The sequence below is a fragment of the Cupressus sempervirens genome, chromosome 5 (genome assembly GCF_028749045.1).
Source record: "Cupressus sempervirens isolate cs-2001-9-10 chromosome 5, ASM2874904v1, whole genome shotgun sequence".
Lineage (NCBI taxonomy): Eukaryota > Viridiplantae > Streptophyta > Pinopsida > Cupressales > Cupressaceae > Cupressus > Cupressus sempervirens.
The window spans coordinates 455,017,627-455,161,805 of record NC_143122.1 but is presented as its reverse complement, the minus strand read 5'-3'; the positions used below and the strand labels follow the sequence as shown (position 1 = coordinate 455,161,805).

The 144,179-nt window shown below is 34.7% G+C and overlaps 1 protein-coding gene and 1 pseudogene across 2 annotated transcripts; one reads left to right on the top strand and one right to left on the bottom strand.

Annotated features, from left to right (window-relative positions):
• Positions 1 to 7,708: 7,708 nt before the first annotated feature.
• Positions 7,709 to 14,862, bottom strand: LOC149556740 (ABC transporter C family member 10-like). Of its 2 annotated transcripts, XM_089831243.1 has the most exons (13): positions 14,672 to 14,862; positions 14,313 to 14,499; positions 11,772 to 13,864; positions 11,193 to 11,513; positions 10,953 to 11,039; positions 10,175 to 10,780; positions 9,891 to 10,055; positions 9,497 to 9,791; positions 9,168 to 9,382; positions 8,744 to 9,049; positions 8,586 to 8,649; positions 8,143 to 8,382; positions 7,709 to 8,012 (listed from the first exon to the last, which is right to left on the bottom strand). In XM_089831243.1, the coding sequence occupies exons 2-13, from the start codon at positions 14,329 to 14,331 to the stop codon at positions 7,885 to 7,887; spliced, it is 4,539 nt and encodes a 1,512-aa protein (XP_089687369.1). In that variant the 5' UTR covers positions 14,332 to 14,499; positions 14,672 to 14,862; the 3' UTR covers positions 7,709 to 7,884. The 2 variants fall into 2 exon arrangements, with proteins under 2 accessions (XP_089687369.1, XP_089687370.1); XM_089831244.1 differs by lacking the exons at positions 10,953 to 11,039; positions 14,672 to 14,862 and having other exon boundaries at positions 14,313 to 14,482.
• A 34,537-nt stretch (positions 14,863 to 49,399) lies between these two features.
• Positions 49,400 to 142,944, top strand: LOC149556739 (serine/threonine-protein kinase Aurora-1-like; annotated as a pseudogene).
• Positions 142,945 to 144,179: the final 1,235 nt, after the last annotated feature.

Below are 144,179 nucleotides of genomic sequence, written 5' to 3'. Positions count from 1 at the left end.
TGGTTTAGGCTTATGCATAAATATAATTGAATCGAGATGAAAATATCACAATTTCACTTTCACTTATTATGAAAACATGTATTACTTTGATGAGCTAGAGAGACATTATAACAAATGGTTCATAAGACAGAACATTTGTTAAAAGTTTTACAAATTGTGTAACAAATTAAGTGATTCTTAGAGTGAACTATATGTTAATGAAGTCGAGCTAGAGTCATACTAGGATGGGTGACCTTTGTCAATATTTTTCACCCACCTAACAACATTTAGATGCAAGGATTTGAAATTGTTCAAATCGTTATCATCAGAGGTGCATTCTTGTGAACCACTAATCATTATAAATGAGTCAATAATTTCACTCAAACAAATACATGTATTTTACTAAAATCTAAAAATAATCATACATTATATATAAAAATAATTATATATTAGATATACCAATAATTTTAGTTTTTATTTTATTTTATAAAAACATGACTTTTTATTTTTAATTCAAAAAGTATCTTATTTAAAAAAGTATAATAAGGAAAAAAATTTTATATAAAATATTCTTAAGGATAAATTAAAAAATAGCATATGATGAATATTATGTATATATATTCATAAATGATATGAATTTAAAATTTAAAATTAGTTTGAATATATATATATATATATATATATATATATATATATATATATATATATATATATATATATATATATATATATATATATATATATATATATATATATATATATATATATATATATATAATATTTTAAATTTTTAAATTTATTATCAATATTATTTTATCAAATTGATGATTAACAAACTAGTTTTATATAATATTTACAATAATTTTAGAATATACAAATGAATTGAAAAACATATAAAATAAGAAAAGTAAAATTAAAATAGTAAGCTCAAGCATGGATACCAGTGGCGAAGAATATTGGATGACTTACGTATCTTTGAGCTTGTGTGTAACCAACTGAACAAAGAAATCAGAGATAATGGGAATGCCAGAAAATATGAGCTAGCTATGCTAATGCAGATACAAGAACACAAAAATATTGTTTGGATGGAAGGTCCCTTAGGCTAGACGGCCTGGGTCGACATTCACTATGATGTTCTCAGTTAGATAGTTGTTCCTTCCTGCCCTTCTTTTTCTGTACAGCTGATTCGGCTCCTTTGTTGTGAGGCTTTGCCTCTTTGTTTGTTCTCGTGATGCAACTCTGGTGACTTTTGGCTCTTTTTTTATTATCTTATATCTAATAGAAAAAAATAGTAAATTCAAAAATTATAATATAATTCTAATAATATATTAAAAATATATATTATATAAATATAATTTAAAATTAGTTAAGATATATAGTGTATTATATACTAATAATAAATATATAAATTACAAATATTTTAATGTGAGATATTAAGATGTATAAACTAAAATGTATTACTTATATTTAAATATTCTTATAGTCCCTTTCATAAATTTTTTTTAACATGTTAAAATGTTTTATTTATTTATTTTATAAAATATAACTCTTAGAATTCATGTAATTAGATTTAGTTTTATAATTTATAATAAAAATATATTTTTTATTATATATTATATAATAATTTAATAAAAATCAAGATGCTATAATAAAATCTTTAAAGAATTATAAATTCTTAATTTGATTTATACAATATATATATATATATATATATAGTTACTAAATAATACAATTTAGTAGGATGTAGTTAAATAGTATTAGTCAGGTTGCCTTATCTATAAGGTAGGGAATTGGTGCTCCTTACATTAGTTTTGGGCCTCTGTATTAATCATAAATCATAAGGTTTCCAATGCTTTTATTTAAATATTATTTTTCCTACCGTTTTTCAGATTTTCTAATTGGCACACTAGAATTTTCATGGGGTTTGGGGAATTTTGGATGAAAATAAAATAACTCCAAAATGCAGGTAGAGAGAAAGTGTCAAAAGAGGAATGGGAAGATAGGACTTGCCTATTCTATGACACGAGAGAAATTGAAACAAAACATCACTTTGTCATGGATTTCTCGATGTACAGTGACATCAAATAGATGGGTATTTAGAAATATTAGAAAACAACAGTACAGACCACCTCTTCGAAGAAAAGCAGCTAAATAAGACAAAAAACTTGATCATCAAAATAAATCGAAGAAGAGAAGAATTAGTCAAAGGATTACAACTGGATTAGGCTAGTTGTTAGTAGGCGGGTCTCATGGGCTGCTTTGGCCTCGTGAACATTATTAAAATCCTTCATTTATTCATTCAATCAAATGGAAGGACAGGTGTGTAGACAATTATCATGTATTTAATAAGGACAACAAAGGATAAGAATTAATTTAATGCAGTTAGTTGAAGCTTAAACACACTAAATGTAGTGGGTGAATGCACAAAGTTGGGTCGCAATTCCGCGGAAGTCAAATCCGCAAAATGAAACTTTTTAGAAATGGGTACCTGATTTTTAAAAACTAGCACCTATTTTTGGTTCAGGTGCTCGACCCTAAATTTAAAAAACGGGCACCCATTATTTTTAAAAATCGAGTACCCGTTTTTTATTTTCAAAAAATGGGTACCCATTTCTCAAAAAAAAAAATTTAAATTTTTAAGAAACTGTTTTGTAAAAATAAAAAATGGGTACCCATTTTTTTTAAATCGGGTACCCATTTTTAAAAAGTAAAAAACGAGTACCCATTTCTTAAAAATTCAAATTTTTAAGTTTTCAACGGATTTTACATGCCGCTTTTAGCTTTTCAAAACGGGTACCCATTTTTTGAAATTCAAATAACGGGTGCTCGTTTCTTACAACATGAGGTGGGATTTTTTTTTCCTACCTCGGATTTTGGTTTGGGACAGGCTTGGTGAGGCCAAGCCTATCCCTTGGCCTCTTAAGATTTGGCTAAGGCATTGAACTGACAAATTCATGCATTGCCATAATTTTTAGAGGGTCTTCCCGATCAAATTTTTTTACGAAACAAAAACCCATTAGAGCTCTCATTGTCCTGATTTCAGAAATATAAATTTTATAGAGTTATGTTTTTATTTACTATTTTTTTATTATTTTTTAATCAAAGGTGCTACCTAAATGTAAAATAGCAACGTTCACTAAAACTTTAATAACTTTTTTATTTTATATTTTTGCTTAAATTAATCTATATGTCATCAATCTACATTCAATTCTTTTGAAGTTTTAAAAAAAAAAATTGAAAAAAGTGAAATTTTGATCAAATTATGGTGTCCATACATGAGAGGTTTTAAAATTTTCTTTTATAGCCAATTAAAAATTAATTTAAAAAAAATAATTCATTAAAAAATTCAAGGAAAATATTCTCATCAATCTTTGCTGTGTCAGGTAACTCCATTTAAAAGGATTCACAAAAATTCATTCATTTGTGTCAAATTATGGTGTCCGTACACGAGCGTGGTATGGTCCTGAAACAGGCATTTTGAAAAAGTGGTTTTTAAAGATCCATACCAAAAAAATAATCTATCATATGGGTATACAAATAAATTACATATTCAAAAAGAAGATTCCAGGAACTACAATTTTTATTTTTGAATTTTTTTTATATTTAATCTCTAAATGGCTCAAACTTTGGCATCAATTGACAAAATATTTCAAAAACAAGAAAAACACTTCCACTTTTTGGCTAAAAGCGAGACCCAACTTCTTGCACTGACCCTAGTAGTCAGTGAGCATTTTCTCATCATCGTATACTTTCTGTCATCTCAGTATGAATGTTGTATTTTTTCTTAACCCTCATATGTAGGCATAAATAGTTATTTAGTAATTTGTTTTAACTTCTTGAAGGCCTTTTTAAAATGGGACCGGGTAATGACTATAGATATTATTTTGTTTAGCTTTTGCAAAAATAGGTTCATGTCTTTTGATTGATAAAGGGCCCATTTGGCTGCAAGAATTGTCGAATGTGGCATTCATCTATGCTGGAATAAGCTCTCTTCTGGTATTTGTGCATTCTTAAAATAAGTTCTTGAATATCATTTGGAACTGTTTGGTTGACTTGGAAGAGGAGTTGAAAGATACATATTCTATGTTTGGTTGCAATAATTGAAACAAGAACGGGGATAAGTTTTGTTTTAAATTTTTAATAATAAAATTATTTTTTAAGGAATTCCGCTATGCTCATTTTGGGATCGAATTAGGATAGGCGAATTCTAATTCCAATTTTGTATTTTGCAAACAAATGTCAAATTGGCAAATGCAGGTATTTAGATTTTCATATTCTTGTCTAATTCCTCAAACCAAATGGGGCCTAAGGATTTTTAAAAACTTGTATCTTTGTTATGAAATGATGACCACTTTTAATGCTAGATTTTTTTATTTTCACTTGTTTAGCATTGTTGATATAAACCTCCTTAAATATTAGTTTCCTATCTATGAGATTTTAATTTTCTTCGGGAAGTTTTTCTTGAAAGATATTCATGATCATGGTCCTACATGCAATGAGAAGGGTTTTCATTGTTTTCTTCTAATTGCTCTGCATATGGACAACACTAGGGTTTTATATTATTTCTTCATCATCTTCTTCCCCCCAAGTCTATTTTATCTTCACAAGTACAAGGATAGTCATGAGATCCATGGCCAAAATTATTCCCTCCTCCAAGAGGATCACCATTGGGTCCCTCTATTGCGGATCTACTGTTGCTCCTTTTTTCACTATTTACTCTAAATGCCTTATTCTAGTGTTTGTTGATAATATCTAAGCCTACAAATGAATGCCTCTCAGTCATAGGCTTTGTATGAGTTGGTGCCACAAATTTTGTTGCTCAAATTACGACAAGAGTTTTCATGTTCTTACAATATAATTAATCATGTTTTTGTAGAGAATTTTTTTAGGGTTACAAGGGGTATGCAAACTATCTCTACACAGATTTTCTTTCAAACCTAGATAAGCCATGGGATGATAACATTGTTTGTGTACATGTTTACATGGTGTGTGGCTCAAGGTCAAGGAATATAATAATGGAATAGGCGTGTTGTATCTGTACTACAACTTAGTGTCATCCTCAAGTCCTATGAAAAAAATTGTGTTGCCCAAATGTCACGAGTTGCAATATTTTTAGGGCGTAATTGATAATATTTTTGCATAGATTTTTTTGGTGGTTTCAAGGAGTACACAAACTCTTTCATCATCTTCATTAACTTGAATCATTCCCTCTCTACTTGTTCACTTTTTTCTAATTATATTTATATCCCTATTTCATCTTCATTTATTGATTTTTCTCTCTACTTATTCAATTGTTGTGATCAAGATATAGTTTTAAAACTCACTTAGTACTCATGAGGTTTGAAGGACAAGTAAATAGCATTCAAACCTTCTACTTGGCACAAATGGTTTTGAATGTTTGAAGCATTTAAATATGATGTGGTTAAGAAAATAGTATTGTCTAATAAAGCAAGGAAATGACAATGCTTCCTAACTATACATTTACAGTGCATTACATCCAAGCTATTCATAGAAATCACATCAATATAACATACCTATAATAAACCAAACAATACTATTTGTTGTTCTCTATAGTTTAAAGTAGTTGTAGCGTTGGCAGCATTAGTGTTAGGTGTAAAAATTTGACAAATAAGCTATGTTTTAGAAATATATATATGTATACCACATGATATTATATGTGGCGTTGTGCTTAAATTTTGTGTTTTATTTTTTGTATTGTAGACTTTTCTCCAAATAAAAATATACTACACGATAAATTGCTAGGATTATTTGATTGATTATTGATTTAGCAATTAGAATTGTATTTCCTGATCTTCAAGTGGCATAACATGAAAATAGCATTGTATATTTACATATTTCTTTTAAACAAAGAAATTGTTTAATATTTCAAATTCAATTTATATTTCCAAAACATTATGTAGTTTGAAGACACAGACATCAGTATTAACTTACCTTTCATCAAACCGGCTTTGAAACATAATCTGTAGCTAACTTTTATAGTTTGACAAGCAATAACACATAAGCATGAATACACACGAACTTAGTTTTCCCACAGCGTTCAAAATATCATATGCTCCTACATTGTTAAAACTTCATCTCAACTCATTTTGACAACAAATTATCTATTGGGGTTTCTTCCTTAAGGGAAAATACTATCAATTTTACCACAACATCATTGTACATGCAATAATGCATAAGCAGGTCTATTTTCCAAGGGACTGTAGCTCTTCAAGAGCTCTTGTTAAATTTTGCATTCAAATATCAAAAATATGACTTTATGAACATATTAGTTTTCTTTATTTCTATATTTTTCTACATCCACAAAATTTATTAAATTTGATTGGAGCCAATGACATGAACTAATATTAAAATATTATAACATTTTTTTTTCAATCTCTCAAATAAGAGGCTCAAAATTTACCATTATGTTGTATTGCCTGAACACTCGTTATTAAAAGTAATTTATATAAATATTTAGCTTAGCTTTGATTATGAACATGATAGGCCTTAAACATAGAACATTTATTTATTTTAAATAAAAAATATTATAGTATAGTTCTTAGTTTTTGACTTCACTAAAACTGAAAATTAGACCAAAAAAAGAAAAAATAAAGTTATTAAATTACAAATATTATGATATTGTCTTCCAACCCATAAAAGTTACATGATATGTCTTAAATTGAGTATTTACTTTTCAAAAAATTAAAATAATATTATGATATTATTTTCAAGTTTTTTACTTCTCATAAATTTCAAGCAACTCATAACAATTGCTAAACTAAAAAAATAAGATTAAAAAAAAAAGAAAAATCATAATTAAAAGAGGGTGGACATAAAAATTGGCAAGCGCTGACAAATGGAAGCAAAGGTTCTCACACATAGCCTATCAGCTAAGTAACATTCAAGAATATTAGATCATGATTCAAAGATACACACACACACACACACACACACACACACACACATATATCCATATAACAAAACAAATAATGCCCAAATTATGTGGTAACAAGTGTCGTATAATAAAATCAACGAGATATTATGGTAGATTACAAACAAGCACCCAAATTCATTAAAAAAAATGAAACTGACTAGTTCATTCTATGTGAAATAGGAATCTAAAGGCACACTAGGATTTCTGAGCATCTTGTTCACAATATCATTGCCCTTCCTCTGAAATTCTAAAAGCAAAAAGGAGTACTTCATGATTTATTTGAATTCATAAAATTAAGTAGTGTGATACAGAGATCCGCACCTCCTCCCAAATCTCGAAATACCCATTCCTAAGACGTTCCCCAAATACCCGCACCTCAACTCTTTCGCAACCACACTTGCCTGGATGAATACTTGTATTTCTATTTTATTTTTTCATTTTTGAATGCTACTATTGAATATGTAATATGTTACTATGTTGAATGTTCAATGGTTGTAATTAATGTTGCAGTTTTGTTATGTTCAATTATTTTAATTCGATATGTTCTAATGAATATCATTTTGTAACTAGCATTTTATATTCAGTATGTATACTATACAACATACCTTCCCTTCTTATCCACCCTGTCCCATCCTTCCCTTGCGGGCCCGTTTCCCGCCATCCTGATAATGAAGCCCATTTTCCAATCCCAAAAACTTATTCCGACGTACCCCAGTGTCATATATTATCCAAGTTCAAAGCATTGGCCGCTAAATTCTGGAACCAATGGAAAGCTGCTTTACTACCAAATTGAGCTAATTCAAAACAGGAGTCTTCCTGGATTTAATATGTGTCTTTATGTTTTTTTCTTAAGTGATATCCCAAACAAATTCATTGATTATGCAACAATCGAAAAAAAATATTAACTAATGATACAACTAGTCCTGGATGTATAACTACTGTAAAAAGGAATGATTGCATTCAAAGGGATGTCAGTGACCAGCTGCTGCATGATGAAAAGCTTCTGATGTGTGAGCCCAGTACTCTTTCACAAGCTTTCGAAATAATGATCCCTCCGTCTCCATCAGCTTCATCGGTTTATCGAATTCCACCAGCTCACCTGTATTAATAGAAATTGTTACTATTCAGATTAAATAGTGGGAAACATTCACCAGTCTGTTTTAAGTATATCATGTTCAATTCAAAGCAACACGAGTAGAAAAGACGAATGAATTTAAAATGTTGATTACCATCACTGATTGCAACAACCATGTCACTGTCCATCACAGTCGGTATTCTGTGTGCAACAGTAATTACAGTGCAGTCTGCAAATTCCTTTCTGATGGTTGTTTGGAGTACAGAATCTGTGGCATTGTCAATAGAAGCTGTTGCTTCATCCAATACCAGAATCCTACTCTGCCTCAGCAATGCACGCCCCAAACAAAATAATTGTCTCTGTCCGACACTCCAATTTCCTCCATCGTCTTCCACTGCGTTTTAGAGGGTAACTTAGAAAATATGGAAACAAACTACTTTATAGACTGGAAGTAAAGATCTTGTAAAGAGGATGAGCTAAGCAAAAAGAAAAGAGGTGTCTGACATATGCAGATAAAACATATTTGTAGTCGAAAAGGCAGTGTATTCTCTGCATCAATTTTCTATTAGATAATTTAATGGTATATCGGAATCTTACCTGGTGCATCGAGGCAACTCTGCTTTTCTCTTACAACATCTCCAAGTTGACACTTAAATAAAACCTTTATCCAAGAGAGAAAACATTTAATTATTTCCCATTTTCTGCATTGTATGATAAAATGAAAGCAGAAATAGTGTCTATCATTATTCAGAGACCTCCCAAATTGCCGAATCTGGGTGCTCAGATAATGGATCAAGGTTGAAACGAACAGTTCCACGAAAAAGAGTCGGTTCCTGAGGAATGATTCCAAGGCGCGACCGCAAATCATGAAGTCCAATGGAGGTGGTATCCAAATCATCAATGAGGATCCTACCCCCTGCAGGTTCAACCAAGCGAAAAAGGGCACTGATGAGAGTGGTCTTTCCACTTCCCGTTCGACCAACAATCCCAATTTTTTGTCCTCCTTCAAAAGTACAAGTAATTCCCCGAAGAACAAGAGGGCTGTTTGATCTATACCTAATCTGCACTGACACAGAACAGTTTAGAAAAGGACATCAAATTATACTGTGAGCAACAACAAAATCTAATTGAGAAGGTGCTGGTTCTAGTTATATGGCTAGGAAGCCCAACTAGAGGTACCTTCAAGTCTTGCAATTCCACTTTACCGCGGGAGGGCCAATCCACTGGTGGCCTACTAGATTCTATAATTGCCGGCGCTTCACGAGGAATGCACATGTACTGCTTGATGCGTTCTACAGATACAATATAGTTTGCTAGTGTGCATTGGTTTTGGATACTGAAAACCAATGCCATGTTCATAGAGAGGCCGTAGGATAGGGCCATCCCAACAAAACCTGTACCAGTTTAAACAACTACTTAAGACCCCCTTTCTGCAATAGTGCACTGTAAACCCAGCGAATATTGAGGAAGCAAGGAAAGGAATAATGTTTAGTCCCATCCAGACGTACCAGGAGTAAAGGTGCCTGCTGGGAGTAGGACCATAGCAAGAGCAGATAAGCAAAGAACTATAGCACTTAATACCTCTAAACGGTGAATCAACCATTCGTTAGATGCAAAACTATGGAAAAATGGACTTGCGTTTTTGTCAATCAGGTCCAGGTTTTTCTTCATAAACTGATCCTGTACCTTGAAAGCCCTGATTGTCACTGCTCCTGCTATTGACTCGCCAAAATGATTGGCAATGGGTGATTTTGTTGTACCATTGAGTCTCATCAATTCTTTAGCAGAAGCAAAGTAGTATTTCTGTTTCAATTTGAATTAAAACAGACTTCAGTTCTATAGCAAATATTGTCACAACCAATATACTTTTTTCAAGCAGCTAGAATCAAAATAAGATTTCACCTGAAGTTGAATTGTCAAATAAATCATTGGCAGGGCAGCAAACAAAATTTGCCATGTCACAGCAGCAATGACACCAATATTACTGTAAGCAGTCATAGTGGAACACATTGTAAAGGTAAAACTGAAAGGAAGGTCAACATCAAGAGTGCTCAAATCTGAAGAAACCTGAGAATTAGATGAGGAAAAAGAAAACTAAATCAGCATCTCAATATACATCGAATGTTGCTTTTGATAAAGCAACGTCAAGAAAGAAATAATGCGTAGAGATAGGGTTCAAAAGGTACCCTGCTCAAAATTCTTCCTAGTGGCGTGGCATCAAAAAATGAAATTGGTGCTCGATATAAGGAAGTCAAGAGCTCAGAAAAGAAAGACTTTGATGCTTCAAGCCCCAAAACAACTACAAAGATTGATCGAAGTACTAGAAAAATTGAAGAGGCAAATGCAGTGCTTGCATAGACTACAATTAGCATCAATGTGCTGACTTGGGGACTCTGCACCTTAGCGGCCAGCCAGGTATTTCCCAAAATCTGCCCGGTCAAAAATACAAGATGAGAAAGACCAGCGATGGAACAATACAAGAAACCTCTGTTCTGTTTCAAATATACAATGTATGGTTTAATACCACTATCTCCGGTTTCTTTTTCTTCCTTTTTAACTAGCTGATCCATTTCAGGTGCTCTGGATGATTTCTCCTGCTTCTTTTCAGACTTGACCTTTTGAATTTCATTTTCTTGACTCACGGGTTTGTCTTTCGAGGGTGGCATTGTAACCGCCGATTTGTTAGAACCCATTGTGCCTTTATGTGCATTCACAAGCTCTTGGAATGCCTCACAGGAGGCTAATAACTCTTGATAACTCCCACTTATTTGAACCTCGCCATCCGACATTAACTGCAATAAAGTTTGGCCTTATTTTAATGAGCGTAGGAGAAGTTGCAGAAATTTCTACCATTAAATTCATATACACTATTGGAATAACGTTTTATGCCATTAACTAGAAAGCATATTGATGCAACTCCCTTAAGCAATACATATGGGGTCAGGCATCTCTTTCATGACTAACCAGTAAGGTATCAAATGCTGGTAGAAAATCAACTTGATGTGTTACAAGGATCACCGTCTTTTTTGAAAGTGCATCCATTATATAGTCCTAAACATCAGAATTTGCAATTGTAATGGAAACTAAGAAAACAAAAAGATCATAAACCGGAAATTAGATGGAGATAAAATTGTTCCCATCTACATTAGATTTTTACATTGAAGGAAAACCTACAAATAGAAAAAAATGACATCATTTATGAACCTTAAACAGGTTAGTAGCAGTATGAGCATCAAGAGCACTTAAAGGGTCGTCCAAAAGATAAATATCAGCATCCTGGTATAGAGCACGAGCAAGTTGTATACGTTGTTTCTGACCACCACTCAGATTGACACCTCGCTCCCCGATTTCAGTTAGATCACCAAAGGGAAGATCTTCCAGGTCCTTCTCTAACAAGGTATTTTTTATCACCTCTTTATATTTCTTCTTGTTCAGGGGCCTCCCAAATAGTATGTTGTCCTGCACTGTTCCACTTTGAATCCATGCAGTCTGAGAAACATATGCGAGAGTGCCACAGACTCGCAACTGTGGAAGCAGGAGATCAGAACAATGGCCAAAATAAAAGTGCATCAATAAATAGGTTGCTGTTAGACAAGAGCTTACAACACAACTGTAAATTGTAAATCTTGTTTGAAAATGTTTTGAGTCTATTGCAGCTAAAGAAATAATAACAATAATTAATTTTATCATGCATAAATATAATTACTATTGACTTTGGCCTCTCAGGATTTTTTTTTTTAAAAAATTGCTGTTTAGGGAATGGTAAATACAAAGGATACTCACATGGCCCCCAAGCTTTGGTACCTCCCCAAGAATTGCAGCTAAAAGAGTTGATTTTCCAGATCCAACTTCACCACAAACAGCCACTTTTTGACCATGTTCAGCCTTCATGTTGATATTTCTCAACGCGGGTCTTGATGAATTGGTACCCCAACTTAAAGTCGCTGATTTGACAAAGATCGCGTGTTGAGACCATTGTTTCGTTCCACTTTCAACAGTTCGATCCTGCAACTCATCGCTTTCTAGAAAGTTGGAGAGACGCCCCAAGGAGACCTTTGCTTGAATGATAACGGCAATAACATCAGGCATTACTTGAATTGGGTCTTGAACCAGCCGCAAAGTGGCTAAGAACGTGAAAACATTTCTTGGAGTTAAAGGGGTTTTAAGAAGGTAGCAAGTTGCAAATGTAGCAGATGAAACGAGAATTGGAGATGACCAAAACAATATTATATTGTAGGCTTTTCGAAACTGAACTGCTGATAGCCATTCGTGCTCTACCTTGCGCAACTTTTCTACACCAGATTTGAAATGCTCTTCCCATGCATGTAATTTCAGTACCTTCATGTGAATAAGAGTTTCTGTGACAGCCCTTAATCGTTCGTCTTGGGCTGACATGAGTTCAGTTTGGAATTTATGTTGCAATTTTGCCAATGGAGAATTACAAATCACGGTTAGGATGACAACTGCCAAGGCTGCAACTGTGGCCCACCCAATTGCATGAAAGAGGATACTTACAGCAAATACAAGCTGGAGAAGTGTTGTCCAGGTCAGATGAAACCAGAAAGGGAATTCACCTATACGATAAGCATCTACAGACATATAGTTCATGATCTCTCCTGCTCCATGGACCTGTTTAGCTTCATTGGATAGCTTCAATTGTTTCTCATAGATTGCTGTTATTAATGAGGAGCGCATCTGGAGGCCAATCCTTCTAGTGCCAAAATACCACTGCCTTTGAGATAGGGACTCTAGAAGCTTGGCTAGAAAGAGAGCTCCCACTAAAGCATGCCCTTCAAATTTGAACGATTGTTTGCCTTCTGAAAAACCAATAAATGCATTTAAAACGAGAGGTCCACAAGACATAGTCGTTACTTTGAGAAATGCATAGATCCCAGTCCTTGCCAGATTTTTCCAATGACAACGAGCCAGAGCCCAGTAAACAGATGAATTAGCAGATGGGCTTTTCCCTTTTCGCTTAATTAGCTCTACAGTAAATTTCGTATAACATTTTTCTGCTTGATCTTCCTCACAAACTTGAGGCAAATCATTTTCTTCAAGAGGTTTCTTTCTGCCTTTGGACAAAAGAGAATTTAACCACCAAAACGTCATCCTGCTGAAAACCCCTGCTTTGACAAAAGGAGTAACTTCTGGATTTGACCTATTCAGCAATGGATCTTCGTCGGCCTGTTCATAATTCAAGGACTCATTTTGGTTATGTCTATTTAGAATGGGTTCTGATATAGGATTACCCTGTGAATTTGGCAAGTCGTCTTTCGCAGCACAGATGAGCATCAAACAACTCGCTAACCATGAAATTAAAGCTAGAAAAACTTGAGTTGAAATTTCTCTCGACCTGATAAAATTGAACCCAACGGAGACAAAATCCATTGTCTCTAGTAAAAATGTGATAACCCACCAAATACGAAGAAATGCCTTTACAGTGCGGGTGCACTGAAGGGTTACTGACAAAGCAAGCATTAACCATGCTAAACCTTGCACTGAAAGGACAACCAAATTGTGCAGGGGAGTTATGGAAGCCCCGTCCCATATTTTCTTGGACAAAATCCCAACCCCGAAACCCAGATTTGTTATACCCAAAATGACATTGATTATCACAATGGATGTTTGGAATTGTGTTCGAAGCTTTACATTTCTAAGAATGCTTGTTTGCCTAGACCATTTGAGAAGCACAACAACCCCAAATGCTAGCAAGAACACCAAATGTGTGATCGAAATTATAGCATTTTTGGTGCATGAAGGCAATCGGTAGATCTGGCGAAACTGAGCATCGAAAGATAGGGGAAAGCGGCAGGTCCTTCCACAATCTGCATAATGAGGGAACAAATTCGACTCCCCGCAAAAGCCAGTCCAGAGATCTGATGCAGACAAATGAACTCAATTCAATACAATGAAAGGCGGAAATTTACAACGTTATCCGAGGCGGGAATTTACATTTTAAAAAGATTTTCATACCAATATGTAAACACAATTAGTAGATCAACATTTCAACTCTCACTCTTTCGATCCCATGAGATGAGATGCAGACGTCATCCGGCAATTATTTATAATATCATATATCTTAAGTTCAATAAGTCTAGCTTAGCAGTTGACTGACAGGACTCACTCCCAGCATTCGCATGCATTAAAATACTTACTGATGCGAAAACATTCGGAGTGAAGGCCATTGAAAATCTTTAAACTTAGACGTGGATGGTGTAGATGCGTACGAATTTCTCTTTATATAATAAAAACATTCTATTTGAAATTTTAAAACTGAGAAAAAAAACATTTCAAAACCTGCAAATGCAACAATAATGAGCTTACCAGTGAAAATCGTCACCATACTTTCACAGAACAGGTCATCTGCTTCTTCACTTCATAATTTCTGAGCTAAAGGAAGAGACGCCTCCAACATGTCATCGGGAACTGAATTTGATGTCGTGTTTTCCTCTGTTAAGCTGTGTCTAATCAATCACCGTGTTTGTTGAATTGATCTTCAAAGAATCAAAATCTGGACAGAAATCAGTTCAAAGTCAGTTAAATTGACAACAAATTCATTCTACAACACACACCCAAAAAATTAACTCAATCTCTGAAATATTTTTAAACATCATATTCTGCCCTGATTTAACGAACAAAGCCTATATTTGTTTGAAAAAAACTCAAGTTCATGTGGGAGTTACTCAGGAATTCTTAAAAAGTTGAATGTTCTGTGGTGTCGACGCGATCAGTAAAGAGAATATGTCTGATCCGACAGAACATTTGCTGCAAAGGAGCATGGTTTAAGCCTTATCGTGAGTGAAAAATCTGGTTATTCATACAATTTCGCCCATCCAGGGAAACAATTGAGCAGAACTGATTAATGTTACAGTATTTTGTTCTTACAAAAGTGAATGATCTTAAAGCACGTTGGTCTCGTGGGTGGTAACAGTGATTCACATTTGAATAATATTTTTGTGTATACTAATAATATTTTTATTTAATATCTATGGCCGTTGTTAAATGTTTTTGATCCAACGGGGGACCTCAATTTGTGGATAGAAATATTTCAACACGAATTGGTACGTATTTTAAATTAAATATTAAGGACTTAGAATTATAATTTACATTTATAGACTTTTAGTCAATATGGACATGTGGGATGGTGGCCCTCTCATTCTTGTCACTTAAAGTATTATATAATTATAATAATAATAATAAGGGCTACATAATAAGAGTACTTGTCTTTAGTAAAGTAACAATATAATTTAAATTTAGTTTATATATAAGAATTTTTTATTTTTTTTTAATTATTTGAAAATTTTATTATAATTTTGAGTTAAATTATCAGTATTAAAAAGTAATATGTTAATAATCTAATGATCTCCATAGAAATTAGTGGGTTCAAAATGGTAGCTTAATTTGTAAAATGTAGATATTAATTTTAATTATATTTTTAAAATAAGATTCAATTTCTTTAAATTATAAACATTAACAAACTTTAAAAATTAAACGACATTCTTTAATGTTAACTCTATTAAAGATTATTTGGTTCTTCTAATATAACACATCTAATTGAATATTAGTTTCTTTCACATTATACAATTATTATGTTGTAATATATATAGAAGTGTGTTGTATTTTAATATGAAAATTATTTGTAATTGTTAAAAAAATTCAAAATGGAGAATATTGGCGATAAATAAGGTTTAGAATTATACTTTATAAAAAATCATATCTCCCAACTTCTGCATATAAGACCCCAATTCGTTCAACCAATTAAATATAGAAAATTAATATGTAAAAATGGAAAAGTTAAAAAATTGTCATAAAATTTTTTAAAATATAATATTTATATGAAAAAATAAAATAAAATGAATTATAATTGGTAGACTGGAGCTCATTTAATAACTTGTTAATGTCCAGAATTCATAAAATGTCACAATAGTACTTAGCCTATCGACAAGTACTAACAAGTGCCACATAGTGACATGTATTTGTCATAATTTATAATAGCTTAATTAGATAGAGTAGTAAAGTTAAAAATTTGGTAAAATTTAATATAATTTTATTGATTTTTAATTAATATTATTAAATTTGATTAATTTAAAAAAAAATTAAATTATACTTTTACATTAAAAATCTAATTTTTGATTTAGAAAAAAAAATTAATAAAAAATTATGACTAAAAAAATTAATAATTAAATATAAATGTCATCATACTATTATAACTAATTAAGTTATATCTTAAAGTATTAATATTTTATTTAAACTAGAAAAATTTATATAAAATATTAATTGTAAAATATAATCACATATTATAAAAGAAAATATTTTATTAAAATAACTGTATAGTAACATATTATTGATATAATAGTTTTCCATAACAAAATATTTTTATATTCTAAAATATGGAGTAATGCTTCCTCAAAATCCGCTCTTATAAGACCCAAATTTATAAGCCAATAAAATTCAAGTAAAATAAAAATTTAAATTTTACAAATTAAAAATCTCATTAATAAACATTACAAAAATTAAAAGTTAAAATAAAAATGAAAAATACTTACATCTAATTGGTTGAGATAGAAAAGTTTAATAGCCTACGACAAATACAATAATAACAAGTGCCACATAGTGGCATGTACTTGTCATTAGAATAATGTATTGTTATAGGAAGATTTATTCATAGATAAAAAATAGTTGTATTGTCAAATTATATTATCTAGTAAAATATTATAGAAAATACAATGATTTTGCATACATGTTAATTTAAATTTAAATTAAAAAATTAAAACTTAATTTACATGATAATATTTTTTTATATGTGAAAATTTCTTTTGTAATATGTTAATTGCAATTGTCATATAAAGAATTTCTTTTGTATTTTGTTATTTATTATTTTGTTACACAGTAAATGTTTCGTAATTCTTAAATCTTTAGGTTAGGTAATAATGTCAAAAATTTCAAGCTAATTTTTTTAAAATAATGTCATTTGCTTCATTTTTATGGTTAATAATTTTTAAAATAGTTTTTTAATAGAGATATATATATTGTTAGTTTAAAGAATAATTTTGACAACTGAGTGTCAATACACTTAACTATTTTTCCACTAAACAATGCCGAACAAAGAGCAAGTGTCAAGTGTTAACAAGTGCCGAGTAACAGTAGGTACCAAGTGATATAGTTTTGTTTAGGTGCCGAGCTATCTAGGAAATAGCATGTGCCGAGCATCAGCAATGCTTCAGGAGTCGAGTAACTTAGGATATCAGCATAAGAGTTTGTGATTGCACAAACTATGATGTAAACTGTTTTTGTAGCTAACATAAGATAAATCTCGAAAGATATAGAGATAAGAACGAATCTTTTACATTTCCTATGCAATTTGCATGCAGCCAATTGGAAACTTTAAAAGGCATGCAACCAATCAGCAAAAGACAAGTATTGAGTGGGAAATTGAGATTCAATGTGGATCGTAGATCCATATCTAACCCTAAGTCTTCGAAGTCTTTTTAAGGAAGACGAAAGGTTCATTAAAAGGAGAGAGAGGAGACTTAGAAAGTAAGAGCAGCAATTCATTAATCAGTTGATCAAAGCAAAGCAAGGTAGACAAACAGAAATCAGATCTCAAAGGATCGAAATCAGAGAAAGAGCCAGAACAAGTTCCTGCATTTAGTAATCAAGGATTGCAAACAATTAGGTTTATAATACCTAATACTCTCTTACCATTGTATTAGAAAGAAAATCATATGTAGATAGGTTGGCTTAACAGCTATTTGTAGATCATTATCAAAAGGTGATTAAATCCTTTAACAGGGTGACACTTCATGTTAAGTGTTTGAAATCCTTTAACCAGGTCACTATTGACACAGTGTAAAGCCTTTAACAGGGCAGACCATCAGAAGTGGTTGAACAATATTTCTGCAGTAATTTTTGTGGGTATCATCCCCACCCCAATTTTACCTTCTTATTCCTAGAGGGTTTCTGGGTTACCAAATTCCAGTGTTATGTGTTGTTGATGCATGTGTTTAGTTTCATGTTTACTTGATGTACTTACATGTATGCAATTTACTTCCACCTAAAAGTTTTATTGGCTAAAGTGTGATACTTCTGATTCATCCCCCCCCCCCCTTCATTAAGTACTATTTCCATATTTGAATATTCCAACAATTGGTATCAGAGAAAATCCAGGTTCTCACAAGGAGAAGCCTAACAGCTTGGAGGAAAAGATCTAAAGATGGAAGCTTTCAAACTTGGAAAGATCATTGAAAATTAGGTGATAGATGTGCAACTTGCTCTGCATAGCTTGGAGGAATTTAGAAACAAGTTGAGAAATTCATTAAAAAAAAGGAAGGATCTAGCCATAGCCGAAAATGAGATAAACTAAAAGGAGATTGATACCACCAACATATTTTCCAATGGAGACACTAAAGAGTTTGATGCAGCAATAGCATAACTGATGGAGAAAAACAAAGTTCAAACAGAGGAGATAAGATCTCTCAAGATGGAACATGAATCACAGGCCATAATGATATGTGAAATTACTGAACAAAAGAAAAGAGCAATTGATGATAAGGTCATGATGGAAAATGACAAAAGAAATCTTGCAAACAGACTTGAAGAAAAATGTACTTAATTGGCAAGGATCTCAAACATACAGATGGATACACTTGCCCAAATGATGAACCTTCATCATGAACTCAATGTGAAAGATATTGAGATCTCTACTTTGAAGATGCAAAATGAACAAATGCAAAATGAATTGAATAGAGAAAAAGAGATGGCAGAGAATCTCAACAAGTCAAGTGAAGCCATCAAATATTTTGAGCAATTACTGAAATCCCCAAGATCAACCCATGATACATCAGGACTTGGATACAACAACACTAAAGTTGGAGAATCATCAAAGAGTGCAGAACAAAGAAGTGATAAAAGTAAAGATGTTAAACCTACATGTCATTTTTGTGGAAAGAAAGGACATACATCTAATGTATGTAGAAGCAAGAATGCCCATAAGCATGATAAACCTAAAAGCATAAACCATTGTCATAAATGCAAGAAGCAAGGTCATCAAGCATATGAATGCAGAACCAAAACTACTAAGACATCAAGATTTGAGGGTCACTGTCATAATTGCAAAAAAATATGGACATAGAGCTTTTGAATGTAGATCAAAGCCTATGTGGACATTAAATCAACCAGCAAAGACATCAAACCATGAATTTTGGGATTACAACACCAGGTACAATTGTCACTATTGTCAAGAATATGGACATACACCCCAGAATTGCATAAGAACGCATTTCAAGGGAAACTATAAAAGATGGTTGAGTCAAACTACATGTTTCAGTTGCTTAAAAATTGGTCATGTCAGCAGGAATTGCCCAACAAGGTCAAAGGCATCAAGTTCTGAGTTCAGCAATGGAAAGGCAAAGATAGATGTTGGACATATCAGAAGTGAAATGAATAAGACATGGAAGAAGAAAGATGAGTATAGCACATCAAGTGTAGAGATCACTTCACCTAATAGGTCAAGTGATCACACTTCATCAAATTAAGCAAGAATAAGTGTGTGAGATTGATAAACCAAGTTACATCATACATCATTCCCAAGACATAGAAGAACTACAAAGAAAAAAATCAGCATAAGCAAAGATGCTAAGTCAAAATTGAGAGTTTTGTAAGATCTGTCAAAGTTGTCTTCAGGTGCCGAGTTGCTAATAGCGACCGAGTTGATAGATGATGTCGAGCTGTGAAATATCAATAGGAGCCGAGCAAAGTGAAACACAATGGGTGTCGAGTCATGTTGAAACCCTTCAGGTGCCGAGTAGATAGTTGCCAGTGCGCTAAGCATTAATTACTCTGTTTTGAAGGGTACATAAATACAATTTTCGATCATTTTCCCACCATTCAAACAAGAAGCAAAGTCGAGAAGAGCAGAGAAGATCAAGGTCAGCTCAGAAGCCATTTGTGAAGATTTCAACAACAATTCAGGACAAGTTTCATCGATTTGAGGTATTTTACTTAAGTACCGAGCTACACAGAATTTATAAACTTGTTTAAATTGTAAACCCTAGTTTGGTAAACAATGGCATCTGGGTCAGGAACCACTAAGGGTAGAGAGAGTCATGAAATACAGCTAGTCAGCAATGAAGTTAAACAACCTAAATTCAAGCCAATTCCAGAAGTAGCATACAAGAATGATCCCGTAGGTGCATTATCAGTTATTCCTGATAAAGTTGTTATGGTCCAAGATGTTTGCAGATGTTATAACTGCAAAATTGGAGCCATAAGAGATTTAGAGATCTACAATGCATATGACAAGCTATGTGAGAACAAAAGATTGAAAGATGAGTTCTCAATAATAGAAAGAAAAGGATTAACCAAAACTCTAGAATTTTTTATTGTTTTCAAAATTGAATGGATACGAATAGTTTTGAGCAGAATACACGATGGAGCCTTTTGGTTAGAGTCAGGGCCAGTAAAATTCACCAAGAAAACTGTTCATAGGGTTACTGGTATTCCAACCCTAGATCGGCCAAAGACCCTGCAAAGTGACAAAAGGGAAGTAATAGAGAAAAACACAGGTGCCAAATGGAATAATAGAGGAATGACTATTGACACAATCGCAGATCCCCTACTAGATTTTTCTGTGAGAATCATTTCACAAAAATTCTATCAATCAAGCAGGTTAAATAGTGTACCTTGTATAGCAGTTGATGTTGCATACAAGATAATTAAAAAGGATCACACTTATGATCTAGCAAAGCTCATGTTTCAACAGATTAATGAGAATTTGGGAGCTATAAGGAAAAGCAAGGGAGCTCAGTGAAAATTTGGATCAGTTTTGGTGTGCATATTTTTCTATGTGATGAAAGAATTCCCTTCTGTGGGTAAGGTAAGATGGAGTCTAGACAAAACAATTGTTGAAAAAATCAATGGATACGTTGAACAAATGGGTTAAAATTTTGATGCCCAAGTGACTAGTTACTTTGAGGACTTCAAAAAGTCCATGAAACAAAAAATGAGGATTCCAGTCTCATTGACTGAGAAATATGAAAAGGACATTTGTTTTCTTGTAGATATAGATTATACCTATATACAAGCAGTTATACCTAGAGTAAGATGGCTTAGGCCACTAGGTTATGAACTTGATATTGATCAAGCTTCTGCAACGATAACAACCCTCCTTGCAGAAGAAGCTGATAAAAATGCAAAAGATTTTGGAACCTATGATGTTGTTAAATCAAGGGTGATAACAGATTTGAAGACTGCTTCTGCAGTAAAGAAGAAAGAAAAAATGGTGAGACAAATCAAGAGAAAATTTGGTGTTGAAGAAGAAGGAACAACAGAAGAGGAAGGAGAAGACATTGAAGAAGAGGGAGATAAACCTCAAGGTCTAACTCAAGGGTTAGGAGAAGATAAAGAGGAAAGTGTTGAGGAAGAAGAAGCCAAGGAAGCACAAGTTAAAAGAAAGGCCACAACTCCTCCTGCTCCTCAATCCAAGGGAAAGAAAGTAGTTGCTCCTGCACCAAAGAGACCTACCACAAGGGCTACAGCACAAAAAGCCCAAGAGGAGGCAAAAGGAAAGACAAAAGACTCAAAGAAGACTACTGTCGAGTCTAAGAAAAGAAAATTTGTTGCCCAGCCTAAAACAGATGAGGAGAAGATAGAGTCAGAAGACAACAGTCAATTTCAAGTGGTAAGACACAAACCTCAGACTGTTGTTGATAGATTATGTTCAAAAATTAGGAATGATGATTTGAAAGGTTTAAAGAACCTGAATTTTTCTAAGCTCACCAAAGAAGAGAAAAATAAATTAGAGGAATCTATGTATGCTATGATGGCTGAATATAAGCACACACCTCTAGAATTAGATGAATCAATGCCTAAAGAATTGTACAAAATTGTAGAGGATAAATGGCATTTTTGTTTACAAATGGAAAGAGAGATAAGGGAGTCAACATTAGCTAGTTTGTTGCCTGATTTGTCTAGAGATCAAGTTAAAAATGCAGTAAAAAGGCATAATAATAGATTCACTCCCAAGCATAGAGCATTCAGCATATTACAGAATAAAATTGAAGAGGTAGTTACAAAATCCACAAGATTGTGGAAAATAGTTTACAAGAAAATAGAAGATGTGTATAATGAAGAATATAAGGCAAAGGCAAGTGCCAAGATAAGGGAAAAGAAGGTGTCAGGAACCAAGGAAAAAGAGAAGGAACAAGTGGAGAAGAAAAGTGAAGAAGAAAAGGAAGAAAAGGCACATATAGAGGAGAAAGAGGAAGAGAAAGATACAACTGAGCCACAAGATCAAAGTGTGAAAGACACACAGGTATCTCCTCCTAGTCCTCCTCATGCCACCATCACACCTGCAGATATTATAAAAATAAAAGATGTTACAGACACTTCAAATCCAAACATCAATCCATTAACTGCACAGGATTTAGAAATCCTCGACCAATCATCACTAGTAGCAAAATTAAGTTCAAATCCTGTATTGGTTAGTGTTGATGAATTACTAAATCCAGAAGTTAAAACAAAGATAGTCAAGGTAAAAGCACAAGTGCCACCCTCGACCCTACAAACTACTGGTATTCTATTTCTTCCACCACCACCTCCACCAAGTGTAGTCACTTATACACTTCAAATGCCGAGTACAACAGCAGGGGAAATAAAAGAAACATCTGAACAACCAATAAGTTCAACCCCACCTAGCGATCATAAAAGGGATACTCAAGCTGAAGAAAAAGATGAGACAAAGAAGAAGGAGGAGTCTGCAATACAAACACTGGTTTCATTACCAAAATCTGGTACTCCAACACAGACTCTTCAGCAGCCAAGCACTGATGGGTTACAACTACAAATCGGGACACCAGGCTCGAGCTCATCAAAGGCAGTCAGGAAACTTCACTATGGAGTTCCTGAGCTTGATGAAGAAATAAAGATCCCATATTATGAATCTAGCACTCTCACTAAAGAGAATATCAATGAAATTCAGAGTGCATTGGACAGAAGAAGGAGACAAGAAGCACTAAGAAAAGAACACAAGCATAAGCTTACCTTGAATGAAATCAAAGACATATTCACAAAAGCTTTCTGCTTACAGTCTCCAGATGAGTCAAGACCAATTATAGAGCAACTATCTGATATAGTTGACCAGGTGACTAGTGAAGACCATGAAACAAACGCCAAATTGCTCGAATGGTTAGAAAGAAAGTTCCAAGGCAAGGTAAATAATAAAATATCTGGTGATATGGCACTATCACAAGTAGAATTGGCAAAGAAAATTAAAACAGTTAAAACTGTACCAGGAAACATCTTTTTCCTGTACAACAAGTTGTGTGATTTTTCCACATTCACACAAGACACTAGCCAAAAAATACTGAGCTTGGATAACAATTTGAAGATTTCTAGCATGCAACTCCCCACAAATCCAACTCAGAGTGAGAAGCATTTTGCCCAATCGCTTCACACACAAAGAGAGTTAGTTGTCTTAGCAGCAGAGGAGGCAACCACAAAAGCTAAATTGATGCAAATTCAATCCTCAATAACTCCTCATTTGGAACTACTTCACAAGGATCAAATAAATGTAGAGACAGTCCTCAAGAAAGACCCCAATCTTTCTTCATTTGATGGACTTGTACACCTAGCAACAGAGATTGCCATCCAGCATAAGTCATTGGATGTCGCACTAGCAAATTGGGATGCAGCTCTGAAGGTACTCCTTGAAGTAAATAGTACATTTTTGGCCAAGTATGGCATTTCCTTGTAAGACCCTTGACATAAGTGTCAAAAAGGGGGAGAATAAGTATGGGGGAGTGATAAGAAGAGATTAAGTATGGGGGACTTAAGTACAGGAATGAAATGATAAGTATGATAAAAGGGGGAGATAGCAAATTTTGAGATAGCAAATTTTGATTAGTCAGAATGCAGAAACAGGACAGAAATCACTGAGTGTACATATAGGATCAACTAACAAGGAGTCATAAGGATCTTAGTTAAGTGTTTTTGCCACTCATGTCAAAGGGGGAGATTGTTAGTTTAAAGAATAATTTTGACAACTGAGTGTCAATACACTTAACCATTTTTCCACTAAACAATGCCGAACAAAGAGCAAGTGTAGTGTTAACAAGTGCCGAGTAACAGTAGGTGTCGAGTGATACAATTTTGTTTAGGTGCTGAGCTATCTAGGAAACAACATGTGCCGAGCATCAACAATGCTTCAGGAGCTGAGTAACTCAGGATATCAGCATAAGAGTTTTTGATTGCACAAACTATGATGTAAACTGTTTTTGTAGCCGACATAAGATAAATCTCGAAAGATATAGACATAAGAACGAATCTTTTACATTTCCTATGCAATTTGCATGCAGCCAATTGGAAACTTTAAAAGGCATGCAACCAATCAGCAAAAGACAAGTATTGAGCAGGAAATTGAGATTCAATGTGGATCGTAGATCTATATCTAACCCTAAGTCTTCGAAGTCTTTTTAAGGAAGTCGAAAGGTTCATTAAAAGGAGAGAGAGGAGACTTAGAAAGTAAGAACAGCAATTCATTAATCAATTGATCAGAGCAAAGCAAGGTAGACAAACAGAAATCAGATCTCAAAGAATCGAAATCAAAGAAAGAGCCAGAAAAAGTTTCTGCATTCAGTAATCAAGGATTGAAAACACTCAAGTTTATAATACCTAATACTCTCTTACCATTGTATTAGAAAGAAAATCCTATGTAGATAGGTTGGCTTAACAGCTATTTGTAGATCCTTATCAAAAGGTGATTAAATCCTTTGACAGGGTGACACTTCATGTTAAGTGTTTGAAATCCTTTAACCAGGTCACTATTGACACAATGTAAAGCCTTTAACAAGGCATACCATTAGAAGTGGTTGAACAATATTGCTGTAGTAATTTTTGTGGGTATCATCCTCACCCCAGTTTTACCTTCTTATTCCTGGAGGGTTTCTGGGTTACCAAATTCCAGTGTTATGTGTTGTTGATGCATGTGTTTAGTTTCATGTTTACTTGATGTACTTACATGTATGCAATTTACTTCCACCTAAAAGTTTTATTGGCTAAAGTGTGATACTTCTGATTCACCACCGCCTTCTTTTATTTAATAAATAATTATCAATTGTGAAGCAAAATTTTAATTTATATTATTGTTCAAATAAAACTATAGTATAATTCAGAAATTTGAATTATGGAGAACCTTTTTTCTTTATGAATAGACCTTTCTGAGTACACTCATTTGATTTTTTTTCAATGTGTGAATTATACATCTCTGAAAAATAAAGCATTTGATTAATTCACATCATTCTAATATCTCTTGCTTTGGGATTTTTTATTTAATATTTTTTAACCTTCTTAACCTTCATCTTGGTTATTTTGGAAAAATTCAAAACAATTGTGATATGATTTAGAAACTTAATAAATAAAAAATAAATAATATAGTCCTCCTATTACAATCATGTTAGATAATTTAATATATTTAGTCATACAAAGCATTTGAATAGTTAAAAACTTCAAATCTGAAACATACTTAACCTTGGAAGTGAAAATCATTTAGGTTGATAAGATTTTGCATTTGATTTTTGTTTGAATATTTTGAATTTTTAAATATGATCAGGTTTAGAATTTAGAATATAGTACAATATAATTATAGTATAAGGTGTTTTAGAATTTAAAATGACAAATAAAGAGTGCGTTAAAAGAAAGTAAACAACCAAATTTAAATACTATTAATATTTGGTAAAGGTTAAATGTAGTGAAAAATTAATAATCATATTAATTCAATATTCTATGTCATAAATTTTAGTTGAAAATATTGCAATATGGAGAACCTTCCAAAAAAGGGCTCCTATAATGCAAAACCAAATCAACCAATCATATAATTTATATAAAATATAAAACTTATAAATGAATAAAAAAACTTTAGATATATTTTAATAATTCCAAAATAAGTGCTTGTGATTGGTGGATTGATGTTAAACTAATTGAGTAATCTTGCAAAGTGAATGCAATAGTACTAGCCTACGACAAGTACAAGAAGTGCCACATAGTGGCATGTACTTGTCATTTAGTTATAGTTAATAGAGTAAATAGATATTATATGTAGTAAAAGTTATAGAATAAATATGTATATGTATAATATGTAGGGTATGTGCAAGATCATGGTGTACCAAACTATGGCCTTAAGTGGCAGTGAAAAATCAGCAAATCAGGTTTATGTCAACTTGACACATAATTTTGAAGTGGTTATGGACTTTATATCAAAAAGTTGTAAGAAAATAATTTGTAAAAAATTGAATGTAGTTTCTAAACTACTAGGCCTTATCAGGAGAAAAAAATAATTGATTGGTCAAAAGTTTGAATTTTAATGTAGTACTAAGAAAATTTTAGGGCAAAAATAAAAAGTAGGTGTATGTCTGACCACCTTAATCAAAACCAAATCATAATATTTTTTTAATATAATTATAGATATGAAAACTAGACTCATGCCCAGATGTGATGCATATTTTTTGATATTTTAATTTCAAATAAATAATTAAATATGAATTTTCTACCAAAACTTTTTCGGATTAAAAAAAGTCCCGTGTCTGACCACCCTAACTAATAGAAAATTTGATCAAATTTTTCTTTTTTTGTTTTTTTCTTATACTAGGCGAAGTATAGAATGTGACGCAACTTTTAGATTTAAAAAATGTTATACCGTTTGAAAGTTATAGCAATTTTTCATTCAGTATGTCAATCAACACTTTACAATAATCTTCATTGATAATTAACTAATAAATACTTATCGAACTCAGAATTTGACAAAAATTATATTGATGGAATCTAGAGAGCGATATTAAAAAACTCATTTCGTTTCATTCAATTTCGATCAAAATAACATTGTCAGACGGCTACCCGAAGTTTGAGTATCACTAAAACTCTCTATAAACACGTCTTTGCGGTTGACCGGGCAGGCTTGGAAAATACCAAGCCTGATCGGATATCCGATTTGACATTGGATATCCGATATGGCTCGGTAGTCAAATTCCAAAAATTTTCAAATTTTGGAGGAAAATTTGATTTAAACGTTCTAATTTTTTATTTTTAAATTATTTCACTTATATTAATATGTAAAGGCATATTTTAATATTATATATATATATATATATAATAACGTAATGTAAACATACAAGATATAATCTAGTAATATATAATAATATCTTATGTTAATCATATTACAATCTATAAATATAATATATATTATTATTATTTTTACTAAATATAATAACGTAATTTATATATATATATAAAATACGTATTCTATATTATTATATTAATATGTATAATAATATAATATTTATATAACAACGTAATATTTTTATTAAATATAATATATATTATAAATATTATTATATTAATATATATGTTATTAATATATTTATATAATAACGCAATATTTTCATTAAATATAATAATGTAATATGTATATGTATATATATATATATATATATATATATATATATTATATTGATATGTATATTATTAATATATATGTATATTATTAATATGTATATTATTAATATATAAGAGTCAAAGGGGGTCATAGGGTGACCTATAACCCTCTTTGACCCATTAAACGACGATATATGTCTCTAGGGGTCCTAGGACCCCTAGGGACATATGTCGTCCTTTAATGGGTCAAAGGGGGTCCCTTTGACCCATTAAATGACGACATATATCCCTAGGACCTCCAGGGACATAGCCGAATCGTTCATATCGGTCAAAGGGGGTCATAGGGTGACCTATGACCCTGTTTGACCCATTACACGACGACATATGTCCATAGGGGTCCTAGGACCCCTAGGGACATATTCGAATGGGTATTATGGGTCAAAGGGGATCATAGGGTGACCTATGACCCTCTTTGATCCATTAAACGATGACATATGTCCCTAGGGGTCCTAGGACCCCTACGAACATAGTCAAATCGTTCATATGGGTCAAAAGGGGTCATAGGGTGACCTATGACCCCCTTTGACCCATTAAATGACGACATATGTCCCTAGGGGTCCTAGGACCCCCAGGGACATAGTCGAATCATTCATATGGGTCAAAGGGGGTCATAGGGTGACCTATGACCCTCCTTGACCCATTAAATGACAACATATGTCCCTAGGGGTCCTCAGACCCCTAGGGACATATTCGAATCATTCATATGGGTCAAAGGGGGTCATAGGGTGACCTATGACCCTCTTTGACCCATTAAACGACGACATATGTCCCTAGGGGTCCTAGGACCCCTAGGGAGATATTCCAATCGTTCATATGGGTCAAAGGGGGTCATAGGGTGACCTATGACCCTCTTTGACCCATTAAATGACGATATATGTCTCTAGGGGTCCTAGGACCCCTAGGGACATATTCGAATGGGTAATATGGGTCAAAGGGGGACCTATGACCCTCTCTGACTCATTAAATGACGATATATTTCTCTAGGGGTCCTTGGACCCCTAGGGACATATTTGAATTGTTCATATGGGTCAAAGAGGGTCATAGGGTGACCTATGACCCTCTTTGACCCATTAAACGATGACATATGTCCCTAGGGGTCTTAGGACCCCTAGGGACATATTCAAATGGGTAATATGGGTCAAATGGGGTCATAGGGTAACCTATGACCCTCTTTGACCCATTAAACGACAACATATGTCCCTAGGGGTCCTTAGACCCCTAGGGACATATTCGAATCGTTCATATGGGTCAAAGAGGGTCATAGGGTGACCTATGACCCTCTTTGACCCATTAAACGACAACATATGTCCCTAGGGGTCCTCAGACCCCTAGGGACATATTCGAATCATTCATATGGGTCAAAGGGGGTCATAGGGTGACCTATGACCCTCTTTGACCCATTAAACGACGACATATGTCCCTAGGGGTCCTAGGACCCCTAGGGACATATTCGAATCGTACATATGGGTCAAAGGGGGTCATAGGGTGACCTATGACCCTCTTGACGCATTAAACGACGATATATGTCTATAGGGGTCCTAGGACCCCTAGGGACATATTTGAATGGGTAATATGGGTCAAAGGGGGTCATAGGGTGACCTATGACCCTCTTTGACCCATTAAACGATGACATATGTCCCTAGGGGTCCTTGGACCCCAAGAGACATATTCGAATGGGTAATATGGGTCAAAGGAGGTCATAGGGTGACCTATGACCCTCTTTGACCCATTAAACAACGACATATGTCCCTAGGGGTCCTAGGACCCTAGGGACATATTCGAATTGTTCATATGGGTCAAAGGGGGTCATAGGGTGACCTATGACCCCCTTTGACCCATTAAACGACGACATATGTCCCTAAGGGTCCTAGGACCCCTAGGGACATATTCAAATGGGTAATATGGGTCAAATGGGGTCATAGGGTAACCTACGACCCTCTTTGACCCATTAAACGATAACATATGTCTCTAGAGGTCTTAGGACCCGTAGGGACATATTTGAATCGTTCATATGGGTCAAAGGGGGTCATAGGGTGACCTATGACCCTCTTGACCCATTAAACGACGATATATGTCTCTAGGGGTCCTAAGACCCCTAGGGACATATTCGAATGGGTAATATGGGTCAAAGGGGGTCATAGGGTGACCTATGACCCTTTTTGACCCATTAAACGACGACATATGTCCCTAGGGGTCCTCGGACCCCAAAGGACATATTCAAATGGGTAATATGGGTCAAAGGGGGTCATAGGGTGACCTATGACCCTCTTTGACCCATTAAACGATGACATATGTCCCTAGGGGTCTTAGGACCCTAGGGACATATTCGAATCATTCATATGGGTCAAAGGGGGTCATAAGGTGACCTATGACCCCCTTTGACTCATTAAACGATGACATATGTCCCTAGGGGTCCTAGGACCTTTAGGGACATATGTCGTCGTTTAATGGGTCAAAGGGGGTCATAGGTCACCCTTTGACTCATATGAACGATTCAAATATGTCCCTAGGGGTCCTAGGACCCCTAAGGACATATTCGAATGGGTAATATGGGTCAAATGGGGTCATAGGGTAACCTATGACCCTCTTTGACCCATTAAATGACTACATATGTCTCTAGGGGTCCTAGGACCCCTAGGGGCATATTCAAATCGTTCATATGGGTCAAAGGGGGTCATAGGGTGACCTATGACCCTCTTGATCCATTAAACGACGATATATGTCTCTAGGGGTCCTAGGAACCCTAGGGACATATTCGAATGGGTAATATGGGTCAAAGGGGGTCATAGGGTGACCTATGACCCTCTTTGACCCATTAAACGACGACATATGTCCCTAGGGGTCCTAAGACCCCTAGGGACATATTCGAATGGGTAATATGGGTCAAAGGGGGTCATAGGGTGACCTATGACCCTCTTTGACCCATTAAACAAAGACATATGTCCCTAGGGGTCCTAGGACCCTAGGGACATATTCGAATGGTTCATATGGGTCAAAGGGGGTCATAGGGTGACCTATGACCCCCCTTGACCCATTAAACGACAACATATGTCCCTAGGGGTCCTAGGACCCCTAGGGACATATTCGAATCTTTCATATGGGTCAAAGGGGGTCATAGGGTGACCTATGACCCTCTTGACGCATTAAACGATGATATATGTCTCTAGGGGTCCTAGAACCCCTAGGGACATATTCGAATGGGTAATATGGGTCAAAGGGGGTCATAGGGTGACCTATGACCCTCTTTGACCCATTAAACGACGACATATGTCCCTAGGGGTCCTCGGACTCCAAGGGACATATTTGAATGGGTAATATGGGTCAAATGGGGTCATAGGGTGACCTATGACCCTCTTTGACCCATTAAACGACAACATATGTCCCTAGGGGTCCTAAGACAATAGGGACATATTCCAATCGTTCATATGGGTCAAAGGGGGTCATAGGGTGACCTATGACCCCCTTTGACCCATTAAACGACAACATATGTCCCTAGGGGTCCTAGGACCCCTAGGGACATATTTGAATCGTTCATATGAGTCAAAGGGGGTCATAGGGTGACCTATGACCCCCTTTGATGCATTAAATGATGACATATGTCCCTAGGGGTCCTAGGACCCCTAGGGACATATTCGAATGGGTAATATGGGTCAAATGGGGTCATAGGGTAACCTATGACCCTCTTTGACCCTTTAAATGATGACATATGTCTCTAGGGGTCTTAGGACCCCTAGGGACATATTCGAATCGTACATATGGGTCAAAGGGGGTCATAGGGTGACCTATGACCCTCTTTGACCCATTAAGCGATGATATATGTCTCTAGGGGTCCTAGGACCCCTAGGGACATATTCGAATGGGTAATATGGGTCAAAGGGGGTCATAGGGTGACCTATGACCCTCTCTGACCCATTAAACGACGAGATATGTCGCTAGGGGTCCTAGGACCCCTAGGGACATATTCAAATGGGTAATATGGGTCAAAGGGGGTCATAGGGTGACCTATGACCCCCTTTGACCCATTAAACGACGACATATGTCTCTAGGGGTCTTAGGACCCCTAGGGACATATTCGAATGGGTATTATGGGTCAAAGGGGGTCAAAGGGGGACCTATGACCCTCTTTGACCCATTAAACAATGACATATGTCTCTAGGGGTCCTCGGACCCCAAGGGACATATTCGAATGGGTAATATGGGTCAAATGGGGTCTTAGGGTGACCTATGACCCTCTTTGACCCATTAAACGATGACATATGTCCCTAGGGGTCCTAGGACCCTAAGGACATATTCCAATTGTTCATATGGGTCAAAGGGGGTCATAGGGTGACCTATGACCCCCTTTGACCCATTAAATGACAACATATGTCCCTAAGGGTCCTAGGACCCCTAGGGACATATTTGAATCGTTCATATTAGTCAAAGGGGGTCATAGGGTGACCTATGACCCCCTTTGATGCATTAAATGATGACATATGTTCCTATGGGTCCTAGGACCCCTAGGGACATATTCGAATGGGTAATATGGGTCAAATGGGGTCATAGGTTACCCTATGACCCTCTTTGACGCTTTAAATGATGACATATGTCTCTAGTGGTCCTAAGACCCCTAGGGACATATTCAAATCGTACATATGGGTCAAAGGGGGTCATAGGGTGACCTATGACCCTCTTGACCCATTAAACGACGATATATGTCTCTAGGGGTCCTAAGACCCCTAGGGACATATTTGAATGGGTAATATGGGTCAAAGGGGGTCATAGGTCACAACCTATGACCCTCTTTGACCCATTAAACGACGATATATGTCTCTAGGGGTCCTAGGGACATATTTGAATGGGTAATATGGGTCAAAGGGGGTCATAGGGTGACCTATGACCCTCTCTGACCCATTAAACGATGAGATATGTCGCTAGGGGTCCTAAGACTCCTAGGGACATATTCAAATGGGTAATATGGGTCAAAGGGGGTCATAGGGTGACCTATGAACCCCTTTGACCCATTAAACGAAGACATATGTCTCTAGGGGTCCTAGGACCCCTAGGGACATATTCGAATGGGTATTATGGGTCAAAGGGGGTCATAGGGTGACCTATGACCCTCTTTGACCCATTAAACGATGACATATGTCCCTAGGGGTCTTTGGACCCCAAGGGACATATTCGAATGGGTAATATGGGTCAAAGGAGGTCATAGGGTGACCTATGACCCTCTTTGACCCATTAAATGACGACATATGTCCCTAGGGGTCCTAGGACCCCTAGGGACATATTTGAATCGTTCATATGAGTCAAAGGGGGTCATAGGGTGACCTATGACCCCCTTTGATCCATTAAATGACAACGTATGTCCTTAGGGGTCCTAGGACCCCTAGGGACATAGTCGAGTCGTTCATATGGGTCAAAGGGGGTCATAGGGTGACCTATGACCCCCTTTGACCCATTAAATGACGACCCTCTTTGTATTATATATTATTATATTAATATGTATAATAATATAATATATATAGAACACACCTTCACCCTATGTTTATGGTTCCATCTGTAAAGCCATTGTGAAATAGTCTTAGGGGGAAATTGTTCAAGTTTGAAATGTAATGTTTATGCATTGAAAGATTGTATGTGTATCCCAGTTTGAGCCTTGTTCCCTAGCATGGGGGTGGTCTCTTTGAGGCCTATGGTTGGGTGGAAAGCACCCATGGTCCTTGTTATTTTTTTGTGTTGCATATGCAGATTTGTGTCCAAGGGAGCAATGGAAATGGCTTGGAATAATCATCTTGCAGATTGATGTTGGATGAGAAAACTTGACATTGTGCCCTCATTTGTGAAGGAGGATTCACCAGCTTGTTCATGTTCTCAACAATCATGTTGGACAATGTTCATGCTACTCATTGTCCATATCTTTCAATGTCCATGTTCCTTATGGTTTTGAAAAGTCCCTTATGTTGCCCCATTGTGATGGAAGGAGATTGTATCATTGTTACCTAATTTACGTGTAGAAGAAAATATTGATAAGGTTGTATATGCATGTTTCATTTGGAGTTTATATTGTTATGAAAGCATTGGTACGAGTCACAGATTTGCTTTGACATCATTGTTATCATTTGAAAATGTGAAAGAAAGTTTTCTCCTTGTAGTATTGTAAATGACTAGTTGATAATAACAATCCATAGATGTTATGTGATACCATTGATTGTATAAATTTAAAACTTAGTAGATTGCTTACAATCTTGTTGTGCACTCAATAATTTGGTGAGGAAGCAATGTTGATAGATAATGAGGATATAGTAATATATTAATTGTCACATTAATATATATTGTAATGATTAATGAATGTGTGTACATTGGTAATGAGGATAATAAGTAATTCTGATCCCTTTCCCTTACATGCTAGAATCACGACCTAGTCCATATGATACAACTGACAGACCCTAATAGAATATTAGTATCAGAGGCTTGTTAGGATATGAATTACCTCACTAATTTATGAGTGTTGTATCTTGAACTTGCTCGTTTGACTCGTGACGCTAACTTGAACTAGACTATCATCCAATCTATTTGAAAACCACTTGTGACTAAAATGTTAACACCTTCACACTATTCACATGAGTCTTGAACTCGTATTCAATGATAACCTTGTTTTACAATATGTAATTTCTTATGCGACTTCATAAGCTAAAAAAAAAAAAACAATTGTTGTGTTTTTACTAGTAAAATTTAGGGCATGACACATGATCCACGATAAATTGAACAATACTAGATACTAAATTAATATGTATATCATTGTGCACGTAAATGATAAACATATATATCAAAATACATGTATCCATAGACAAAATTTTACACAAATATATATCAAAGATCATGTATCCATAGACAAAGTACTCAAATATATATATATCAAAATACATAGATCCATATACAAAATGTGGCTGATCCTGCCATTAGAATGTGTATAATATCAATGTTTCTATATACAATGTGGCATATGCCATCTCAAAATGTCTCATGATGCATCCTACGAAAACTATACTATCCTAGGGTGCTGGTGGATGATCAAAATGCAGCCTCTTCGCTGCACTAGGTGGATTGGATGCCTCCTACATAAACAAAAAAGGAAAACCCAAAGTTAGACTACTAAATTTATATGATTCTACGTATCTAACATTGAATTACTCAAATGCATAATGATCTTTTCCATATTGGAGATTAATACTATCAAAATTTCATAATAAATACCTCTCTCGTCGACCTCTTGCGCCGGTCAGGAGTCCTCTCGTATGCCCTCGGCAATGCTGGTACCTCTGTGATTGTGGGCTGTATATGTTCAAATACCTTTGTCAGATGAATCTAAAATTTAAACTATAACATTATAATTCATAGCATGCTAAATTTATAACATATTTAATCATGAATTCAAACTACAACTTACTATTGTAGGCTCCTCCTCAGGAGTGAGTGGTCGTGTCATCAAATCTACATAACTATCCCGTCGAACCTCATGTGCACTAGGAGTCTCCTATGAGATACAAAATAGTAGTTGTTAATATCACAGAAATTAGTTTTGAATTTATTTATGAAGATAAGTGATGCAAGAGCATCCCATGCTCATCAGGGGAACATTGAAGATCCAAGGCATTACAGAGGTCATGGAACATCTCTTGAAGTCAATTGGGCAATCCTTGCACCAATTATGGCTCATGGAAGCATACAAAGTTATAATGTTGGACTCATATGTGGAAGAAAGTTGTAATTGGGCATGAGATAGGATTTTAGGATTTCATATGGTAGATGTGTCATTTGATAGGTTCATGTAGGTTGTCATGATCATATCTTGTCATTAGACAAGTCAAAACGTTCTAGAATTGAGTTTTGGGGTTTGAACAAGCAGGCCCTAATTTTTAAGCCATTTTAAGGAGGGTTTTGAAGTTTGGGTGTTTAGGAGTGTGACCAAGACCTATAATCTTGAAAATCCTTAGTGTGTTTGTCCCTTTGTTGAAGCCTTGGTGTGTCTAATTCCTCCTTGTGTGTCCCAGAGTTAAAAGGTACATAAGTGGTGTCCAGAGATTTCTTGGTGAGGAAAGAAAGAGAATCAGTGAGTTGGCCCTTGGGAAGGAAGAAAACTTGTTGTGAAAATGCCTCCTAAAAATCAAATGGCTAGAGAACTTGAAGAATTGAGAGAAGAGTTGGCAAAAGAGAAAAGAGAGAGGAGAGAACTTGAAGCATCTAGAGTGAGGGAAGAAAGACAGATGAGAAGAGAGAGGCTGAAGCTTATTGCAAGGATAGAATCCTTAGAAAAGGAAAAGCAAGAACCTAGAGGAGAAGAGGTTAGAGGAAGAAATCATGGAGAGAACCATGAAGAAGAAGAGGTTGGTAATGCAAGGCAAGAGCATGAGACAACAGATGATCCTGAAGAAAGGAGATTTATGCGAATCATTAAGGCAGTACAAGGTAATGGTGGGAAGAACCATATTGATTTTCCAATATACCAGGGTAAAATGGATAGTGAAGAAGTGCTAGGGTGGATAGAGGCCCTTGAGAACTACTTTGATCTTGAAGACATAGAGGCAGATAAGAAGGTAAAAGTAGCAACAACAAGACTGAGAGGAACATCACTCACTTGGTGGACTAGTGTTCAGAATGAGAGAGAGGAAAGGTGGTGCAGGGCACCTAACCTATGTGGCAGGGGGGAACAAGTATCTTTGTTGTTGGACACCTTGCCACTCCATGAAAGCGAGGATTCAAGTAGATTAGGAAGTTGGAATAAAGGTTTGGTCCATATTTTACAAGTTGGTCTATGTTTTGTAATAAAGGCACATGTAAGGCCCACAAGCATTTTGGTGTGGTTATAAACCAAGTGACTCCATGGGACCAAAAGGCCTTAGAATAGGGTATTTAGAGTCTAAATAGTATTAGCAAAAAGTGGTTGTTTGTTTGTTTTATGGCTGGGAACGCCTATATGGTTGTTCCAACGGTCATGTAGACCTTTATATATGTCATATGTGATCTCAGTTGAAAGGGGGAGATCAGAGTGTATGGTGGTTTGGAGAAAAAATAATAAAAAAATCAATTTTTTGGAAATTTACTTAGTTGCATTTAATAAATCCATATGACCAATTTTGAGTCAATGGAATAGTTTAGAAAGTTAGGGAATGCATAAAAACTATAGTTTGAAATTTGAATTTCAAATTCAAACGGTCATATTAGTTTTGGAGGGAAAGTAGTAATTTGATATTTGTTTGATTAAATAAACCTTTGTAACCAACTTGGTCGGTTGGATAGGTGCATATAAGCCTATTTAAGTTGTAATGAACATATGCAAGACATGAATCATTATTGGTACGGAAAAAATCATAGAAATTGTATAGAACAAAAATCATACTTTCCTCTGCATCAATTAAAAAAATAAAAAATAAATGATACTTATACATACAATGGGGCTCTCTGTGCGAATGAAAATCCCTAATGATCTAGGACACTGAATCTGTACAGGCTCATCGCCAGTAGCCACACCCTATATAAAATAAATAATGTAATTAAATGAGATTACCACAAACATTTTACAAGAATGCATCAATATTTAATCAATTAGAAAACATCTAATTACCTTTCCTTTGTCAATGCATGCTGGCTCACCCCCCGCACTTTGTCCCCCCCGGGGCAGGTGGTATCTACAAGATAAAAGAAAGATTAGCAACCATATATGCTACAATATCAAATAGAAAAAAGAAATGCGAACACAACATAATGTACTGTAGATGTCTCAAGGCCAAATAAAATGGCCGAGAGTGTAGCATCATCTATCTGTTTGAGCTCCTCTTCGGTCATCAACTAAACATGAATGAAGATCACATACATGTAAAAGTCAGTATGGCTTAAAAATTAAAATTACTCTATTATAAAAATTAACTTTAAATCACATATGTCATAACAAAAAAATGTATACACATACCGACACCGAAGGAGTCCATGCCTCTACATTCCCCTCCTCTCTCGCATCAGGGTCTGTAGCCTCTGCACGTGCGTCTGGTGTATCCTCGTCTAATACAAAATGATACTCAGGAAGATCACCTATGGGACCCAGGAAAATATTCTTGCGTGTAATGCAAGTGTGAGGCACACAAACATGTGATGAGCTAGCCGATGATGAACTGGCACCAACATCATCAACACGAGGAGGCAAGACTGACCTAGCCTGAGATATCATTAGGCTACTCAGCCTATGAATGGCTCTGATGGTCTGAGAGCTAGCCTCTGCCATAATATCTGGATGCTGCACTTGAGGAGGGGGGAGATATCAGGGGGGGGACAAAAGTGCCAAGTTTCTTCCGCTGGGAAGAGGGTCTATCCTGAGGAGCTCCTAGTCCTAAGCCCATGTTGGGCTTCATGCTCCAATAGTTCACTTTAAGTTTCAACACAAATTCTGCATATAATTTTTTAAGGAAATAAAATGGTATGTCTAAATTTCCATGTGGAGGGATATCAAAGACCATCCACCAACGGTCCCAAAAATTTGCACGTATGGCGTCATTTGTGCACCATTTAATCGATAGTTTGGTTTTTTTTGGGTTAACTGGTATACCCGTTTTTGGGTTAGCAAAAAGGCTTGCCAAATCGTCTTTGGTTATGTTGAGGGCCGCGACCTCATCATAATCCAAACCATCATCAAACATCTGGTGCATTTCATCACGCCAACGAAGAGCGGCATTTTGTTGGTTTGTAAGAGTTTCAATGTTATCCATTATGGTGTTTAACGTGGATAACATAGGAGCCAGTGCAGGTACATTATTGTATGTTCTATGCAAACCTCTCAACTCAGTGAGATTTTCATTTATCAAATCCTCGATTCGAGGAGGGTTTTGAGGAGGTAGAGGATCATTTGGTGGACGGTTTTGGGGGGATACTGGATTGTTTGGTGGTGGGTTGCGAGGAATATTATTCCCTGCCTCAGTGTCATCATTTTGATCAGCCATTCCTATTGAATTGCAAAACGTAATATATATTAAAAAAAAATCTAAATTTTAACCATTTTTGTCAAAAAAACCCTAGATTCAACTAAAACAAACAAAATCTTGTTAAAATCTATTAAATTTAGGTTAAAAATGAGTCAGGGGGGGGGGGGGGAGGGGGGGAACATACCTGATATCTGATATCCGATTTGCTATCTGATATCCGATTTATTATCTGATATTCGATTTGACTGGCCCAAATTCGCGTGAAAATAAGGGCCGCGATTCTGTGATTTTGTGTTTAATCCATGCACAGGTATCGGATATCCGATATTATAATATATATAATATAACATATATATTACATTTTATATATTTTTATATTATATTTTATATTTATTATATTATATTATTATAATATAATATGTTATTATAATATTATTATTATAGTATAATATTATATGATTATAATATAATAATAATAATATTATTATATTATAGTATAATAATTATTATAATAATAATAATAATATATTATAGTATAATAATAATTATAATAATATCATTATATTATAGTATAATAATAATTATAATAATATTATTATTATATTATAGTATAATAATAATTATAATAATATTATTATATTATAGTATAATAATTATTATAATAATAATATTAAATAATAATATTAAATAATATATCATACTATTATATGATTTTAATTATTAGTCGGATATTGGATTTAAAATCGAATATCCGATATCAAATCGGATATCCGATATGATATCGGATATCCGATAAGGCTCGGCTTAACCTTCTAGGTTTGGTTCCTGGATAGGTAAAAAAAAGTCAGAGTGGATTTTGAAGCACTTTTAGGCGTCTTCAAACTCTTTTTTTTTCACATCGCCACTTTTTGGCACACCATGATCCTGCACATACCCTGTAGTTATAGTTAATATATAGTAGATTTATTTTTTACATTTCATGGAGTTATAAGTGGGCTATTGTTCTAAATTTTCAAACTTCATTAATCAATTTGATTTTGTATATTATATAGATAGGTAAATTAATGAAATAAATTTAAATGTAAAAGTTCTTAGATATATTATATTAATTAAATAGAATTAAGATGTAAAGTTTCAATACATTCAATATTGTTTGTTTGTCAAGATTTAATATTTTTAAATTTTTTTATAGCAAACTTTTGAATAAATAATAAATATTTTCATTTTTATTAGAATGAATAATAGATTAATTATATTGCTATTTATTACAATCTCTATATAGCAAAAATCTTGCCGTTGAAAATGCAATATGGAGAACTCCCAAAAAAAGGGCTTGTATAACACCAAAAGTATTGAGCCAATCATATAATTTCTATGGTATATAAAATATATAATTAAATAACAAAACTTTAGAAAGATTTTTGTTATTCAAAAATAAATATATTTGATTGGCTAAAACTAATAGAATTTGTAGAAAAATGGAATATAATAGTAGTTGCCTATGACAAGTACGATAATAATAAGATAACAATAATGATAATTAATATCTTCCTTTTAAGTATTATAGTAATAAATTATAATATAATAAAAAATAATATAGATAATATTGAAGCAATATATATTGTAGCATTTTTTTGTTTGTTGCATTTGTTTTCAATATTATTTTTAATTAGATAAAATTTAATTTTCTTTTAATAAGATTCTTTATGTAAATAACATGTAGAGGTACAGAGATGGCTTGAGGTTGTGGGTGATTTGTTCCTAAAATTAAGAGGTGAGACATTCTTTTTTGAATACAAATTAGTACATTTTTTTTCCTTCTATTGAATATGGCTTTAAAACATTCAGAGCATTACATCTAATAAATATATAAGAGTTTCAATACATTAGAGTCCACCATATACAATATCAAGATATTAGCATCAATATCAAAAGTTTAAAAAAACTTATACATTTGACCATCATTTATCCATAATGGCAATTTGCCAACAACTAGAACATTGACTATGCTTACCTCTAGTTATTTAGTTGGCATCACATTGGGAACAATCATGTACCGACTTGGTCCTATCAGATAATCATAAGTGAACCTTGCAAAGGGAAGCTTTGCAACCCCTTAGTGAGGAGCTATTGAGACACCTTCTATGATCTTGTCGCCAAGACTTTCTGTCTCCCCTTTTTAAGCTTCTAGCTTGGAGTCTATTCAATGCAATTGTGTCAGGGCCAAGTCTAGGTTTCCATCAGGGGGATTTTCTTCTCATCATTTATCCTTAAGCTAGCCTCTATGAGATTTTAGGTTATCTCTACTCTGTCTTCTTCCTTGACCCCTCTTATGAGATTCATGCCAATTGAGTGAGTATTATCCTTTAGGTGGTGTAGGATTGGGAGGGATTGTTATTAAGCATCTTCCCTTGGTGAGAAGAAAGCCAAGAATCAATTGGATCACCAAAAAATTGCCCAAGGTTTCCACTTTCAAAGTTTCATCTGTATGCCTACTCCTTCGAAAGAGAAGCTTATGCATTGAATTTTCGATACATGAAGGTGGATAACCTCTAGAAGCATGGATTGTGAAGGAAATTAGTGGAGATATTTAGAGAAATTTATTTAAAGAAAATGAGCCCCTAAAATTGATATAGAAAAGTGGACATGGCTTAGTTTTATGTGGAGCCAGAGTTTCACCTCTACGACTACTAACTCACCCAGAGTAGTCACGAAATTACTTTTTCGATAGAGGAAGATGACATCCATTTTTGGTAATAAGAAATGAAGAATATGCTAAAGGGAACTCTACATCATCATGCTCGATGAAGTTAAAGTGCTCAAAGCTCCAGAGATGAAGGAAATGCAAAGTATTAAACAGTATCGGGAAATGGTTGTTTCAGTTACACAGTGAAGTAATTTACACCATTTTTTGAAAGCATAGAGATAAGATGACTCTATGGAGCTAATGGGTAAATTTCAAGATTTGGAGGTGTTGGGAAGGATTTAGAACCAGAGGGAAACATTTGTGAGGAGCATCAAACCTAGAATGATGAGATTTTTCCCATGAAGCACCTTGAAAGGCATTTCAGAAAGATGTTTGGAGGCATCTTGAGGAGAAACACGCCATTTCTAGAGTCTCTCAAAGGAAGAAATCACAAGTCAAAAATCACCCATATCCACTATGCCAAGGGCCCTGAAGTAGTTGTAGTTTCAGTTGTTCAAAAAAGCACATTTGATCAACTGTGTGAGGTATGGATATGATGATTTTAGTTCTAGAAGGCATTTAAGGTCATTTTGAGAAAAGAATACATGCAGATAGGTGAGCTCCATCCAAATCTTAGCTATGTCAAAGTTGCATCATTTCAACTACTCCTTTGCCAAAGGAGCACCTTATAAGTCATATCTCTGACAAAGAAAACTTGGAGTATGTTTTTGATAGCAAGAGAAAATATCTTTCGGTGATGCTCATAGCTTGCTTCTCTAAGTAAATGTGCCCAAGTATAAAAGGATTTCATTAAGGTAGTGAATGAGCTTCTCCTTTTTCGGGAGCACACCCCAAATACTACTTCTCTGAAAAAGTAAGTCTAATGCACTTATTGGGTAGTGACTAAGTTGAAAGAATGGAATATCCTCTCAGGGTTTCTTGTTTTACCCTACTTCGAAAGAAAAGTAACCAATTACAAAGCCTTTTCAAAAAAGAAGGAAATAGACACCCCTAGTTTTAGAAAAGTACTCTATGGGCTACTTCTCCAATGGGTCATGATAAAGTGCACTATTTGATAGTGATGGTCTGGTGAAATGGAACATTTGGTTAGGGATGCTAGTATGGTACTTCCTACCATACTAAAATTGCCAGAGAGAAATAGAAGGCTAAGTATGAATTATGGGAGTGTTATGAAAAGGTAGGAGTGAGTCAAAAGACATTGTTTTCTCTTCAAGTCAAATTCTCACATCAAAGGCTACTTCTCCAAAAGTCAATATAATTAAAGAAGGAGAATGGGAAAAATGCATTTTTGCTACACCAAAGCTTTAAAGATAAGATACATTGTACGACTCCTCATTAATGATGGATATGATAAAAATAGAATCCATCAAAAAATTTCTGGAATTTGATTGTGTTTGAATTTTTTGGCATCAACATTTTGGATCACACACAATGATCCATCATCAGGATGAAGAGTGCAAGAGAATAGAGAAATTAAGTCCTGATGATGGATCACTATGTGTGATCCAAAATGTTGATGGTAAAAAATTCAGACACAATCAAATTCCAGATTTTTTTTTTATGTATTACTAATGGATTGTGGAAATCAAATGACATTAAAAAATATAATGGTTAACCAACTGAATTAAATACAAATCAGTTTGTTGCACCATTAAAGGAGAAATATGAGTTAAGGGGCCGTTCTCCACTAGTGTGACGTGGGAAACCCAACACCCAACTTTCAAATTTGTATTGAATAAGACCATATTGTTGGTAAATTCACTTCTTCATCATGCAATGGGCACAATTTTAATGGTAGGTGCAAGTTTTTTTTGTTCTTTGTGTTATAAAGTGAATGGAAGGGAGAATTGGGGGTACTAATAAGTTACCTGGATTAGAGAGTGAACTTAAGAGCTATACAGATACTTCCTTTAGGTCTTACAATCTCAGAGATTTGCGTAGAAGACTCATCAATAATCCCATTCATCCTATCACTCTAAAGCTCAAAGAGAGTGGGTTGTTTAAGGCCATGGGATTGCAAATGGCAATTCAAGTGTCAAAATTAGTGCAATAATGTATTCCAAAATATGATGTGAGCACTAAGAAAATCAAGATGTTGGATGACTCTGTCCTGCTTACATTTGATAGAGTTTGATGTAGAGTGATTTTGGGATTCCAAAAAGGGTTGAATTCTGTGGTATTGATTTCAGGTAGAGTGCCTACGTGTTGAATAAAAAGAAGACTCTGAGTCAAGGAGATATTTTGACCACCTGGTTCTAGCCACCGAAGAGAAAGAAGAGTAAGCTTCCAAAGACCCTATTCTAAACCAATCTTAAGAGGCATATTATAGATATTCGATCCTTGCTTCTAAAATTAAAGGGATATGAGGAAATCTTCAACTTCATGGGGTATCATTTCTTTCTAGTGCAAGTGGTCCATGCCGATGACCAAATCATCAATTTGGCCCAAATCATTTGTGATGAATTTACTAGCTAGATGGGCTTAGCTAAGGCATTCAAGCAATTTTATATGTCCTCTTACCTCATATATGCCTTGGAAACACATCATCTATGGCTTGACTTCCCATTTATTAAGGACTTTGATGAAACCAAAAAGGTGTACGACTTCTACTCCTTGCAACTAGAGAAGAGCTATGAGGAGTATGTAAAGGTGAATGATGCCTTTACTACGAGATTATGTAGCTAGCTTCAAGGGTACCCATAAAGAATATTTTTGTGAGAGGTTATTTCAATGATTACTCAATTTAGATGTTGTTTCATCTAGTTTATTGCTTTCTCCTACACCAAAATTGGTGCATTGGATGGCTTCCCTTGAGGATTATTTAGGTATCTAGAAGATACAATTGTGTTAATTGAGATGTGTAGGCAAGTGCTAGAATTCAATACCTTGTGCTTGACAGTTAAGAAGGTGGGAATCCCTTTCCCACTTTCTATAGAAGCATATTCATGTGCATCAAGATCTAATGCAAATAATTTGCTAAAGGCATTTGAAGGGAAATACAAGTTGAAGGATTATGAAGTAATAAGGCCAAAATTTGATCATGTGAATTATGTAAGGGACAATCTTCAAATTGGCTCTAGTTATAAGCATGTGCCATATATAGAAGATTACTAGGTAGATAGTTATATTGAAGTTCAAAACTGAGAGAAGTTTCGGTCATGGCTCATAATTGAGGAAGTAAAGTTATATAAGGTCAACATTGATGTTAGTGATGTTGAAGATGATGGTTCTCATTTGTGGTCCTACACTTATGAAAGGGAGATCAAAGAAAAACCTATTTTTTATACTCCACCAAAGGGCCCAATAATTGATAAGATTATGATGGATGGAATTATAAAGAGGACCAATAAATGGGTGGAGTGGAAGAGAGATGAAAGAAAGATGGTAGGAGCTCAAGGTTCTACCAGTGGAGTAGCATCTAGAGTTGCCCATACTTCATCAATAGCAACCTCTACCATTTTAGCAATAACTTCCACTTCTATGGGACCACCATAGTCTATAAGTGGAGGAGGGATAAACCAACGTCCATAGAAGAATGTATAAATCCATCCTACTTGTGGAGGAGGCTCTCTACTTGACTCTGGTAAAGTTAGTAATATAGAGGTGGAGAAAGTAAAGGAGAAAGAGTAGTCAACAGCCAAGGATTCATCCACAGTGCTAGTGATTAATCTTGATGGGGATAGTAACCAACTTGAGGGCCATCCACCTGATGGTGGCCCAAAAGGAGATGGTCAAGCTCAAATCACTCCACAACAAAAAGGTAGTGGTGACCAAGGTAATCCACTTATATATTCTATTACTAAAGATATTACTTTTCCTTTCTCTAGTAGGAAAAAGGAGACACCTCCAATGGCAAGGAATTTATTTGACCCCTTAGCTCTCTAGTTAGTGCTTAATGTTCTCACAACTGATTCTTAGTTAGAGGACACCATTGAGAGGAAGAAGAGGAGGGTGGAGGATAATGCACCTCCTAAGTGTACACTAAGAAAGTCCACTCCTCTAAACCATTCTATCTAAGGGATTCCATGGATTGGAAAGCTTGAATTGCGGCTTAGAGCTCCCTAGTCAAGGATTGAAAAGACATAGAAACAAGCATAAAGATAGCTCTCAATTAAGCCTTAGAGATGCAACCCTTGCTAGTAGACCATGAAATGGTAGATTCTTTAGACAAGAGAAAGAGTGCTAGCATCAAAGAACTCTCAAAGGATGCAATGCAAATGCTACTATACTAGGATGGAGTGCAAGAATGCAACTAAGATAAGAATATGAGAGTGTTACAACCATACTAATCAAATTAAGTGAGATATACTATTACAAAAAGGGAAAACTAAGCTAATGCTAATGAATCTAAACTAGTATGAGGATGTAAGAATGAGATGAGAGAGAATAGAAAATCTTCATAAAATGTGTAAGTAAACCTGCAACATAACAATAGCTCAAAATCAGGATACTTAGATGAGAAGAGAGCTCCCCCTATTAAAGATGTACAAATGGTTGAGATCAAGATAAAGAGGTGAATGATCAAGGGTGGGGGTAGAATTTTGACATGATCCATGTGCACATTCATCTCCTCCAACATAAATGAGTTGAATTTTCATATGAGACAAAATCTTTTTTTAAAATAATTTTTAAATAGGAAAATGACTTTATGTGTGCACATTAGAGAGGGTTGGAAGAATGAGGTCTTTTTATTTAATTAAAAGGGGACATGTTATTTTAATCAAATATGGACTTAGGATATTATAGTCAAACCATAGGTTAAAATCAAATTAATTGATTTTTAGAGATTTGGTCTAGACAAATAATGAAGTAATTTAGCCAAAATGTTGAGAAGGGACTAATAGTCTAAGTGGCCATTTTTAGGTGATTATATTTTCCCCTCTTTGACTAATGTGTGATCAATTTGGGAACACATTACATCAAAGAATGAAGAAGACAAGTAGGTGCAACACATAGAGAGATTTGATTTCAAAGAATGAAATGTATAATTAGATAACAATTTTTGAATGCACAACCTAGTAGCAACAATACTAAACACTAAGAGATAGAGAGGACATCAAGACTCAAGAAGAGTATTAATATCAAGAAAATCAGACAAATCAAGAGAAAATGGAAAGGTCAAGCATATGCTCTTGAGAAATAGACAGATAAAGCAATCAAGCAATGATAGAATATTCCTACCCCCTTAGGATCAAAATTGAAATGAGGTATAGGGGATAAAAAAATGATCAAGAGATGATCAAATTGAGATAAAAGAAGGTCCATGATGACAAATAATCAATTAGAACCCAAGAGTGACTATGAGGAAGTGATAGAATGCCATAATTTAAGTAGAGTTGACCAAGAAGGATAAGGTATCAAAAATAGGTCAAATCAAGTAGATAGATGATATAGAAGTGAAATGAAGTGAGTTGAGTTAAGTAAGAAGTGCAAAAATGATGAAGACATGAAGAAATGATGATGCCCCAACAATTATTTGAAGCTTAGACTTCAAAAGGTAAGTTAACTGCATAGAAGAAGGTAGCATTTTAAAATGTGTTTTTGACTGTCAAGATGAACTCAAATTTTGATTTAAATCCTAAAAATAGATTCAAGACATCAAAATTAGTCAGGTATGCAATCTTCATAGAATTCCAAAAAGTTTGCAAAATGGTTCAAAATTGGGTCAAAGGACTATAAAAGGGGTCCAAGGGTCATTTTCAACTCATTTTGTCTTTTGTAATTTTGAGAGTCTTTTAGTGGTTTGAGAGAGATAGTGATGGCTTAGGTAGGTATTCTGACCAATCAACACTGATTCAAGCTCAACTAGTTGCATAATTGACCTCCATAGAATGGTGCCCCAGTAAGTAATCAAAAGTTTGAGCTTTTTTTGTCATTTATTGCATAATTTGGCACATTTTTATGCATTTTTTAATGAGCCTTATATGAAATATCATGTGATACTTTAAAAGTGTTGCACACCTATTATGCCAAGTATCACACAATTTTGTATTACATGGGTATTAGAAATTGTGTCACATCAGGGGTACCCAACAATCACACAATACTATGCGAATTATCACATGACACAAAAGTGTCACACACACATTATGAGAAGTATCACATGACACATTATCAACAAAAAGTATCACACCACTATTGTAAAAAGTATTGCATAGTTTATTCTTGAGCATTTTTGTAAGGAAACTCAGGTGTGGAAACAGCTTCCTACACTAATCTCATAAGGAAAGTATGATGCAAATCCTATTAAAATCTTCTACACTTACAGATTCATTATCATGTAAACAACAATATTGTAGCCAAACATGCATACAGAAAATAGACAGAGAAAGGAACACATAACACAAGGATTTGCCAGTGGGGAAAAACCTTTCAGTAAAACAACCCCACTCCTTCAGAACCTGCACAATGTATTATCTTCAACACGAGGTTACAATACACTTGCAATTCAAGTTCAACATCAACAACAGAAGACTCCAGTAGCTACTTGCAGTACCAATAATACACCTTTTTCGTATCGCATCTCTTCGCAACCCTAAAAATGCTTATAACATGCGCTTCACTTTAGGGCTACTCCCAAAAGGTAAACCGTATTAGGGTTTTACCATTCTCCAAGAAAATAGGAACCCCAAAAAATTTTTCGAGGTGATGCCCCGAACCCCATTATTGGGGTAGAGTGTATAGTACTCAAATATCTTTGTTGCCACATGTCTTCACCTATCATTGAATCTTCCTAACATAGCTCTTACGTGTCATAAGAATCCATCATAACCATTTTATTCATGATCTCCTTACACACAATTCAAGATGTTGACACATCAACATTATTTGCAAGAAATACATTTTACAAAACAAATAATAAGAATAGGAATTATACAAGGTTGAGACACCTTATTCCTAACAATTTTCACATGTTTAGAAGCAGAATTTGATCATGTTACTTTGGATTTCTTAATTGCTTAGATGTTTAGAGATTTATTTGATCCATTATGATGTATATTGATGCTCTTTTGCTTCTTGATTTGGTTATGCAATTGGTTTTTATGGATTTTTTATCAGAGCTCCCAAGATGGTGGGGTTGCAAGTTGGGCAACATCTAGATGTTGATGACATGATAATATTAGAGACCATGGGCTTTGGTTGATTGTTGCATATGCCCCATATCTAGGTGAACCATGACCTATTCATAGCTTTGGTTGAAAGGCGAGACAACGAGCATAACACCTTTCATTTGCCCACTAGTGAGGCCACTATCAGTCTTGAGGATGTGTCTCACACCCTTTGTGTACCTTGCCACATAGATCTAATATGTATGACAGAAGTATGTTTAAGCTTGTGTCTTTGGTTTATGATGACTATTGACATGAGAATTTGTGTCACGGGTGTATTATGATCAGACCATGATGTAGGGGAGGATAGTCATGCGAGAGTTATTTGAGGATGTCACCATCCTAGACTGCCATCTCAGTTGGGAGCAATTAATAGATGAGTATGGGGATCAATATCCCATAGCTTGCATTATATGTTCATTAGTAGCCCAAGCCCTAATCACAAATAGGAGCCAAAAGGGCTAGGGTTAGTTAGTAGCATATCTGATTGGGCAACCTCAAAAGATGGCATAGGGACCAATGATCCTTGCTAATATGTACCATAAGCTCCATGATATTGTATATTAGGATGGGAGGACATGGGCTTGCAACACATTTTGGCTTAGGTTTGGGCATGGGAGCATATAGTAGTAGTGCAACTACAGGTACAACCTCGAGAGTGGAGGCATCCTTACATCTATAGACATATTGGTTTTATCCCTTAGATTCACAATGGGGATTTGACCTACTATAGGAGACTCTTTGATGAGTTGTCATCATTTGTGTGGAGGTTGTATAAGCAATGTTTGAGGTGGTCTAATTCCTGGGAGCTAGAGTACATTTTCTAAAATACATCACTCATGGGTAGGCACTAAAAGATTATGGAGTGGTTTTTCATTAGTCGAGAGTGGAGACAGTTTGGGTGCCATTAGGAAGTATCTATAGAGACTACCACATATGCCTACTTTAGGGGTGAGGAGGATAAGGGATGGTTATTTATGTTGAATTACCAAGTCATCTTGAGGGATATTATAGCTCTGTAGTGGGAGACATTGGAGTACTGTCCTAATGTTGTAGATGCAGGAGTGGAGTTGGCCTATCTTCAGGAGATAAAGAGACACTTTTTTCACTAGTTTACCATACTAGATTCATTACTATTGGAAGGAGGATAGAGAGGGGATGGTGGAGGCAGTGGTGGTAGAGGAGTTAGACAAATGGAGGTGGGGAGTAGCTCTAGGGGAGTTGCAGGTAGGTAGACACGATCACGGAGTCAGTCTGTGAGGGAGGAGGAGGAGATGTTGATTAGGCATAAAAGGGTGGAGAGGATAGATCCTAGGGGTGAGCATCCTATGGGAGGAGATGAGAAGGATCCAAGAGATGCTTGGATTCAAAAACTAGAGGCATAGCTACAATAGATGTGAGTTTCCATTACTATGTAGGATCAACAACTCATTAATGAGCATGCACACGATGATGAGTTTTGGTGGGAGAGGGATGTAGCTAGGCAAGAGGCAGAGCATCATGGCACATGGGTGGCTTGCTATTATATCACATATAGGGGTGTGGTATTTCCAATCCAGAGGCTTCTTGATTATTCAAAGTGGGTAGGGAGATCATAGGGTGCTGTACAACTACCAAATAGCAGACATGTGCCTCCACCATGACCACCACTAGCCTAGGAGGGTGGAAGTCAGTCCTAGAGCTAGTACTAGGTCTAGGATGTGGTTCTTGTGACACATTTTGATGTATATATGTATTTTGAGACACTTGTACATATTTTGGATCTCACATGTACAAGTACTCTTGATTGATTTTGATATATATATATATATATATATATATATATATATATATATATATATATATATATATATATATATGAGATATTGGATTCAATTGAATTTCATTGGGTTTATATTTCCTTGTGATTTTTCTCATGTGTCTTGATGCTCATACTCTTGTTTATGTGCTCATGTTTATATGTTCATGGATGTATCTCTCTTGTAGATGTTTTAACTTTCATTTTTATGATGAAGACTGATGTTTTTAAAATGTGATACTTGGATAGATTAGATGTGATGATGAGATTAAGCCCTTATGATAAAAGGTATAGAAGAAGCAAGATAGTGGATGTGATCAACAAGTAACGAAAGCCATGATTAAGAGGAAGGATGAGAAGAAATGAATGCAATTAGCTCATGTATTTGTGAAAGGTAAAGGGAGAGCTCTCTCCATATGCAAAATGAAAGACTGAGCTAGAATGATCTTACAATGCAAATTAATATGCAAAGTGGCTTACTTGCTAGAGACACAAATTTTAGACTCTAATTTCATCATTGAGAAATATTAGGGACATTAAAAGATCATACATTGCTCACTAGTATAACCAGGAGGATATGAATATGATCTATATTGGATAGGTATGAGGGAATCAACCTAAGAATCTAAGACATGTTAGTCAAGATGACTAATTCAGTTCGATTCCCTAAGTTTATTATAGCAAGATTACACTTGTATCAAGACACACGTGCCATGATAACCCTCGAGTGTGGTCTTGCAAAAATAGACAAGGATGATACAATGTAGGTCCAAAGTGTTAAGTAGGATAGGAGTAAATTCTTATAGTAATTTAGATTGACAAAGAATACCCACAAGTAGAAAACAAGTAAAACATGCCCAATGCCCCCAATCTTCTAGTCCATGACATCCTTGAAAGACTATTAGGGAGGGAACACTCAACAAAGAAATCATCATAGACAACATGCAAAAAAAATAAAGTTCATCATATCTCAACAAGTTTAATGTTAAGTGCATATGTGTAAGTCACATGGCCATTTCCTTAGGACTTAAATTTTCTAGTAGCATCCTAGACCATAGCTAAGGTATCAGAAAAGTGTTGATAAACAATCGATGTCAAGGGGGGAAAGTGTTCAAAAATAATGTTTTAGATGAGTTTCCAAAGAAACACTAACACACAAGATGACCCTAATAAGCTAAGAAGTTGTGCCCCCTAGACAAACAAGAGTCAATTCCAAGCTAGGAAATGTATTGTGAATAAGTGTGAGGTGAGACTGATAGACATAGGTGCAAGGGTCTCAAGTACGCTTGTTCCCAGGTTTTCACCACTTTGCATATTTTTTCATGAATTTTTGTAAATTTTTTGTATTTTTTGATGATACATCAATGCGCCTATTGCTAGGTTTTCACTAAGATGATAATTTTTTAGGATATTTTCTAATTTTTAGAATTTTTTCAACATCATATATTATTTTTTTGGATTTTTCAAGATCATAAGGTATGTACAAATAGTTGAGCCATAAAAGCCTTAAGCATAGAACTTCTTCAGATGTGGGATATTGATAGGCTCGGGGAGTTGTCCCCCCTTAGGTGTAGAGAGTTGATAGGCCATGGATCCGAATGTTGCCGTGATGATGTAATGACCCAACTAGTTAGGCTCAAATTTTCCCTTATATTCCTTGATTTGTTGGTTCTTAAGGTTTTCTAAGAGAATGGGTTCACCCACTTGTAACTCATGAGGATTGACTTTTTTATTATAGCTAGTGGACATCCTCTTCTGATAAGCCCTCATGTGATCAAAAGCAGCCCTTAGGCGCTCATCTAAGGTTTCTAGCTCATGGATCATCATAGCTCTATGGCCCTCATCAATAATTAAACCATGTAGAGAGACTTTCAAAGAGGAAATCTTGAATTCTAGATGGAGGATAGATTTAGAACCATAGACCAATGAAAAGGGTGTAGCCCTTGTAGGAGTGTGTATAGTAGTTCTGTAAGTCAATAATGCTAGATTGATTTGCAGATGCCAGTCCCTTCTTGATTTGTGAAATTTTCTATGCAATATTTTCAATAGTATTTTATTTGAGGCCTCAAATTGGCCATTCCTTTTAGGGTAGTAGATAGAGGACCAATGTTACTTAATCTTGAATTTCTCACATAATTGCCCAAGGTCCTTATTTTTGAATTACCCTCCATTATCAGTGATGATAGAGGATGTAATACTATAGTGCAAGATGATATGATTGAGTATGAATAGGGAAACATGTTTTCCTATAGTAGCATATAATGGAACAAATTCAACCCATTTCATGAAGTACTTGGTCACTATGATGATAAACTTATGTCCACTAGATGAGCTTGGGTGAATCTTACCAACCACATCAAAGGGCCATTGTTGAAAAGGCTAGTATTGACAGAAGGAATAAATTCATGTGCAAGATCATGAATCAAGTTTTTGCATAATTGTTAGTTCTTAAATCATTTGGCATACTAGATAGCATTAGCCTACATAGTCAGCAAATAGTAACCTGCCCTAAGAAATTTTTGAGCAAGTGCAAGGCCATTAGAGTGTGATCCACTTATGTCATTGTGGAATTCAGCTAATGCCTTTTTAGACTCTTTTATTTCTAGGCACCTAAGAAGTGTTATGTCTAGACTATTCCTATACAAGTCACTAGAGGCAAGGGTTTAATGTGAGGCATTGCAAATGAGTTGGCATTTTTCATTGCATGTGAGATTTTTAGGAATAACTTAGTCACACAGGTAGGAAAAGATGGTAGAATAGCAAGAGAAGTTGTGGCTGATAACAATGTAAATTATGTGGTTGTCAGAAGAGTCATAGGCAGGGAATCATTGTTCTTCCACCAAGAACTCAAAGAGAGACTCGTGTTCTTGTAATTTTAATACAAATGCTAAAGTGGCCACAACATATGCAACCTTTTTTTTAGTCATAGGAATTTGTTGGAATGCTACAAAGGTGAAATAATTCCTTAGGACATGAATCAAATTCTTATAAGGTACTAACTTGTCATTCTTAGTTTGGTACTCATTTCTGACTTGATTAATGACAAGTTGGGAGTCTCCATAGATATGAAATTCTATGATTCTCCATTCAAGAGATAGATTAATCCCATTAGTCAAAGCCTCATACTCAACTATGTTGTTAGTGCATGGAAATAATAATGTGTAAGACTTTGGGATTGTGTAGTCATGAGGTGTGACAAACAATTTCCCAATATCAGCTTTGTTTAGAGTATGTGAGCCATCAAAGAACATCTTCCATGTCCTCTTGGTCACATACATAATAGAGGCATCTAGAAAATCAATTTTCATGGGAACATTATCTATAACTGGGAATTCAACCAATTGATCAACAATTTTTTGTCCTTTAATAGCTTTACATTCAACATACTAAATGTCAAATTATGAAAGAATCATCATCCATTTGGAAAGTCGATTTGTAAGTGCAACTTTACTTAAGAGGTATTTTAAAGGATCTATCTTTGCAACTAGCTACGTGGTATGTGCAAGCATGTAATGTTTGAGTTTTTGGGATGCAAACAATACTACTAGGCAAGCCTTTTCAATATTGTTATAGTTAAACTCATAGGCCACTAAGGTGCAAATGATATAATAAATGACTCTTTCTTTCACATTTTCATCTTGTTGTGCCAATAAAGCTCCTAGTGAATTTGATGTAGCAGAGATATAGAGAAATATTTTTTCCTTGAATCAGAGGCATGCAAATAGGAGGCTTTGCTAGATATTCCTTGATTTAATCCAAGATTTTCTCACATTATTTGTTCCAAATACTAGCAATAGCCTTATGTAGATTCTTATTGAAAGGTTGCCACATATCAACAAGTTGAGAGATAAATCTTTGGATCAACTAAAAGCCTCCTTGCAGACTCCTTAGTTGACTAATTTTTCTAGGAGGTGGCATGTCCATGATAGCTTGTACCTTTTTGGGATCTACCTCTATGCTCTTAGCCAATTGATGTACCCTAGAAACTTTCCCAATGTGACGCCAAAAGCACATTTCTTTGGATTGAGCCTAAGTTGAAATTATTCCATATGGCCCACTATCAAACTCAGGTCTAACAAGTGAGTGCTTCTTTGTTTAGATTTTTCCAGAGTGTCATCAACATAATCTTCCATGTTTTTGTGCATCATATCATGAAAGATAATGGTCATGGATTTTTGGTAGATAGAACCAACATTTTAAAGCCCAAATGACATTACATTCTAGTAGAAGGTTCCCCATGCACAAGTAAAAGCTATTTTCTCTTGGTCTTTTGGAGCTATCTTGATTTGGTTATGCCTCGAGAGACCATACATTAGGGAGTACATTTCATAACCCACACTAATGTCCACTATCATGTCAATGCTAGGTAGTAGAAAGTCATCCTTTTGTGCATGCTTTATTTAGATCCCTAAAATTAGTGCATACATGGATGCATTTGTCATTTTTTGAAATGGACATAATATTGGAGATCCATTTCACATAATCGATAGATCACATGAAGTTGGCACTTAATCGTTTTTCAAGCTTAGCTTTAACTAACAATGCCACATGAGGGTGCATTTTCCTTAGTTTTTGTTTGACTTTTTTGAATCCAAGAGCTATGAAGAGATGGTGCATTATGAGTTATGTATCTAGACTAGGAATATCAACATAAGTCCATGTACAATTGATTTTCTTTTCCTTAAATAACTCTGTAAATTGTTCCTTCTCTTCTACTAATAGGGATTGGGCCACATGTATTATCTTAGGAGACGCCTTAGAACCTAGATTGATTTAGTGTGTTGGTTCTATCAAAACTGATGACTTGTTTCTAAAATATCTTGGGAGACTACCAAGCACCTCATCCTTAGGTGCCTCAAAGAGGTTTTCACCCTTGGATACGTCTTTATTTTTACTATTTTTGGGTTTAGATACTACCACAAAGTGATTTTTTCCATCTGAACACTTGTTTTTCACTTTTCTCTTTATTTGATGATTGAGGTACTTGATACCTTTTTTTGTCATATTAGTCACTAGTTTTTCGGTGGAAGACACCATGGGTTCAATAATGTTTAGATAGCAGGTGATCTCATAGTCATTTTGGAAGGATGGTGGATTTGGTCTTTGATGTTGAATAGATCAATCTATGAGATTGAGGTATATGAGTGAGAGGGAGGTGGAAGCATCATTATTATTGACATGAAAGGAATAATCTCTAGCGATGAGTGAAGTTGAGGCTATGGAGAAAGCTCCAAAGGAATCTAAATCAAGAGGAGGCCTAGAGAGATTAGCTTGATCCATGAAAGAAAATTGTGAGCCAAACTCATCAAGCCCTGCACTAGACTCATCAACTACATTGGTTTGGGTGACATAGGAATGTATGACATCCACTCCTAATTCACACAAGACATTTGAAAGAGATTCCCTTTCATAGTCACTAGAATCTATACTCTAATTTTGGGCTAGTAGATGAGCAATATTTTCTCTTATTCTACCTCTGTTAGAATCTTCACTATTAGATTCATCAGATTCATGTGGTCTATGTGTAGAGGCTTCAACATCATTATTGGTAGTCATTGGTTCTTCTCCCCAAAGAAGGAAAGTAGAGGGCATGTAGTCTTCTTCTTGTGTGATGGGGGTAGCAAAGGGTTGATCATCATCTTTTGATTCACTAATCACAAGGGCCTTTCTATTGAGCCTTGGAAAGTCATCATCTACCCCAAAGCCTACAACAATAATATCCTTTCTTTTTTGTCCCTTAATGTGACTTAGGGGTTCCACAAGAGCCTTTTTGTCACCATTTAGGGATCCTTGAGCATGATAGCCCATGTTTTTCAAAAACCTACGACATTTTCTATATCATTTGGGAGAACTAGGAATGGTAATAGTAACTTCCTCAACAACCTCTTTTTTTCTATAGATCCATTCCCTTATAGCTTTGTCTTCCTTCTCTTCTTCTAAAGGGATGGATGGCTGGATTCATTTTCTTAGAAAGTTTCCCATAAGATCATGAAGAAATCAACAATGCAACAATAAAAACTAAAGTTTACTCTCCCATACCAATGCTCATCTTTTTTAGTTTCTATTTTCATTCTTTAAGGGATGGTTTGATCTCACAAGAAGAGTGATTGTGTGGTACTAGCATTTTTACAACAATAAGCATGTTAATGGACATGGAGTCGTCTTGCGGAATGACAATCTTTGTGCCATTGAAGGAGAATTTTATGCATTGATGGTATGTCTATGTCACAACTTGCATGTCATGGATCCATGGTCTTCCAAACAAAACGTTGTATGCAAGTGGGATGTCTAGGACTTGAAAGACCACATCCTTCTCTATAGGACCCACATAAATAAGTAGCACAAATAGGTCTTCAAAAGATAGTTCAACATCATGATATGCCTTGATAATGATTTTTCATCTAGGATCAATGGAAAATTTAGACATTCCAAGTTTTTGGATTACATTTAAAGAAATAATGTTTAGCCTAGAACCATTGTCTATTAGGACTCGACACACTTGAGTGCGAAAGATTTGGACTTCAATATGGAGGGCTAGATTGCATGGATGACTAAGGGGCTTTTCATATTCTTTGGAAAAAGTGAGATAATGAGGTGAGGGGATGTGATTGACCATAGCTTAGAACTTCCCAGTGTCAACATTTGTGGGAACATTGGCTATTTCTAAAGCCTTTTCAAGGATTTCCTTACGCAAAGGAGACAACTCTAGCCACTCAAAGATAGAAATATGAGCGGGGGTTCATTGTAACTGACTAACAAGGTCGTAACTACATATGGCCAACACAACTACCTATTTGGAGGAAGAGGTTTCTTGGGATCATTTTCTACTTTGCGGAAAACCTTAGATTTCCCTCGAATGACATCATTTAGCATCTCACCATGCAAAAAGGAAGATTCTTCTAAATCAAGAGTCACTCTAGGCTTAGTGTCTTTATAGTTTTGCTAAGAGTTGTGTGTTTTTGAGACTACTTTAGGCTTTTCATCATTAGTATCATAATTTTGTTCCCTATCAAATTTAGGACCCAACATGTTGATGATATTTTTGATGTTGGTGTAAGTATAGTTGATCTTAGCATCATGATTTTTCTTATTGAATTGAGATGACTCCCTTTTTTGTACTCAGGTAGGGGTTGTTTAAAGGATTTGTGATCATAATTCTTGAATATGCCATTTGTAACAACCTTACCTCCATCAATGAGGTCCTGGATAAAATCCTTAAGCTTGTAACAATTATCAATGTTGTGTTTGTTACTCCTATGATAGTTAAAAATGTAATCATCTCTCCACCAAGCAGGTTTGATGGGTGGGTCATAGGATCAAGAATTATCAGGTAGTGTGATAAGATTATTATCAAGAAAGGTCTTTAGGACTGCCTCATATGATTATCTTTTGTCTTAGGAGAATCTCAACTCCATCATAGACTATGTATTTGTTCTTGTTCCAAGGTTTTCTTTTATCCTTGCCATTTCTATTGCTATTCTTCTCTTTATTGAGCATGATGTCACCCGTCTTGATGGAAACATCCTCAATGTGGTAAGCACTCTCAACCATGTCATTGAAGGATGTGAATAATTGTTTTCTAAGGTCATAATATAGCTTAGGTACAAGTGTGTTGATAAAGATGTTATTTTCTTAGTTTTAGGAATCTACCAAGGGCCCCTTAAGTGTAAGGATCTCCAATTTTAGAGGTATGTGGCAAAGGGCTCATCTTATTTTTGTTTGATATTGCACAAGTCTAGTGTAGTGATAGAATTTTGAATATTGTAAGAATATTTCTGGATGAACCATTGTGCAATCTCATCAAACAAATTGGAGGGGGTGATAATTTAGTGAACCATTCCATAGCTTGTCCCCTCAAGCTTCTGGGAAATAATATCACAAGGTAAGTGTCTTCATGCTAAGAGAATAGAAGGGTCATACATGATCATGGGGATCACCATTTCCATCATATTTTGGAAAGCTATATATCCCTAGGAAATGGAAAAATGTAGATAATCTATTGAATGGTAGAGCACATATAGATTCAACAATAGAAGTCTTGGGTTGTTCTTTGGCTACTTATAATTGATTAAGTTGGTTTTTGAGCTCTTATAAATCTTTCCTCAAGGTTTCAAAATTAGTGGGTTCTCTCTTTTGGATGATCCTTTGGACATCATAGTCAAGGGGGAGTTTCCATCCACTAGATGTTATATTTGGAAATATTGGTTATCATTTTGTTATTAGGATTTTAGCATCAACCTTTGAGCAACTTCATCTTGTTGGAATCACATAATATCCTTACTAAAGATTTCATCATTAACCTCACTTTGTTGATGTGAGGGTTTAGGTGGCGATGAACATGCTTCTGTGTGTATTCTTGGAGATCTAGGTGGCATATTGTTTCCATCATTGTCACCAACATGGTTTCACTTGAAAGGATTACTGTAATAACCATGTGCATGTCTATTCTCAAAGTTATGTGCATGAGCATTAGTCTTGGATTAATGATAAGACCTCTCCCTAATAGCCATGCATATAGCCTCTTGTGGTCTTTCTCTTTCTAAGTGTGCTTGCTCTTCTTTTTGTGTAAAGAGTTTCTCTAAGTGGTGATTCCTCTCTTCAAGATGCATGGTGAGAGAAATATTTTCTATGAGCCCTAGGAGTGTCAAAGGGAGTATTGAAGAAGTTCTCAAAGCTATAGAGTGGATTATTCCAAGTGTTAGCCTCTTATTGTTTGTCAAGGGTGTTCTTCCTTATAGATTTTCCCATGAAGATGCCTAGTTGGAGTTGTCATTTGTTCAAAATGTGAATGAGAGACAACTTCCTTGATGGACTTAGAGCTTAGTCACAACTGACATGTAAGGATATGTCTTTTTTTAATGAGATCAGATAAATGATTTTTGGATTTATAGTTTTTATTGTCAAAACAATCACTTTTCAAAAATAAAATAAGCAAGTGTCTTGTCAAGAGTTCTCAAGAACTTACAACACTTTCAACTTGAACCAAGAAGTTGAGCAAGAACCTCGATAGCAAGTAGCTAGAATAGTAAGGTAACTAGATTTTGACAAGAGATCATTAGTGACATTTTAGCTCATATTTGAAAAACTAGATCCATCCTTTCAACTTAGAACAACACCGAACATGAAGATTTTGAACTAGAATTGGGTAGGAAAAAGCGACGACACCCCTAAATTAGCTATGACACAATTCTAACTCAATTTTTCAAGCAATGGAGGTTATATGATATTTCTCAATAAGCTAGGAGATATCAAATTAGCAAAAATTATTATATGAAAATCCTTCCAATAACTAGGTGATACTTTCTCAATGTGCAATAGTTTCCAAAGAGCAGTGTGATAGATCTTATAACTAGGGTGAGATAGAGTTTATACTGGCAAGTGGTACTTTTTAAGGTGTGATCTATCACATGATATTTCTTAAGAGGCCGTGTGATAAAGGACTAGTGAACTCTGTAAAATGAAACTTAATTCCTAAAATAGCTATATTTCAGTGCAATTTTTTAGGTATTTTAGACCAAAACACAATAGTGACAAAATATAGCTTTAGTTTATAGCAACAAACACCATGGTTTGAAAATAGTAGGGGAAGTGAACATGTCTCAAGTAGTTGAAAAAGGCACAAAGTAACCTTTTCAACACAAGAAATTGGGATATAAAAAGAAAAATCCTATGATTGTTAATGTCATGTTTGATGTTTGAGAATTTTTATGCAATTTTTGTCACATTCAAAAACGTATTCCAAGAAGAACTACTTAAGGTCACAACTCATTACTCAACACCTTGGCCCATGTTTGATGCCTCTTTTCCTCACACAAAGTGGTTTCCCATAGTAGATATTTTCTTTTTCATGGGGGTTCCATTGGCATAACCAAAGGGACACAAATGGTGAGTGTAAAATCTTGGGGTGATCTAGGAAGTCTACTAGGATCAATCTTTGCACCAAGATGTTGAGTGGACAAATAAGGTAGCTTCTATTCCTATGGTGTTTATAAAGGGTCGTGTTCACAACACTCCTCTTGCATCTATGAATAGGACACCCTACCTTGTATTAGGTAAAGGACCTTATGGCTATAAGAGTACCTTAATCATTCTTTCTTAGTATTTTCCTCATGGTCTCAATCCCACAATTACTTATACTAAGTGAAGATAAGTTCTATGCCCCCAAAAGCTTTGGCATTTTTTAAGGGTTTTGTGATTAGAGTGGGTAAGGTTAGTTGGGTTAGCATGATAATCCTATTTTAAAAATTTAAAAATTATAGAACAACAAGCAAAGATACAAGATAAAAAAGTAAATAGAGAGGCAAAACCAAGATATTCTGCACCATAGTGGGCACCAAAAATGTGCACTAAGAAAGTGCACTCGTCTAAACCATTATATCCAAGGAATTTCATGGATTGGAAAGCTTGAATTGTGGCTTAGATCTCCCTACTCATGGAGTGCAAAGGAATGCAAACAAGCATAAATATAGCTCTCAACTTAGCCTTACAGATGCAACCCTTTCTAGTAAACCATGAAATGGGAGATTCTTTAGACAAGAGTAAGAGTGCTAGTGTCAAAGAACTCTCAAAGGATGCAATGTAAATACTACTATACTAGGATGAAGTGGAAGAATGAAACTAAGCTAAGAATACAAAAGTGTTACAACCATACTAATTAAACTAAGTGAGTTATACTATTGCAAAAAGAAAAAATAAGCTAATGCAAATGAAGATAAAGTAGTACGAGGATGCAAGAATGAGATGAGAGAGAATAGAAATTCTCCAAAAAATGCTCCAAGAAAACCTATAAGTAAACTTGCAACTAAACAATACCTCAAAATCATGATCCTTAGATGAGGAGAGAGCTCTTCCTTTAAAAGATGTATAGACAATTGATGTCAAGATCAAGAAGTCAATAATCAAGGGTGGGGGTTGACTTTTGACATGATCCATTTGCACATTTGTCTCCTCCAATAGAAATGAGTTGACTTTTCATATAAGAAAAAGTCTTTTCTTTTAATTTGTAAATAGGAAAATGACTTTATGTGTTCACATTAGAGTGGGTTGGAAGAATGAGATCTTTTATTCAATTAAAAGGGGAAATGTTCTTTTAATTAAATATGGACTTAGGATATTATAGTCAAAGCATAGGTTAAAATCAAATAAATTGATTTTTAGAGATTTGGTCTAGGCAAATAATTAAATAATTTAGCCAAAATGCTGAGAAGGGGGCTAATAGTCTAAGTGACCATTTTTAGGTGATTACACTAGGAATTTGATAGCCCAAAAAAATGCAATCACAATCCTCATCTTAGAAGGCTAAACTGAGGAAGACATTGGTGACTTTGGTCACTGATGCCAATACTATACACATGGTGATGAAAATTGTTGAACCTCATAAGGGAGGGAAAATAGAAGAGCTAGACCAAGGAGACTTCCAAGTAAGGACACATGACATGAGACCACCATTGCACAATACCATGCTCAATGTGTTGAAGTAATCTATTTTAAAGATTAAGGATGGATTGGAGGAGATAATACAGTTAAAGGAAACTTTGAAGGCCTCAGATAAGGAGTGTATTGAATATATCAGAGCAATGCTCAAGCCTTCAACTATTGTGCTAGAAGATAGTGCAAGCACATTTGGTCCTACTATGGAGGAGAATAAGAACTTGTTGATAAAACTACAACATGAGAGGCATTATGGTCAAATTGGATGCACATGGATAGAGGATTTAAAGACCTAAGGTCCTCCTCTAATCGAGAACCTGGGTAATTTAATTTTGGATTTGGATAATTTGAGAGAGGTCATATCTACTCACCAAGCCTTGATGAAAATGGAGTCATAAAAGTTAATAGAATAATTGGCACTGCTCAAAGAGGTGATAAAAATGAATAGTGATGTTTGCATCAGTCTTGGCATCCTTAGAATTGATACATAATCACCACTTCATCAGAAGCAATCAATGGAGTTTACAAAGGAGAGATTGGAAAAGTCTGAGCAAGAGTTGAAGAGTGTATATGAAGATGTGAAGAAGATGATTGAAAGGTCTACATGTACGTCAAGGATTTTCACATGAATTCATATGTGACTATGAAAAAATAATTGGTAGATATTGAGTGAATGAAATAAAAGTTCCTAGAATTCATAGAGGAATTGATCAACCCTATCAATTTGCAAGATTCTAAGGTCCCTGAGCTCATTTCTATTCAGAAGCATTACAAATTCTTCTGATGATTCTTTTTTGTCTAAATTTTTCCAAATTTCTATCTCTCTTTCATTCTCTCCATTGTAGAAATTTTTGATAATTCTCATTGCACGTGTTTTGCAACAGATGTCTACCACTTAATCCTAGTTTTGGGCTATGCCATCTTACTTGCTATGATACGTAATGATGAAATGTAAATGACCAAATCTCTAAGAGGGCCTATAAATGTAACTTTCAAACATGAATAAAGAATCAACAAAATTTTGGTGTGAGTTTTATTTTGTAGCTGTAACTACTAGGTTTTCTTTTATTTTTTATCATTCATTTTAGTTTTAGGTTAGTTGTGCTTGGAATTGAAATACTATTGTATGTGAAGTTATTGGCATTTCTCTGATCTAGGTATTAGTGTAGTGTTAACATTGTAAGAAAATTGTACATTTCCTTTCTTGTGTAATCTTACTCTTTTCCTTGGCTACATTACATTTCATAGTTACTTACATGTTCAATTTTTTAGTTGGGAGTGAGTTGGTTTAATGAGAAACTGATTATCTTAGTGGCAATCCATGAATTGTTGCAATTTGACATGGTGAGCTTTGTATAACTATTTCATTGAGTCATACTTTATTTTCTTTTTGCTATTGCATTTAGATAGTATAGGTTTGCATTGTGTACTTTGGAATGTGGAAGTGAGTGAACTGGGAGATTGTTGTTGGGCTATCTTTACTTGTTAGAGAGCCACTTTGGTTCATGATTTCTCAATTATCACTATGCACTTCTTGCATCCTAGTAGCTATAGTTGTAGGAGTAGGGGTAGAGTAGAAGTTAGAGGTAGTATTAAAAAGCTGAAAGTGGCTTGTAGTGTCCACTAGTGGCAGGTGTTACAAGTTGTCAAATCTTATCATTTCTACCTAGATTTCTTGTGGCTACAAGTAATCTAGTTATTGTCTCTATCACTCTTTGGTGAAGAGCATACCTTCAAACCCCTTATCTACTAAAGACAATGCTTACTGCAAATCTTTGCACTAAAGGGAACTATACCTTTCAATTTAGAGGGCAGTAATATAACACATACACTGGTCCATCTATTGGTCACAACCTTTGTTCCTCCATACATTGGTCATTTCAAGAGTCAAGGTATAAATCAAACCTAGGAGGGATAAATATTCAACCAAAAGATCTCAACACATTATCTCTTCCTTTCTAGGGGTTTTATCTGAATTGTCCTACCAATCTTAGTTATGTCCTAGCTTACATGATTGTTGTCTGTAGCACTCAAATATCTCTACTTATCCTCATCCTTTAACTATTTAATTAATTATGCTAGGGTTATATTAAGGTAATTTCTTGCTTTAACATTAGTATAAGTATATGTGACATCCTCCCTATGAACTTCCACTTTCCTCACTCTTAACAAGTTGAAGAATTATTTTTCTTTTAGTTTGAGAATGGAGGTGACTTGCATAATAATGTTATAAAATATGAGTCTTCATAGAGACCTAGTACAATATCTAGACTTCCCATTGAAAACATCACCATTCTCAAATTTCCAAATATTCCAAAGCAATATAGAGGAAATAATTGACCAAACGATGTTGCAAAATTTGTTGCCACTCTAAATAGATCCATAAATAAGATGTTCAAGAAGGAATTTATTGTTCAAGATCAAGCCAAACATACACCAAACCTCTATGGAAAATATGAAATCAAATAATACATGATGGACAAAATCACAACATCTCCAAATAGAGAAAATATTCAGCACACCATTAGGCTTCTTGAAGGTTAGTTTATGAAGGAAGAGACACCATTAAAAATAAGCAATCTTGGGTCCAATGGTCTTATGCCATAGGTTAGACAAATATTTTCTCTAGGACCAATGATCTAAATTAAGATTATATATACTATTAAGGTGGTGTAAGATGTCAAGTTTATGATTGGGTAGGGAGTAGATATAGTTAGCTTTGACCAAATTTAAGGGAGAGTTATCATGTCACTTAAGGAGAGCAAAGTGGTCATGTTAAGATTATGTGTGTTGTACACATTGCATAATATTGTTTATATTGTGTTATTTTATTTTATTATGTAATGTTGCACATAGGAGCACCTAGATAGACATGCAATATGAAGCGATTTCAATGGAACATTCTTCATGAGTTGTATTATAACATTGTGATAATATTTGATATAATTATTTAATATTGGGAAAAATAAATGAAAAAACTGATGTTAAATGTGGTTCATATGGGTTTAGTAGAATATATTTAGTGTAATATCACTTAGTGGTTTTGTGGTAGCCCAACTCTATAAAAGAAACCATAAGGGTAGTTATTTATGCAAGACAAAGCAAGACAAGGAAAGACATGTTAGCCAAGGGTGCATTTGTGGAGGTTGGAAGCATGACATATGATGTGTAGAGTCATGCTTTTTCACATGGATTTCTTGGTTGTGGCTATGGCTTTGAAGGCTTCCATGGTTGTATTACAATGGTGTTTTGTTGAATAACACATGGTGATGGGTACTTTTGGAGGATGAGTTTTTCCCCTCAATGAGGACTTTCCAAGGTATATCTAGTGTCACATTTTATGAGTATGTTATATTTTCTTTTGCATGTGAATTTTAAGTGTTTAGCTATTTTAGATCTATTATGGATGTGGAAATGGTGATATGTTTGGTTGCAAGTTTCCTTACAAGTGGTATCAAAGATTTTATTTTGTTATTGTAACCCTTGATCAAATCCATCATAATGCATGAAAGAATAAAAGAAAGAAAGATATATGGATTTTGTAGGTTTTTTATTGCAAACCTATGAGTTTTGAGTTTGTTGTTATGATGGGTTGTTGAAAGATCTTGGGTATGTGAAATTGTTCATTAGTAGAGTTTTTGGAATCTTTCATTTTGATGAGGGTTTTAGAGGGGAGCTTGCAAAAATGACCTACTCGGAAAAAAATAGACCTTGTCATTCAATCTGGGTTAACCTTTCCATAATATTCGATAAATAAGTTTCACTAGTTTGGCCATGTTGAGAGAAAATGCAAAGCTTTTTTAGTTGCAGGCTATGGCAGCCATCAAATTTAATCTTGACAATTTTTTCATCAATAAAATTAGAAAAAATGGCTTAGATGAGAAAATAGATTGTCTTTTTTAAATGGCCATAACTTTCACCCAAGATATTGAATTTTGAACTTCTTATATTCATTGGAAATATAATTTAGAGAACTAAAATTTGGTGTAGGTTTGATTTCTATGATTTTAATATTTTATCATGTTTCATTACCATAAAATTGAGATGTTATTTATTTTTACCATAATTTGGGTATACATAGTCACATTTTAGACTTTAAATAGTCAATAGAAAGCTCTACACATTGGTTCATATTTGGTGTGCACATTTAAAATAGTTTATTAGGTGATATATTGATCTAAATTTCTTATGATTTATATTGACTATGTTGACATTGTGAGTTTATGACATTGCATATTTTGGAGATTTAGATTGCAATGTCATTATAGACTTAGTTTATATCTAAGATTGATCTTATGATGACATGGTTATGAGTGTTTGATTTGGATATGTATGATGACTTGTTGGGTCTACAAGTTGTGTAGTTTTGTAAGCAGTCTATACTTATAGGTTGCATCTATAGCTTGTTAATGGATTATCTTTGCCCATTGATCTTTTAGTATTAGTGCTTATTCAGATCAATGGCTTGGATTTGGGTTTTCTATGCCCTTAGTCATATGATTTGATGATTTATCTTCATGTGAAGGGGATGGAATATTTTTACTAGTACAATCATAATGGAGGATTAAGGTTGAATATTTTATGCTAATAGGTTGGACACTTTGAGAATTAGTTTCTTGGTTCATGAATGTGATCATGGTGCCATGGATTTGGCTTGACATGATTGAATATACATGTACTTCATTGATTTTTATTGGTTTGGATTTTTGATTTAGTTATGGCAGTATATATTCTTAGTTGATGATCATTGTTATTTGGTTTCTTTTGAAGAGTTCAATGTTTTTACTTTTATTTTCTTGATAGTTTGATGCCTTCATTGATTATTTGGTTAGATGATGGCTTTACATCATGGTTTCATGGATAGCTTGGATACAAATTTTAGTGGGAGCTTGTGATAGTGATGACATGATGATACACGATTGGTTCCTAGTTTGGTATGGAGATCTTGGTTTCACTTGTATTAACACTTTGGTTGTGTGTGTAGACTTGGAGAATCTTCATGTAGGAGATGGATGTTATGATGTCATGGGTGTCTTGATACCATAGTTGAGTGAGATTAATTGACATTGATATATTTATTGAGTGTTTGTAGATGTTGGACAATGTCTTAGATCATATTGTTGCAGAAACATCTTTGAAATTTATATGGTGCACTTGTTGGTGATGGTTATCTTCATGGTGTATGGAGATGGTTGCATTTTGAACACTACCAAGGTTCTTGGTAAAGGTATGGTTTATGCTTTCATTTGACATTATTATCCTTGGCGTTAGGGTAGTTTTATTATTATGTCATGGTATACTCTTGATACAATTTTAGAGTTTTGACATGCTATGGTATGTTCATATGGAACATGCTATCTCTTTGGTTGTGATGGTTTAGATCATATTTTCATGTTGATTTTCTTGAGGCCATGGTTGGAACTTTCACATTGATATTAGTTTAGTTTCTTGGCATTTAGTACTTTGATCATTTTCTAAATAATTCATTATATTTTCATATTTCATTTGGAGTTGGCATGGATAAATTGATTACAAGTTCTCATGGGTACTTAGAGATAGTGGTGATGCTAATTTATCTTATGATTAGAGATATATTTTTTGGGATGGTTTATAGTTTCAATAGGAATTTTGAGGGGCATTCACCTGATAAGGGGTTGAGAGGAGATTATTATTAGATTAGTCTTGGTTGGAGACTTGGATATCTTGATGAGAATTCTCATTCCCCACTTTTGGTCTACTTAGTGGTTTACTAGTTGAGAGGTATATCCCATTATTTCTCTCAAGTGCATTATGTCTATGTTTTTCTTTTATTGATAGATCTTGAGATATGGTAGATGGGCTAATTCTAGAAGGTTCATTTGAGAGATGATTTAGCATTTATTATCTTCATGTTCATATGTTTTTGTCGTGTTGGTTGAGTTTGTGAGATCCATTTTTTATTGGGCATATTCCTTGGATTAGGAATGGTTATTCCTTGATTTAGGAATGGTTATGAGTCTAATCTTCTTGTGAGAGGCTTACCCCCATGATTAGTTATATGGTATGGTTTGGGTGTCATTGGGACTTCTTAGTTTGGGTTTTATGGAGGAGATCTTACTTGATACAATTTAAATCTAGGTGTGCATAGAAGGACACAATACATTTTATGATTTATATGGTTTCTCTTTGGTCTTGGTTATCTTCTTGGTTGTTCGATTTCACTTACATTGTATTTGGGATTGGTTGGAGCTTTTGATCACTAGTTTTTGTTCATGTATTTCATATGAGAAATGACATCTTTATTCCTTTATCTCTTTCCTTTTTTGGTTGTGGAGAACTTGGGACAGTGTTGGAGACTTGTTATGAGATTTATTCTTGTGGATTACTGGTTTTTGTGTTGTGGTTGTCCTTGATACTACATAGATTCATATTTTACATTAACTTTTGTGGTGGGAGCTTCTTGGTGTATTTGTAGAATATATTTTACTTTAGGCTTGTGATTCTAGGTTACATATTGGATATGTTTATGTTGTGAGATTCACTTGGTATACCTTTAGAGGTATGAATAATTGGATGGCTTAGCACTTGTTGTAAGTTCTATTTGTAGCTACTAATTTTGATAGCTATGGATTCATGTGATTACCATTTGATAAAGTATTTTTCTTGGCATTTTAGTTGGTGCAAGATTTTATGATTCATATGTGATAGGTTGGGTAGCTTTCTCTTTGGATGACTTTTGTATGTTTGGTGGTAGTAGCATAGTATGAGGTGATTCATTTATGTAGTTACAGATTTACCTTATGCAGTGTATACAACAAGTGAGAGATTGTTGAGATTATGAATGTTGCACACATTACATAATATTGTATTATTTTATTTAATTATGTAATGTTGTACATTGGAGAACCTAGATGGATGTGTAAAATGAAGAGACTCCCATAGAATGTTCTTGATGATTGGTATTGTAACATTGTGATGATATTTGATGTAATTATTTAATTTTGGAGAAAATAAATCAAATGTCCAATATTAAATGTAGGTCAATAGGGGTTTGGTAGCACATGGTTTACATAATAAAACTTGGTGGTTTTGTGGGAGCTTTCCTCTATATAAGAGACCATAATGGTAGTTGTTGATGCAAGATAGAGAAAGACAAGGCAAGACATAATAGCCAAGGGAGCATTTGTGGAGTTTGGAAGCATGACATGGGATGTGTCGATTTTGTTTATTCATATAAATTTCTAAGTTAGGGCTATGGCTTTAAAGGCTTCAATGGTTATATTGCAATGATATTTTGTTGAATAATACATGGTGATGGATTTTTTTGGAGGTTGGGGTTTTTATCTTAATGGAGTTTTCCTAGGGTATATCTTGTGTTGCATTTTATGGGTACATTGTCATTTCTTTTGCATGTGTATTCTATGTTTTTATTTATTTTAGATGTTTTATGGTTTATGTTGAAATGGTGATATGTTTGGTTACAAGGTTCCTTACAAGTTAGAGGGGTACAACATGCTTTAAGAAGATTAAGGTAAGAGAAGACATCCATCAAAGCAGTACATGTCCTCCACTAAGTACAAGGAATATTAAACTTCATAGTCAACTCCTTCCATTCAACAATAAAACTATTTTAAATAGCATCTTGGATACAAATAATAACTTTCAAGGCCTAGTCTATAACATTAAATCCTTGAAATAAGGAAAGGGGTTTATTAGAAAATGAGAGGTTCTACCAAATTGAGCATACTCCACAAATCTTAATGTTTTTACCAACTAGCTCACTTCCCATTACAAAGTGTTGCATAGCCCTCTAGACCTTCCAGATGGAATTGAAAACATTTTAACCTTCAACTCTAATAGAGTTAGCAAATCATTAATGGGAATACCAGACTAAGTTCTTGCTTGAGAGGGAATTTCACTGCTATGTCTAATCAAAACCTTCTAGAGTTCATCCCCTTGGGTAGATTTGGAAATCCATTAAAGATCTTGAAAATTACTTCAAATCTTCAAATCTTATAATCCTAGTTCCCCCAAATCTTTTCTCCTCATGTACCAATCCCAAAAAACTATATGACTTTTCTTAGTACCTTTCCTGTCAAACTAAAGATAATATCTGATAATCTTTGTAATATAATTAAATTTTCCATGGTTAAAAAAAGAGAGATTAATATATAAAGAAATATGTAAGAATATTCTAACAAAATTGAATTCTTCTATCTAGTGAAAGATAACAGTTAATTCCATTCACACATTTCTTTTCAACCTTAGCTTTAACTCGTTCCAAAAATTCTCCAATATTTGGATTAACAAAAACAGGTATACCAAGACATCTAATTACATGATTGGGACCTCCCTAGATAATGGAGAATTTATTACACTAACTTGGGGGGGCCTCCTCCTAACCCAAAAGAATAGAATTATCCAGGAAACCTTGTTGCTTCAGGTAGCATAGAAAAGATCAAGTTTTCCCATGAGATAGGACATATTACTTTCATTCAAAAAAAAAATTGTAGTTGTGTCATAAACACATTTTTTATTAGAGAAGTCCTCAATATTGGAGATAATAGTGCCAAAAGAGGTCAAGAGTAAGATGACACCCTTGTCTAATAGTTCTAGTCAATTAAAAGTATTATGATCTTGAACTATTGATTTCAATTGAGGCCAAAACTCCATTCATCAAGGTAGACACCTTATAAGAACATGACAAGAAGCCTAGTCCTTCTAGCATGATAATGATAAAATTTCATTCAATTATATTATACACATTGTCATAATCAATCAAAAGCATTCCTACTTGTTTCCTTGAAGCTTTTGCCCAATCTAGGGCTTCCCAACAAGTAATGAGGTTCTCAAGAGTATATCTTCCCTTGACAAATCTTGTCTAAGAGGGGTTAATACTGTTAGTTAGAATGTTATCAATTTTGATGGCCAATATTTTTGCAAGGATCTTGTAAGAAAAATTCAATAGGGTGACAAGTCTCCAATTCTTAATCAATATTCTATCACCATCTTTTAGAATTAGTTTAATAAGACTTGAATTGATATTACATCCCACACATTCATTCTAAAATGCTTCTTCATAGATTGAAGGAGCTCTTCCCCAATCAACGAGATATTATCCTTGTAAAAGCTTAGAGGTAGTCCATCTGGCCCAAGAACCTTATCATTACTCATACTCATATAATACTCTTGATTTCTTCAAAAAAAATAATTTTTTCTAGGGAACCAACATCCTCCTTAGAGACTTTATTTGGTATAATCTTCCTGACTTTATTCCTAGTTTTCTCCATATAATGATTAAGTTCTTTATAAGTAAATAAATTTTTATAATATAGGGAAATAGATGAGAGGATATTCTCTTGAGATTTAAAAGTGACACATTCTTCACATAGATAGTTAATCCTACCCATTTATTCTTTGTATTAAGAACTTGAAAGAATAATTTGGAGCCCCAATCTCTTAACTCGATCTAGTCAACTCTATCTCTAATACTGACCCCTTGGATATTATTATTTTGAATATTATAGAGTCCATTCCTAGTCTAAGATAGGATGTCAAAAACATCAAGATCAAAAGGGTTTCATTGAACCTCTTCTTTTTCTATGCATGACGAGTTTACTAACTAAACTTCCACCCTTCTAGAGTCCTTAGCTCTCATCTTACAAATGGTTTTAAAAATTGCCTGACAAGATGAAATATTTTGAGTACATCTATTGATAACATTTTTTATGAGTGACAACCTTGAAATTAAACACATTTATAATATTGATTTTTGCCAAAATGTCCTTATCATTCAATAATGAGACATTCACTGAAAATCCATCTCCATTTTAGTCTCTTGATTGGGTTTATTAATTGGGAAGATGATGGTCAAAATAGGGTGATGATCAAGAAAGGAGAAGGGGATAGCCTTCGCACTCCACCATCTAGTTCTTTCACACAAATAAAGAACTCTTTGTTCATATAGAATATGTCTAATCTATAGTAATTCCCTTTATCCCCCCTTTGAAGAATTGATCAAGTGTACCACATTTCTTTATGTTCATTCTTGATTCCTTCTAGAGGGTCAAAAATATTAATATTACTAATTAATCATCCTCTGCTAGAAAAAATTTTCATTACCTTTCCACTCAAATTAGATCCTATAGTTTTATCTTGTGGCCTCTCAATCATATTTAAGTTCCTAGAGATAATCCAAGGGATGTTATTAAGATTGCAAATCCATTTTTAGAGCTTAATTAAAGGACATGAGCAATACAAATCCACAAATATGGAAGTATACCTTCATGTAAAAACTTGTCACAGAGAAGAAAACGACAAGAAGAGGCAATGGTTTTCTCTAAAAATATGAAAATTGTATTCTTAGAAATGAAAAAGATGTGAGATAATTACAAACGATCTATCCTTATAGAAGGAGATTGAAACCTGAAAAGGGTAACCTAAAAGGTAAATGCTATTTATTAATTACTAATTAATTATTAAATGTGAATACACAAGTGCATAAAGTGAAATCTTAAGAAGTGAGTAAAGCACATTTAAAAAATGAAATGAAATTAAAGATTTACTCTAACACCCCCCCTTAAGATGAGAGACAATGCAACTACAAATGATGCAAAAAGAGCAAGGAAACTACAATGCAATGGTAAAATAAAACTTAGGTCCTGAAAACAAGGCTTGATGAGGTACACAATCACAATCAAATCTCTATGAAATGAAGAAATAGAGAAAACCTAGTGGGAAAAACTCTACTCCAAAAAGAGATAGAAAAATGATGCACAAATGAAATATCTTAAGATAATATCTCAAGACCACAAGTCCAATGAAAGCCTCCATGATAGAAGCTTGAGATTCCATAGCCACCCCAAAATGGAAGAAGTCCTGTGTTGACAAAAATACCAATGTGGCTCCAATATGAATGAAATAAAGGCAGTAGAGAAGGATGATAAAACCCACATATGTAAGGTGCAGTTGGAAGTCCTAACTGATGCTCAAAGGAGAAAGCATGAGAATTTTGAAATGGAATCTCCAATGGAGGTGGGATAATAGGTGTGCTGAATTTGTCATCTAAGGGGAGATGTGTGTCCTCTAATATATCCTCAACAAATGTAGTAGGTGGCTTGATGACTGGAGCTACAATAGTAGGTAATGCTGAAGAGTAATCCTATGCAAGAGATGGAATCTAAACATGAGGTGGAGGTGTAGAAGTCACAACATTGATATCAAGAACAACATATAAGTTCAAGCAACCTAACTTCACCTTAGTGGACTCTCATGAAAAGAGAGAATGAGTCTCTGATAGTGGAGATGATGGACCTATTATGGTGTCCACAACACATCCCCTATTCCTCACAAGGAATGGGGACCCACTACTTTTTTCAACTCCTAGACTCACAATTTGAGAGTTGGGAACAAATTGTTAGAGTTAAAAGTGTTAGAGTCGTCAAAAATTGAAAACACAAAAGAAATTAGAAAATTAAAAAATACAATTTTTTTTTAAATAAATAAAATGATCATAATAATAATGCATATAACCCTACTCGGTGCTGGGGTTATAAAACCCCATACTTATCTTCAAACACTCAAACTTTTTTAACATTTTCATTGCGGTGTTAGTCAGTGCATAAGGTAATCAGCACTCATGGCACTAACCACACTTGCACCAGTAGCGCTAGCACCCATGGTGCCAACACCCGGTGCTCATGGCGCTCCCACTTGCAGCCTCCAAAACTGCCACCCTGGTGCTTCGTGCCATCCATTCTTCACATGCGACATGGTCACCAAAACTATCACCATGGCACTTCACACCCTCCACTCTTCACATGTGGCACAACTACCAGGACCACTACTATGGTGCTTCGTGCCCTCCCATTGTGCTTACATGATGATGCTTCATAGTGAGTGGTGCCATAAACAAAACCCATGGTGCTAAAAAAAAAAAAATCAAAGCACTCATGACACAACAAAAAGGAAGCACCTGCAACACCATAAACAAAGCCCACGATGCAAAAATAGACACACACAGTGCCAAAGAACAACAAGCACCCATGGTAGCACTTCGTGCCCGTGCACCACTTGCTTGGATGAGCCACTTGAAAACCTAGCCACAAGCACCTTCCAAAAACCCCACATACATTTTTTTTTTTTTTTTTGTTTATTTAATTTAAATTTCAATAATAATAATAATAATAATAATAAAATAAGTGAAAATAAATAAAATGCCCAAATGGGGTGCTTTTTTTTTCTCTTTACATCTATTTTAATTCATAGTTTTTACATTTTATCCTTGGACTAATAATGTTTCTTTTCTTTTCTCATAATGTACAGGTAATCAAATGGTGTCCACATCTAGAGTAACACACAAACCTGTCATGTTCAAGTTCTAAGGTGTACCTTTGAAGTCAAGATTCCATGATGACCATGAAGAAATTAGAGATATCGACCTAGGTCACACAGACTTAGGAGAATTCTTGAGAATTTGCAATAAGTTAATAGAGAGGTCAGCCATGATGTCCGCATTGATTCATTCTAGATTGGTGAACGCAGTGTCACATCCTATGTTAGTAAGATCAACAGAACTAATCATGGCCCTATCACAACACTTTATTCCTAAAGAGAGGGTAGTCAAAAGCATCACTAGAGAAGTGATGTTGGATCTATGACCTGACAACATTGAGAAGGTCTTTCATCTTCCTAGAGTATACCAATTCATCAGACTATCATATGAAGTAGTTGAGAGATGGTATAGGGAGCATTAGCAAGAGGCAATTGACATAATACAGTCTTCATACCTCATTGAGAAGCCTCCTCAGGGAAGGATAACAGGAAAAATGGATATGACTTAGGGATACATTAAGGAAGACATTGGATACTCTGTCATTTTCCTAAGTAGAGTCATGGGCTTACCTGCAGCGGGCCACCTCAACACTTTTATGGTCAACTTTATTGAGACCATTAAAAAGGAAAAGATAGCATTGGACTGGGCCACCACACTAAGTGAAAACTTGTATGAGCAACTAACGATAGTGAAGGATAAGAAGAAATTTTACATGACTTCTTACATGGTGTACTTTCTTGTAGCAAGGGCAACAAACTATCTTGGTTTCTATAGGAGAGATAGTATGCAAGACCCCAATGCTTGGCCATATATAGTCTACCCCCAATTGGTGAAAGAAAAGCTCTCAAGGCAAAGAAAAGAATACAGAATTGTGAATGATGCATTTATCTTTGTGATCATTCGATTCATTGAGGGAGACTATGGGAAGAGGTTATTTGATAAAGAAAAAGAAAAAATCATAGCTCTAAGAGCCTACTTCATCTAGTTCAAAATGTTCACATATCTGTGGGTAGTCAATGCCTCCATCAATCCTAAGAAGATCCTAAGATATCCTCATGAAAAACTAGTACTGTTGGAGATATTCTGGCAAATTGAGTCAACCTATGAGAAGATAAAGAGGCAAAAAAGACCTTGATAGGCATGGCCATTGGTTATTAGACCATACCAGGTAAAGAGGAAACAACATATTCCATCTTTTGAACGGGAATGGGAGAACTATCCCCTTGAAGAATACAACTCTCCCTAGCCATATTTTGACAATGTTGGGAAAGTAGAGAGTTTGGTAGGAAAAGACTTCCATCATGAGGATGTTGTTGAGGATCACTAGATGAATGCCATAAATGACTATGATGTTCGTATTAGGGACTAGTTTAGGATGACTTTGTATCTAGTAGAAAAGGCTCTCTAGTTGAACATCCTAGAAGAGATAAAACAACAAGATTCAAAGGAGTTATTGACCCCCTGTTCAACGCAGACAAAATTGGTGAAAGACCCATTATGAATGTTGAGGTTGACTGGGAGGAGGCAAATGATATTGATCATCGAGTCAGGCATGTCATTAGAATGACAAAGGATTGGATCAAGAAACATTTTCCACTTGATCCAATTCCTGACACAATGATCTTCCATGCACATGCTCACCCAGAAAGAGGTAGAGGAAAGAAAGTAACAATTCCTACCTTCACAGCTTAGTCTCCTAACAAGATAGAAATAGTGTACTAGCTTGATTGCCTAGTTGGATATTATCACCCTCCTGAAAGGAAAGGAAAGAACAAAAGAAAGAGGACCTCTCCTTAGAGGATTCAGATAGAACAAGCACCTCTTGAGTAGTAGGAAAAAAGTCCACAAGGGTCCCAAGATACTGGAGCTACCTAAGTCTAGGATGAATGGTAGTTGCCTCCCATTGTACTTAGCCAACCAGAAGAGGGAGAGATTCCTTAAGTCTCCATTCCTCCTACACAAGATCAGATAGCTTCTCCTTCTACCTTCAAGAAATAGAAGAAAAGAATTAAAATTTGGATGAAGAAAAGACAAAGGATTAGTAGAAGGTTAGTGCCTAATCCATCTATCCCTAAAACCATTCTGGAGGGAGATGAAGAAGAAGAAGAAATAGAATCAAAGGAGGAAGAGGAAGAAAAAGTTCCCCTATAGGGAAGAACTGAGCTAGCAAGATCCATAGAATTACAAAGAAGAAAGAGTGCCATGGGTACCTTGCCATCCACCCAAGCAGAACCATTAGAACTCTCTTCTTTGGAAGATGAAGTAAAATAATGGGTAGATGAGCATAATGATGAGGGTGGTGACATTTTGTCAATGTTAGATTTTGATTTTAGGCCCCTAGGTACATATTTGATTGGGGATAAGATTAGGGACACCCCTATAGGTGAACTTCAATAGGAAGACTGGATGTAGATGCTACTAGATAAACAGGGTCCTGATCTCATTGCTCCCTCTCCACCATAGATTACGGTGGTAGATAAGGGTTTAGTAACTCCTTCACCTCAAATTTCAGAAGAGGAGTAGGTTCATAAGGAATCATCATCGAAGGAGCAACCAAAACAAAGGGCTATTGATGAAGGGTCAAAGGAGGGACAAATGGTAGAATATTCACAACAACATTCCCAAGATGCTGAGGAGCAAGCTAAAGAATCCACAGAGATTAAAGCAATAGAAGGGGAGTCCTCACAATAGGAAATGATTCCAAGTAAGAGTGATAAAGTGAAGGAGGTAGTTGAACACACCCCTTCATCATCAAGAGCCAAGCATGTAGAGAAATGCATCCCAATATGGTTTTGAAAGGAAATAATGAGGAGCTCTAAGCCTCAGTTCCATGCATCAGAGGAAGACATTTGTGACATTGCAGAGATCTTGAAGAAACTTGAGTCTCCATCACATGAGGTAGAACCATTGGTGTTTGTCACCAGCATATGGAACTAGGATTTATTTGCACAAGTGTCTCTCCCTCCTGAAGGTATTGATGTGGAAGGCCTTAACCTCGAGGATTATGAATTGAAGGATGTTATGTTGGGAAGGCCTACACGAGATTCAACTCAAAAAATGATGAATGTGGGAGTCAAAGAGGTCATTAAGTACATGGAACAAGAGGAGATTGAACTCAATGCACTTTGAAGGCAAGTTGAGATTCTAAAAAGATATCTAGCCAAAGTTGTTGGTCCTCTTGATCTTGAACACCTAGAGCATACTTTGAACACTGTACTTAGAGAAGGGGGAGGTGTGCAACTTGACCCATTTTTGAAGGATTGCCAAGAGTGACAAGAAAGTTTTGAGGAGAAAGGTGTTACAATTATCATAGGGAATTTAAAGTTACTACATGCTACATAGGAGAATGTGAATAAGATCATAGCAATTTTGAAGCAGGACTTCAGTATCGTGGATGAGGTATGGGCCTGGAGTAATGATTTGCAAACTCTACAAGCTATAAAGGGCCAAAGATACTGGGATTTGATTAATGTATATACTAAAGAAAAATTAGATATGATTGATGAATGGATAGAGAAAATAGTGGATAGCAATAAAGTAATGGAGACATTACACGAGGAGATCCATCAACTCAAGGACCAAGCCCAAGAGCGAATTTTGGAAGTAGAAAGACACTACAGTGATGCATGCCTTGATATTTTTGAAGATGAGGAATGAGAAAGGTTTTTACCTATAGAGATAGTAGTGTAGAATTTTAGGAATATTTTTTTGGAGGTTGCTAATGAAGAGGACATCTGACAAGCCTTTAGGATAGAAGAAGCCTTGTTGGAATTGGATACCAAACTTGGGGATTTTGCTGACACCCAAATTGAGGTAGACAATTACAAACAAAAGGTAAAAGAAAATAATGAGGCTTTAGATCTTATAGATGTGGCTAATATTATTGAGATGATAGATAAATTTAAGGGAAAACATCCAAACATAGCTTTGGGATGAAGAGGAACAAAACCCAGATGCCAGAATTTCAATTTTGACACTTAGTAAAATTTTGAGATTTTTGACCCTGTTGAGGTTTGTAGCTTCACAACTCTGTAGGTGCATAGGTCCATAGGTACGTAGTTTTGTAGCTCTGTAATTCAAGAGGTGCACTGACAGTGAATTGCTTGTTCCAAAAATAGCACTTTCCATGCATCAGGAACGCATTTTGATGGCAGTTTAACTTTCACACACACCTAGTAAAGGATGAAGTTCTATTTTGGGGACCTCCAGGTGCTCCTACTTTGACTAAAGGCTTCCTCCTACTTTCTCTCTCATATATATATATTTTTTGGCATGTAAAGGGCTCATGCATCCAATTAATGAATAAAATATGGATGGAGTCCCTCTAAGCACCAGATTAATTGTTAGTTTGTATATATTTAGTTTGTTTTAATGTTTTAAAAGCATTTGATTGCATGAAGATATCTCTCACTCTCAACACAAATTGAGGAGATGATTTCTTCTAAATACCCCATTGTAATATGTAACAAGGGCCACTATTATTATGCAATAAAATTATACTTTTGGTGCTAGCATTTGGAGTGTAGTGATTCTTGCCTGAATGTGTCATATTTTTGTGAATTTTGTTCATGAGATTGTGATTGAGCCAAATGTTTATTGCATTATTTCTGGTTGTGTGATCTTTTAGTTATGGTATTTGCTACAGATTTACAAATTTTGCTGACATATCTAGCTTGAGGAGAGATCACAAATTGTGCCTACATAACTTTTTGTCTCGCATGAGTACACTTTTTGCGGCCTTGTGATTTGATGAAGAGTGAAACATCATTTGGTTATTGAAATTTCCCATTGATGATTACATCAGTGGATTCTAGGAAGTGCTTCTCCTATTTTGATTGGTTTTCTAATAATTTCTTCGAAAGTTTAACTCGTAGTGTGTTTTTTTCTATAGCTTATGTCTGTTAAGATTTCAATTTCATGTTATTTGCTTTCAGTTTTATTATTTTATTTGCTAACCCCTTGTTAGAATAGGAACTCATTTTGGTTGCATTGTTAGATTGCATTCATTGAAAAACCAAAAAATACAAAAATATTGTTCTTTTGCATATTATTTTGAGACAAAAAATAGATTTACTTTATTCCAAGATCATAATAGAACCAACAAAGGCTTCCTCGTAAACAAGCACATTTATCTTCAATTGAGCGGATTTTGGTACATCGCAAGAAAAATAATGAACCTTGGAGTTGATCCCAAAAAGATTAGCTTTTCAATGGAGGAATTTTGCAATGGATTCCTATTGTTGACCTTGTACAAAAAAAACTCCCAACAGAAGTGGCCCTAGAAGGAGGGCCCCTTTAGACTCCGAAAAGAAAGAAAATTTGTCAAAGTTTCACAATTTTTACACTTCTATAATAATTTGCACTTCACAAAAGTTTAGGAAATTTCTTGAGTTTTTGATAAATTCAGGTCCATAACTCTACAGGTATGCAGGTCCATAGATCCCCAGCTATGCAAGTGCGCAAAACTCTATGGTGTGCAAAATTTAGAGAGGTGAGAAAGTGTACTTCTGTAGAGGTGCACTTTTTCCAAGATTGATACAAGCTGGAGGATATTGATCAAAAATCCCCATTTCAGTGAGCATTAAGGTCTACACCAAGTGCACATGAGTTTCTCGAGCTTATCCACTTCTGCAAACTATGTAGTGACAAGGGAACATCTTGAGTTCAACAACTTCCATTTGAACTTTCATCATCTTCTTCAACTCCACCTCCACTCCAACCACCTGGTGGACCACCGCATATTCCAATAGCTACTCCTCAACAATCATTGTTAGGTCTACCAAACCCTCCAATGGCCTTTTTTGCAAATGTGGTAGAATCACCAATAAACTTGAGAGGTGCACTCCATGACCTCCCTAAGAATCCTTAGAATTTTTTCCCAAGATTCATCTATGGTGAGACATGAACTACTAAAGATCATGTCAAGGTATTGAAAGAAATTTGCAATCACAAGTAGATTTCTAATGAGGATGTGGTTCTTTATTTATTCCCCTACTTTTTGGGGGAAATTGCCTTCAATTGGTATGTCAATTTACCACCCACATGCATTGGAGATTGGGACACATTCCAAAAATTATTCTTGGAAAAATTCAAAACATTCGTCAACCTAGTTGTGATACATCAACAATTCATATCAATCAAAAGAGACCTAGTTGAGATAGTTTCCCGCTTCAACCATCGCTTTCATATGGCCTACTACAAGTTGGAAATGCCATACACTATACTGGTTGAAGCCACTATTCAAATTTATATGAATGTTATGGACCATCTTACTAGGATTTTTCTAAGAAGACTTCCTACAATGAATATCGACACATGGGATAAAGTCTTCGCAAAGGCAATCACATTTATGAAGCAAGCCAATCGTAATGGAGGAGGAATGATGCTTCCAACTCAAGTAGTCTCTATAATACCAACATACCTAGTGGGAGCACCCACAATGCCTAGCTAGTTCATACCTATGAATCTAGTTCCATTACAGTAGGCACTTGCTCCATAGAATCATGCGATAACATATCCAGGGTATGAGCCTCCAAAAAAAACTTTCTTTGAATAGAAGGCCATAGTTCCCGTGGAAATAGACAATAACCTCATTTAGAAGTTGGTCAAATGAAGAAGATGTCTTAGATTGTCACAAGGAAAAAATAAAAACTTCTAAAGAAACAAAGTAGACCCCTACAACAATAATTTTGGTCAAAATTACAACAGGAACTTCAACGGGAACAATAACAACAACAATGTAGGAAACAACAATGGAGGTAACAACTTCAATCCTCCTGATCTCAACAATGGCTTCCAAAGGAAAAACAAAAAATGAAACACCTATCTAAATAATGGAAGCATTCCTACTGATAACAACAACAACAACATTCAGTATGCTGATATCAATTAGTATGATGATAGCAAAAATGCACTTAACAATGATGGTTCGTACTATAATGGAAATTAGGAGATGAATCAAAATTCAAAAGTAAATGACAATCCTCCTCCTATACAATTCAATTTTATGCTATTGGAGTCCTATGATTCTGAATAGAATACACAAGTGGAACAAGCGGCAAGTGTTGAATTCTCATTCACATTTAGTTAGGAACTTGATATTCAACATGATGAGATGTTTGCCTTTTGCAATGACAATTGGAATACATACAATCTCAGAAATAGAAAGGATCCCTTGATGAATGTAATTCCTCCATTTTTGCAACCAACTCCACCTAATCCAAGAGCAAGTAACAATCCACCACTGATAAAACCAGTGTATGGAGGACAACAGAATCAAAACCTAGTGAATGTACCAACTATACTAAAGAATCTTGCTTGGTGCATTGAAAAGTACAATGTGGTAGAGGATTTGAAAAGGACTAAAGCCAATATGTCCATGTTTGACATGTTACAAAATTTCCCACAACAACAAGAAGCTCTTATGAAGACATTGGATCATACAAAGGTTTCCCACAATACGAATATTGTTCCTCAAAAGACAGTATCTGAACAAGTGAATGCTGCAAAAGCAATGCCCACTATGTTCAAAGACAAAGTTGAGGTACCCCCATTTTTTCTTAGCATTAGGATATATGGGAAGAATCTTCACAATTTCCTCATTGATTCAGGAGCTTCATGTAACGTAATGCCATTATCAATAGCTCAAAGGCTAGGAGTTAGTCCTCAAACTTCTTATCGAGTTGTGATACAATTGAATAAAATAGAGGTAAAAGTCATTGGTGTTTTGAAAGATGTGTCGATAAAATTAAAAGTTGACCCTTATATTAAGGATGTTATGACATAATTGTGGTTAATATCCCAGAAACATATGGGTTGCTTCTAAGTAGAGAATGGACAAAATGTCTAAGAGGATTGTTTTCTACAGACTTCACTCAATTGTGGTTGCCATGGAAAGGATTGAACAATCAAATCAAGATAGATGCTAAGCCTAAATTGAAAACAATGATTACAGATTACAATGCCCCGAATGTGATAGCATTCTTACAATTGGATTTGGGTTCATACAAGGTGATGGCATTCAACACTACTCCAATCAAAGAATCCCAAGAGCAAAATAAAGAACCTAAGGTGCCACTACCCAAAAGTGAAACTATGACATAGTTCATAGATAGTATGGTGACTAATTTACAATGCTTAGGAGAGGAAGCTGATCCCAACATCCTCCTCCTTCCAAGATTTTTTCGGTTACACAAAGTTAGTCACTCTAAGTTTGAATGCTCATCATGCCAATAAGTAGTAGCAAAGGTACTGACACACATAATGGAAAACAAGGATAAAAACACCTCAACAGATGAATTCATAGAAATCCAAGATCTAGTGAGCTTGTTGGTGTTTTAAATGGTACTAAAACTACTAAGCGACAAAAAGCTTAATACCATAATGACAGTACATACACAATCTAAAGACTAGCCTATTCTTATCAAAAATTGCATATGTAAGGTATTTGGACCCAACTTCAACAAAACCACAAATGGCTTTCTACTCTTTTGGCTCTGCACAACCAGGGTGGGTATACCCAGGGATGGTTCAAAAATGAAACTACTGTATGAGGATTATTCTTAGTTTCATTCTAATTCTCATTTCAAAATCCTCAAATATATACATAATTCTTACTAACTTGCCAAAACACATCCCATAAACAGATATGGCCAAGAAATCTTCTATAGATCTGCAGACGTTTTCAACAATAATGGCTAACTGAAGCTAAAAAGATTTCATGCAGACAAGTGCTGGCCAACTTTGAAGATCTACAGGAGATAAAAGTAAAATTTGATTTGATGATGTATTTGAACAACCATTTGTAAGATACTTCTCTTTCAGCTGAAATAACTTGATCAGTGCCTAATCCATTGGGGTTTCAGAGTCTATAGCAAAATCTAAGATCTAATTTGTTGCCTTACAACAAATTGTATCAGCAATTCTTATCAAAATTTATCATTCAAAATCCTTTTCAATACTTAAGGAATCTTATCACATTCATCAAAGCTTTTACTTAATCAATTGAATTAACAGCAATGATAGATGGATATACAACCTAAGTAGATTGCATTCAATTGCATAGGCTTTTACTCATACAACATCAAGGTAGCTAAGTATTGAGCAGGAGACAAAATTCAAAAAAAAATTGATATGGGGACAATTCAAAGTTTGTATTCATTTCCTTTGAAAATGGTACATCTTTTATAATAAACTCAGAAAAGCCTTCAGAAATAAACACAGTTCATTCTATCTTCATGTATTTTCAGAACATTTGACAGAGAAACACATTACAAAATTGCCTTCAAAATTTGGACCAAAAACTAGACTAAGCACAATACTTAGAAGAAAAAGAATTTGGACCATTCTTTAGCCTTGGGATCTCACTTAAATAGTGTGAGATGCAACAAGCTTCAAGCTAAACAAATGACAGGTGTCCTTCTAAAGACAGGAACAAAATAACAGAAAGGTTAATTGCAAAAAACATTTCTTGGTGGGTCCCTTTCTGTTATGCTTCTTATTTGTTGAGATACAAATAAAAATGATATGATCTTACAATCAATCTTCATCCTCAGAGTAATTAGGCATGAGGTTTGAAAGTGATGTGTTGTCTACAGTTATCTGTAAATTTACTTCAACCTGGGGAGTCTCTGTGTCTTCAGTATTAACTTTGGGGGTGATTGTTACTTTTTCACCTTCTTCCTCATCATCTTCTGATATTTGTTCTAGAAACTGATTTTTCCATTTATTAAAAGCATCATCATCTGGCCAATCAAAGTTCAGAACTTCTCTTTGTATCATTATTAAAGAATTTTCTTTTTCTTCTAAAACATCAAATTCTTTCCCCTTATCAGTATAAAATAACTATACTTTTACAAGTTCCTCATTAGTCTTAGCCCAGAACTAGTGGCCAATCTCACTCATGATATTTATCATTCTTTCATTTAATAATTCATCCATCTTCCTTTTCCACTTTTCTTTTTGTTTTAGCATATCCACAGATTCTAAAGCACAAGGAAAAAGTGTGAAATTTTCAGCAATATATTGAGAAAAGCAGAGGGTTAATCTTCTCTGTAAAGAATCCCTTTCATCATCAAAATTCTCTAGTTTATTTAATAAATCAAAAATTTTCTCAACTTGATGATAGGGCATTTGAACTACAGATATACATATGATTGTAATATCATTATTTCTCTCCTTCCATTTCTGTGCAAGAAGAGTCAGCTTATCCTTATCCCTGCTCAACTCATCCATGAGGGTTGCAATTCTGGCAACCTGATCAAAGAATTTTGACCATTGTATTTTATCCCTCAAATATATTATACCCTATTTCAACTTTTCTTCATATTGATTTCTCAATTCTATTTGCAACTCATGTAATTTTTTTTTTTTTGCTTCAAAGTCCTCTGGAGTATAGAATTGTGGCCTTTCAGGGGTGTCAGGTATTTCAATGATAGGGGTTTATCCAACAAATGACTGTGAAGGGTATGCAATTCTAAGTGTACTGGATTCTCCCATCTTTCTTTTCCCAAGTATCTTCTCCAATTGAGATACTCTATTTTCTAGCTCAATTCTCTTTTTTACTTCTTGATTGTAGGCATCCACCACTATTTCATACTTATTCTGCAAATCAGTCATTTCCTTTTCTTCTCTCTCTACAGTGGCCAAGGCAAATTTAGAATAGTCCACATTCATGTAGGCTGCCTGTACATTTGAAGTATCAGTGACCCTCCTCACAATGATATTCCCTATTAGTCCTGAATCATCAAGCTGTAATGGAGTAGTCCTGAATCCTCTTCTTAGTGACCACATAACAAGGATAGCTTGATCATTACTGAATGTTGTCCCTAAGAATTCCTTTTTATCTGGATCCTGTAATCCTAAATTATTTGACATAGAATTAAGAATTAAGGCATCAGCAATATCCCAATTGGGCAATAATAAAATATTTGCATTTTTCACCATTTGTCTACCCTCGTCAGGGGTTATATTTTGGAATTCTTGTATCATTTTTTCTTTTATTTGATTCTAAATGGAGGCTTCATCCATTTCTGGATGCTCTGCTTTCATATTCCTACACCTTTGTTCAAAAATGTGCATGTTTTCCCTCCATGCAAACTAATGGAAAGCCCTAGATTTTACAAAACTGTTATCAGACAAAAATTGCTCACTGGCCTGCTCCAAAATAGGATCTAATTCCCTTCCTTTGAAATCTGCTATAGTCAATTCAAAACTTGGCACAGGAGGCTCTTGAGGGTTTTCTTCATCAATTTCTACTTGAGTAACAAAAACTCCTCCTTGCAACCCCATTTGTTCAATTTGCTCATTGGTGAGCTGCTCTTCCTCAATTCCCATTGGAGTTTGGGAAGGTGAGTAACCTTCATCATGGGATTCCTCTTCCCTTATTATTTTTCTTCTTTTGGGAGAAGGTTTAGGGGGTCTTTCTTCAAGGACAGTACTAGTAGATTCAATTACCTATTTTTCTTTGTTTACAATGGGCATCTACTCCTGAATAACAGTATATCCTATCCTCTTTTGGACAACCAGTGGACCTACTCCTATGTTAGGGGTGAAACCCAATTTCCTCATAACTTCTCTGTCTTTATCTGGAAAAGAATCAATAAAATGTTGTTTCTTTTCATTCATTACCTCCATTATTTCTAAAAATGTACTCATGAGTTTATTTATCCTATCTGCATTATTTGCAGCATTACTAAGAGGACTGTAATCTTTGTCAAAACAATTAATGAATTCCAAAAATTTTGAATAGACTCTCCATTTTTCTTTCTTTGTTTCTTGTTCCTGGAGAGAATATTCATTCCTTATTATATTTTCAGGGAAATAAAATTCATGCTGACTTGGACGAAGCTTGATTCTATGTCTGAGAGCAAAATTAAAGAAGTCTTTTGTGTCACAAAAATGAGCATGAGATATTGCCATCTTATACTGATCCAAAAATTTGTGGAGGAAGATCCACCCTTCTTTAGTTATTACAAACTGGTGAGCTATAGTGCAAGTAGGAAAAATTGATCCTGTTCCCCTTTTGTGCAAAAAGGTCTCCTCCACTCCTCCTAATTGCCATAAAAATTCAGCTACCCCTACCTTTAAAGGTACCTGATAGGGTAGTACATGGGGTGTCCCTTTGAAACCATAGATCCTAATGACAGTTGAGACTGGATATGGGATGATATCTCCCCAATTATGTGACACTTTTAAACTGTGGGGTCTATCCATAGGCCTAACAAGATGCATTAGTGCCTTAAGAATTCTGGGATTGTCATTTAATATGAGGCATCTTAGTTTAGAAGCAAAATGCCTATCAAATCTGACAAAACTAGCATTTTCTGCCTCCCAAGTCATGTCTGCACTCCATAATTGAACTGGTAATACCTCCCCCTCTTGTTCCCTATTTAAAACCATTTCTTTAGCGAAATATGTAGCCCCTTTAAAAAGAAACATATGCATCAATAGGGAGTACTGACCCCAAACCTTTTCCACCTTGCCCTTTGCAATCCCCACTAATCCATTGTGAATCTCATTGGCCAGGTAGGATGCAAAATCAAAAAATATTTCTACACTGAAAGAAGAGATTTGGGTGATCATATACATGAAGCTCACTAGAATAAAGTCTTCTTCACCCTCTCTAAAGACTTTGCACAGGGTCCTGTATATTTCTACTGCCCTGGCATTAAAGCATGATTTCTTGAAAGGTTCTTTAGAAGATGATGTTATTGTTGGTAGATTTCCAATCTTGCCTATGTGGGCTTTCAATGCACCTTGTCTAACTATATCGCTTTTGGACATATATTCTTTTTCTAACTCTATCAAATTAATGGGCACATGATACATGGTGAGAGGTCCCAGACTGAAAACCTTCCTAATTTCTTCTGGATTGATGGTAATTAAAACCTCACCATCCATTCTTCTCACTACCTTAGTGGCTGGATCATAGCTTTTCGCTATAGTTTCAAGCAGGTCATAATCCATAAACACACTGGGAAGAACAAGCTTTCCAAGTTCAAAATTCCATATATTGGCATGAGGGGCATATAATTTCCTTTCTACGAACCATTTTTTGAACAGACTCAAACTAGTTTGAGAAGTCTTAGCATCCTGAACCCAATTACCCTTATCATATAGTCCATCAGCTATCCTTACCCAAGGGTTCAATGAGGTTAACCTCTTAACTTGTGTTGTCTCTACAGTAGACTCAGGAAGCAACTCAAGCAAATCATCATGCACATTCCTATCCAAATAATTTACTGCACCTGAAAATCCCTTCTTTGGAGGCATCTTGGAATTATTTTTCATAGAACTGGAAAGCCTACGAGGATTATGGTAGTATTACTTACTTGAATTTTGTGTTTTTTTTCCTCTGTATTTTCGCAAACTTTTCGCGAATAGACAACTTCACAATTTCTACCAGGCTTTGGCACACTTTCCTTCAGTAATTGCTTCTGCACAAGAATGGCTTCAAATCTTTGCTCGCGTAAGATGAAACTGATGAAATCTCTCTGTATTATACTCTATTTTTTCTCACAGACGATGCTTTCATGTCTAATTAATACAAGGAGTGGCACTACATTTTGTGTTTAAAACTGCGCCGTTAATCTTTAAAGATCCTACGATCATGTGATACGGAGAGAACAACTAGGAGTTGCATTTGACATGTCAGTCACTTTACCTAATGAAAACTTACCACGTATATCATTCTTTCCTTGATGGTGCTTGTATCTGGACCTACTGACATCTGAGGACATGTGTCAGCATGTTGCTACTTCGTTATGCATAAAAAACAAGCATCTTGCCATAGCGAAGCAGCGACAATCATCGATCTGATTCGAAATCAATCAAATGATATGCTACTGGGTTTTCTTAGAAAGAAAGTGATGGGCCCTATTTGTTATGTCGCTATAATTATCTCCCTTACAACTCTTCATAGCAAGAAAGTGATAGCCATTGATCACATACTCAATCAAGGGCGAGGAAACTGCATGGGCTCTTCTGATTCATACTCGCTATGTCGCATGGCTTAAAAAACATGCAATTTTGCATAGCGAGGTAGTGAGGGCCATTGATTGCGTTCCAAGCTGACGTTCAGGATCTCTTTGCACATTCAGTCAGAAAAGCATTAATGAAAACAAAGATCTCTACATAGTTGGCGCCTGAAATTTTTTTTCTATAGTCCTAATTATCATTCCACGTCACCAAAGGTCACTGCCAATCTTTCTTTTTTACGAGGCCTCGCTACTTCGCTAACGGTGAAGTATCTGATTTTTTCGATAGCGAGGTAGTGAGCTCTGTCATTTTAATGAATTTTGTACTGGAAAATGCAAGGGGCAGAAGATAATAATTTTTGTTACTTAAATTAATTCTGACAACGGCATTTATGACTTGTCACGCCACCTGGTGAAGTCGAGGCACCGAAAAAATGCAACGTCATCACCCCTTCAGACTTTACAGGGCCTCGCTACTTCGCTAATAGCGAAGTGTCTAATTTTTTTGATAATGAGGTGGAAAAGCGTCGAAAAAATCATCATTCTGGCTCTTATTTTAGATATCCTATTGGGTCCCCTTTCCTATTTGGATGGTAGTTGCAATGTGTACCTGCACAATAAATCATTCAGAAAATAAAGCTCCGACCGCCGTATCTTCACTTTGTGATCCCGCCTCATAAAATACTCAGCATTCGCTACCTTGCATGGCTTAAAAAGCATGCAATTCTTCATAGCAAGGTAACAATAGCGGTAGATCTACTTGGATCTAACAGTTAGAAAGATTGAGAAAAAAGGGGATCTCGGGGAAACAGAAAATAAAAGGGAGAGAATATTCATCTCACTTGAAAATTCAAAAGTTTCGTGCCCGACAGTTTATGAACAAATAGAACATAGGGTTTTCATGAGTTTTTTATTATGGATGGATTATCCAGAAACCCTATGTTTCACTTATAAATAAAAATTCTAAATTTTCTATATTTTAACAAAAACCTCTGTTGCACAAAAAGTCAGACCAACAGTGGCTCTGTCTGGGGATGATAGACTACTTGAGTCTATGCAAGAATTTAGAATCTATGGGAGAGCAGACCACACATTTGGCAAGATGACAACTTCTTCAGAGAGCACAAAGCAACACACAAAAAACAAGGAACCAAACTGCACAAGGATACTTACAAGGATTGATAGAGAAAGCAAAACAACAGGAACCCTAAAACTACTGTTCATGGAAGAAAATAAGTATTTTTCACGAAAGATACCTCTTGAAGAACTATCCATGAACTGGAAATTCAAGAATATTGTCAGATATATCTTTGATTATATAATAATCTTCACCCCAAGTATTCTCAATGAGATATGGGCCTAACCAAATAGGATCAAATTTGCCATATTTTCCTTTATCTTCAATTCTAGCATTCCACATCAAGACTAGATCTCCATTTTCAAATTTTTTGCTTACAATTCTTTTATCATAGAGTGTCTTGACTTGCAATTGCAGCTTTTGGTTCCTCAAAGATGCTTCTCTTCTAGTTTCGGTCAATCCTACCAATTCATCCATTCTTTCTTGCATTTCATCTGTAGTATCTTCATCATATAACTAGATGTAATTGTATAGTCCCATCAAGTTGTTCTAAGGCATTCTAGCTTGAATTCCATACACTAAATCAAATGGAGCTACACCAATTGCTTTCTTTACAGTTACTCTGTCAGCCCATATTGCCAACTGTAACTTGGAATCCCATGCCTTTTTATTATCATCCAAGGTTCTCTTAATGACCTTCAATAGGCTCTTATTTGTGGACTCAGCTTGTCCATTCCCTTGTGGATGATATGGAGTAGATGATGATCTTGTTATTCCATATTTATCAAAAAATTTGATGAACTCCTCAGATCTGAAACACATAGCATTATCTGTGACAATTCTCTGTGGACATCCAAATCTAGAAATAATGTTATTCAACAGGAAATTATTTACCACCTTACTTGTCGCATTCCTTGTGGGGATAGCCTCTACCCACTTTGTAAAGTAATCGGTAGCAACCAAAATCCAAGAATAGCCAGTGCTAGACTTGGGGAAAATCTCTCCTATGAAGTCCAGACCCCATTGTTGAAAAGGTGTTTGAGTCTCAACTATTTTCAATGGAGTATTTCCTGAGAATTTTAGGTTTCCAAAAAACCTCTAACAAGGATCACATTTTCTAACCATAACTTAAGCATCCTTAAATAGAGAAGGCCACCAGAATCCAGCCCTCATTATCTTATGTGTAGTGGTTTTGGGCATGTAGTGTCCTCCACATACTCCAGCATGCATTTCTTTCAAAATCTCTTTTGCCTTTTCTTTATCCACACATTTCAACAGAATTCCCTCAAAATTTATCCACCATAAGTTATTTTGGACTATTATGTACCTGATAGCTTGCAATTTAGTATTCCTTTTTTCATTGTCAGGCAGATGGGGAGGAGCTTCCATATCTTGCAAATAATATATGACATTGGTGTACCAATCACATTGGTCCATGTCACATAAGTCAGTTTTGAGATCATCATTTACCAGATTTATCTGATTTGCCTCTAGATTAGTTTCAGCCATGAGTTTGGCCAAACCTTGACCTCTTACTAATTTTGTTATTTGTATATCAATGTTAAATTCTTGAATTCTATTGATCCATCTACACCTCCTGCTTGACACTTCCTGCTGAGAGAATATATCCTTGACTGCAGCACTAGGTACAAAAGTGACAATAATAGCACCTACCAAATAACTTCTGAAAGCTTTTACAGCCTTTACCAAAGCATATGCTTTCTTTTCATTTATTTCATACTTCAGTTCAGCAGGCTGTAGGGACTTGCTGAAAAAGGCAATAGGCTGCTCATATCCTTCTTGATTTTTCTGTAATAAGACTGCAGCTACAGTATGGAATGATGAAAAAGAGAAAATATGCATGGGCTTTGCATAATCTGGGGTCCTCAATACTGGAGCATTCTTTATTGTAGTTTTTATATCTTGGAATGCTTGCGAGGGTTCACCATTCCAATCTATAACAGCTCCTTTCTTGAGCATCTTTGAGATGGGTCTACTGATTTCAACAAAATTGGTAACAAATCTCCTTAGAAAATTGACCTGGCCAAAAAAGGACTGAATTCCTTTCACATTTTTTGGTTTGGGCACTTTGTCAATAGCTACTACCCTCTCAGGATCTATTTTTACCCCATCCTTAGACACTATATGTCCTAATAACTTTCCTTCTATAACCCTGAATGTGCATTTCTTTGGGTTTAAAGATACCCCATATTCCAGGGCTTTTATAAAGATTTTTTCCAAGTGTTTGCAGTGATCCTCAGCCTTGTTAGAATATGCTGTAAGATCATCCTAGTACACAACCATAAATTTTTCAATATATTCATGAAATGCTACATCCATGGCTCTTTGGAAAGTAGCTCCTACATTAATCAAGCCAAAAGGTATCCTCACATACACATATGTTCTCCAAGGGGTTGTGAAGGCTGTCTTGAACTATTCACTTTCTTTTACTAGAACTTGATTATATCTAGAAAATCCATCCATCATTGACATCAATTCAGAGCCAGTCACTTGTTGTAACATGGCTTCCATATTAGGTAAGCCATAATTGTCCTTCAAAGATGCAATGTTTAAATTTCTAAAATCAACACAAAGCCTAATATCTCCATTCTTCTTCCTAACAGGAACTAGATTTGAAACCTAGGTGGAATGCCTGATTGGTTTGATTATTCCACCATCTCTCAGTTTTGTCAATTCTTCTTGCATTTTTGGGGCAAGGGTAGGATTGATTGGTCTCTATTTTTGCCTAAACGGTCTTACATTTTCCTTCAATGGTATGACATGCTAGAAAAGATCCTCCCTGTAAGCCTTAAGGTTGTCATATGACCAAGCAAAAACATGTCTGTATTTTCTAAGTAGGTCAATCAATGTTTTCCTAATTTCAATAGGCAAATGTTGGCCAATATAAACCCTTTTAGGAACTTCATCAGTACCCAAGTTTATTTCTTCTAACTCTTGGGGTTTGGGGTCATTTACTCCAGATTTTACTTTGTCTTGATTATCAAAAATATTTTCCAAGACTACTAACCCCTTTGGCATCTTTTTTTTTTTTAATTGCATTATTTCTTGACCAAAAATGGTTTCCTTCCCATTTATGGTTTCAATTAGTCCACTAAAATCCATCTCCTGACCGTGATACTTGTCTTCATTTAGCAAAAAATTTGTAATATCTTTATCATCTTCAAAAACTTGCCAATTTTCAATGTTGTCAGGTATGGAAGGCCTGTTTTGCACCTCAATCTGGGAGATTCCTGTAAATGATATTTCTTTTGGCTTGATGGCTACATTTGCCAATAGATCAACCATCTTATTTTGTGTTCTATCTCTCCATGCAATCCCAAATGCATCAAAGAATTCTATCTGATCCCAGACTGCATTTCTATATTGTTTCAGTCTCCTATTTTTTGATGAATAGGTTCCTTTGATCTGAGAGATAATTAGTTCAAAATCCCATATGACATATAATTTCTTAATCTTATGATGTATGGCAACTTTGAGCCCTAGCAGCAATGCTTCATACTCTGCAATATTATTAGTGCAGGAAAACTTCAAGGTGAATGAATACCTAAAAGTGTTATTTTTAGGGGACACAAAGACTACACCTGCCCCTGCACCCTCTTTAGAACTAGCCCCATCAAAGAAAATTGTCCATAATTTTGGTGAATTCATGCAACATTCAACCTCATTCTCGATGATAGCAGGTAAATTTTCAACTTCCTGAATAATTAATTCAGCCCTGAAGGCATTAAACCCAATATCTAGGAAACAAGTGGTATCTTTGTCAATTTCTTCACCTAAGATGTGGTTAACCCTTGGTTCCCTATTTACCTTGACAGCTTTGTCCCCTATATGAAAAGTGGCATAAGTTAGATCACATTGTAGGCTTCCCCCCATGGCAGCACTCCATTTTCTGGAGAGTAACATTCCGTAATGTGGAGGTATATCTACCACAAGGACAGACATGGTTAATTCTACTTCAGGATATGCAGCCAATCTGAATGTTAGGGCATTTATAGTACCTATGACTGGGACTTCTCTAGCATCCATCCTTCTGCCTCTACCTTGTTTGGTATCTACCTTCAATCCTAAGGCTTCCATTACCTTGAAAGGCATTATAGTGTTGGAAGCTCCTGAGTCTATCATGCAATTTTTTAGGGTCTTCCCTTTTATGATTAGACTGAGGAAAAAAGGATCAATATCTTCTATAAATGCCACTGAGGAATCATCTAGAAACATTTGAGGAATTTGGGATATGATACCACTGTCCTCTATTACTAATGGGGTCTGTTAGGGTATAGTTTGGTCAACAATAATATTATTGTTTGCTATTCCACCCAACCATGACAAAGCCTTATTCTTATGTTCTTCAATTCTAAAAAGTTCAGACAGGGGCACTTTTACAATAATTTGAGATAACATGGATATCATATCAACAGGTTCAACCATAGTAGGTTTTACAATAGTACCTGGAGTCAGAGTCTTTTGAGTAGTAGGCACCACATTTTGCTTTACAACATCTAGTTCTAATTTTTTCAATTGCACAACTGGTGTTGTTGCTTCACTTATCTGAAATTGAACCTTCTTCTTTGGTTCCCATTTCTTACCCTTGTTCTCCTTTATTTTAGGCACATCTACATGGACTTTCTTGTCTTGATCATTTATCTTATGAGTGATGTCCTTGATGAAGACACTAGATGGCTTTCCTGCATCATTCTTTATTGCTCTATTTCTCAAATTATAATTGCTATGAACTTGTGAAATCATTTCGACTGTAATTCTGTCAATTTCCTCCTTGGAGGGCATTCTTAGACTTGTGAGACCTACATAAAAAAATGTACTGCATACCTTATCTGCATCATACCCTTCATCATCTGAGAGTACTTGCTAATGATGTAGATGGTAAGCAATTCTTTGGCTAGTAACATCATTTTCAAGCTCTTCTAAATCAGAATCTATCAAATCATCATACATGCTCACCATATTGCAACTTATATCGTCATGGCTTTTATCTTTAGTTTCTTCTTCAGCTTGCACTCCTTGGGCTTGGGAAAATGACTGAGCAACAACACAATAATTAGCAGAATGAGGTGATTGGCATATAATGCACCATGGTACATCATCATTCATATTTACAATGTTCTTTTGCAGGGGGTCTGGAGTACCCTTGTCCTTCACATTTTGGGTCTGGTTAGGAACTGGTTTACCATCTTTCCACTGAGTGGTATAAGGGTAATTCTGCATCCTATGCTGTCTATTGAAGTTGTTGTTATTCACCGAGGGTCTTTCAACAACATTTGGCTTATTGAAACTAGTGGGATTCATCTTCTTGAGCATTTCTAAAACCTAGCCTATAGTAGGTTCTTCGGGCTTTTTTCCTATAGGGGTTTTGTCACCCTCTCTTTTATTATTGTTCTTAGAATTAAAAAGTTTAGGATCATCCCTCCTACCTAGTTTGCCAGATGCCTTTCTATTATTCTCTATATTTACTGCAACTCTATAGGCATCTCTCAAGGTTTTAGGATCTTTATCCCTCAATTGATAAGCCATTTTGCTATCAAAAGCATTGAAATAGGTTGTAAGACAGACATCTTCATTTAACCTCATGAATTGAAAAAGTTTGTACATACCCTTTTGGAATCTCACATTGAAATCAAATGTGGACTCATTTGGATTCTTCTTGATATTGTTGAACTCATTCAACATGAATCCCACATTGGTATTGTCCCCATAATGCTCTTTAAACAACTTTTCCATATCACTCCATGAGGTAATACTGTCATCAGGCAACCTCCTAAACCAATCCCTTGCATCCTCTGTTAATGAATGCACAAACAATTTCATTACCATGTCTTCGTGTTCAACTTCATAATCATTCAACATGTCAATGAAAGTCCTCAAATGTTCTTCACCAATAACAACATTATTTCCAAAAAACTTAACCACTTTATCCCTTAAATCAAATGATATGGGATGGGGGGCACCAGGAATACTAGCAAATAATATCTGTCTGTACTTTTCCAGGTATAGAGGTTTCTTCTAGAAACTAGGAACAATTGAGGTACTAGCTATATTAGCTTGACTCAGGGGAGCAGCTTGGGACTGTTGTGGTGGGACAAATGGGACTTGGGTGGCAATATTTGGGGAGGAGGTAGGGGAAAATTGGGGTATTCCCTCGGTTGAAATTGTGGGAGCACTAACTGGTGCAGGATTTGCAGGTGGGATAGACAAATTGGGCCATGAAGCCAATGCAGAATTAGACTTTATGAATTGGATTTTCCTTCTAGTTTCTGCAGCTTGAGCTTCATTTTCAACCTTCTCAAGTTCTTTTGCCAGATCTTCCCTATCTTTTTGAGCCTTCTCAAGATCTAGATCTAACTTCAACATGGAGGGTTGTATAGGTTTGCTTGGTATAGCTTGAGGCTCGTTTATTTGGATTCCTATAGCCTTGCCTTTCCCTTTATCTGGAGCTTTTGTAGTGGGCTCTATAGGATCAATTTGAACATGTTTATAGGCTTGAACTTGAGCAATAACTGGTTCTTGCCTTCGATTTAGGTGTTTCTCTTGTTCTTGCACTTTAGCTCTCAGATTATCAATATCTCCAAAAACATCCTTATGGAGAGTTGTGGTATTCTCTTCTAATTTTTTATTTTGCTCTTTCAAAGCAGCCATCCTTCTTAACAGAGTATCTCTTTCTATTATGGCATCTAAGGTGGCTTGCTCCTTCTCTTTTTTAAGACGAATGCGTTTAGCTTCTTCCTCAGCAATCCATTTTTTCAAAAATTCTATCTCAGAGTGCACTTCTTTAGGATCTGCAGAAGTTGCCTCAGAATCAGTAGGGTCATCCAGATCTATTAGGTTTGGTTCTACATATGGGGCTACTCTGGGATTAAAAGGATTATCAGATGAACTCCTAAAACCTAGCCTATAATTTACATCAACTACAGGATCTAGTCTTAATGAAGCAATTCCCATAGTAGATATGTCTTTGTCTTGAAAAAATCTCTCATCTGGTAATGGGGTACTGAAAATGCCTCCTAAGAGTCTTGTAGTTTCGGATTCAAAGCTAAGCGAAGAAGACTCTCTTCCTATTACTGGTTGATAATGGGAATTGACAGATGCATTACCTCTAGGTTTCCAAGTAGGATTTGGATCTGTCTTTTTCTTATTTTGGTTCTTCCTACCACCTTGGGGTAAATCAGTATACATTGATACATTGAGATTGGCTCTCATGTAAGCTCTTGTATTTTTCTTCTTGTCAGCCATATTTACCTTTTCTTACAATAAGCACTAGCTTCAAAACCTTGACTGAGTCGCCACCCTATTTCGGGAAAATATATAATAAAACTTTTAGCTGATCAAAAGAAACTGACACACAAGTAGGAACAAAAATATACGGCACAGACAGACCAATCACTGATGTCGTAAGACTACAACTCTTGTTTGTTTAGATAAGACACTTGGATAGGCTGGATACGCCAGTGTGTAGCAATGGTACTTGGGCTCTATCTTCTTTAAATTCTCAAGGTTTGACACTAAAATATTCCCTTATAACCACGAGCAAGACATAGATCACATGACACACATGTACACTGCAGTACTTTTCATAGAGGTGTCGGACAAGTCCCCAGTAGAGTCGCCATTTTGTTGGTGTTTTAAATGGTACTAAAACTACTAAGTGACAAAAAGCTTAATACCAAAATGATAGTACATACACAATCTAAAGACTAGCCTATTCTTATCAACAATTGCATATGTAAGGTATTTGGACCCAACTTCAACAAAACCACAAATGGTTTTCTACTCTTTTGGCTCTGCACAACCAGGGTGGGTATACCCAGGGATGGTTCAAAAATGAAACTACTGTATGAGGATTATTCTTAGTTTCATTCTAATTCTCATTTCAAAATCCTCAAATATATACATAATTCTTACTAACTTGCCAAAACACATCCTATAAACAGATATGGCCAAGAAATCTTCTATAGATCTGCAGACGTTTTCAACAACAATGGCTAACTAAAGCTAAAAAGATTTCATGCAGACAAGTGCTGGCCAACTTTGAAAATCTATAGGAGATAAAACTAAAATTTGATTTGATGATGTATTTGAACAACCATTTGTAAGATACTTCTCTTTCAGCTGAAATAACTTGATCAGTGCCTAATCCATTGGGGTTTCAGAGTCTATAGCAAAATCTAAGATCTAATTTGTTGCCTTACAACAAATTGTATCAGCAATTCTTATCAGAATTTATCATTCAAAATCCTTTTCAATACTTAAGGAATCTTATCACATTCATCAAAGCTTTTACTTAATCCATTGAATTAACAACAATGATAGATGGATATACAACCTAAGTAGATTGCATTCAATTGCATAGGCTTTTACTAATACAACATCAAGGTAGCTAAGTATTGAGCAGGAGACAAAATTCAGAAAAAAATTGATATGGGGACAGTTCATAGTTTGTATTCATTTCCTTTGAAAATGGTACATCTTTTACAATAAACTCAGAAAAGCCTTAAGAAATAAACACAGTTCATTCTATCTTCATCTATTTTTAGAACATTTGACAGAGAAACACATTACAAAATTGCCTTCAAAATTTGGACCAAAAACTAGACTAAGCACAATACTTAGAAGAAAAAGAATTCGGACCATTCTTTAGCCTTGGGATCTCACTTAAATAGGGTGAGATGCAACAAGCTTCAGGCTAAACAAATGATAGGTGTCCTTCTAAAGACAAGAACAAAATAATAGAAAGGTTAATTACAACAAACATTTCTTGGTGGGTCCCTTTCTGTTATGCTTCTTATTTGTTGAGATACAAATAAAAATGATCTGAGCTTACAATCAATCTTCATCCTCGGAGTAAGTAGCCATGAGTTTTGAAAGTGATGTGTTGTCTACAGTTATCTGTAAATTTACTTCAACCCGGGGAGTCTCTGTGTCTTCAGTATTAACTTCGGGGGTGATTGTTACTTTTTCACCTTCTTCCTCATCATCTTCTGATATTTGTTCTAGAAACTGATTTTTCCATTTATTAAAAGCATCATCATCTGGCCAATCAAAGTTTAGAACTTCTCTTTGTATCATTATTAAAGAATTTTCTTTTTCTTCTAAAACATCAAATTCTTTCCCCTTATCAGTATAAAATAACTGTACTTTTACAAGTTCCTCATTAGTCTTAGCCCAGAACCAGTGGCCAGTCTCACTCATGATATTTATCATTCTTTCATTTAATAATTCATCCATCTCCCTTTTCCACTTTTCTTTTTCTTTTAGCATATCCACAGATTCTAAAGCACAAGGAAAAAGTGTGAAATTTTCAGCGATATATTGATAAAAGCAGAGGGTTAATCTTCTCTATAAAGAATCCCTTTCATCATCAAAATTCTCTAGTTTATTTAATAAATCAAAAATTTTATCAACTTGATGATAGGGCATTTGAACTGCAGATATACATATGATTGTAATATCATTATTTCTCTCCTTCCATTTCTGTGCAAGAAGAGTCAGCTTATCCTTATCCCTGCTCAAATCATCCATGAGGGCTGCAATTCTAGCCAACTGATCAAAGAATTTTGGCCATTGTATTTTATCCCTCAAATATATTATACCCTGTTTCAACTTTTCTTCATATTGATTTCTCAATTCTTTCTGCAACTCATGCTATTTTTTTTTTTCTGCTTCAAAGTCCTCTAGAGTATAGAATTGGGGCCTTTCAGGGGTGTCAATTATTTCAATGATAGGGGTTGATCCAACAAATGACTATGAAGGGTATGCAATTCTAAGTGTACTGGATTCTCCCGCCTTTCTTTTCCCAAGTATCTTCTCTAATTGAGATACTCTATTTTCCAGCTCAATTCTCTTTTTTACTTCTTGATTGTAGGCATCCACCACTATTTCATACTTATTCTACAAATTAGTCATTTCCTTTTCTTCTCTCTCTGTAGTGACCAAGGAAAATTTAGAATAGTCCACATTCATGTAGGCTGCCTGTACATTTGAAGTATCAGCGACCCTCCTCACAATGATATTCCCTGTTAGTCCTGAATCATTAGGCTATAATGGAGTAGTCCTGGATCCTCTTCTTAGTGACCACATAACAAGGGTAGCTTGATCATTACTGAATGATGTCCCTAAGAATTCCTCTTTATCTGGATCCTGTAATCCTAAATTATTTGACATAGAATTAAAAATTAAGGCATCAGCAATATCCCAATTGGGCAATAATAAAATATTTGCATTTTTCACCATCTTTCTACCCTCGTCAGGGGTTATATTTTGGAATTCTTGTATCATTTTTTCTTTTATTTGATTCTAAATGGAGGCTTCATCCATTTATGGATGCTCTGCTTTCATATTCCTACACCTTTGTTCAAAAATGTGCATGTTTGCCCTCCATGCAAACTGATGGAAAGCGCTAGATTTTACAAAACTGTTATCAGACAAAAATTGCTGATTGGCCTGCTCCAAAATAGGGTCTAATTCCATTTCTCTGAAATCTACTATAGTCAATTAAAAACTTGGCACAGGAGGCTCTTGGGGGTTTCCTTCATCAATTTTTGCTTGAGTAACAAAAACTCCTCCTTGCGACCCCATTTGTTCAATTTGCTCATTGGTGAGCTGCTCTTCCTCAATTCCCATTGGAGTTTGGGAAGGTGAGTAACCTTCATCATGGGATTCCTCTTCCCTTATTATTTTTCTTCTTTTAGGAGAAGGTTTAGGGGGTCTTTCTTCAAGGACAGTACTAGTAGATTTAATTACCTATTTTTCTTTGTTTACAATGGGCATCTGCTCTTGAATAATAGTATATCATGTCCTCTTTCGGACAACCAGTGGACCTACTCTTATGTTAGGGGTGAAACCCAATTTCTTCATAACTTCTCTGGCTTTATCTGGAAAAGAATCAATAAAATGTTGTTTCTTTTCATTCATTACCTTCATTATTTCTGAAAATGTACTCATGAGTTTATTTATCCTATCTGCATTATTTGCAACATTACTAAGAGGACTGTAATCTTTGTCAAAACAATTAATGAATTCCAAAACTTTTGAATAGACTCTCCATTTTTCTTTCTTTGTTTCTTGTTCTTGGAGAGAATATTCATTCCTTATTATATCTTTAGGGAAATAAAATTCATGCAGACTTGGACGAAGCTTGATTCTATGTCTGAGAGCAGAATTAAAGAAGTCTTCTGTGTCACAAAAATGAGCATGAGATATTGCCATCTTATACCGATCGAATAATTTGTGGAGGAAGATCCACCCTTCTTTAGTTATTACAAACTGGTGAGCTATAGTGCAAGTAGAAAAAATTGATCCTGTTCCCCTTTTGTGCAAAAAGGTCTCCTCCACTCCTCCTAATTGCCATAAAAATTCAGCTACCCCTATCTTTAAAGGTACCTGATAGGGTAGTACATGGGGTGTCCCTTTGAAACCATAGACCCTAATGACAATTGAGACTGGATATGGGATGATATCTCCCCAATTATGTGACACTTTTAAACTATGCGGTCTGTCCATAGGCCTAACAAGATGCATTAGTGCCTTAGGAATTCTGGGATTGTCACTTAATATGAGGCATCCTAGTTTAGAAGCAAAATGCCTATCAAATCTGACAAAACTAGCATTTTCTGCCTCCCAAGTCATGTCTGCACTCCATAATTGAACTGGTAATACCTCCCCCTCTTGTTCCCTATTTAAAACCATTTCTTTAGCGAAATATGTAGCCCCTTTAAAAAGAAACATATGCATCAATAGGGAGTACTGACCCCAAACCTTTTCCACCTTGCCCTTTGCAATCCCCACTAATCCATTGTGAATCTCATTAGCTAGGTAGGATGCAAAATCAAAAAATATTTCTACACCGAAAGAAGAGATTTGGGTGATCATATACATGAAGCTCACTAGAATAAAGTCTTCTTCACCCTCTTCGAAGACTCTGCACAGGGTCCTATATATTTCTACTGCCCTGGCATTAAAGCGTGATTTCTTGAAAGGTTCTTTAGAAGATGATGTTATTGTTGGTAGATTTCCAATCTTGCCTATGTGGGCTTTCAATGCACCTTGTCTAACTATATCCCTTTTGGACATATATTCTTTTTCTAACTCTATCAAATTAATGGGCACATGATACATGGTGAGAGGTCCTAGACTGAAAACCTTCCTAATTTCTTCTGGACTGATGGTAATTAAAACCTCACCATCCATTCTTCTCACTACCTTAGTGGCTGGATCATAGCTTTTCACTATAGTTTCAAGCAGGTCATAATCCATAAACACACTGGGAACAACAAGCTTCCCAAGGTAAAAATTCCATATATTGGCATGAGGGGCATATAATTTCCTTTCTGCGAACCATTTTTTGAACAGACTCAAACCAGTTTGAGAAGTCTGAGCATCCTGAACCCAATTACCCTTATCATACAGTCCATCAGCTATCCTTAGCCTAGGGTTCAATGAGGTTAACCTCTTAACTTGTGTTGTCTCTACAGTAGACTCAGGAAGCAACTCAAGCAAATCATCATGCACATTCCTATCCAAATAATTTACTGCACCTGAAAATCCCTTCTTTGGAGGCATCTTGGACTTATTTTTCACAGAACTGGAAAGCCTACGAGGATTATGGTAGTATTACTTACTTGAATTTTGTCTTTGTTTTCTTCTGTATTTTTGTAAATTTTCCGCGAACAGACAACTTCACAATTTCTACCAGGCTTTGGCACACTTTCCTTCAGTAATTGCTTCTGCACAAGAATGGCTTCAAATCTTTGCTCGCGTAAGATGGAATTGATGAAATCTCTATGTATTATACTCTATTTTTTTGCACAAACGATGCTTTCATGTCTAATTAATACAAGGAGTGGCACTACATTTTGTGTTTAAAACTGCGTCGTCGATCTTTAAAGATCCTACGATCATGTGTTATGGAGAGAACAACTAGGAGTTGCATTTGACATGTCAGTCACTTTACCCAATGAGAACTTACCACGTATATCATTCTTTCCTTGATGGTGCTTGTATCTGGACCTACTGACATTTGAGGACACGTGTCAGCATGTCGCTACTTTGTTATGCATAAAAAACAAGCATCTTGCCATAGTGAAGCAGCGACAATCGTCGATCTAATTCAGAATCAATCAAATGATATGCTACTGGGTTTACTCAGAAAGAAAGCGGTGGGCCCTATTTGCTATGTCGCTATAATTATCTCCCTTGCAACTCTTCATAGCGAGAAAGCGACAGCCGTTGATCACATACTCAATCAAGGGTGAGGAAACTGTGCGAGGTCTTCTGATTCATACTCACTATGTCGCATGGCTTAAAAAACATGCAATTTTGCATAGCGAGGTAGCGAGGGCCGTTGATTGCGTTCCAAGCTGACGTTCAGGATCTCTTTGCACATTCGATCAGAAAAGCCTTAATGAAACAAAGATCTCTACATAGTTGGCGCCTGACAAAAATTTGCTGTAGTCCTAATTATCATTCCACGTCACCAAAGGTCACCGCCGATCTTTCTTTTTTATGGGGCCTCGCTACTTCGCTAACGGTGAAGTATCTGATTTTTTCGATAGCGAGGTAGTGAGCTCCGATGTTTTAATGAATTCCGTACCAAAAAATGCAAGGGGCAGAAGATAATAATTTTTGTTACTTAAACTACTTCTGACAACGACATTTATGACTTGTCATGCCACCTGGTGAAGTCGAGGCACCGGCAAAATGCAATGTCACCGCCCCTTCAGACTTTACAGGGCCTCACTGCTTCACTAACGGTGAAGTGTCTAATTTTTTTGATAATGAGGTGGCGAAGCATTAGAAAAATCATCATTTCGGCTCTTATTTCAGATATCCTGTTGGGTCTCCTTTCCTGTTTGGATGGTAGTTGCAATGTGTACCTGCACAATAAATCATTCAGAAAATAAAGCTCCGACCGCCGTATCTTCACTTTGCGGTCCCGCCTCGTAAAATACTCAGCATTCACTACCTTGCATGGCTTAAAAAGCATGCAATTCTTCATAGCGAGGTAACAACAGCGGTAGATCTACTTGGATCTGACAGTTAGAAAGATTGAGAAAAAAGGGGATCTCAGGGAAACAGAAAATAAAAGGGATAGAATATTCGTCTCACTTGAAAATTCAAAATTTTCGTGCCCGACAGTTTATGAACAAATAGAACATAGGGTTTTCATGATTTTTTTCTTATGGATGGATTATCCAGAAACCCTATGTTTCACTTAGAAATAAAAATTCTGACTTTTCTATATTTTAACAAAAACCTCTGTTGCACAAAAAGTCAAACCAACAGAACTTATCCCACCTTGTTGAAAAGATCAAAGAGGAAACTAAAGATTTAAAGTATCATACAGTGATACCTCATTAGATGGGGGAGGTTTGTCTTCTCCTCCTCTAGGGATGATTAAAGTCCGAAGAAGAAGATAATATCTACAAAAGGTAAAGGGTGGAATTTAGTAGTCATTCATCCTAAACCTAAAATTGAGGAAATCAAAGAACTGATAGGGGAAATCCAAGAAAAATAAGAAAAACACACATTTCCTCTATGTACAGATTACAAAGGGGACTCATCAAGTCTTACACAAGGAAAGTTACAATGGGTTCCTAAGAAATAGTCATTCAAGGCTCAAGTGAAAGAAAAGTTAAGGATTAATAAGCATAAAGTCAAAAAACCCAAGGAAAATGCAATTTGGAAACTTTACTTTGATGGTTCCAGGTGCAAGATGGGAGTCAGTGCTGGTGTTAAATTGGTCAACCCAAAAGGAAAGTCTTTCTATGCTGCATATTGATTATAGTTTATATTTACTAATATTGTTGTAGAATATGAGGCATTAATTTGAGGACTTTTCTATGCACTAGAGAAATGAGTCACAACTCTCATAATCAAAGGGGATTCTCAATTGGTTATATGACAAGTAAAATCCATATACTCTTGCAACAATAAAAGATTACTTGTTGATAGAAAAAGGGTATGGGATATATTGGATGACTTTGAAGATTTGAACATCAAATCCATTCCAAGAAGAAAGAATATGGTAGAAGATGCTCTTGCCATCTCAGCAAGTGCTTTACAGCCAGTTGAAAGAATCAAGTTGAAAATATTTTCAGTGGAATTGGTTGCTGGTCCATCCATTCTTAATAATATCAAAAACTTTCAAGTCTTTCAAGATGATCAACATATACTTGAGTTTATCATGTGCAGTTGTCATTTGGAAGGACAAGAAACTGACGATACACCACATGACAAGCCTGAAGATGAGGAGCTTGAAGATGAAGATGGGATTCTTAATCTAAAGACCAACACTATTCCAAAAGGAATGGTTGAACTAGAATGCATCTTTGATCATGATGAATTAGCACTCAGTAGAAGGGTAACCCAAGAAAAGGGAATTGAAGAATGTGACTCATACAATTTGAGTACTAATGAAGAACCAAGAATGGTACAAATAGGAAAAGCGTGCAATCAATAGGATAGGGAAGCCATGCTCAAATTACTCATTGAGTATAAGGATGTAGTTTCTTGGAGCTATGAAGAGCTGAAGACTTATGATCCTAAGATTATCACACATGACATCTCGCTGAAACTAGATGCCAAACCATCCCAACAAAGACAAAGATTGGTAAATCCTATCATAAAAAAACTGATAATGAAAGAAGTAAAGAAGCTACTAGATGCTAAGATCATATTTCCTATCTGCCATTCCACATGGGTGGAAAATTTGGTTCCCATATGAAAGAAGACTGGAGAGATTCGTCTTTGTATTGACTTCTATAACTTGAATCTAGCATCTCAGAAAGAGAACTATCCTCTACCCTTACTTGATGAGGTCTTGCAAATTGTAAACAATTAAAAAATGATGTCTTTCCTAAATGGATATTCAAGATATAATTAGGTGATGGTCGATGAAGAAGATAGGCTAAAAATGGCCTTCACAACGAAGTGGGGAACTTTTTCCTACAGAAGAATGCCCTTTGGATTGATTAATGCAGGAGCTACATTTCAATGAGCGATGGATGAAGCTTTCAAAGGATTGATTAATAGATGTATAGTCATCTACGTGGATGACTTGACTATCTTTTCACAAGATCAAAGTACCTACATTACTAATCTAAGATAGGTATTCAATAGATGTTGTAAATATGACATATCTCTCAATCCCAAGAAATGTTCATTTGGCATTACTAAAGGAAAGCTCTTGGGACATGTTATTTCTGAAGCTAGAATATCCATTGATCCAGATAGAGTTGAATCTATTTTGAAATTAGCTTCTCCACATAGTTAGAAGGAATTGAAGTCTTTCCTCGGAAAGATAAACTTTGTGTGAAAATTCATAAGTGGATTAACAGAGATAGTTCATCCTCTTAATGATTTACTCAAAAAGAGGGCTAAGATGGAATGGGTTCTAGAGATAAAGAATTCATTTGAAGATATCAAGGTTTCCATCTCCACGACCCCAATTTTGGTGTGTCTTGATTATGAGTTACCTTTTAAGATCTATTCCTTTACTTCCAAACACTCTTATGCAAGGATCCTGAGAAAAAAAAGGAAAAAGGAGGATGAAAGACCAATTTCTTTTATGAGTTGCCCTTTGAAGAATGTAGATTTGAATTATTCAAACCTTGATAAACAATCCTTTGCATTAATTAAGTTGGTAAAAAAAATTTGTCATTACATACTAAGAAGTAAGGTGTATGCAATTGTTCCTGATCTGGCAGTAAAAATGCTTTTAATGCAAAATGAACTTGGCGAAAGGAGAGGAAAGTGGATGGCCATACTTCAAGAATTCAATCTCAAAATTCAATCTATGAGATTGGTTAGAGGTCAAGTGTTGTCAAAGATGATAGCTAATAACCAGGATGGAAATGAAAAATAATTCAAGTTTGATGATGAAACAAATGAAGATGATCAGAAAAAGATGGTGGTATTGCAAGTTGACATTAATTAGGGAGTGGTAATAGATGTTTGGTATCAAGACAATGTTTATTATCTCCTACAAGACCAATGCCCAAAGTGGATGAATAGTTCACAACACAGGGGACTTAAAATGAAGTGTGAATCTTATATGCTACATGACAACAAATTGTACAAGAGAAACTATGAAGGGAGTTATCTAAAGTGTTTAGACCATAAGGAAGCAAAAGAAAGCTTGGAACACTTTCATGATAAGTATGGTATAGGACATGGTTTGATAGAAGCAACGACCCACATGATTCTAAAATCAGGCTTTTTTTTTCCATCTATATTCAAAGACACTTTTGAGCATGTACGCTCTTGCCATATCTATCAAACTAGTGCCAATAGAGAAAGGAATCTGACAATGCCCTTACAACCCGTGTATGAGATACACCCCTTTGGAAAGTGGGGGCTAGATTTCATTGGTTTGGTCAACCCACCATCAAAAATTGGACATGCATTTATTCTCATAGGTACAAATTGCTACACATGATGGATAGAAGTAGAAACATTCAAAAATTACACTGCTAAGGTGGTGACAGACTTTTTAGAAGAACATATTGTTACCAAGTTTGGAATGTCATTTGCCTTGGTGTGTGATAATGGGTCTAATTTTGCATCCACATTCTTGACCCAATAGGCATTTGAAAATAAAGTCATTATCAAGTTCTCTTAAAAATTACTACCCACAAGGAAATGGGGTAGCATAATCTACAAACAAAAACCTGATCACAGTAATAAGGTGATTGTTGAAGGAGAACCCTAGGGATTGGCATATGCAGCTCAAATATGCTTTATTGACAGATTGGGTGAGAGTAAAAAATGCTTCGAGGAATTCTCCATATTTGCTTGTCTACAAATAAGAACCAGTGTTCCCACTTAATCTCAGAATTCCCATTTTGAAGTTCATGAGTGGGTATGCTGAAGATGCTGACAAAGTACAAATTAGATTAATGAATCTTTTAGAGATGGATGAGAAACAGACAACTGCATTGAAGCACATGGCTAAATGTCAAGCTATTGTAAAAAGATGGTTCAACAAGAGAGCCATGATCAAATCATTCAGAATTTTCAACCTTGTTCTACTCTAGGACAAGGAAAAAGAAAAGCTGGGTAGCCATACCAAGTTTCGATACTTGTGGACAGGCCCTTATCAAATCATGGAAATTTTGAGAAAAAACACTTTTAGGCTTAGTTCCTTATAGGGGGAATTTCTTCCCTCACCCATAAATGGGCAGTTTCTAAAGCATTATTTTGAAGCCCGAAAGACAAAAAATAAATAAAAAATAGTTAGACTTTATTTATGCATTTAGCTTAGATTTTTATTATTGCAAGCATGTTTATTTCTGCAAGTGTGTTTTCTTTCAGTCGTATGTTTCCTTTCAAAGTTGTGTCAGTCCTAGGGGGTAAGGTGTACTTGGGATTTTCTCTTAAGATTCCACTAACCACTCTTTGGTTAAGATTTCAGGAAGAGGTATTTCTTTGTCAAAACATTTGGATGATTGTGTGTCTTATACCAACCGAGCAACTGACATTTCTTATGGAAATAGGGGATTTTTCAGTCCAAAAATCAAAAGCCTAGACCAACAAGTTCTCAACACTTTGCAAATTTAAAAATTTGATTATTTTAGGTGCTGTCAAAATGAAGTCAAAAGATAATGAGGGATGATCCAAAGTTTAATTGGTTCAAATAGGAGGGGTCTCCTCAAGAGGTTGCTAAAATCATTGAGTGGCATGAGAGTATCTCAAAAGTTCTAAAAGAGGAACGTAAGGGGTTTTCACAAGAGATCAAATCCAAGAAATGACATTGATATCTTGGCTACACAGTCTAAGCATAGTTAGGATAGAGGAAAAAAGAAAAAAAAAAAGAAAAGAAAGAGAGAAAATAGGGTGTTAAGACTGAAGGATTCTAAAGATTTGAAATGACAAAAGATACATTCTCAAAACAAAGTATTTTGTATTCAAAATATTGCATCATCAAAAGTAACATTTTGAATGACATGGAGCAATTATTCAAATGGCAAGAAAATTAAAAAGAATGTGGCATCCTACCAAGAGCCCTCAAACTCATTCTCTCATCTAGTCAAGCAAGTGGTTTATAGATAACCTTCGTGGAGATTCTAAATGAATGAGCCAGGAGGAGTGGAAGATTGCTTCAAGTTGTATGAAAACTTTGATAGAGTGCATCTTGAGGCATCAAAGGGAATGAATACAAATTACACACACTGAGCTTGATGGTTTTGAATTCTGAGATTTAGATTACTAAGTCACCCAAAAGATTCTTGAGGTGCCTAAAGTTTGGTTGGTATTTGACACACGTTGGAGGAATGTTTTCTGATGAAGAAATGCCTTGGTCATTTCTTCCTTTTTTTGGGGCTATTTTTTGTGGTGTCCACAACACATGCCCCATTCCTCACTAGGAATGGGGACCCCCTACTTTTTTCAACTCCCAAACTCATAGTTCAAGAGTCGGGAGCAAATTGTTAGAGTCATCAAAAATTGAAAACACAAAAAAATTAGAATTTTTTTTTAAAAAAAAATAGAAAATTAAAAAACACAAAAAAATTAGAAAATTAAAAAACACAATTTAAAAAAAATAAAAAATCATCATAATAATAATGCACATAACCCCACATGCGTGGGCAGCTTGCGCACCACACTACCCTACCTGGCACTGGGGTTATAAAACACCATACTTATCTTCAAACACTCAAACTTTTTTAACATTTTCATTGGGGCATTAGTTAGTGCATAAGGTAATCTACACTCATGGCACTAACCACATTTGCACCAGTAGCACTTGCACTCGCGGCATCAACACCTAGTGCTCGTGATGCTCCCACCTACGGCCTCCAAAGCTGCCACTGTAGTACTTTGTGCCCTCCACTCTTCACATGCGACACAACTACCAAAACTACCACTACGACACTTTGTGCCCTCCACTCTTCACATGTAGCACAACCACCAAGACCACTACCATGGTGCTTTGCACCCTCCCACTACACTCACATGGTGGCAGCGCCTCATGCGCCCACTGCACCCAGGCAACAATTCTTCATAGTGAGTGGCTCCATAAACAAAACCCATGGTGCTAAACAAAAAAGAAGAAGCACTCACGGTGCCACAAAAGGGAAGTACCCATGGTGCCATAAACAAATCCCATAGCATCATAACTCATGTGCATGGTGCCAAAGAACAACGAGCGCTTGTGGTAGTGCTTCATGCCCATGCACCACTTGCTTGGTTGTGCTCCTTGAAAACCTAGCCACGCGTGCCTTCCAAAAACCCCACATACATTTTTATTTTATTTTTTGCTTATTTAATTTAAATTTCAAAAATAAAAAATGAAAAAAAATAATAATAAAAAATGAAAAAGGAGATAAAATGAAAAAATAAGTGAAAATAAATAAAATGTCTAAATGGGGCCTCTCTTTTTTTTTTTTTTCTCTTTATGTTTATTTTAATTCATAGTTTTTACATTTTATCCTTGGACTAATAACATTTTTTTCTTTTCTCACAATGTGCAAGTAATCAAATGGCGTCCACATCTGGAGTAGCACCCAAACATGTTGTGTTCAAGTTCCAACATGTACCTTCAAAGTCAAGATTCCATGATGACCATGCAAAAATTAGAGATACCGACCTAGGACACATAGACTTAGGAGAATTCCTAAGGATTTGCAATAAGCCAATAGAGAGGTCAGCCATGATGTCTGCATTGATTTGTTCTGGATTGGTGAATGTAGCCTCACATCATGTGTCAATACAATTAGTAAAACTAATGATGGCCTTATCACAACACTTTGTTCTTAATGAGAGGGTAGTCAAAAGCAACACTGAATAAGTGATGTTGGATCTGCAATCCAACAACATTGAGAAGGTCTTTCATCTTCCTAGAGTAGACCAATTCATCAGACTATCATATGAAGCATATGAGAGATGGTACAGGGAGCATCAACAAGAGGCAATTGATATAATACAATCTTCATACCTCATTAAGAAGCCTCCTTGGGGAAGGATAATGGGAAAAGTGGATATGACTTGAGGATACATGACGGAAGAAATTGAATACTCTATCATTCTCCTAAGTAGAGTCATGGGCTTACCTACAACGGGTCACCTCAGCACTTTTATGGTCAACTTTATTGAGACCATTAGACAGGCAAAGATACCATTGGACTAGGCCACCACACTAAGTGAAAACTTGTGTGAGCAACTAAGGATAGTGAAGGATAAGAAGAAGTTTTACATGACTTCTTACATGGTGTACTTGCTTGCAGCAAGGGCAACAAACTATCTCGGTTTGTATAGGAGAGCTAGTATGCAAGACCCCAATGCCTGACATATATAGTCTACCCCCAATTGGTGAAGAAAAATGCTCTCAGGGTAGAGCAAAGAATACATAATCATGAATGATGTGTTCATCTTTGTGATCATTCAATTCATTGAGGAAGACTATTGGAAGAGGTTATCTGATGAAGCAAAAGCACAAGTCGTAGCTCTTAGAGCCTACTTCATCCAATTCAAAATGTTCACATATCTATGGGTAGCTAGTGCCTCCATCAATCCTAAGAAGCTCCTGAGATATCCTAGTGACAAACTAGTACTATTAGAGATATCCCAAATAAATTGAGTTAGCCTATGAGAAGATAAAGAGGCAATGAAGACCTTACTAGGCATGGCCATTGGTTATTGGACAATATTAGGTAAAGAAGAAACAAGATATTCTATCTTTTGAATGGGAATGGGAGAACTATCCCCTAACTCTCCTCAACCATATTTTGACAATGTTGAGAAAGTCGAGAGTTTGGTAGGAAAAGACTTCCATCATGAGGATGTTGTTGAGGATCACTAGATGAATGCCACAAATGACTATGATGTCCGCATTAGGGACTATTGTAGGATGACTTTGTATCTAGCAGAAAAGGCTGATCTCCAATTGAATATCTTGGAGGAGATAAAGCAATAGGATTCAAAGGAGTTACTGGACCCCCTCTTCAACACAGACAAAATTGGTGAAAGACCTATTATGAATGCTAAGGTTAACATGGAGGAGGTTGATAATATCTATTATTGAGTGAGGCATGTCATCAGAATGACAAAGGATTGGATCAAGAAACCTTTTCCACTTGATCCAATTCCTAACACAGTGATCTTCCATGCACATGTTCACCTAGAAAGAGGTGGAGGAAATAAAGTAACAATTCCTACCTTCGTAGATCAGTCTCCTATCAGGCTAGAAATAATGTACCAACTTGATCACCTAATTGGATATTATCACCCTCCTAAAAGGAAAGGAAAGAACAAAAGAAAGAGGACCTCTCCTTAGAGGATTCAGACAAAACAAGTGCATCTCTAGTAATAGGAATAGAGTCCATAAGGGTCCCAAGATACTGGAGCTACCCAAGTCTAGGATGAACTATAATTGCCTCCCATTATACTTAGCCAACTAGAAGAGGGAGAGATTCCTCAAGTCTCCATTCCTCCTACACAAGATGAGCTAGCTTCTCCTTCTACCTTCAAGAAATAGAAGAAAAGAATTAAAATTCAGATGAAGAAAAGACAAAGGATTAGTAGAAGGTTAGTGCCTAATCCATCTATCCTTGAAACCATTCTAGATGGAGATGAAGAAGAAGAAGAAATAGAATCAAAGGAGGAAGAGGAAGAACAAGTGCCCCTATAGGGAAGAACTTAGCTAGCAAGAGCCGCAAAATTAAAAAGAAGAAAGAGTGCCATGGGTACCTTGCCATCCACCCAAGAAAAACCATTAGAACTCTCTTCTTTGGAAGATGAAGTACAAAAATGGGTAGATGAGAAAAATGATGAGGGCATTGATGTTTTCTCAATTTCAGATTTTGATTTCATGCCCATAGGTACATAGTTGATTGGGTATGAGATTAGGGACACCCCTACAAGTGAACTTCAACAAGAAGACTAGATGCAGATGCCACCAGATACATAGGGTCCTGATCTCACTCCTCTATCTCCACCATAGATTATAGTGGTAGATAAGGGTTTATTAACTCCTCCACCTCAGAGTTCAGAAGAGGAGTAGGTTAAGAAGGAACCATCATTAGAGGAGCAACTAGAACAAAGGGCTATTGATGAAGTGTCAAAGGAGGGAAAAATGGTAGAATATTCACAACAACCTCACCAAGATGCTAAGGAGCAAGCTATAGGATCCATAGAGACTAAAGCAATAGAAGGGGAGTCCTCACAATAGTAAATGACTCCAAGTAAGAGTGATAAAGGGAAGGAGGTAGTTGAACACACCCATTCATCATCAAGAGCCAAGGCCATAGAAAAATACATCCCAAGATAGGTTCGAATGGAAATAATGAGGAGCTCTAAGCCTCAATTTCGTGTGTCAGAGGAAGACATTTGTGACATTGCAAAGATCTTGAACAAACCTGAGTCTCCATCACATGAGGTAGTGCCATTGGTGTTTGACACCACCATATAGAACCAAAATTTATTTGCAGAAGTGGCTCTCCCTCCTAAAGGTATTGATATGGAAGGCCTTAGCCTTGAAGATTATGAATTGAAGGATGTTATGTTGGGAAGGCCTACATGGGATTTAGCTTGACAAATAATGACAATGGGAGTCAAAGAGGTCCTCAAGTACATGGAACAAGAGGAGATTGGTTTCCATGCACTTCAAGGACAAGTTGAGATCCTAAAAGGATATCTAGCCGAAGTCATTGGTCCTCTTGATCTTGAACACCTGGACCATACTTTGAACACTGTACTTAGAGAAGGGGGAGGTGTGCAACTTAACCCATTTTTGAAGGTTTGTTAGGAGTGGTGAGAAATTTTTGAGGAGAAAGATGTTACAATCATCATAGGGAATTTAAATTTAGTACATGCTATACAGGAGAACAGGAATAAGATCATAGTAATTTTGAAGGACTTTAGTATCATGGATGAGGTACAGGCCTGGAGTAAGGATTTGCAAACTCTACAAGACATAACGGGCCAAAGATACAGGGTTTTGATTGATTTATATACTAGAGAAGAATTATATATGATTGATGATTGGATAGAAAAAATAGCAGATAGGAATAAAGTAATGGAGACATTACACAAGGAGATCCATCTGCTCAAGGACCAAGCCTGAGAGAAAATTTTGGAAGCAGAAAGACACAACAGTGATGCATGCTTGGATATTTTTGAAGATGAGGAATGAGAAAGGTTGTTACCTATAGAGATAATAGTGGAGAATTTTAGGAAGATTTTTGTGGAGTTTTCTGATGATGAGGACATCTGACAAGCCTTTAGGATAGAAGAAGCCTTGTTGGAATTGGATACAAAACTCAGAGATTTTGTTGACACTCGGATTGAGCTAGATAATTATAGACACAAGGTAAAAGATAGTATGAGGCTTTAGATCTTCTAGATTTGGCTAATATTATTGAGATGATAAAGAAATTCAAGGGTAAAAAACTAAACATAGCTTTGGGATGAAGAGGAACAAAACCCAGATGCCAGAATTTCAATTTTGACACTTAGTAAAATTTTGAGACTTTATGTAGCTTTGCAATTTAGGAGATGTGCCAACTGTTAACTACTTTTTCCAAAAATAGTGCTTTCCATACATTGAGAATGCATTCTGATGGAAGTTTAACTTCGACACATGCCTAGTATAGGACCAACTTCTATTTTTGGCATCTCTAGGCACTCCTACTTTGACTGAAGGCTTCCTTCTACTTTCTCTCTTATATTTTCTTTGTTTTTGGCATCTAAAGGGCTCATGCATTCAATTAATGAATAAAATATGGATGGAGTCCCTCTAAGAACTAGATTAATTGTTAGTTTATATATATTTAGCTTGTTTTAATGTTTTAAAAGAATTTTATTGCATGAAGATATCTCACTCTCAACACAAATTGAGGAGACAATTTCTTATAAATACCCCATTGTAATATGTAACAAGGGCCACCATTATTATGCAATAAAATTATGCTTTTGGTGCTAGCATTTGGAGTGTAGTGATTCTTTCCTGAATGTGTCATATTTTTGTGAATTTTTTTCATGAGATTATGATTGAGCCAAAGGTTTATTTCGTTGTTTTTGGTTGTGCGATCTTTTAGTTTTGGTGTTTGCTATAGATTTACGAATTTCACTAATGTATCTAGCTTGAGGAGAGATCACAACTTGTGCCTGCATAACTCTTTGTCTTGCATGAGTGTATTTTTGTGGCCTTGCAATTTGATGAAGAGTGAAACATCATTTGATTATTGAAATTTTCCATCAACAACTGCATCAGTGGATTCTAGGAAGCACTGCTCTTGTTTTCATTGGTTTCCTACGATTTTTTTTTGAATGTTTAACTTGTAGCATGTTGTTTTATTTAGCTTATGTCCATTAGGATTTCAATTTCATGTTATTTTCTTTCAATTTCATTATTTTCTTTAATATCCCCTTGTTAGAATAGGAACTCATTTTAGTTGCGTTGTTAGATTGCATTCATTAAAAAACCAAAAAATACAAAAAAATTGTTCATTTGTGTATTATTTTAAGACAACAATCCCTATAACAATAATATTGTCTGTCTCACTATCTTTGTTGTGCATTGAATCTTGTGCAAACTCAACTATCTTCCTTGTCCCACTATCTGTAATATGATAAATAGAGAGAAGGTTATAGGACAAAGATGGAACACAAAGTACATCATGAAATGTACCATCATCAATTTCAATGGAACCTTTCCCACATAGAGTCATAGAAGTGTTGTTCCCCGTCAAAATGTGTGGAGTAGGAGAAGCCTCAAAAGAAGAGAACAAATCCTGAGAAGATGCCATATAGTGTGAAGCACCTGAATCTAATAACCATCTAGAAGAATGAAGAATAGTAGTTGCACATAGTGCCTGACCCTTTCCTATATCTTTACCATCTGATTGAAATGATGATGATGAAGAAGATATATGAGAAATAGAAGGAATATCAATGTTTCTCTTTTGAAGGAGAGTTGTCAAATTTGAAACCTGTTTGGCATAGCCATCTAACTTCTTCTCATAGAAATGCGACTTATCATCGTTAGGCTTTTTACAATAAGCACACTTCAATTTTTCTTCCTTTAGTTTACCTGATTTAGGAGGAGGTGGCCCTAATGAATTATGAGTGCTAGAATCAATCCAAGACTCTGTAGAATGAGATTTATGTGTCTTCTCCTTCATCCCTGAAGATGGCCAAGCTACCAATGCATAAGTCTGTAATCTTGTGAGAGAATCCAACTAACAAAGCTTATCTTACTCTTGAGTCAAATGATAAAAAAAACCCTCAAAGGATGGCATGGTAAATCTATTACCCAAAGAATCTTTGGTGGAATAGAAGGTAGAAGCAACAATCTAAAAGTTTCTACAAATCTTAGAAAGAATTAGGTAGATGCACTCAGTATCAGCCTTGGTCTTCCCACAATGCTACAATAAAGGTCTCTATTGATTGAACTTCATCAAGAAGTCCTCAATGGAAAGAAAATAATTTGGTATAAGAAAGGTAAGCTCTACCTCAATCTAAAGTGCCCTGAACTCATTCTTTGTACCAAACAAGCCTTCAAGCTTGGTCCACATAACTAGAGGGGTATTTGATCCATCAAGATGAAACTATAGACTGTCAGATACCTATAAAAAAATCAACCTAGTTGCCTCATTCATCTTGTTCTTGTGTTGTATGACCTCAAAAGGCCTTTGTAAAATTGGTTGCATGACATCTAAACAAGACCACAACCCTTTTGACTAGAGAAGCTGTTTCATCAAGGTCTATCATGTGTGATAATTATGAGGGATCACAAGTTCTAGACAAGAAGAGGTCTTGATCATTATTTTAGAAGGTGTTGGATTGTTTTTTATAGGCAAAAAAATGACCAAATGCTTAAAGCACTATGTCCACTCAATACTACTCCAAACCGATACCAAATTTGGAAAGTAGACAAAAAAATTATGCACTTTTTAAAAAAATAGCACCTGAATATGTGTCCATATGAGCCCAAATAAAGCCTTTGAAGTTTCAAAAATCGAGATTTGAAATTTCTAGAAAAACTTTAGGAAAATAGATTACAAACAACTTGCTGCAATGTGTAGATCATGAAATTCTACACCAAAACAAAAAAAAATTGCTTCGAAAAAGGAGTCCGTATGAGTGAGACATTGTTGTTTGAAAATCACCTTTGTAATTATTATTTTTGAATCATTGTCATCACACCTCCAAAAATCAAAGAAAATATCCAAAAAATGTCATATTTGTTATGTTAAACCCTTGTTCTCTTTTTTCTCCAAATACCAAATAAGCTACAATAGATTTGGCTCTGATACCATGAAGGATTTGAGCAATACAAATCCACAAAGCTCAAAGAATACCTACATGTAAAAATCTGTTACAAAGAAGAAAAAGATAAGAAGAGGCAAGGTTTTTCTTTGAAAATATGCAAATTGTGTTCTTAGAAATGAAAAAGATGTAAGATAATTACACACGATCTATCCTTATAGAAGGAGATTGAAACCCAAAAAGTGTAACCTCAAAGGTAAATGTTGTTTAATAATTACTAATTAATTATTAAATGAGAATGCAAAAGTGCATAAAGTGAAATCTTAAGAAGTGAGTAAAGCACATTTAATAAATGAAATGAAATTAATGCTTTACTCTAACATTAATCTTATCTTAATGATAATTGGAGACATAAATAGAAAAATTCATATACTCGGTACCATTATAATTAAAAATAATCCATAATGCTATGTTACATGGGGATGTGACTCATTCATTAACATACTTATTCAATTCAAGTCCAATCAAAATGGAGGTGCCTCATTTTCCTTTTTGGTACAAAGTAGAGAATGAGTTAGTATCTTCAAATATACACTTAAGGGAAATGTGTAGAGAAAACCCCAAAACCTTGACTTCTTGTAAAAGGAGAGTACCAACAGCCTTAAGTATCCTAAGGAACCTTTTAACAATATAACTTTTGTTAAGGGTTTCTATCCTTTTGACATTCTAGGTAGCAAATTTCAAATTTTCTTGGAATACTTTAGAATAATTAAGAGTGGCGGGGGGGGGGGGGGGGTGGTGAATCAAATATCCAAGGTCTAGATGTATAAATAAAACTTTTCATAGCTTAGTGAACCCATAAAATATTCATACCCATGTATGCATCCATAAAATTAAAAACTTGTATGTTACTATCAAATTGACTTGCAAAAATGTAAAGCATGAAACATAACAAATTCATCAGCACACTTGACACAATGATTTATGTGGAAACCCAGTTTGAGAAAAACCACCAGTAACATGCTACTCTTTTTCACTCTTCTGAAGTGATGCCCTGTAAAAGGCCAACTCTATTAAAGGTTACAAAACACACTATTAAATGTGACCTGGTTAAAGGATTTCAATCACCCTGTTAGAAGTGAGCCTTGTTAGGTGACTTTAGGCCATTCACTTGGAATGCCACCTAGTTAAAGGATTTACTCTAGATTGATACAATTGTTAGAGAGTAACAATAGAACTTTGATCTGATACAACTTACAACTTCTCTTGTAGACTATAGATCTCTATTTAGTCCTTCATTCTGCTTGGCCCTCATACTTTGTAGCTATGATAGCTTGTTCACCCTTCAAGCATTCATATTCTTAAGCCTTCTTGTTTAACATGCCATTGTAGACTCTTCTCTTGGGTCTCTTGATGAAGAAAAACCCTTAACTCCTTTTCTTCCTTATGTTCTCGCACATGAAAACTTTTACTTCATGACTAGACATTTCTATAAATAGGAAGTTAGGATATTTTCTTGCTCATTTTCCATTGTCAAAATTAGGGTTCAGATGTATTAGGTAGGATACAATATATCTAACCCATATCTTGTATCTCTACTATAAATTTCTCCTAGAATCTATTTGAATTTTCCTAAAAATGGTTTACATCAAATTCTGTGCCACCAACTCATCAACCTTATCTTCTTCCTAGTTTACAAGTTTCAAGAAAATAAACTTGTTAGCTTAGATTCAACAAATCTTCAATCTATGACATAATGTAGCAGCTTGACATTATCAACCTTTTGATGCTTGACGCATACTGCATTGCTTATCATCAACTACAAAATCACTTGGCACCAACTAAAGTTTATTGATGCTTGGCATCAACTAAAATTTATGTGGCATCAATTGTCTTGCTCAACATCCACTAGAATTTGCTTTTACTCAGCTCCAATTAACTTTCTGCTCGGGTTGTTCTGACTTTGTTTGGCACCTACTATCCACTCGATTAAGCTTGGCAGAAAACTTTGTGTAACTTGTTCTTCTAAACTTTCTTAGTGTAGCCAACATTTGTAACCTTAAGTAGATAATCAATACATCATGTTATCACTGTCTTAATTGATCCTTTTACTTCTTTACATAATCATAACTCAACCTTTCCCTTAGGTGCTTTTGTTACATCTTATTGGTCAAATCCTCTGCATCAATAAACTAAGTGATAGTACTTGAATCTTATAAGTGGTTGTCTTAAACAAATAATAGTTTTGACATCAGTGATAAGAAAATCATTGAAACACATAGTCTTCTTCAACAATCTCCCTCTTTCAATAATCTCCCTTGAACAATGATCTTTTCAATCATATCTCAACAATCTCCCTCTTTGGCATTGATGGAAATCCAAACTAATCAACCAAGTGAATCATATGGTGAACATCTTGTTCAAGCAAAATGACTAGGTTAAAACAATAAGACAATACCAAAAAGAAAACTTGTATCAAAAATTCTCTCTCTATTGGCAACTTCCATCTTCTGATTAGGTTACAAAACCTTTGTCTTATAACTCCCTCTAAGTTCCTTCCTATATCTCCCTCTTAATAGGTAGATTAGGATTTCTACCTCTTACATTCTTCTCTACCTCCCTCATCATACATGTGTCCTCTTCTAATCAGCAACATTAGCAATTATTTGATCTCCCTCTAAGATCAGTAGCTTCTCCAACTTCTTTGACAATAATCTCTTGATATCTTTCTTTGATATATTTTCTCTCTCTGATTTAATATACTTTCTTCCTTTCTGATAAATAGATCTCCATTTCTAATGATGATCAGTTTAATATACTTTCTCCCTCTTTGACAAAAATGCCAAAGATGTATGCTAGAAACTTGTCATCTTAAAACATGTAGATATAAGCTTTTGCAATTTCTTCATTTTCTCTCTCTGTCACGTTGTTTGTGACTAAAATGAAGTTTCAACTCTATGATTACTTTAGGCAGCTCCTAAAGTAATATCCTCTGCATCAATTTGTAGCATATGAATATCAACTTGTTTGATGCAGGGCACTCTTCTTGTTACTTAGATGGCCTTTGATAGTGGTATCACCCCTAATTTACCTCTTAGATACTCATGAGAATCCTTAGGTAATGGATTTGTGAAGATACTAGTAATTTGCTCCTTTGAGTTGACATATTCCATCTTCACCTCTTTATCTTGAACTAACTCTCTCAAGTAATGATACTTGATTGCAATGTGCCTAGTCTTTGTGTTTATCACTAGATTCTTTGATATATTGATAGCACTTGTATTATTACAATAAAGTATCATTGGTTCTATGATCTCTTCCTTCATTACTTTGAGTAGCTATTTGATCCATACAATGTTTGTGCAGTTTATAGTAGCAACAACATATTTAGCTTTAGCAGTAGATTGTGAAGTACAACTTTGTTTTGTGCTAGTCCATGTAACTAGCCTCTTGCCTAAGAAAAATGGTCCACCACTGGTGCTCTTTCTATCATCAATGTTTCCAACCCAATCAACATCAGTGTAGACTCTTAATTCAAACTTTTCATTCTTCTTGTAGTATATAGAAAACTCTTCTATTCCTTTTAGATATCTCATTATTCTCTTCATAGCTATTAAATGATTCTCCTTGGGATTAGTAGAATCTTGCAACTATCCTTATAGATAATGCAAAATTAGGTCTACTATGTACTACATATTGCAATTTTCCAATCATAGACTTGTATAATGTTTGATTCACCTTAGCAAAATCATCATTCTTTAACAACTTGTGTCCTATCACCATAGGTGCACTTACTAGTTTAGAGACCTCTAATCCAAAAGTTTTCAATATTTCTTTGACATACTTTGACTGAGTGATGTATATACCATATTTCATCTGATATACTTGCAAACCCACAAAAAAATTGACTTCTCCAAATATAGACATTTCAAATTCTTGCTTCATCTGATTTGCAAAATCCTTAGATAAAGCATCTTGACCTCCAAATATGATATCATAAACAAATATTTTAGATAATAAAATACCTTTTCCTTTCTCTATCTTTATGTATAGATTGCTATTATCATCAGTCCTTTCAAATCCAATCTTCACAAGATAAGTATGAAGTCTATCATACCATGCTCTTGGTGCTTGTTTCAAACCATATAAAGCTTTGTGCAGTCTACATACCATGTTCTTATTGTTATCATCAATAAAACCTTTTGGTTTTTCTATGTAAACTTATTCCTCTAGAATGCCATTCAAAAATGCAGATTTAACATCCACCCGATAAAATTTGAAACCTTTGTATGCAGCATAAACAAGTAGAGTTCTTACTCCTTCCATTCTAGCAACAGGGGCAAATGTCTCCCCATAGTCAATTCCTTCTTCTGCATAACCCTTGCAAAATAATCTTTCTTTGTATCTTATGACTTCACCATTTTCATCTAGCTTGTTTTTGAATTCCCACTTGGTGCTTATCCCATTCTTGTCTTTTGGTCTAGGAACTAGACTCCATGTTTTGTTCTTCTGTATTTATTCAATCTCTTCTTCCATGGCTTTGTACTAGTCCGCATATTCTAATGCATCTTTCACTATTTTGGGTTCCTTCATGCTCAAAAAACATGATTCACATCTCAATCTATTTCTTGTTATTGGCCTAGCATTTTTATCTCCAATGATTTGATTAGCAGGGTGATTTCTTTTGATATATTTAGATAATCTTGGTTTAGCTCTTGTTCTTCATTTTGTCTTTCAGCTTTAGAATCACTGTGTACATCTCTGTTAGGTATCTCAACATCTCTTTCATGTGTACTAATCTTAGAATTAGAATTTTCATCTTCTTCATTCTGTAACTTGGCATCTAAGTGCAGCTCAGTTTTTGAATGCAACTCAACATTCACAAGATGTGACTCGACAATCATTGAAACTTGCTATTGATTTACAACTTGATTTACAACATCTTCTTCAGCAGACATTCCTTCATAAAAGTATACAAATGATTTTTATTCTTCTAGATATTTCATGGATTTAGCCTCATGTACCTCTGTATATTCATCAAAATTCACATTTGTACTTTCCACAATTTTTTTAGTGTTAGTATATAAACACTTATAAGCTTTACTTCTTGTGAAGTATCTAACGAATATACCTTCTTCACTTTTTGCATCAAGCTTGCCATTCCTAACATCTTTAAGAATGTAGCACTTACTTCTAAATATCTTAAATTATTTTACATTGGGTGGATATCCATACCATAGTTTAAAAGGTGTTGAATGAGTACCTTTTTTGATTTGCACATAGTTCAAGGTGTATACAATAGTACTTATAGCTCCTCTCTAGTATTTCAGAGAAACATTCTTCTCCATCATGAGTGTTCTAGCACAGTCCATTATAGATTTGTTTCTCCTTTTAGAAATCCCATTTTGTGGAGGGGTTTTGGGAGTAGATGTCTATCTTTTGATTCCTTTGTCATTATAGAACGTCTCAAACTCATTTGATGTGAATTCTCCTCCTCTTTTGATCTTAAACATTTCAAATTCTTACCTATTTCTTTCTCAACTCTTGCTAAGTACCACTTAAACATTTGAAAAGCATCAAATTTTTGTTTCAAAAACATAATTGTTATCATCCTAGAGTAATCATCAACAAATAGCATTATGTACATATCTCCCCTATAGCTTTACACTTCAATTTTTCCACACAAGTTAGTATGAACAATCTCTAGTATTTTTTCTAGAGGTATAATCTTTACTCTTAAAGCTTGACTTTGTCATTTTTCCTAGGTAACATTGTTTACACACTACATTATCAGGCTTCTTCAACTTAGGCAAACCTCTAACTTTCTTCATGTTACAGATACTAACACAAGTACATTTGACCCCATTTTTAGACCAAAATTTTAGAACATCTATTAAAATGTTTTATATTGGTCGAATTTTGCAAGGAAATTTTTTTTTTTAAACCATGCCTATGTTGGTTGAAATTTTGACCAACACGGGCTTCATCATGTTAAAATGTAAAAAAGTTGATTTACCCTAATTCATTGTTATTCAGCCATTGCGAGCAGTGTTTAGTACGTGAATTTTCTTACTATTTTCTTTATCTTCTCTATGTGCACAATTTTGATGAATTTTGCTGACTTATGGCCTATTATTTTATGATGAATAGATAACCTTGGTCACTTGTATAACCCTGTCAGTCAGCACGATTTAGCTTTCTTCCATGTTATATGATTTAAGCATAAGAAGCAACATTGTTGTATATTGAACATTCAACATTTAGGAAAAAGATTAAGGGATTCACATATAATTTATGAGGTAATTCATTAAATTTTATGGATTTCATAGCAATACCCTATATAATTTAATGTGTATTCAACTCAAGGGTTTGTAGATCTAGTGTTAAGTTCATATTTGTGGGTCAATGCTTCATCTATGAATTTGATTGATGGTCCCATGTGTGCAGATGCCTCTAGGGTTTAAGCTTCAATTAAAATATGTTTGAATCACCCCTACATTTGAAGGAGCAACTAGTAGATTCAATAGGTTTCTTGAAAGGGGAAAATATTTGAAGATGGAAAAATGAGTCAATCACATTCAACTTTCAGTTGTTCTCTTCATTCTTCGATGCAACATTTCTAATCCATGCCTCAATGTGCTTTCAATCTTCCATCATCAAGGCTAAGAAGGTTAGGCTCGTTTCATTGCCATTGATATCCCATTTGGAGATGGAAAAAACTCTTTTTTTAATTCTTATATGGACAATAGAAAAATCTCTGACTTCTCCAATTTGCAGATGAGTGGGTGCACCCACAAATTGGGCAAGCAACATTAGCTTTTATGATAAAAAAACCCTAAAATGATTTATCACTTTCTTCCCATTTGTGTTCCGCTATTAATCTTTTTACTTTCATGTGTACAGTGATGTCTTTCTTAAGTCTATTCTTAACACAAAAAAATCCATCTTAAAAAACATGTGTGATAGTATATTCTTTGTAATGTGCTAAAATATAACTTTCTCCTAGCTTTTACATCAATGGTTTAGTTGTATTCTCAAGTTGATATTTTTGGTAGTTTTGGTTTTTTCTTTGATGAGGTGACCTCGAATCTATTGTAGGCACCCACGCCAAGTCCCATATGGACTCCCCATGTGCATTTTGCACAATTTTTAGACCCACAAGCTCCATTCCAATTTTGTTTAAACTCACACATGGGCCTTGATTATCCTACTATGTTGTTCAAGGCCCACTCACATGCCCTGATTTGGTGGAGTGATTTGGAGCCATCTAAGTCTTGTCCACATGGATCTTATACTTTGGACTCTATGCCTTGTGTTATCTCTCATACATGCAAGCTTATTTATTCTCTCTTAGTGATTATTGGAGGTTACTAATTGTTTGGAGGTTAGTATTCCTTATGATCTAGAGTTTTTTCTTTTGCACTTACATGCACACATGTCCTTAGTGACCATCATCTTTGTTCCTTTCTTGGACTAGGATTTGGGCATAGCCTTGGGATTGGAGAGCCATATAAGTAATAATATGTTCTTATTGGAGGTTGGTGATGATTTCCTTGTTTATAGTGATGAAAATGCCATGCTCATTAACAAAGGCATTATTTTGGGGCTGACTATGTCTTTGTCAGGGCACAAATTTTATGGGCTTGTTGCATCATGCCACCCCAATTTTTGGGATTGACATCCACATATTTTGTGGGGACACACCACTCATGGCCTTGGGAAGGCCACGTGGGAGCACTTTTTTGTGGTCCACACTCTCCTTTTATTGTCATTTTTTTGATTGGTGGTGGGGTTTTTTATAAATTAAATTTATTTCCCATTTAAATTCCCTTGAGTAGTTGGGAATTTAGACATTTCTTGATTCCAAAGAGAAGCAACTTGGAAATTCATTTCCTTCCACTATTCAAACATCCATTTGCTCTACTTCAATCCACGTAGCCATTGTTTCCAAGGGATATGCAGACTCACCTTGGTGTTTGGACAAGCTGCTTCTCATGCAAGAAAGTGAGGCCAAAATTATCCCTGTGTTCTACCAAGTCAAATGTTCTGATCTCTACTACATAGAAACAGGAATATACACTAAAGATTTCATTAAATATAAATAGAAGGGTAGATACCTAGAGAAGGTTAACCAATGGAAAGAAGCCCTTTGATCTCTTTCACTTATAGTAGGGGAAGAGATGAACAAGTAATATTTTTACAGTTAATATAGTCTCCTAAATTTCAACAAAAAAATCTCTAGACAACATTTTTGCATCTATTTTTAAATCTTCTATGGAATCATATTTAGACACAAAGCCAAACATCATAATTGTCTTTGTCACATTGAAAAGTCAAAAAAATGACTATAGAAATCAAGGAAAGCCTTATAAATCTCATCATGATCATAAGACACTCCACCACTAATCTTAATTTCCTCAATCTTCTCTGATTTCTACTTATGTCTGATCAGATTGAAAAAATAGTTGGTTCCTCTATCTCTCTCTTTTAACCAATTCATCCCAACCCTCATTCTTTGCCCTTTACGTTTGAAGTTTGGAACCTTTTTGAGCTCCCCTCTAGTCTTTCAAAGTTAATCCTTTATCATAGTATGATGTCTATCATCTTACAAAAAGCCCTCTAATTTGTATAATTTCCCTTGAAATGCCTCCTCTACTTTGTTCCTATCACCCACAAATTAAAACATCTTCTTTCACACCACAAATTGAGCAGACATTTTATTGCAGACATTAGTCATGAAAGTGGCCATCTTGATAATATCTACATCATCCTCATCTTTAAGCAAGGAAGAATTCAATTAATTTCTTCCCCCAACCTTCAAAGAAAACAAAGACACAATTTATATTGATATGAGCATAATAGGGAGTGTTTCGATATGGCAATATTAGCACTCATTTATCACTGGGTGTTTTTTGCGTCCAACTTGCAATATGGCAATATTAGCACTCATTTATCAATGGGTGTTTTTTTTTCTAGTTTTCATAAATTTTTGTTAAAGCATTATGGAGTCTCCCCTCCTTTTGTATGAATGGTTTTAGTCTCCATTCGATTGTGAGAGAGGTTTCCTATCATCAATTTTTATTTTTTCCTTAACACTTCTAGCTGGAAAAGAATCCTTTGTTAATTTGGTCTATGTCATAATTAGTTTATTGTTAATTGTGACTATCATCTTCCAATATCCTCATTGTTTTTTACTTAAAACACATTTTACAAAGTTTTGGTTAAGTTTCTTATGTACTTTTGTTGTTTTAGTAATAGTGGCCAATGCCAATTTTTGAGCTTTAAGCCTTTTTTGAGCATTGTCATCATTAGGGGTTTCTTGGTGATTAAACTATCTATTTCAACTTTGCATCTCATTATCAATTTCAAAAATTTTGTACACAATTGTCCCAAAATGTTATCAGGACAATGCTTAAGTTATAATTTATTATAAATAATACATTAACATAAAAATTTGTTAGTGTTAGTGTTTTGATATATTATAATAATAACATGTTAGTGTTCTTAAGATAGTTTTAAGTTTTAGCCTCTCAATGAACAAATCAAGAAAAAAATAAACCTAGTGCTAAACAGGCTCAACAGTTAAACAAACAAGATTTTAATATAATCATGTATCCATTGTAATGATTTATTCATTGAGAGGCTATTTTTCTTGAGTTTTATATTGATTTATTTGTTTTTGGGTGTTCTAGACTCAATTGTGAGGTCTATTTTGCATCAAAATGCACCCAACAAAAACTCCTACAAAAATGTGTCCAAATTGAGAAGGCCCATGTAGATATGAAGTTTTGATACCATATAAGAGTCAAAATAGACTTAAGTCTATGCCTTAATGTAGAGAGAAAAGATGCTATAGGAGGAAGAAATAAAGGTGAGATGATGTGTAGTGGCTAAATGACATTTTAAAGACCATTGAACATGCACAACTTGTTTCGAGAGTGCAAGGAGTCAATAGAAATTCCATAATAAAAAAAATGATTAATTTGAGCTAAAATTTTGCAACCTCACTTTTTAACATTGAAAACTAAATAGGAAAATTAGTACATTAAGATGAAGATATCCAACTATTGCATTTAATGTTTTAATCCTTTACTTCTAGATGTGATAAAATTATGATAGCAGTTGGTGGAAAGAATATATGTCAGAACAAATGGCTGTCGTTCTTTATACATTTGGATTTTTCTACGTATCTTTAAAAATTAACCCTTCTTATTGGTATAAATTTATAAAATAGCGAGAGTGGCTCAATGATTTCCCTTTTATTTTCTTAATATAAACCCGACTATTGATTCGTGCAAGGTTGATTGATCATTACATGCTAGGAGGCACTTTGGCCTTTCAAAGGCACTAGGCAACCCACTATTTGATAAAAGATAAAATAAAGATGAAAAGCTTGAGTATTAGACTACACTAAATATAAAAAGATGTACTTAAGATGGGCAATAAAAACACAGTGAGTAAAAAAAACCCAGATTTTAAGTATTAATTAAACTAATTGTGGTAAATATGGAAATTAGGGATAAATGTAACTGCATATGACTGAGAAGAAAGCACAAGAAGCTAAACCAAAACATTAGATTTTTTAATAGTTATTCTCATATTCTCTACATTTGGTTCTTTAAAAAGAGCTCATAGATTGTACTTTATAAATAGTTCAGCCTACAAAACTGAGGAGAATAACCATCACGAAACTACCTCTAGTTAGACTTATGAAAATCATTACAATGGATACACGATTATATTAAAATCTTGTCTGCTTAACTACTGAGCCTATTTAGCACTAGGTTTATTTTTTTCTTGATTTGTTCATTGAGAGGCTAAAACTTAAAACTATCTTAAGAACACTAACATGTTATTATTATAATATATCAGAACACTAACACTACCAATTTTTTATGTTAATGTATTATTTATAATAACTTATAACTTAAGCATTGTATTGATGACATTTTGGGAAAACTGTGTACAAAAGTTTTGAAATTGATAATCAGATACAAAGTTGAAATATTAGTTCCTTTCAAGTATCTATGCTAAAGACCACCTATACAAATCAAGAGTCAACTTCAACATCTGCTTATTTAGAAGCCATCTCCTCACTAGAAGTCAACTATGTAGAACCTGGAGTCACAACATAATATTCTATATTATATGATCTTTTGGAAGTTAAATGATGTTGGAATAAATACCTCTTCCAATTTGGAGCTTCAATCTTAAACAAAAACACAAAAAATTGCAAAAACTTCTTAGCTTCCACACAATACTTAGAAAACATAATTACACATCTAAAATCTATCAAAATTTGCTAAACAATTTGGGCCTTTTCATCAACCTTGCCTCTACACAACAATACTATAACAAAAATATACAATCACAATCTTTTACAACTACCGACACACCAAAGGTTGAGATACTGATGCTGACATCAATGACAACCATCAACCTCACATTCTACCAAAGCTAAACCACCTCACTAATTAAACAATACACTCCAATAAATTATTTTTCTAATTCTCAGGTTGAAATGGGTAGATGAGGGACTGCATTGGATGATTTATGAACCAACTGTTAGGAAAATATACATTAATTCTGCATTAGCTTGTATATTTTTCCTCTAGGCTATTTAGATTTTGTACATTATTTCTCAACCACCTACCTATTTTTTGGGGTTATTTCACCTCATCCAATGACCCTTGTTAAATTGGTGTTAGTGATTCTTGTCTTATCATTTTTGGTAATTAACCTTTCTGCACTACTGCAAATCTTTGAGGAGTTCCATATTTGCATGGAACATTTGCCAATTGTGACCTTGGTCACATTTATATGGGGCCCTATACTACTAAGGACTTGATTTTGGAAGAAGCTAGTTGTAAGGGCCCATTGTTCTTCCTCAAAACCATGCTCTAGTTGGCTACATTCGAATCTTGTTGCTGATGCTTGGCATTGCAAATGTCCTTTGGACTTGTATTTCAACTCGATAGACACATTTTAAAATAACATGGTTAAAATTTCAAGAGAACACATTTGACTTTTCCTTGCATTTTATTCAAAGCAAAAAAACCAAGTATTCTACTAGATTTGGCAATTGAGATCAATGGGTAATATTATTTTCTCCATCTGTATCAAATTTGTGGACATCTTCTAGATAGACATACATAGTTTATCTCACACAAACATTGATAATTTTTTGAGCTACTGAAGTAAGGTGAGTCCAAGATTAATAGAGTCTTAGACAAGTTTAACTAGAAGAGGCAAACATTTAGAAGCCTTTGCAGGTTTTTGAATTAAGATAGCAAAACTTTGGCTATTGGATCAGCTAAGGTCTTTTCAAGTCTACCACAAATTTTAACAGTGTTTCTCTAAGTGTTGAAGATAGGCAAATTGGTTTTAAACATTAGAATATTTCTAGATTTCTAGTTGGATGTAAGAATAAAATATGAAGATTAATCATTGATTTTAAAAAAAATTCATTACAAAAACTAGTGAAAGTAACACAATCTATCATTTATTTGTGTCTGCACTTTGAATAAAAAAGCTTAAATTTATATGTTGTACTGGCGTACAACATTTTGGATCGTAGATAGAATTTTAATGCTTTAATCATCTTAATATGGAATTTTACCATTAAGCCAATTTATTCTATGTTGCCACATCCCGAAAGTCAAATTTTGATGAATGACTCACAAACCCTAGGGGTATGTGCTTATTATACACATGTTTAAGCATGCTACAATTTTCATAGTTATAGCATCTATGACAATACTTATCACCCAATGTATGCCTCTTTGTAATATCTTGTGGCAGGATTCTACCAACTCTTTCCTGGTTTTACACAAGTATGTAGTGCAAGCTTATATTCATCTGACAGTGAAAGCCATTTGTATTCTCTACTATCATATAGTCAAAAACTTGTAAACATGATTAGCTAATAGGCTTTCCTCTACAATCTATCTTACATACATAAGCAATAAGCCTGACATCAATTGTCTCATGCCTACTCCCATGGCTTCTAGAAACATTTCATGGCATTAGACATGTGCTAGGACTTTAGGAAACGGGCCCCCATTGCTCAAAATTAGTGAAGTCAATGAATGCAATCAACACCTTACTTGACTTTGTAGCATTCAGGATATAAAGGATAAGAGTCTATTTGATAGAAATAGGTATCAAATAATTATTTTAATAAAATATATTATGCTTGTATTTATCAATAGATATCTACTATTTGATACACCAAAAGTTTCATATCATCTTGAGAGATTTATTTTCACCAATCAGTAGTCAAGTATTTCATTTGACTTAAGCCACTATTTAAAAAGTAAACTTGCAATAGTACCACATTTTAAATCTTTTTCCTCCAACTTGTCAACAATTTTACAATAGTAGCTCTTTCAATTGAGAGTGTATGAAAGAAAGAAATATAATTAAATACTAATTAATCTTATATACAATATGAATAAAAAAATATTCTCCTCATTCTCAAATAAAATATGAGATATGCACAAAATTTTTCCAAATGCTTCAACCTATCCTCTATACTATATACAAAATTATCCTCATTTTTAATCATTAATCCAGTGAGAATGATGAAAATAAAATTTTAAAATTCAATTTTATAATTTATCTAATATAAAAATTATACAATTGCATGTATAATAAATCTTGTCAACTGAAATAAAAGTAAACCTTTCTTCTATTGTAATTTCTATTCTTTTATTAAGACTATCATGTGTCCTAAAATCTATAGATTTTGTATTTCATTTATTGCAACTTATTAGTGTGACTAACTTAAGACTCAATTGTATTGGTCCATGTAGTAGCACATATTCAAATAGCCTTGCAAAGGTCAAAGAGAGGCCACATATAGGCAAGGTATATTTCCCTGTCTAATAAAATATACTTATGTTTAAATGGTGCATGCTATTTGCTTTTGAATTCCTTCCTACTGGAAATTCAGTATTCTAGACTTCACTCTAAGTTTCTCCTAAACTTTTTTTTTGTAATTCATTGTATATAGTTTACTATCATCTTTTTATATAAAACTCACATAAAATCATTGATCAGAAATTAATATGTATTTTTTTGTTATATGCTACCAACACAAATGATAGTTGAAAAAAATGCATAAAGAGCTAATTAGAAATAGCAAATCAAACTCTATAAACTATGTACTAGCTATCATAGATTATCAAGTTTTACTTTGTTTGACCTATTCTTGTAATTCAATTGAATTTTCTAGTCTGGTTAGAAACATTATTTTCTATTAATATTTCTAAGTGAAGATCTATCACAACATTTGGTGTTTGGAAACTCTGCAACAAGCAGATACTACATTTGCATAAGTAGAAGATACTGCATCTACATAGTCAGAAGATACTGAGCACTATATTTCTTTTCTAGTCTAAAAGTATTGGCATCAAATAGAATCTTAAGTTCAAAGAAAATTATTACTTTTTGAAATTAGGATTAGGCAAGGCATGTTGTTGATAGCACCTAAGTAAATTTCACCTTGTAACATCTCTTTGAGGCATTTTGCAAATAATTAAGATACAATATCTATAACTCCACATTTTGCAAACATCTAGGCCTTCTAAAAATTATAGGATAATTTTAGTTACATTTGAAAATATTAATCAACAATTTCCATATGTGCAGATATAAACATTAACTACAACATGTCCAATTTATTTGTAGATATATTTTCCTGTGAAGATAGACCATGCCTGACAATATGAACCTAGAAAGAAATAATGAGACAATGGCTACATTGTGGGCACAGTTCTAAAGAAAACTTGATAATTGTTATTGTCCTTGTAAAAAGTGTAAGGGCTTAAAGAACTAAAGAATTCTAATTACAATAGCCTGGAGTCATTGTAGGCAACATGGTCATGTTGAAGGGGGCCATGATTTTTGTCCATTGCTGAATGTGGATTTCCTACTAGAGGAACATGGAGGTGTGAATATCTAAGATGTGGATAACACTCCCATGGAAGAAGATGATAATGTGCCAGAGGACATGATTGAAGAAGATGGTATTGGCATAGGTGATGAAGAGGCTCACAATGATGGTACTAAAAAATTTGATAATGATGATGAAGATTATCTTGATATACCTTTACTTGAGAAGGCACACGAGCCCTTATACGAAGGCTCCCAAACAACTCTACTCTTGGCTATAGTGTTGTTGGTGAACTTAAAGGTTATGAATGGTATATCCAATGTAGTAATGTCATGTATGCTAAGGTATGCCATTTTTGTCATCTTCAATGTTAGCATACAATTACTATTCATTATATTAACAATGCATATTTGTTTTTGTAGGTTGATTAGTGAGTTATTGTTACCACTATCAAATATTTTGCCTCATTCCTATTGAGAATTATCTAGCATTATGAATTAGATTGCAATGAAGTATCAAAAAATACATGCATGTCCCAATGATCACATTCTATATCATAAACAACATGAATTTGTAACAAAATTCCTTGATTGTCATATTAGTAGATATCAGTCAGATCAAATAACAAAAAAGGTGTCTCACAAGGTTCTTTGGTACATTTCCATTATTCCACATCTTCAACGATTATTTAGGTGCGCTAGCTTAGAAAAATTTATGGATTACCATGCTTGCAATAGAAGTCAAGATGACATTATGTGAATTCTTGTTGATAGTTCTACATTTAAAGAGATAGAAAAAACATGGTAACACTTTAAAGAAGAACCTTGTAATCTGAAGCTTTCATTGGCAGCGGACGGTGTCAATCCATATGGAGATATGAGATTTGTTTACTTAGTGTGGCCTATTTTTGTTATTAACAATATCATTCCTCCTTGGATGTCTATAAAGAGGGAGCACATAATGTTTTCAATGATTATGCAAGGTATTTTTTCATTTTATAGTTATCTAAATTAATTTATAAATAGTACATGAAAATGGTCATAATGATTATGTAATGTTTATGTTCATTCAATTACTAGGTAAGTACCATGTTAAAGATACGAACACGTATATTGAGCTCCTAATTGATGGGTTGTTGAAGTTATGGAATGACATCACTATGTATGACATCTCTAGACCAATAAGACATCGAATATTTCAATTTCATGCAATGCTTGTATGGACAATACTTGATGCCCCTGGGCTAACTCATTTTTGCAGTATGTTATATTGTTAAGATCACATATTTTTGGTCTATTATAGTGCTTATACATTAATATCATATGCTTAAGTTGCACATGATCTTTTAGGTCTTTAGAAAAAGGGAAAATTTGCATGTCTAGTTTGTGATCCGAAGATGAAATCTCATCATTCAAGAAGTTTAGGAAAGTAGGTGTTCAATGAGTTTAGGTACTTTCTTCACAATAATCATAGGTATCAAATTTTCAAAAAAAAAAAATTCAATGGGAAAGAAGAGACATCATCAAGGTCACAAAGAATGACACCTCATCTATGGAAGTTGGAATACAATTGACTAAATCATCGAGGTAATGTCCAATTTGTTGTGTAAAGTTTAAAATTTGTATTTTGATATTGTCTTATATTTACTAATGTTGTAATTGATGCTTATGAAGGTCATCAAGGCATCAATGACCAACTTTTTAGAGGAATGAAAAGTTATCCTCCTCAATTTAGTAGGTTACCATACTACAAGGATCTCCCAATCGTGCATTTGTTTGATGCTATGCATTTTGGAAAGAATGTAACAGAGACACTATAGAAAATTTTGGATGGAAAGTGTGATAGAGAAAAAATTGCCAAAATTTGTATTGACATTCATGAATCCAATTATGCACTAAAAGATTTCATTGAATCAAATAGCAATGGAGACCGCATAAATATAAGTGCCCTTGGTTATTAATGGAGCAACAAAGTGATACATTAAAAGAAGTCATAAAAAAAGAAAAATTTCCAATAGGATTTTATGCAAATGATGATGATGATGATGATGACATGGATGAAGATCATGATGATCAATGAAATGTCTAGGTAGAATCAATGTCAACTATGATGGGGTCATGTAAGACCAAATTTTTCTTTCCAAACCATATGTACAGATATAAACATTTAGTAGAACATGTCAAATATTTTTTTAGATATACACATTAGTTATACCAAATTATTGGCTAACTTAAGAAAAATTATTTACATACACAATCTACTTTATTATTAAATTTTTTTTGATAAGTCTATTACTTTAATTTCACTGCTGATTTCTAAGACTTACTAATTTTTTCATAGGGCGACATGGATGCACCATCTTAGACACCTTCAATGGAGGTAAACATTAATTATTGTAATTTTTAATGTTAATATAGAAACAAATTTCATATTATTATGTTCTTTTATTTATGGCTTTGGAGTTATTTTGATAAAATTTTACTGATATTTGATGTCACAAATGATAGGAAAAAGAAAGAATGATCACTGATCAAATATGATCTGAAATATGGGCGTCATTTCTACATGACATCGCCCTTAGTGTTGACCCTATTTTCATCACCTAGAAAATTAAGCAAAGATACACTAATGAACTTGTTAACATTATCATTGAGGTGATAGAAGCGAGGAGAAAGACGCACTGAGAAAAGAATTGGACCGTAGAATCCAATCTTTGAAGGTAAGTAGTAATTTGACTAAAAAAATAATAGAAGTTCAATAGATGTTAATATATTATAGTATCTTATGGATCATGATCTCTAATTTTATGTGTTCTTGTATAGACATATGTGCCAGTTGTGAGATCACATGGTGAACATGGTGAGGGTTGTAGTTCACAACCTTCATGTAAGTAACACTTACCTTTTTTTTGTGGACGCCTCTAGCTAGTATCTCATTTGATCTTTATCCATTGCAAATGTCTTTGCTAACAATATTGTATTATTTAGCTCATGATGAAGTGAACTCCTCCTTCGGTTGGCAGTCCAATATTTCCTAGTGTGTTGTCAGCAACAAGGACCATGCAAACATCCTTGTCTATGCCTACTAGAATTGGTAAAACCTTGTTTTTCTATATTTTGTAATGTGCTATATTTTGTAATGTATTTCTACAAGTTGATGAATAGAAAAGTAGCATATCAGTGCTTAAATGATGCTATAGAAGCCTACATACACACAAACACATGCATACACACACCATGCATACATACATACATATATATACCCACACATAGAGAGACATGGAGATAGGTAGAGAGGTATTTCTACAAGTTGATGAACAACGAACTAGCATATCAGTGCTGAAATGATGTCTATAGAAGCACACATGCCAACCACATTCCAAAAAGACATTTGATTGTTTGCACTTCAAGTCCAATACCACACTGTACCAAAGTATGGCTAATGCATCTTTACTTTCTTTTTCAATTAAATAATGATGGACTCCAATGATATGAAGAATTTTGAAGTCTAAAACCTTTCTAAAAAGTAAGATCATAAATCCAAAATTATTGCCATGTTAACTATTATATCATCAACTACGAATCTAAATCAAAAAATTTACTTCTATTTTAGTATAGTCTATTGATGTCACCACCATAATTATTGATGTTATTGCTAATGTATTGCTATTGCCTATCATGATATATTTATTGCTACTTTTATTATGCCATCATGTTATACTACTGTAACAATGTTGTCATGATATATTTGAGAGTCCTCTTAGCTCTATTTAATGTTATCAATGAATTTTTTCAAAACACTAAGCCACCTCAAGGATGGTTAGACATCATCTGACTACTTCCCGACATACCCTAATGAGATACATTTCTCTGACATTTCATGAATTTTTTGGTTGGGGGAGACACCCAAAGGGCATCCTCTACCATCCTTAAATTGTTGTAGATGGAGACAAAGGTTTAAGGGATGGAGAGGTGTCTCTATCTAACATAGGTTTTTGCCAGTTCAAGAAATTTCTTTGAGCATACTGTTATTTTTCACCAATTTCACAATAATGTAGTATTTTTTTACAATTCTTCTCATGTGAATAAAGTAATTAACTCTCTAAGCAATGCTAATACTGCCTATCTATGATTTTCATCAAAAAGATCATGTCAAGCCCATAACCATTCCTAGATCTAAATTTTGAAGAGTTGTTGCATACGCATGGATGTTGAAGTATACATCTCTTGTTAGGAATATTGCATCACAGATGCACAAAATAATAATACGGTAGGATTGTCAAATGCATACCTTCACCATTTCAAATTAACAAAAACCTCAAAGGAGGCGTAGAATGGTTTAAATGCTTTGATTGGATCAAAAGAAAAGAGTGCAAATATGAGTTTAAAGAAAAATTTGTTTGAGACAAAAAATAATGAAAGGTGATAACATTGTTCGAGATATCTAAGTTTTTCTCACTGTTCAACCAACTAACTAGGATAAATGCTAAAATAGATGATAATGATTGAAAAGCTATTTTGTTGAATAACATGCCTCCTAGTTATGAAAACATTTTTTTCACATTGAACAAAGTAGATCCTACCCTAGAAGAAATAATATCTACTTTAAATGACGAAGGAGCTAAGAAACTAGGGATAAAATTGTAATGCGAATCAGTAAAGTTGAGCAGCTACAAGTTTGTCATCCACAAAACTGTAACGGAGAGTTTTATCAAAGCTTGAACCACCATTTTTAGGTCTGGAGGATGAGATGAATATCAATAGCCATGTTGAGAATCTATAGCAGTGAAACTCATATCTACACTATAATATCATTCACAATCTTGCAATGGGCACCCCAATTCAGTCTGGTGTGGGACCAATGCCCAAAGAGATGATCATGTAAACTACCATTAGGCATGTATTCATAGACTATGATTCTCTGGTGGCCCTCTAGAGAAATAGCGGCCATGAAAAAACTCTTTAGTGCCACCAAATTACGGTGCTAAATACTGGAAATCACCTGTACCTCATGCACAAAACTTGCATCACCCGCTAGAGTATAATTCTTGAAACTCTTACAACAACAACTGATCCATCTGACAAAACCCCCTTGTAAACATTCCCAAACCTCCCAACACCAATAATATTGTCTCTATGAAAATTCTTCATGGTTTCCTTGATGTCCTCAATGTTAAAATGAACAAGAGTACTATTAGGGTGCATGGATGATTTTTTAGCAAAATGAATATGAATATCCTCCACTAAAGCTCTTTTTTTCATTGCTCTCCTTATTACAAAATTTCCTAACTATACTAGTTGTGATTAACAAATTATATGAATAAAGCATTGAAAATAAAGTCTCCCAAAACTTTTAAAATTAGGCCTCACAATCAAAATGAACATCAGTAGCCCCATTCAATTTCATGATATTCACTACATAGGTTTTTTTTTACTCTTATTCATTATTATTGTGAATGTTGAACATTAATTGTTGCACTAAACCTATGATTCTTTCCATGATGTAGATGTTGATTATTATTGTTGCAATGTTATTTCCTTTCTTTCACATAGGTGTTCTCTATTGCTCAATATATGTTCTTTTCTACTATGAATGCAATAAAAAATAAAATTCATCAATTAGTACATCTAGATTGTAATTTTGATAAAAGTGTGACTGTGGTGTTTCTCTGTCTTTCATTTCATTTGGTGTCTACTTTAATTGTCATAATTTTTTAGTTGATAGAGCAACAGAGAGCAATAATTCTAAAGTTGATCCATTTCCTGGAGCAGTCTGTGTGATTAGTACTGGTTCATATGTAGGGACATTGCTGCTCAATAAGAAAACTATGTTTTCGTTAAAAGAACAAAAGCTTCCAGGTGTTTTAAAATTGTTATTATTTAAAGTGTAAATTTAGTTTACTTTTACAGTACTCATTTTGGACTGATAATCCCTTTATGTTTTTGTAGGTAATAATGCTTTCTTTGATCATCTTTTTCATATGACATTGAGACTATTTGGACCCACCATATGTAAAAGGTATGTAGTTTCATATCATTGCTACATAATTTTTCTTTTCTTCCATTTATTTTACTATATTAAATTTATTTCTCTAACAATCTAATTTATTTTTTAAAGGTGGAATTTACAAGTTGTGGAATTAAAAAATCAGCTGATTACATCTTTTGAGGAGAAATTTGGAAAAAACATTTTTGACACTAGTGTACATCTCAAACGAGCATCAAAGCATATAAAGACTATGAGGGATCAATATAGAAGGGCTCTTAATGATAACCCAAAGTACGATCATCCTCCTATGATTCCATTGATGGAGTGGAATGAAATAATAGAAGATGCAAAGGAGAAAAGCCTATGTGAAAATAGAGTAAATGAAGTAGCATAGGGCAAAAAAAGGTATGTCATGATAGTATTAAGTACATTGTAATCATGCACTAATTATTGATATTCATAAATATATAATCTAAGATGTTTGAAATTTTTCATAGATTGCAAGTCACATCTGTGGCTACAAAAGTGAGACTAGAAAAGTTTGGCCAACACAAACTTGGTTCTAGTGGCTATATGAATCTCCAGTCTCAACTTGTAAGTAGGAGCAATGAAATTTCATATGTATTTTATATATAATTTTGCAAATTTTTTTTTTGATGAAACCATACATGGAAAACTGATGATATTAAGAAAAAAATATAGGGCAATAGAATTCAATGTGAGCCCATAGATGAAGATAGAAAAATTGCCTTGAAGGAAGGCTATAAAGTTGTGGCTGCACACCTACATGAAGAATCTGAAAGCCTTGCCCAAGAATCCAGTGCACCAAATGATATCTCATAGGTAAATTGGTCAGATGAAAAGTAAATGAAATTGAATAGTTGAAAAGATTCTTTTTTATTATTAGATTTGAACGTAAATTGACTGCATAACAATGTGCATAACATTTTACTGCAACCTTCATGTCCTATCACAGAACCTACTCATGATGAAGGCCATGATGTGAATTATAGTGGTGGAGGTATTAATTTTCTATTTTCTATTAATTATTCAATTATGAATACAATTTAACATCTTCAATTGCAATTTGACGTGTATCCTTTTTTTGAAAATTTCAGAGCATGTTGAACATCATGGTGAAGGAGTGGAGCATGTTCCAAGTGTTCAACATGTTGACATAGTGGCAGATCAAAATGTTAAAGTAGATGATGTGGCATTGTTAGGTAAGAAAAATGTATGTTATGTTGTACTAGTACTTAATTACAAAGTTGTAACAGTTAAAAAAGAAAAAGAGTATGCCAATTTATCTCATTTACTTGTTCTTACAACAGAGCCCCCTTTAGTGCAGTAGCCTCCTACTCCTCTAAAGAGAAGGAGCCATCATAATTTGACATTACACATGCTAGAAGAGGAGGATAATGATGTAGATATGGATGCTCCTATGAGTGCTTTTCTTAAGAGAGCTAAGAAAAAAAAATTTAAAAATGATATTTTAAAAATTCTCTTTGATAAACCTTGTTGGATAATGAAAGAAATTTGTTTTAAGTAACTATCTATGAATGATGCATATTAATACTGATTTTTATTTGATATTAATCAATATTGTTATGTGTTAATGAAGTCTTGATTAGTATTATGTATTAATGAATTTTATATCATATTAATGAATGTTATGTGATTGTATTGATTGAATGTTATAGTTTATAAATGGATGGATGAATGAATAAAGTATGTAGTTAGATGATAATGGATAATTTAGATTGATTTTAGGGGGAGGGGGGTGAGGCTAGATGAGCTTCCACCTTCATGTAGTTGGCCTTGTTAAATAGAGAATATTATAGTATTCTTGAAACCAAGTGAAGCTCAAACTAACATACACTTCGTGAGATATCCATTCTAAGGATGTTATCTTAGAATCTTAACATTATAAGGTAAGGAATACATTGTATCTCAAAATCAATAATTCATTTGCATTTATTTAGATTGAATGCATTATTTCTCAATGCCAATAATTCCTCTGTGTTTATTTACACTGCATGCATTGTTTCTCAATGACAATAATTCCTATGTATTTTTTTACATTGCATTTATCGGTCTTCTCATTGGGGCTAATTAAAGCAATTATGTAGGTTGCTTGATGTTCATCACATGAAATGCAATGATGATAAACTCTTTGTCTATTTGGTATTTGAATACATGGATTGTGATCTCAGGAGTTACACTAACAAACTATCCAAGGAAAAAATACCTCATAATCTTATTAAGGTATTTTTCTACGCTAAGAAATATTGTTTTGACTTTTACATATTATAAATTGATGTTTATCATGAGTTAAGGTAGATACCAAGTGTTGCATTTGATTCAAATTCTTTATACTTTCTTTGGTAATAAATCAATTTTGGTGTATAATCTTATGTTATCTTTCCTAGCCAAAGAGGAAAGTTAAAATTCTATCTACAAAGAGCTTGTGATAGCTGAGATAATAAGGAATTTTAACATTTGGGTGTTTTGTTTCTTGTTTTTTATTTCTTGTTTCTATTTCTTTATAGATTAGGAGAGTTTACAATTTAAACATGCCTCAACACTATAATTTTATGTTGGAAATGGTATGCCTTAATTGGCAATGTTGTGATCTCTCATGATTTTTTAGTTAGATGGTTGATCAGTGAAATAATGCTTAGTTTGTTCCTTATGTGGGTTGAAACCGATTTTATTTCTAACCTACATACTAGTTCTTGATTGTTGGTGTATTTTACAAAATCAAGTTTTGTCAGGTGTCCATATCTATGTGTGGTACTGGTACTTATGCTCATTCATGATATGTAGGCTTTTCTACAATACTCAGATGTGCACTCCTCAGGTCTCTAAGGTAAAGCATGTTGTTTCATCTAGAATCTGTTGATCATGGTCATCTTATCAGTATGAGGGGCCTAGGCTAACACATAACTCAATCCTTGCCCAGGTAGACATTGACAGAAGAAAAGGAAAATTGCATGGAGTTTTAAACATTGCATCATTGGCTTTAGATTTTATCTAACAAGTTATTTCTTTGGGTGAAATTGCAGTCTGAGTGAAAGTCTGAATCTCTTCGTAGAATTCATTGATTGAACCATAGTCAAATTTTTAGCTCACTTTTAGTTTTCAATTATTGTCAATGCATTTTTGTCTTGACATCATATCAATTGGACTACATTATGCAAATCCCAATCTAATGGTAAAGTTGGCCAGTGTCTTTTAGTGTTTTTGTGATTCTATGGTGAATGCTTCTTTGAAATCGAGTAGGCTCATTGGTTTAAGATTCTACCTAACAAGTTGGTCATGGCCTTCTTAATCTATATAGGCTATCACATAACTAAAACTCAATTCCATACCAATGTTGAAATTCTGGAAACATTTAAAAAAATTTGAATTCCATACCTATGTGTTTATCCACCCAAACTTGAATCAATTACAGATCCCCCTTGCTCACTTCCTACTTGAAGTGGCCCACCCCTTCAAAAGGGATGAAATTGGTTATGTCAAGTCATGTGAGAACTATTGTAAGACCCTACAACTATAGTTGGTCACCCTATAGCTAATATTATCTTAGTATGACTCTTGACTAGGATTGTATCTAGAATCTTAAGAACTAACAAGTACTAGCACATGGTTAGTGCACCTTGGCCAAGGATTTTCTCTATATGTTACCATATCATCAAGTTCTCACCCTATCCAACTTGTACACTTAAGCACACAATAGGCTAATAGAAGTCTCAAAGGTGAAGAAAAGTTTTCTTTCTTCTGTCCTCTATACATTCTGACACACTTGTCTTGCATACAAATGTTTGAGAATTCTATCTTGGTTCTTTATTTGATTTGTTAAATTAAACCAATTATAGCTATGTGACCCACTCAGCATGGATCTTCATAATGTGCTCTCTCAAGCCCATGTACTTAATCATGATCCTTGATTCTAAAGAGTACATACACTTCAAATCTTGCTCAAGTTGTGCTCTATCCATTCTAATGTGCTCATGGAGTAGTTCTCAAATCAGTAAGTTTACCCATTGCAACAGTTTCTCAAATTGAAAGTACTAAAAGGAAGTCTCTTATTTAAACTGTTCTGATAATGATAGTAGATATTGGGCAGATATCTCCTATATCTTTATCTCAAGGTAGAGCTAAAACCTTGTCTATAACAACAGAACTATCCACTTGTTCTTTTAATATTGAAAGAGGTGGTTCTTATGCCTACATAATTAAATCTTGAGAGCATTCATTGTAAATTTCCTCCTAAGTCCTTAAGAAGATTGCAAATCTTATTTAACATTTCACCTATGTCACTTTGCAGTGAATGACAGTCTATAGACATACTCGACCAACTGTAAGGTTTGCGATATTTCAAACTCAATATAGAATTAATTTCTTATGAGAATTCATCAAAAATTTAATAGCATGGTCTAGATAGCATCTTAAACAACTATTTTAAAGTCCAAAATTGTGCCTATGTTTCCAAAATTTTTAATTTCAACATGAATTTCAACATGGGTATGGAATTTCAACATGGGTTTGGAATTTCATACCTATGTTTCCAGAATTTTGTTTCTAGAATGGCATAATTGTTTTTAACAAAGGACTATCATTTAATCATTCACCAACTATTTTCACTTGTGTGAATAGAGAAAAATTTTTGTGGCTTTAAAAGTTCTATTCAAGAACTAGCTCCAACAGTCACAGGTAGAGCACTAGTTGCGTAGGGAGATTGAAATTCAGAGTCATCTTTGCCATCCAAATATAGTTTGATTGTTTGGATACTTTTATGATCAGGTGCATATCCTGCAATGTTCTAATATTTTGGGTGAGATTTACTTTTCATCAAAGCCCTTCCTAGTATTTCTTTAATTGATTCTTTGATTCATCAATTTATTTAGAGTAGGGTCTATCTTATTCTTGAATATGTTGCAAGAGGTGGGCTCTACAAAGAGCTCCAACATTGTAAATTCTTCAATGAAAGGTGGTTAGCTACTGTAATTACAACTAGAAATGGCTTATAATCTACTTTTATTTTTTTATTCTGGAAATTATTGACTCTTTTTTTGTATATTACATTGTGTCTCTTCAAAAGCTTTGATATATTGCCATGAAAAGAATGTCATACACCGGGATATCAAGCCAGAGAACTTGTTAATTGGCATATAGGTAAGTGCTAAGGATGGATATATTTCTAATGATACTTAGTTTAAACTTGCAAGGATTTCGTTCTAATCATTACATTATTAACAAATTCACTTGTTTGGGTGAGCTAAAAATTGCTGATTTTCGTTGGCCTGTGCACACTTTTGATAGAAGGCAAACAATGTGTGGAACCTTGAATTACTTACCTCATGAAATGGGTATATTAGTGTGTAATATTTACTTTTCTCTTTATTTCTACCTTCAAGATTATTTACATATTTGCAAATGTCTATTCCAGTGGAAAATAGGGAGCATGATTCTGGGGTAGACATATGGAGTTTGGGGATCTTGTGTTATGCATTTCTTTATGGGGTTCCTCCTTTTGAAGAAAAGGAGCATTTAGACACTTACAAAAGGTCTGAGAAGCCATACTATATTTCAGCTCTTAGTATATATATATTTTGTTTTAGGCCTTATACTTGAAGGGTTCTTATATTTGCTTATTTCAAGCATGGATTTGAGCATGGCTAGCTTTTTTTATGTAGGATCGTGAAAGTGGATTTGAAATTTCCTTTAAAGCCACTTGTTTCTACTACAACTAAAGATCTAATATCTCAAGTTAGTATATGTTGCCTTGATATTATGAAGAAAATTTTGTTAGATATGTCTATCCCACTACTTATATAAATTTTTAGTTGTCATGGTAACACTTTATCATGGTTACACAGCTGCTATAGAAAGATTCCTCAAAGAGGCTACCTTTACACAAGCTTTTACAACATCCATGGATTGTTCAAAATGCTGATCCTAATGGTATCTATAGACCATTCAATTGAACTATGTATTTGTTGTAGCCTTCCTCCAAGAGGAGGATTCAATTGAACTATGTGTCTAGGAATTCAATTGAACTATGTACTTGTATCCTTCCTCTTGGAGGATTCTTGTAAGTTAGTATTGATTTGCAATAATCATTTTTTGACCATCCCTAGATATGTATAGAATGCTTCTTGCCAATCTAAAAATATGTAACATGTATATAGATCTAGGTTTGTTCTTTGATTTCTGGTATCTCCTTCTTGTATTGCTGCCATTCATGCAATTTATTAATTTTCCAAACTCTCTCTTTTTCTCCTCCTATCTAAAATCTACTAATTGGGCAGAAAAAAACCCAAGATCTAAATCTATTTCAACATGTGTTTTCCTTTTAATCAAAACATCCAAAAGTTTTTAAACATATATGTGCACTAAATATTAGTTGACATTTGATGTGAACATGAATTTTGGAGATATAGGGTATATAGGTAGTCTATAGTTATAAAGGATGTTCCCAGTAGTACTTGAGTATCTTGAATATAGCTAAGAGTGAGAACATTATATTGTTAATGAAAAAAATTATAGCCAACAATGTCTGTAGTGCCTATCCCATTTAACTTTTTTGAGTCATCCTGATGGATGCAACTTGGTTGATCTCTCCTCGAGATGGGATCATGATTGTGATCCTGAGTGGTCTACATCATTGAGGTGTTCAGATTTATGTTTCTGCATTAGTTGCTTTGATTATGCTTTTGATTGATCTATGAGATTATGATGTGATTTATGGTTCATTGAGGTTTGTGCCAGTGGTTACCAAGATCGATGTGGTATCATGAGGTTGTTCCATGATTACCTTGAGATGTGTGCAGAGATTGCACTATGTACTTTTTACCATGCTACACTGGACTAGGTTCCTATAGCAGTGATTAGTCATGTTTATGACTATGTTTGGTTATGTGTTTTTAGTGCCTTTTTGTTGATTCTTTAATCAATCATTGTTAAATGCTTAAGTAAATAGAAATTGATTGTTCATGTGGGATTATTTGGTTATGTGTTGCAGTCATTTACCTTGTGATATTTTGATCTGAGAGTTATGTGTTACTTATGTGATGATTTACATTTGAGATGACCCGAGGGTCAAATGTTGTACTTTGATTTTAGTATCATAGATTTTAGACTACTATGTCATTCAGTTGATCATATTGCATGACGATGCCATTTTGAGATGACAGTGTTTTTTTTTTTATGATATCTGGTT

Coding starts and splice junctions, on each gene's coding strand:
- LOC149556740 (XM_089831243.1), bottom strand. Junction 11,040..11,192: donor CTGCTACTAACCTGTTTAAG/GTTCATAAATGA, acceptor TCTGATGTTTAG/GACTATATAATGGATGCACT. Junction 8,650..8,743: donor CAGATTCGGCAATTTGGGAG/GTCTCTGAATAA, acceptor TCTTGGATAAAG/GTTTTATTTAAGTGTCAACT.